At 36.9% G+C, this 144,179-nt stretch overlaps 4 protein-coding genes and 4 pseudogenes across 4 annotated transcripts; all 8 read left to right on the top strand.

Annotated features, from left to right (window-relative positions):
• Nucleotides 1–869: 869 nt before the first annotated feature.
• LOC142605364 (jasmonate-induced oxygenase 2-like) lies at nucleotides 870–3,146 on the top strand. The gene is made up of 3 exons (XM_075776829.1): nucleotides 870–1,462; nucleotides 1,919–2,246; nucleotides 2,665–3,146. The coding sequence occupies exons 1-3, from the start codon at nucleotides 993–995 to the stop codon at nucleotides 2,923–2,925; spliced, it is 1,059 nt and encodes a 352-aa protein (XP_075632944.1). The 5' UTR covers nucleotides 870–992; the 3' UTR covers nucleotides 2,926–3,146.
• Nucleotides 3,147–29,659: 26,513 nt separating this feature from the next.
• Nucleotides 29,660–32,208, top strand: LOC142642527 (jasmonate-induced oxygenase 2-like). The gene is made up of 3 exons (XM_075816903.1): nucleotides 29,660–30,379; nucleotides 31,040–31,367; nucleotides 31,776–32,208. Exons 1-3 carry the CDS (start codon nucleotides 29,910–29,912, stop codon nucleotides 32,034–32,036), a joined length of 1,059 nt encoding a protein of 352 aa, XP_075673018.1. The 5' UTR covers nucleotides 29,660–29,909; the 3' UTR covers nucleotides 32,037–32,208.
• Nucleotides 32,209–48,814: 16,606 nt separating this feature from the next.
• LOC142644345 (protein LATERAL BRANCHING OXIDOREDUCTASE 1-like) lies at nucleotides 48,815–50,315 on the top strand (annotated as a pseudogene).
• A 6,969-nt stretch (nucleotides 50,316–57,284) lies between these two features.
• Nucleotides 57,285–96,164, top strand: LOC142644343 (jasmonate-induced oxygenase 2-like; annotated as a pseudogene).
• Nucleotides 96,165–98,192: 2,028 nt separating this feature from the next.
• On the top strand, nucleotides 98,193–100,083 carry LOC142644342 (protein LATERAL BRANCHING OXIDOREDUCTASE 1-like; annotated as a pseudogene).
• A 13,257-nt stretch (nucleotides 100,084–113,340) lies between these two features.
• On the top strand, nucleotides 113,341–115,835 carry LOC142642596 (protein LATERAL BRANCHING OXIDOREDUCTASE 1-like). The gene is made up of 3 exons (XM_075816992.1): nucleotides 113,341–114,024; nucleotides 114,675–115,002; nucleotides 115,411–115,835. Exons 1-3 carry the CDS (start codon nucleotides 113,555–113,557, stop codon nucleotides 115,669–115,671), a joined length of 1,059 nt encoding a protein of 352 aa, XP_075673107.1. The 5' UTR covers nucleotides 113,341–113,554; the 3' UTR covers nucleotides 115,672–115,835.
• A 6,143-nt stretch (nucleotides 115,836–121,978) lies between these two features.
• Nucleotides 121,979–124,205, top strand: LOC142642092 (jasmonate-induced oxygenase 2-like). Its single transcript, XM_075816446.1, has 3 exons — nucleotides 121,979–122,490; nucleotides 123,117–123,441; nucleotides 123,728–124,205. Exons 1-3 carry the CDS (start codon nucleotides 122,030–122,032, stop codon nucleotides 123,986–123,988), a joined length of 1,047 nt encoding a protein of 348 aa, XP_075672561.1. The 5' UTR covers nucleotides 121,979–122,029; the 3' UTR covers nucleotides 123,989–124,205.
• Nucleotides 124,206–132,703: 8,498 nt separating this feature from the next.
• The window catches only part of LOC142644341 (protein DMR6-LIKE OXYGENASE 2-like), a 33,426-nt pseudogene continuing 21,950 nt past the window's right edge, over nucleotides 132,704–144,179 (top strand).

Below are 144,179 nucleotides of genomic sequence, written 5' to 3'. Positions count from 1 at the left end.
TTCACAAGTACAAAATTCTTGTGGAGTATGGGAGTAAGGGTCGGGGTTTAATTTTTCAAAAATGAGCTTCACATAGTACATATATTATTAGATTAATTAGGCTTGAGTAGAATTAGGGGTGATTTGGTATGGCATTTTAAGCAACAGTTTTCAGTTTTTAAACAATATTACACGTATTTCTACATATTTTTTCATCTGCACGTATTTTTTTTTAAAATATAAACGTTACTAGAACAACGTTATCAAACAGACTCTTAATTTTTGTGGTCTAAAATTATATATAAAAAATTAAGTTTATTAATCGAATAATAAATAATATCAAATTTAAACAAAATTTGATATGCAGGCGTTAATAACATTTAAAAAAAATGCAATTTGAAGATTATGTTTTCAAAATCTACATCTAATAAAAATAATATAAGAAAAATACGAACAGTTTCTATTGTCCTTTATTTAGTGCCTTAAATAATGGATTTAATTGGGATTGAGATCTGCAGTGCAACCCCGATCTCTCATAATATTTTTTTTTACTAATTTTACTTTTTTACTTTTACATTTTTTTTATTTAATGGTTGAAATTTAAAATTATTTTTTCAATTTTAAATTTCATACGCTTTCACTAATTACTTTAGGTGCAATGAAGACAACAATAATGGAGAAGTTCCGTAAGATGTTTATTGCCATTAGGAAAATATCCATACATAGAACAAAACAGCTCACCCATGGAATATGCAAGCACAAACGTCACACCCTTAAAAATATTGCAACCATACAAAATCATACCTTAATTTTAATCTCCTCGAACCATCGGAATCCGAAAACCCGTCCAAGTTCAATGTACATAAATAAAACTCAATCTCACACATAGAAAAGCTTAAAAAACCTACCATTCCTTCGTCACCACACCAATATTCTTACAAATTAGTGGAACACTAAGAAATAAAAATATACCAACCTCTTTGAGCACTAAAAAAAATCATCCACCAATTACCATGGGAGAGGTTGATCCAGCTTTCATCCAAGAACCTGAACACAGGCCAAGAATCTCCTACATTGAAGGCAAAGGTGTCCCACTGATCGATCTTTCTCCAATACTCTCCTCCAGCAATGTTTCTGCCATTGAATTTGAAGGCCTTGTCAAAGAGGTTGGCGATGCATGCAAGGAGTGGGGGTTCTTCCAGGTGATCAATCATGGGGTGCCTTTGGAGATGCGAGAGAAGATTGATGGTGCCTCGAGGAAATTCTTTGCTCAGAGTTTGGAGGATAAGAGGAAGGTGAGCAGGAATGAAAAGGAGGTGTCTGGTTACTATGACACAGAGCATACCAAGAATGTTAGGGACTGGAAAGAAGTGTTTGATTTTACTATAGAGGAACCCACTATAGTCCCTGCCTCACATGAGCCTGATGACACGGAACTCACTGAATGGAATAATCTGTGGCCTGAGTACCCGCCTGATTTAAGGTAAGGTTTTTAACAATAACATATGGAAATCTTTTTGTAAATTTACAATAAAATTCGACTAATTAATAATAATTATTATGGATTAATATGGATAATTTCAATATTAATTCTAGCCAATATCAGTTAGATGACAAAATTATAAAGTTCAACCTATCTCTACATGATATGAAAAGGGGAGTTCTAATCACAGCACACTTAATGGTTGTGGGAGATAATGTTGCAAGAGTTGGTGAGTGGAGACCACAAGAGAGTGGATGGTACATTTTAATAATTAGTCATCTAAGGTTAACTTCTTAGTAACATACGAATGTGTCTTCATAACTGTTATTTGGGAGGACCCTCTGTAATTGAGAGTTAGAATTGAAATGAATCTGTCAAGAATTATGATTTAATTTGCAGCCCAATTCATGGGGATTCATCTATGTGATTTAATGGGCTCCTTTGACAACTGACCAGGGAGATATGCCAAGAATATGGTCAAGAGATGGTAAAACTAGCTTACAAGTTAATGGAACTTATTGCTCTGTCCCTGGGCTTGCCAGCAGATAGGTTCCATGGCTTCTTTAAAGATCAGACCAGTTTCATCCGACTAAATCACTATCCACCTTGCCCAACCCCTGAGTTAGCACTTGGTGTTGGTCGGCACAAGGATGGTGGTGCCTTAACCATCCTTGCTCAAGATGATGTTGGAGGATTGGAAGTGAAGCGGAAAACAGATGGAGAGTGGGTTCGGGTCAAACCCACCCCAGATGCTTATATCATCAATGTTGGTGACATTATTCAGGTAACATTCTCAAATATTCAAATTAACTCTGCTAAGTACAAATCATTCATATTTTTGTTAATAGCCAAACTTGCTTTCAGGTATCAATTACTATGGGTAAAACTGACTGAGAAACCCAAGAAAGCATTTATGAGCAAAATCCACATATAATTTGACAGAACAGAAATAAGTTGTCTACAATATCCAAATTATCTTTATTCATTAAAAAAAAAAAAATACAATATACAATATCCAAATCCAAGTATATGAATTATGTTAGAATATCACTTTCTTCTCAATGTTGTCCATATATGCATGTATGGATCAAAAATATAATTACTAGTCCAATTAAAATCAATTCTATGCCTATATTGGAATTGGTATGTACTTGGAGGCTTTTGTCGTTGGCCAGTTTGACTCTGAATGGAAATGTTTTTAGGTTTGGAGCAATGACAGGTATGAGAGTGTGGAGCACAGGGTGATGGTGAACTCAGAGAAGGAACGGTTCTCTCTTCCATTTTTCTTCAACCCGGCGCACTACACCATGGTAAAGCCTTTAGAGGAGCTGACAAATGAGCAAAACCCTGCAAAATATAGGGCATACAGTTGGGGCAAGTTTATAACCAACAGAAAGCGCAGTAATTTCCAAAAACTTAATGTTGAAAATCTTCAAATTTATCATTTCAGGATATCAGAATAAGCGTGTTGAAAATCTTCAAATAATATTAAGCTTGTTGTAACTTGTAAGTACCATGATCTGCATAGAGGCTATGGAAGCATGATGTGTTTCAATATCTTAGAGACGAGCAATCCTGTAAATAACAATAATGGAGTATGCTTCAATGTATTTGCCTCATGTTGCAAAAACCATTGGACGTGATAATATATAAGTATAATGGGAGGAAACTGAAGTCATTGCTACTGTTCAAGAGTCAAGATTCTTCTAATATTAGTAAATTAGATTATTAAATCTACTAACCCCTCTCTCTCTCTCTCTCTCCAATACAACCCGAAACCATTGATTCACGGCGATTCCATTACTGCCATGTCCCTTATCCATCTCCATTGAGTCTGGCCACTGCGGGGGGGCGTTTGATCCCGAAATCTTTGTTTCTTTGATGTAGTTTCCCGTTTCAATTGGGTTGTGATGGGTTTTGTTCAACTAGGTTTTTGATTTGGGTGTGCCTATGTATGGTTTGGGCATGGTTGGGTGTATGGTTAATTTGGCCTAAGATTAAAGAAGGGCTTATCGCATTAAGGCTTCTTATTGCTGAAGCTTCATTTTTTGTTGCATTTACTCTCTCTCTCTCTCTCTCTGTAATTTGGGCCCAACAAAATGGTCTGATAGATTATGATTTTTCAAAAGAAACTGATTGATCAATTCTATTCGGAACTCTGTATTTTGGGCCCAACAAAACGGTCCGCTAGATTATGATTTTTCAAAAGAAACTGATTGATCAAATCTGTTTGGTTCCCAATAAAACACATGAAATTGTTAGGTGGAAATTTTGCACAAAAAAGGGGGAATTTTTGGACATTGAAAATGAGAAGGATAGGAAAAATGAAGAGAACTTGAGATCAAAATTGAAGATAAGAAAGGTTTACTCAGCCTTTGTAGACGAGTCGACCCACTTAGCTAGATTCCGAAAGCTTCTTTTATATTTATCATTGAATCTTGACTCTTGAAGAATCGAAATCCAGGTGACCAATTATTTATAATGGCCACATAAGTCGCAGATGTGACTTAAAACTCACCTCTTGAAAAGTCAAGATTCAACTTCTAAAAGATGCTGTTTAAAATATATATATATATATATATATATATATATAAAAGTTTGAACAATAATATCTGGCCAATTAATTTGAAAATTGAATATTGTACGGGCCGATACGGCCGAAATTCATCTTTCTGGTGAGCTAACCAATACAAAATTCCTTTTGATTCGTACCACTCAAAGTACCGGCCTATACTAGACAATACTAGACGAACCGGCGAATATCGGTCATCTTGGCCAGAAAACATGAATTGACCAAAACAGAAAACAATAAGAAAAAAGAAGAGAAAGTAGTTGTTAGGTTCTAAGACCTTTAGGTTTAAATATATTAGAACATTAATTTGTAATGTTGGCAAACCATGATCAAAACGTTTTAGTGTTGTTTAGACTGCTCAAAGTATGTGTCTTATATGTAAAGTTGGAATTGAGTTGCTGCAGAATTTACTGTGCAATTTTGCCTGGCTCGATTGATAGAGAATTAGACTCGACCGATCGAAAGTCGTGTAGATTGTTTTTCTGTAGAATTTTCTAACTCAGCCCAAGCCCGTTTTACGTGTAGGGTTTTATGTTTTGCCCTAGGTAAAAGGCAAAACCCTAGCCACATTTTTCAGAGGTTGTTGATGCTGTGTGTGTGAATCTTTTGTGAGATCTAAAGGTGTTTTCCTTCACATATACTTAGGGTTATGAAGGATCAAGACTATGTCAAGAACTTGATGATCGTTTCAGTTGCAGATTCAAGAATTTAAAGATATACAAGCGGGAGTGCTTGTGCTTGTTGGGAATCCAAGAAAGAAGTAGTCCATGAACTCGGAGTTGTCATGTGGTCGTGGTAGTAAGTTTCTAACTTGAGGTAGCAATAGGATGTTAGTGGTCTAAGTCACTATTGTGTAAACTTCAATTATTTCATAGTAGATTCAGTTTTACCTTGAGGATAGCTAGGTTAAATCCTCCCCAGGTTTTTTACCGGTTTGGCTTTCCTAGGTCATCATATCATTGTGTTCTTTATATTTTCGCTGCTTTGCATGAGATGATATATTTGTATTAACCTAGATCTGCTTAATTTACGTAAGTTAATCACTTGGCTAAATAACTAGGTTAATCTGGTTGTGTTTAAGGGGTCTAAAAACGTACAAGTGATATCAGAGTGGGTAGCTCTTTTGCGTAAATCTTTTGATCTCTGAGCTGATCCTTGACCCCTGCTGTCATGGATTCTTGGAAACTCTTTTTGCAGATATGTCATCTTGTCTACTTGTTGTTTTTGTCTCTTGTTGTCTTTATCAAATCTTTCCTTGGACATCTTGGTATAATTACATGTGATAAGAATTATTTGTGTTACATAGCTTTAACCGCCTTAAAGGCATGTGATTCTTGTCTTTGGTATTTGGATAGTGGTTGTTTTAGGCACATGACAGGAAATAAAGCTTTATTCAAGATACTCTTTGAAGGAAAGATTGGGACAGTCACGTTTGGAGATGGAAGCAAATCTATGATCAGAGGCATTGGTACTGTGGACATTCCAAGGTTGCCTATGTTTGAAAACGTTTGGTATGTTGATGAGTTGAAAGCTAACTTACTCAGCATTAGTTAGATTTGTGACAATGGACTGAATGTTCTATTCACCAAGTATGAATGCGAGATACTTGATGGAAGAGGTGACTGTATATGTATTGGTGTGAGGACAGTTGACAACTGCTATGGTATAACACCAAGTATAAACAACAAGTGTTTTAGTGCAAAGATTAATCAAGTTGACTTATGGCATCAACGGTTGGGACATACTAGTCATAAGCAATTAGAGAAGATTTCCAAGTGTGATGCAGTTATTGATTTGCCCAAGTTCGAGAAGATAGAAAAGTGTATCTATGGACCATGTCAGATGGATAAACAAGTGAAGTCCAAGCATCTGTTTGTAACTGAAGTTCAAACTTCCAGACCTCTTAAGTTGTTACACATTGATCTCATAGGTCCTGCTAGAGTTCAGAGCTTAGGTAGGAAGAAGTATATTCTAGTTGTTGTGGAGGATTTTACTAGATATACTTGGGTTGTACTTTTGAAAGATAAAGCTAAGGCTCCTGAAAAGATGATACATTTGTGCAAGAAATTGCAAGTTGAGAAAGGTGCTGTGATAGCTAGAATCAGAAATGATCATGGGAGAGAATTTGAAAACACAAAGCTGGCTACCTTCTGCAATGATCAAGGCACACATCAAGAGTTCTCTTCATCCAAGACCCCACAACAGAATGGAAGAGTGGAACGAAAGAATAAGGTTGATCAAGAGATGGCACGTGTCATGCTACACAAAAAGAAGTTGCCAAAATCTTCTGGGGAGAAGCAGTTAACACTGCTTGTCATACACTCAACCGGGTGTATTTCAGACCTAATTTCAAGAAAACTCCCTATGAACTCTGGAGAGGAAAGAAGCTTGTTGTCAAATATTTCTGGATATTTGGCAGTAACTGTGACATTTTACGTGATAGAAAGAACCTAGAAAAGTTTGATGCAAAAAGTGACAAGGGATATTTTTTGGGATACTCTTCTACCAGTAGAGCTTACAGAGTTTACAACCTAAGAACTAAAACAGTCATGGAGTCTTTGTTGTGAAATTTTAAAATACTCGCAAGTGTACGAACCATACCGAAGTATAGTTTGACAAGAACGAGGTTGAACCCACAAAGACTTAAATGAATGTAGGAAAATTAAGTAAATCTTAACCAAATTAATCCTAATCTAGTTTAATAAAAATTAGTTGTTTTGAAATTAAATAAACTAAGCAAATAATAAAATTAAGCAAATAGTTAAACTAAGCAAAAGATATAAAGTAATAAAAAGATGTAAACAATCAAGGGAAAGGAATTAAGGTTTTGGAATCCACCTTATTAATTCGTATCAGCATATATTTATGATCATTGATTTTTCCCAACCACTGCATGATAATCTAGAAATCAATCTTGCTATCATGGAAAATATTCTCATTAAAATCCTGATTTTAAAAATCAAAAGCATGTTCTTCTTCGCTTCTTAAGTATAAAATCAAATCATCAATTGTATCCGTAGCCAAACAAATCACAAAATATATCAAATTCTAAAAATCAAATAATAAATTATATCCATTGACAAACAAATCACAAGCAATATCTAATTTTATAATCAAGAATTAATAAACCAAGCACTCAACTAATTAAGATAAATCCTAAATTATGAGAAAAACATGATTGAACTCATATCTAGAATCTCATATCAGTCAATTGATATGACACAAGAACAATTTAAATCATTAAAAAATAACTATTGTAGAAAAAATCAAATCACATAAATATTATTGATAATCCTTAACAAGGTTTCATCCTCAACCCTAATTATAAATTTAGCTACTCATAGTAATTGAAAGAAAACACAAAAATAAAATACTAAACATTAAACTAGACAAATAAAACAAAACTAACTGTCATGTAAGAAAATCAAAGAAGTAGCCGCACTCTCTATGTTCAGCCTCCAGAACTCGCATTAGCCTCCCTGAATTTTGCCCTAAAGAACCTTTAAATAGGTCAAGGAATCCTATTACAAGTTGAATTCCCGTTTGGGGAAAATCTCAGATTTTTAGGCTTCACTTAACAGACGATTTTGGCCCATTTAACATCATAATTCGGACTTTTGGTAAACTAAAAAAGTTGTAACTCTTTAAGTTAACTTTCCAGCCCAACTTGAATCATCTCCATTGGACATCTGAGCCGAAAGTTATGCCTAAAATACTAACTGATGTGCAGGCTGGAATCCTAATTCGAATTGGACTTGGACTTGGTGCAAATTTCCTTTGATTCCCTGCTCCAATTGGACTTAAATTTAATTTGGTTGGCCTTCTATAATTTATCATGGCCCTTGTAAAAGTAAAGTCCATTAGTTTTATTATGTGCACAAATCCACTTATTTAATTCTATTCTCCTACAAAAGACAAATTCACGCAATAAGATTCAATTAAGCACAAAATCGATTATTCACCATTATTCCAAAACCAAATATAAAATGCATGAATTACCTCAAAATAAGTATAATAATACTTTCTAACAATGATATAAATATGCAAAATTAAGCTATTATCAATGCACATCTGTCTTCAAATGTGGTGATCAATGATGAATTGATTTTTGAAACTTAGTCAGAAAACATGCCTCCTGTTCAAGAAAAGACCATGGAAGTTGATGAGCCTATTCCTGATAATTATATTGGGAAGCATAGTGATGAAGAGTTGTTAGTGTTGAATGATGTTGTTTCAGTACCATCAAGTTCAGAACCATTTACACCGGTTCATGAAACTCAACTAAGACAAATAGAGCCTAGTCCTTCATCAAAACAGAAAGGTACTTCCATATCTTTGGTCAAAGGTCCCTCTTCAAGAGTAAAGTTAAATCATCCTGTCACTAACATATTGGACAATCTGAATAATAACATGAGATTGAGATCCAAAGCTTTGAATGTAATCACTCATTCATGCTATCTATCCCAATTTGAACCAAAAAGGGTAGATGAAGCTCTTCAAGATGCTGATTAGATGAACTCTATGCATGAAGAACTTCATCAATTTGTTCGGAATGATGTGTGGGAGTTAGTTTCTAGACCAAAGGGAGTCAATTTGATTGGAACTAAGTAGATATTTAAGAACAAGTCTGATGAACATGGAACTGTTATCAGAAATAAATCAAGGCTTGTTGCTCAATGGTACACACAAGTGGAAGGGATTGATTTTAATGAGACCTTTGCACCAGTAGTTAGATTGGAATCCATTAGGATACTTTTGGCCATAGCAAGTAATTTGAATTTCAAGTTGTATCAAATGGATGTTAAGAGTACTTTCTTGAATGACATGTTGCAAGAAGAGGTTTATGTTGAGCAACCAAAGGGTTTTGTTGATCCTTACAGACCAGATGATGTGTACAAGTTGAAGAGAGCCCTCTATGGTTTGAAACAAGCTCTAAGGGCTTGGTATGATAGGTTAACTGCATATCTTACTAAGCATGGTTTCAAAAGAGGTTTTGCAGACACTACTTTCTTCATACGAAAGGATAAGGATAACTTTGTTGTAGCTCAAATTTATGTTGAGATATTATTTTTGGTGCTACTAATGATTCTTTTGCTCAATCTTTTGCAGATGAAATAAAGGCAATGTTTGAAATGAGTATGGTTGGTGAGCTAACTTATTTCTTGGGATTGCAGGTGAAGCAAATAGAATCTGGAATTTACATCAACCAAGCAAAATACGCAAGAAATCTAGTCAAGAGATTTGGACTTGACAAGGCTGCACATGTTAGAACACCTATGGCTGCAAATGCAAAATTAACAAATGACCCATCAGGTGAGTCTGTTGATGTTACATTATATAGAAGCATGATTGAGTGTCTTTTGTATTTAACTGCTAGTCGGCCTAATATTTCTTTTAGTGTTGGTATCTGTTCTAGATTTCAATCTAATTCTAAAGTTTCACATTTGAATGCTATTAAAAGAATCATCAAATATGTTGGTGGAACTTGTGATTATGGATTGTTTTATAGTAAAGAGTCAAATCTTTCTCTTATTGGATTCTCCGATTCTGATTGGGCTGGTAATGCCGATGATAGAAAGAGTATCACTGGTGGGTGTTTTTATGTAGGAGCCAATCTTGTTGCTTGGATGAGTAAGAAGCAAAATTCTGTTTCTTTGTCAACTGTAAAGGCAGAATATATTGCTGCTGGAAGTTGTTGTTCACAACTTCTTTGGATGAAAAAGCTTTTAAGTGATTATGGGATATCACAAGACACCATGGTAGTTTATTGTGATAATTCTAGTGTTATCGATATCTCTAAGAATCCTCTTCAACACTTTAAGACTAAGCACATAGAGATTAGATACCACTATATTAGGAATTTGGTTGAAAGAAAGATTGTTACTCTTGAGTATATCCCTACTGAACGACAGAATGCTAATATTTTCACCAAACCTCTTGATAAAAGTAAGTTTGAGACACTTCGTAAAGTAAGTGGTGTGATTCTGTGTCCCTAGTCTTTCTTGGCTTCATGATCCTTGTGCTTCATTGCTCTACTCTTTGTGACCATTTTTTTGGTATTTATTCTTTTGTTTTCTTTGCTTTTCTAGGATTTGCATTGCATAACATTCATGCATTTCATTCTAGGTTGTTTTTGTTTTTGTTTTTTCAAAAATAAAATTTAAAAAAGAAAAAAGAAAAAGGGAAACAAAACGTGTTTTGCATTGTTCTCTTGGATTTGAAATCAAGGTTGACCATATTATCTTTACATAACTTGTTTATGTACTTTTTTAGCTTGGATGAGCTTATTTTATTGCACTTTATTGGTTTGAGAATTGTAGTGCATGTTGTGTGGGAAGATGTTTATAATTTTTGATCACATGATCTTGATCTTGAAATCACATGCCTTTGATTGTCGGACTTGAACTTATTGAGAAAGACATAAATAACCATCTCACCACTGTTTATTAGCCAATCATGAACACTTTAGTGCATATGTAAGATTTTGTGCTCGAGAAAGTGTAGCACATGCACAAAAAGAATATAAGGTGTAGCCTCGGTTTAAGTGCTAAAATTGGTGTATACATTATTGGAATATAATGAATTCAATCAATTAAAATTGGTGTGTACATTATCCCGGCTAATTCTTAATAAGTTTCAGATCAAATAAAATTGGTGTGTACATTATGAGGTAAATCAAGAAACTTACATGATTGCAAACTTTTATTTTAGAAGATGTGAGAGTTATATGATGTACCTCTTTAAGGGATAGTCTCTATTAATTCTATGTGATGGATTTTGTAGAAATTGTGCTTAATTCCTATTCACATATCACCTCACATGTCTCTCGAGCTTTTGCTAGTTGCACACACTACACAAATTACTCTTTGCTAAACTTTGTACATGTTATTGTGTGTGATTTAGTGTTGGCCATCCAAGATTGAAACTTCCTTGAGTTTAAATGCAAAATGTGTTTTGAAGTTCGAGTTTTTAAGGTGAATTGAGTGAAAATCTTAATTTTTGGGAGATCTGGGCTTAAGTCATGTGCTTTTTAAAAGCATTTCATCTCATACTCATGCATTTTATTCATAAATTTTTTTTCTTTGAGGAGTTTTTGCATAAAAATGTTTTGTTTTTCAAAAATTTGGTTTTTCCAGAATTTCGATTAATCGAATCTGCTTCTCAGCCGATCGAAATTGCGATTAAAATTTTGGTCATCTACTGTCTGTTTCGATCAATGCTCGATCGCTGTTAGATCAATCGAAGGCTTTTTTGATCGATCGAACCTAACTTTCGACCATTTGAAAATTGTATAGAGAGTTTTTAAAATCACGAGTTTTCTCATGTGTTCAAGCACTTTTCAAACTTTTTCAAACTCTTTCTCTCTCTATCCGATCTGTCCAAGCTCCCACTGAAGATTTTTTTCATTTTCCTCCGATTCTTTTGCAAGGTTTTTGTCTTCTTAGACCGGTAAGACTTTTTTACCCTTCCTTTGTCATTTATTTTCATTTTTCATGCATTAAATCATGCATTTAGGAGGGTGTTTCGAACCTAAGATTTTATGGGTTTTGTTTTGATTCAAACTTTTTCTTGAGAAATTGATCACTGGGTTTTTATTGTGGGATGTTATAAACATGATTCTTGTGAATTAATTTGATCAATTTGATGGTTTGTGAAAAATTGAAAATTCTAGGGCTTTAAATTGCCTAAATTGGGATTTTGTTCAATTAAGTTTAATTTGATAAAATTGGCTTGTCGGATTAATTAATTTGATCGTTTTATTGTGTTCTCTACATTGTTTAATGATCAATTGGCCAATTTCTTGGAAATTGTACAAGTGGTTTTTCAAAATTTTGCGGTTTTTGATATAAAATCTATGCTCAAGCCAATTTTGTGATTTTAAAGTTACATTAAACTTATTCTCACTGCATTAGGGCATGCATCATTTGCTTACACTGTTTACGCATCACGTAGATTGTTATTTTCTATACTATTTTGTGCTAACTTGCAGTCCGCCCTTAGTTTTCTCTTATTTTCTTTTTTGGTTCTTTTCTGTTTATCCTGTCTTTTCCTTAGCATTATGCCTAGGAAAACTAGAGCCAACAAGAAATCCTCCTCTTCTTCTATTCCATCCTTTGAGAGTGAGAGATTCTTGAGTGAGAAACACCAAGCGACCTTTGAGACACTTAACTTTAAGAGGAACATTTAGGCTGAGAGAAAGGTTCTTTTAGATGAGCTAGATCCTGAGATTAGGAGGAACTTTGAGCGTAGGGGTTGGTTACCATTGTTTGGTATTTCTCACCCCCCTCTAGCTACTTTGATCAGAGAGTTCTATTCGAACCTCTCTATCAACGTCTATGATTCCAACACTTTACTTAAGAGTTGGATATGAGGTGAAGAGTACACCATTACTCCCTTGGTAGTGGCTGAAGCTCTTGGGGTACCTTTTGTTCAGCATCTTGTATACCCTTATGATGAGTCCCTCCCTTAGACGATATCATGTCTTACATCACTAGGTCTTCTATCCAGTAGGGTTCTGATCCTCGGATCACTACTGCTGAGCTCACTGAGGTTCACTATCTTTTCTTTCGGATTGCTTGTCATTCCTTGTGGCAAATATCTCATCTACACACCATCCCTATTGAGAGATGTGTGTTTATGTATGCCCTTGTTATTGACGCTCCTATCAATTTTCCTCATCTGTTTATTCGTTCCTTGAACGAGGTTTATAGGAGTAGTTCTACTACTCATGCTCTTTTCTTATCTGTTTTTATTCATCGGATTCTTTTATATCTTGGCTTAGAGGAGTTTCTTGTGTCTGAGCCTGTTCATATTATTGCTCCTATAGGTGCCACCTTTCTTAAACAGAGGGTTGCTTAGTTGAAAGCAAGCTCTAAACGTCCTAGGGTTGAGTCTTCTAGTGTCGTACCTCTTCCTCCTCCAGAATTTTTCAACTTAGCCCAAGCTCGTTTAACGTGTAGGGTTTTATTTTTGCCCTAGGTATAAAAGGGAAAACCCTAGCCACGTTTTTCAGAGGTTGTTGATGCTGTGTGTGTGAATCTTCTGTGAGATCTAGAGGTGTTTGCATTCACACATACTTAGGGTTATTAAGGATCAAGACTATGTCAAGAACTTGATGATTGTTTCAGTTGCAAATTCAAGAGCTTAAAGAAATACAAGTGGGAGTGCTTGTGCTTGCTGGGAATCCAAGAAAGAAGTAGTTTGTGGACTCGGAGCTGTCACGTGGTCATGGTAGTAAGTTTCCTACTCGAGGTAGCAATAGGATGTTAGTTGTCTAAGTCGCTATTGTGTAAACTTCAATTCTTTCATAGTGGATTCAGTTTTACCTTGAGGATAGCTAAGTTAAATCCTCTCTAGGTTTTTTTTTTCAGTTTGGTTTTCCTAGGTCATCATATCATTGTGTTCTTTATATTTCCGCTGCTTTGCATGATATGATATATTTGTGTTAACCTAGATCTGCTTAATTTACTTAAGTTAATCACTTGGCTAAATAACTAGGTTAATCTGGTTGTGTTTAAGGGGTCTAAAAATGTACAGTAGTGATAAACAGACCACTTTGCTCTGCCTCTAGATTGCCATCTCCCCTTTTACTCTTGGTCATTTTTTCTGTTTAGTTCGTACATCTCTTTGATTTTGCTGCTGTTGCTTCGTCTTCCTCTTCTGTTTTGTGGTGTCATATCTATTTTTCTTTACCTTCTTTTTGTCTCTTTGTTTCTTGTGTTTTCAAGACTACTCACATGAACAAAGTGTTTGAAATTCAAAGCATTTACTTTAATGCTTGCTTTGTTGTTATCAACAAAAGTAACTTTTTTGTTTTTTTTTTTATATTATTATTATTATTATTATTAATTGAGTTGTACAACACGCCAGCAGCTTTGATTTATTGAGCTAATTTTGCGTTGGGTACGAAATTGACTCTATTGTTATTAAGCATAAGTGTCTCCAAACTTACATGAAGCATTTCAAAGTATTTGCAAGGATTAATTTAGTGAATTCAACTTCAACTAAATACCTACATGTTGTGGCTACATAGGAGAAAGTGACATTTTGTAGATGATATGGTTCTTGTAAAAAGGGTTATCTTTTGGTTGCTAATAGGTTGGCCTAATCTTATAAGCAAGCCTACACAAACAATTTGTACATGAATTATGCATAGTAACTAGTCACAATTCAACATTGTGACATTGCTAAATCATGCGGGTAAAATGTTAGAATTTGGCTTCTTCTTAGATAGATCAAAATATGTTGAATTACAAGGTTCTTAGCCTTTTTTAATAGATGTGAGTGTAACCCTTTTTCCCTTGCAATTTTTCTCCAACAAAATTCGTGAGCTTTAATATACCATTGAGATTTAGGCCCAAGTTGGCAAGTTAACCATCAAATGTTAGCTGTTGTGCAATGTCGAGTCCCAACAATGGGCTCTTATCAAAGCTAGAGCTCGCCCAAATTTTTATGATGATAAAAAAAAAATTTAAAAGTTCTAAGCTCATGGTTTTACTATAATCTCAATCCACCCATAAAAAATCTCAACCTATGCTAAATAAAATATGTGCGCACCCAAAAAGGAGCTGACAAGCACAACTTCTCTTTGGGCTCACAATCTATTTATTTTGTGGGCTTTTGGATTTCCTACAATGGGTGGTCTTATGCCCGGCCCCCAAATACTTTTGTTCTCGGTCCTCTCAGAATTATTCTCCCCATCTTTTCCAAAACGACTACCCTCTTTTCTTAGCATTTGCTCTCAAATTGAAAACCCCTTCTCTTAAATTCCCATCTCTTATTTATAGCCCAAAGGAGTGGAGAGGTTATGATTGTTTTCATAGTGAGTGGGAGGAGAGGTCCAATGCTATTACCCTTAAGTGGGTGCTTAGTTGGGACTGGGAGGTGGTGAGAGTGGCATTGGAACTAGTTCCACCACTGGATGGATTGCTCGGCAACGGTACTCTCTAGGTGTCATCGAGCTCACTGGGACTCATCTCCTCGGGAAATTGCATTCCCTGACCAAGTAGGACATTCATCTTCGTGGCTCATGTTGTAACTGGCTTTATAGTGCTTCCCGGCTTTTGGTGGGGTGACGAGGGTTACCCGGATCATGTTCGTGGCCTAATAGAGTATGGATTCGTGCTTGGTACTTTAGGATTTGAGGTCCAACTAGTTTTGGGCCCTGCACCCGTGGCATTATCGTGATGTGCTTCATGGGTATTGGGATGACAGAGGAGCAACGTTCTGTACAAGTTCTATCCAAAAATCCACATTACATGTCAAATAATGCATCAATTGATCGTTTTCATTCAACGAGCACCAAAAAGAAAAATTGAGAATGAATCTTTCTTGCATAAGATTTAGAAAAGGAAAATATTGTATGCGTAATATTGGAAGATAGATATTTTAATGAGAAATATAACAATAGATATCCTATCAATTAAAGTCTATAATGGTTGAATAAGAGATCTAAGATTCAATCTCCGTCTACATTAAAAACCGATTGGTGTCTTGGTCACCTAACAATATTTATTTAGTAAGATTAAGTTTTCACATTTTGTAAAATAAATTATTAAGATGATAAGTAGTTGTTAGAAGTTAGAACAATATCATTTTTATAAAGGTCCTTAACAACGCTTTTTCTACATCAATCATAGCAAATTTGCCAAAAGTTTTTTTTTTTTAAGCTCAATTGACACCAATTTTGATATTTCTAACTAAAAAGACATTATAACCGAGACGACATGCAATTTTGATATTTCTAAACGAAATCTTCTAATTTTGAATTATTGATTTGGGCAACTAGTGAGGCCAATGAGCTGGGCTACTGGGCTAGCCCACTGGGTGCCCATGGGCATAAAACCTAGCCCACGACTTGACTCATAGCGCTAGTGGGCTACCCATGGGTCTCAATAACAATGGGTCGGGCTGTCCATTAGCCTAGTGGGCCATCGGGCTTTTGGGTCGGGCCTTGGGCCATGAGCTATTTGGTGACCTTTAATTTGACATATCCAATATTGGCCCGAAAAAGAGAGAGAAGCATTCTTACCTCAGTTGGGCTAAATTGGAACGCATTTGATGACTATGTATGGTGACTATCAAGGAAAGGACCTTATTAATTGAATAATTGCAATAATGGACTAAGCAGCGTCAAGACCCAAACCAATGACTAGCGTATTCCTAAGGATCTATCACCAAGCAAACCAATTTGATAGAGTTTTTATTTATTTATTTATTATTTTTATAGACAATTCAATAGTGTTATTCAGCCCCCAAAAAATGAAATTTAATAGGAGTATTTTTTTTAGCCTACCAATTTAATAGATTTGATCACTAAAAATTATGAATTTTCTATCATGAAATTTAGACAAATAAATATTAATATAATGAAATGTAACTATGATAAATTTTATAACTTTGTTTCGGTCCATATATAAAAATATATGATGTAATTTGTACAGAACATTGCTCCTCTGTCATCTCGATACCCACGAAGCCCATCAAGATAATGCCACGGGTGCAGGGCTCAAAATTAGTTGGACCTCAAATCCTAAAGTACCAAGTGCGAATCCATACTCTATTAGGCCACGAACATGATCCGGGTAACCCTCGTCACCCCACCAAAAGCCGGGAAGCACTACAAAGCCAGTTACAACATGAGCCGCGAAGATGAATGTCCTACTTGGTCAGGGAATGCAATTTTCCGAGGAGATGAGTCCCAGTGAGCTTGGCGAAGCCTAGGGAGAACCGTTGCCGAGCAGTCCATCCAGCGGTGGAACTAGTTCCAATGCCACTCTCACCACCTCCCACTCCCAACTAAACACCCACTTAAGGGTAATAACATTGGACCTCTCCTCCCACTTACTATGAAAACAATCATAACCTCTCCACTCCCTTGGGCTATAAATAAGAGATGGGGATTTAAGAGAAGGGATTGGCAATTTGAGAGCAAATACTGAGAAAAGAGGGTAGTTGTTCTAGAAAAAAGAGGGAGAATAATTCTAAGAGGACTAAGAACAAGTGTATTTGGGGACCAGGCATATATATGATGTAATTTGTACAGAACATTGCTCCTCTGTCATCCCGATACCCACGAAGCCCATCAAGATAATGCCACGGGTGTAGGGCTCAAAACTAGTTGGACCTCAAATCCTAAAGTACCAAGTGCGAATCCATACTCTATTAGGCCACGAACATGATCCGGGTAACCCTCGTCACCCCACCAAAAGCCGGGAAGCACTACAAAGCCAGTTACAACATGAGCCGCGAAGATGAATGTCCTACTTGGTCAGGGAATGCAATTTTCTGAGGAGATGAGTCCCAGTGAGTTTGGCGAAGCCTAGGGAGAACCGTTGCCGAGCAGTCCATCCAACGGTGGAACTAGTTCCAATGCCACTCTCACCACCTCCCACTCCCAACTAAACACCCACTTAAGGGTAATAGCATTGGACCTCTCCTCCCACTTACTATGAAAACAATCATAACCTCTCCACTCCCTTGGGCTATAAATAAGAGATGGGGATTTAAGAGAAGGGATTGGCAATTTGAGAGCAAATACTGAGAAAAGAGGGTAGTTGTTCTAGAAAAAAGAGGGAGAATAATTCTAAGAGAACTGAGAACAAGTGTATTTGGGGACCAGGCATAGGACCACTCATTTTAGGAAATCCAAAAGCCCACAAAATAAATAGATTGTGAGCCCAAATAGAAGTTGGGCTTGTCAGCTCCTTTTTGGGTGTGCACAGAACTATTACTATAAAATAAGTTAATTTTGTGGCTGGGCTAAGACTCTATATAATATAAATAAATTGAATAAAATAAAACTGATTATATAATATAACATACTATGGAACGCAAAGAAACCTTGTAGACATATGTTGTGTAATTTTGTTATGCCCCTTGGAAGAGAACTTTCACTGAAAAGGGAATATCTCACTGACATTTTGGAACTTACGCATTATTTTTTAAGCTTATTTTAATTTATATTGGATATACTTAAGTAATACAAACTTTTACTTATTCCTAGCTACACCCTAAGTAATGCTACCAAATTTGTTCGGAACAGAGAAGGATGCTAACTTGAATAATCGATATGATATCACAGTTATCACTAAAATAATGCAATAACGGAGTTATCAAATTATTAGTTGATGGGACTGACGAAGTTAGACATAGACGAGGTGATCTTACAGACGAACATGACCAGTTATCGGCGTCATCGGAGGAAGAGTTAATGTCATTAAATGCTGCCGATAAAGCCTCAACCGTTACAGGACCAGCTGGACGAACCAACGGGAAGGCATTAACGCCCATTACTCCCCTAAAGACGTTACAAGAAGAATCATTAATACCCCAACGGGTATAATCCCCAAGGGTATATAAAGGCCCTCACAACACCAAAACAAGGTACAAAAACAACATCACAACCTGAATCATTTTTATTGATATTTTGATTATCATCTTCTTCGATACTGACTTTATCATCGGAGGCGTTGTGGCAGGCACCACACCGGTGACCACTTGAGTAAGTTCTTGCTCCCGCAGGGTCGTCAGAGTACTTTCAGGAGCCATCTGGACGAATCCCAGCAAACCGACGAGATACTGCTTCATCAGTTTGGCGCTGTCTGTGGGGATCGACTTTCTCATACAACAAGAACGTGGTTCCTACCAGCTCCAGATGGAATCTAACCAGGACTCAGCGGCCTTGGCACAGCAAGTCCGAAATCTCGCAGCCACCGTCGAAGAACTTACCAGACAGAATCAAGAGATGAGACAGAGGTTACAGCAAGAAGAGAACCGGTCAAGAGCTGTCCAAGAGGACGAAGGGGATAGCCATGGAAGAAGTGATCGACGAAGAATGGTAACCCCAGAGGAGCAGCATTCTGACATCCTCCAAGAGATGAGGAAGGAGATGGATAAATTAAGAAATGCCATCAAAGAAAAGACCGATCGAAGCCTGGATAAAATGGTCAGAGCGACGGACTCCCCTTTTACCATGGCAGTCCTAGAACGACCAGTACCAGCGAAATTTCGACTACCTCAGCTTGAACCTTTTGACGGGCTCAAAGATCCCCAAGATCACCTTAACACCTTCAAGATGACCTTAGGCCTTCAACAGCCCCCTGATGAGATCATGTGTCGTTCATTCCCCACTACGCTGAAGGGAGCTGGACGAGAGTGGTTCACGAGATTGCCCACTTCGTCCATCGACAACTTTGAGCAGTTAAGTAATGCTTTCCTACGCCATTTTGTCGGGGGACAACGCCCCAAGAGACCAGCAGATCACCTACTTACTATTAAGCAAGGAGAAAGGGAGACCTTGCGGTCGTACGTGAAACGCTTCACTCGAGAGACCCTAGAGGTGGACGACGCGGACGATAAGGTCTAGCTGACAACATTTAAAGCGGGGCTTAAGTCCAGGGAGTTCGTTGTCTCGTTGGCAAAAAATCCACCCCGGACAATGGCGGAGATGCTATTGAAAGCTCAAAAGTACATGAATGCTGAGGACGCGCTGGCGGCCATCGTAGACGAGGAAAAGCCAAAGAGGGATGGAAGGAAGGAAGATGAACGCAGGGGACAGAAGAGGGAGCGCCCAAGCCGACGAGGAGGTGACATTGACAGACGAAAAGATGAGAAAGCTCCACGACCGGTAAAATTCACACCCTTAATTATGCCTGTTGACAAAATTTTGACACAGATCCAGGACCAACACCACCTAAAATGGCCGAGGCCCTTGCACTCGTCACCAAGTGTGCGGGACAAAAGCAAATACTGCCGATTCCACAAGGATCACGACCATTACACAGAAGATTGCCGGGATCTGAAAGGACAGATAGAAGAATTGATACGGAAAGGGAAACTTCAGAAGTACGTAAAGAAGGCGGACTCCAGCAAATTCAGGGAGGGTGACACGAGCCAACAAGAGCCCTCGTCCAAGAACGAGAGTCGTCAGTCTCAACCACAAGAAGTAATCAGGGAGATAAGCACAATAGCAGGAGGACCTATCATGGGAGGATCATACAAGTCCCTCAAGAAAGCATGCCAGAGACAAGTAAACAGTGTCCATATGGAACCCCTATTGAAACAAAGACGGACGAACCAAAATATATTCTTCAGTGAAGAGGACGCAAGGGGAGTCAGGCAGCCCCATAACGACCCTCTAGTGATAGCACTCACAATTGAAGGGTTCAACACTAAAAGGATCCTCGTCGACAACGGTAGCTCTGCAGACATCATGTACCTATCGGCCTTCCAACAGTTGAAACTAGGTCCTGGTAGATTGCGCCCATTTGAGTCCCCCCTCGTCAGCTTTAGCGGTGACAGGGTATACCCCAAGGGCATTGTGACACTAAAAGTCACAATAGGCGCCTACCCGAAGCAGCAGACCCGTCATCTGGACTTCCTGGTTGTGGACTGCCCCTCTTCATACAATGTGATCATTGGGAGACCCACGCTCAACCGGTGGAAGGCAGTAACGTCCACCTATTGCCTAAAGATAAAATTCCCAACCGAAGACGGAGTCGGTGAGGTAAAAGGAGACCAAGTTTTGGCCAGAGAATGCTACCAGGCCGTGTTGGCTGCAGGAGAAAACCACACATGGACGATCGAGAGAGAAAAAGAAGACAACATGGAAGCCTTGGAAACTGTGGAACTCGTTGAGGGGGAAAACTCAAAGGTGACGAGGATAGGTACAACCATAAGCCCCGAGATGAGGAATGAACTTGTCCGTTTCCTTAAAGGAAATTTGGACGTATTTGCATGGAGTCACGAAGATATGCCGGGTATACCATGCCAGGTAATCCAGCACGAGTTGAAGACAGATCCCGAGAAAAAACCCGTCCAGCAGAAACGACGAGTCTTTGCCCCCGAACGAAACCAAGCAATCACGGAAGAAGTTGACAGATTGTTGCAGGCAGACTTCATCCGAGAAGTCTACTATCCCGAATGGCTGGTCAACGTCGTGCTGGTGAAGAAAGCAAATGGAAAGTGGTGAATGTGTGTGGACTTCACGGACCTGAACAAGGCCTGCCCGAAGGATAGTTTTCCCCTGCCGAGGATAGATCAGTTGGTAGACTCTACGGCTGGACATAAATTACTAACATTCATGGATGCATTTTCAGGTTACAACCAAATAAAGATGGCCGAAAAAGATCAGGAAAAAACTGCTTTCATCACAAGCCAAGGACTCTACTGCTATAAGGTAATGCCCTTCGGACTGAAGAACGCAGGAGCTACGTACCAAAGACTGGTAAACAAGATGTTCAGCAAGCAAATTGGGAGAAATATGGAGGTATATGTGGACGACATGCTCGTCAAGAGCAAAGAAGAGTTGACTCACCTGGACGACCTGGGAGAGACATTTAACACCCTCCGAAAATACCAGATGAAGCTCAATCCTAGTAAGTGTGTGTTTGGGGTAGCTTCAGGAAAGTTCTTAGGGTTTATGGTGTCCCAAAGAGGGATAGAAGCGAATCCAGAGAAAGTGCAAGCAATACTCAACATGGCATCACCAAAGACCGTCAAGGAAGTCCAAAAGCTCACGGGAAGGATAGCTGCACTCAATAGGTTCGTCTCTAAAGCGACGGACAAATGTCTCCCATTTTTCAAAACATTGAAGCAAGCCTTCGCCTGGACCGATGAATGTGAGGCAGCCTTTCAAGAGCTCAAGTGTTACCTCGGTAGCCCGCCCATCTTGAGTCCCTCAAAAGCAGGGGAAAGCCTTTATTTATACCTGGCAGTATCAACCATGGCCGTCAGTGCGGCCTTAATTAGAGAGGAAGATAAGAAGCAACTCCCAGTTTACTATGTCAGTCAAGCCTTCCAAGGGGCAGAGGCCAGATATCCCAGGATCGAGAAGATCGTTTTCGCCCTAATAGTGGCTTCACGAAAGCTTCGACCATACTTCGAAGCACATCCTATCCTTGTAATGACGGACCAACCTATCCGAAAATCCATGAACAAACCTGAAGCAGCGGGCAGAATGGTCCAATGGGCGATTGAACTCAGCCAGTTCGACATCGAATACCATCCTAGAACAACGATCAAGGCGCAAGCTCTGGCAGACTTCATAGTAGAATTCACCCTTCCAGAAGATGACGACGACCAAAAAGAGGTGGAACGGTGGACGATCCAAACTGACGGATCATCAACCCAAAAGAGGGGAGGAGTAGGGGTCATTATAAACACCCCCGATGGAGAAAAACTCCAATATGGAGTCCAATTAAAATTCCCGGCAACCAACAACGAGGCTGAGTACGAAGGCATACTGACGGGACTGAGACTTGGCAAAGCCCTCGGGATTAAGAACCTGCTCATTCAGAGTGACTCGAAGCTGGCGATAGGACAAATCCGAGAAGAATATGAGGCAAAGGAAGAGAGGATGCAGAAGTACCTCAAGCTGATTAAATATTTAGCCTGTGGGTTCGATAAGTTGGATTTTGTTCGGATCCCGAGGAGCCAGAATGCTGCGGCAGACGAGGTCGCCAAAATGGCCTCGTCCGACGAAGAACTAACGTACAGTGAAATTCTAATGGAGATTCAGAAACACCCCAGCATCGAGGAAGTCCCAGTATTCTCCGTCCAGAGCGCAGGTGGTTGGATGGAACCGATCATCTCATATCTCCAAGACAGGCATCTCCCTAGTGACTCAGCGGAAGCCAGGAAGATTAAAGCAAGAGCGGCTAGGTTTACAATTTTGAACGATACCTTATACAAAAGAGGGTTTTCCCTGCCTTATCTGAAGTGCCTCGACGAGGAAGAAGCCAAGTATGTCCTTCACGAAATTCACGAAGGGATTTGTGGAGACCACGCCGGGCCTAGATCCCTGGTAAGCAAAGTTGTTCGCACAGGATACTTCTGGCCGACCATGCAGGCAGACGCCACGGAGCTCGTCAAGAGATGCGACAAATGCCAGAGGTTCGGGAATGTCCAGAGGTTGCCAGCAGAAAAGATGACGACGATTAGCTCCCCGTGGCCGTTTGCACAATGGGGGATTGATATCATCGGCCCATTACCCCAAGTAAGAGGACAGGTAAGGTTCTTGCTCGTCGCTATCGATTACTTCACTAAATGGGTCGAAGCAGAAGCAATGGCAACGATCACAGAAGCAAGAATCTGTAGCTTCGTGTGGAGAAATATAGTCTGTAGGTTCGGGATTCCAAGAACAATTATTTCAGATAATGGCTGACAGTTCGACAGCCAGGGATTCAAGGATTTCTGCTCGGGGCTAGGCATCAAGAATAAATTCTCGTCACCTAGACACCCGCAGTCAAACGGACAAACAGAAGTAACTAATCGAACCTTGCTCAGGATTGTCAAAGCCCGGCTAGACGAAGCTAAGGGCGCATGGCCAGAAGAATTGCCCAATGTCCTGTGGGCCTACAGAACGACGGCAAGAACCCCAACGGGAGAGACACCTTTCAGGCTCACTTACGGCACCGAAGCTGTAATTCCCGTCGAGGTAGGTATGGCCAGCATCAGGCGAGAAGTGTTCCATGAGGAAGACAACGACGACCAACTTCAAATCAATCTGGATTGCTTAGACGAAGTTAGGGATAAGGCCTCGGACGTGACGAAGAAGTACCAACAGAAGATGAATGAATACTATAACAAAAGGGTCAAGCTCAGAAGACTAGGAATTGGCGACCTCGTCCTACGCAAGGTGACTACTGCAACTAAAAACTCTGCCCACGGGAAGCTCGGTCCCATGTGGGAAGGACCTTATAGGGTCGTGCACTACTCCCGACAAGGTAGCTATCATCTGGAGACCCTAGACGGACAAAAACTCCTGCGACCCTGGAACATAGAACATTTGAAGAAGTACCACCAACAGATGTAAATCGAGAATGTACCAATTCGTCAAAATTAATGAAATAATGGTTCAAATGATGTGTTCTTACAGGTACCACGTCCCGGAGACCCAAAAAAAAAAAAAAAAAATGCCTCAGTAATAAGATTCCGCCCAGACGGATGTACGTTACTGACGAAGGCAAAAAAGTTAAAAATTTCGTCTAAGTAATAAGATTCCGCATAGACGGATGTACATTACTGACGAAGACATAAATCAAATTTTTGCCTAAGTAATAAGATTCCGCATAGACGGATGTACGTTACTGACGAAGGCAAAAAAGTTAAAAATTTCGTCTAAGTAATAAGATTCCGCATAGACGGATGTACATTACTGACGAAGACATAAATCAAATTTTTGCCTAAGTAATAAGATTCTGCCTAGACGGATGTACGTTACTGACGAAGGCAAAAAAAGTTAAAAATTTTGTCTAAGTAATAAAATTCCGCATAGACGGATGTACATTACTGACGAAGACATAAATCAAATTTTTGCCTAAGTAATAAGATTCCGCCTAGACGGATGTACGTTACTGACGAAGGCAAAAAAGTTAAAAATTTTGTCTAAGTAATAAAATTCCGCATAGACGGATGTACATTACTGACGAAGACATAAATCAAATTTTTGCCTAAGTAATAAGATTCCGCCTAGAAGGATGTACGTTACTGACGAAGGCAAAAAAGTTAAAAATTTTGTCTAAGTAATAAAATTCCGCATAGGCGGATGTACATTACTGACGAAGACATAAACAATTTTTTGCCAAAGTACTAAGACTCCGTATAGACGGATGTACGTTACTGACGAAGCCTTAAGTAATAACGTTCCCACCAAATGAACGTGCATTACTGACGGATACAAAAAAAAATTTTGACATATAGGAGAACATGTAAAAATAGATACGATATTATAGAAGCCTAAAAACAAAAGGCAATTGTTCGTACAAAAAAAGGAAAGAAGCCCATAAAACTCTGGGCTAAAAATACACATAGAAACTTTTAAAATGTTCTGGAAATTACGCCTTAAAACATATGGGCACAAAAAAAAAAAAAAAAAAGAGATGATTTTGGCTGGTCAAGAACAGGTTCAAATATCCGGGTCAACATCGTCCTCAGTTGGGACTTCAGGAGCAGGAGCTTCAACAACTGGAACATCAACAGCAGGAAGATCTCCAGGACCGTCAGCAGTCGCGGCTTGTGCAGCCTCGTCAGCCGAGATTTCCCTGTCTACTTCCTCCATGTCCAACGTCTCCAGGTCAATCCCAGAAGGGTGCTTGAGGCAGTACCTCCTTAAAAGCTCGAACCCCTTGAAGTACCAGCTGAAAAGCACAGAGTTGTACTCCTCCGTCTGCTGGAAACCTTCAATAGCTCTGGAGGCGACGACCTTAATCTTTTCCTTAGCAGCTGCCAGCTCCCCGTCCTTTTCAAGCACAAGCTGCTGCTCTACCTTCAGCTCGTCACTTAGCTTCTTGGCTTCCTCCCTGACTTGTTGGACATCCTCCATCGAAGCAATTAGCTCCCTCTTCAACTTTGAATTCTCCATCTCCAAGACCTTGATCCGGGAAAGCGAGGACTCAACCTTAGCATCCCGAGCAAGATACTCAGACGAAAGGTGAACAGTCTCCCCCAGCACCTAAAAAAAAAAAATGCATGTTAGTTTATACACGACAACATTTAGCTCGAAACAAGCCAACGTAAAGAACAGACATGTATGTAGTCACTTAAAATGATCAGGGTACCTGGACGAGTTTCTGGAGATGACGACCCATCAACTCGCTTGTGGGCACACCCGAGAACACCTTTAGGTCTTCTACAGTCACGACGCCACGGGCCCGGTCCATCGCCAGCTTTTCGTCATCCCAAATGGTCGACGAAGAAGTAGCCTCCTTCCCCCTCTCCGCTGTACGTGGCCTCTTCGAAGCGGGGGTCGGGATCTCCTCTATGGAAGTAGTCGGCGAGGCCGTCCTCGTAGTATCGGCTCCAGAAATCACGGGAGTAGACGAAGTAATCGGTGTGACGGAGGAAACTTTCCCCTTCACCCGAACCACTTTCTTCCTGATGGCGGACAGAGGTTCGTCCTTCTTGGATCGCATCCTCTCGTACATGCCCTTATTGAATTTAGTCGTCATCTTTGCGAAAGAGGGAAGTGTTGTAAAAGAACAGAACAATTAAATACGAATACGGGATTGACGAACCCAAATACTTACTCTTCTTCCCTTCAATATTAAGACTCCGAAGGATGAAGGGAGATGGATCGGGCCCTAAGTTGTAAAAAGCGAGCATCCTAGGGTCTACCAAGTCGTCCCAGTTCTCGATAGACTGAGAATACACAATGGCTGCCTCGACACGCTCCTTGTACCTGCTTTTTAGTTTTGGTCTCCTTTTGACTGCAAAAAAAAAAAAAAAAAGAAAAAAGAAAAAAGAAAAAAGAAAAAAGAAGAGATTAGCAACGATAACATCGGGTTCAACAAGAAAAGGAAAAGAAAGGATACTGACGCACCTAAAGTCGGGGTTCCCCACCGACGAAGCAATCGGGGGATATCTCCCCAATCCTGGTTAGAGGGGGTCTCAAAGTCGTCCCCTGACACAAACACAAATCTGGACTTCCAGTATCTGAAGGACGAAGGTAAGCCCTTGACGATTCTGGTTCTTCTCTCCCAAGGTACTAGCTCATAATACCCATACTCCTTCGACTCTTTCAAACGGTACAAATAAACAAGCTCGTTTACCTTGATCATATCCCCATTAGCAGCCAACCATATCTCCATACAGTTGACTACTATCCTCCACGAATTGGGCATGAGCTGCCCAGGAGCAATGCCCAAATAAGCTAAAAGCTCCATTACAAATGGGTGGACGGGAAGCCTTAATCCACAAGTGAAAGCGGCCTCATAGAAGCACACTTCACCTGGGAAAAACTGACAAGCCCTCTCCTCGTCAGCAGGCCGACGAACCTGAACTCGCTCCGGGAACTGAAACCTATCCCTAAACCTACCCACGGCCTCGGAATCTAGGCCACACGCCTCCACGAGGGCATGAAAAGCCTTAATTTCCCTAAAGGACGACGCGGCAGTATCCCCCTCCATAAGATCACCACTAGACGATAACCCCGTCTCTAGATCACTAGACCTAACCTCAGACATCTGCCGTTGTTCCATCACTAAACCCTCAAACCAATCAACTGACCGGCGAAGTAGGGGAAACAAATCGCCCAAAACAATGCCTAAGCTATTACCCGCAAAAACGAAACCCTCCAAATTGGGAAAAACGCCTAAGGACCCTCCTAAACGAGCAAAAAGAAAGGAAATCGAAGGGCAAGTTTCTCTAACTTCTAAACTACCGACCATGGACACCCAGATAAAACATAGGTAAATAGGAAAGTACTGAAAAAAAAAAAAAAAAACAAACAAACAAACAAAGAAGCAGAAAACAAAGAGAAAATCAAACGTTTGCAAAAAAAAAAAAAAAAAAAAAAAGAGGGAAGAAAGAAAAATGGAATGGGAAACATACCTCGAAGAGAAGAAACAAGAAGTCCAACACGCACCAGCTCAGAGGAAAATGGAGAAATAGGTGAGAGAGAAAAAGCTAGGAAAGACAAATTGAGAAGTAGAAAAAATGTAAGATAAAGTAAGGGAGAAGAAGTTTAAAAACCAAATGAAGGTGGAACCGAAAATCGGTGGGAAACCCAAGGGACATAATTCTCCGCCAACCACATCATGCCACGTGGCCACGACCCACGTAACGCCGCCACCATGCATTCAATGCGACACGGAATCCCAAAAAAAAAAAAAAAAAACTGTTCGGTTTCCACGATCGTCACTGACGACCGTGAAACCCGAGGGGCATCTGATGGGACTGACGAAGTTAGACATAGACGAGGTGATCTTACAGACGAACATGACCAGTTATCGGCGTCATCGGAGGAAGAGTTAATGTCATTAAATGCTGCCGATAAAGCCTCAACCGTTACAGCACCAGCTGGACGAACCAACGGGAAGGCATTAACGCCCATTACTCCCCTAAAGACGTTACAAGAAGAATCATTAATACCCCAACGGGTATAATCCCCAAGGGTATATAAAGGCCCTCACAACACCAAAACAAGGTACAAAAACAACATCACAACCTGAATAATTTTTATTGATATTTCGATTATCATCTTCTTCGATACTGACTTTATCATCGGAGGCGTTGTGGCAGACACCACACCGGTGACCACTTGAGTAAGTTCTTGCTCCCGCAGGGTCGTCAGAGTACTTCCAGGAGCCATCTGGACGAATCCCAGCAAACCGACGAGATACTGCTTCATCATTAGTTATTTTATTGTTCGACAAGGTCATCAGTGGTAGGTCATCGGGGGAATGGGCAGAATCTTGACAATTGAAACGATAAATGGTTTCCCCAACCATCTACATTCAAGCTTACGGCCAATCCTTTTGGAGTTCCATACGGTGCCAAAGTGTCTCTCCTCATCGATCCTCACACACGAGCATGGCGGACAGATATGGTATGGCAATATCCTCGGCATCTCATTGAGCATTCGGTTGCCTCAAGATAGACTGATTTGGGGTTACAGTTCTAAGGGGAAATTCTCGGTGAAGAGTGCATAGCAGTGAATAGTACTGGGAGTTCGGAAGAGTCGTCAACCAACCAACATCATACACAATTTTGGAAGAAACTATGGCAGCTCCATATACCAAATAAGGTCAAGTCCTTTGCATCGAGAGCATGCAAAAATATCATTCCAACTAAAGCTAATCTTTGTTAGAGGAAGGTTATTGATGACCCAATCTATGAGGCATGCGGTGATGAAGAGGAAAGTGGTGTACACGTGTTTTGGGACTGTAGTGTTGCTTGTGAAACATGGAGAATCACAGGCATTCCATTTGAAGCGCAGGGACTCTTCTTCCCCGAATTCACAGACTTCCTTTGGTATTTGGTGTATGTCCAGAATTTTGGGGATGAGGTGTTGGAGCTTATTGTCATGGTAGTATGGTATTTGTGGTTTAGCCGGCCGCGGAATCAGGTTAGGTAAGGAAAGGAGAGATTGCAAGGTTCAGCTATAGTACAGAAGGCTAGGTACTTGTTGGATGAGTTTCACACAGCTAACCTTGCATTGCCTCGGGTTTCAGTTTTAGGGGATACTCGATGGATACCTCCAGCTCAGCCTTGGTATAAGCTCAATGTTAGTGGAGCCACGTTTGGAGCAACACGATCCTCTGGAGTTGGAACTGTGATTAGAGATGACGCGGGCTGTGTTTTGGCAGCTTTAAGCAGAAATACATTGTCCACTGGGACCGTTGGACTCTGAAGTAAAAGCAATGAAAGGAGTAACTTTTGCTTGGGATATGGGCTTCCATGACATTGTGTTTGAGTGTTACTCGATGGTTGTCTTCGATTCTATAAATGGGTATTGTGAGTCGCTAGCTACTATTGGCAATATTATTGACGGGATTAGGCACAAGCTCAGGGATTTTCGGCTAGTCTTGGTATCTCATGTTAGAAGATAGGGCAATCGATGTGCACATCTCTTAGTTCAGCATGCGTTGTTAGTTTTGTCAATTTTGTAACTTGAATAGAGAAAAATTCTACTTTTATTGAGTCAACTTTGATTCCAGATATAATATTTTTATTTTCTTTATAATAATAGTTACGCATTTTTTATCCCAAAAAAAAACCCTTTTTCTCAAAAAATTATCATTTAATTGATCCCCAAATGTTAAATAATGCTTAATACATTTTCATAGGCTCTTTTTGGCCATGTTCCCTAAGATTTCACGTCTATCGAATAAAGAACCTATTATCAAATTCCACTTTCATAAATAGATTTTAAAATAATCATTGATGTCTTGTATTTTTGTCACTGCATTCGGGTCTACGCACGCTCGGTTTGTCACCTAGTCACAACATTTGCATCTGTAATGAAGAGAACCGTCTCTTTGAAATCGAACTAACAAAATCATGTCCAAGTTCAATGTACATCAAACTCAATCTCTCTCTCTCTAAGAACAAAGGAAAACCATCCCTTTGCACAAACAAAAATCACCAATTACCATGGGAGAGGTTGATCCAGCTTTCATCCTAGAACCTGAACACAGGCCAAGAATCTCCTACATCGAAGGCAAAGGTGTCCCACTAATCGATCTTTCTCCAATACTCTCCTCCAACAATGTTTCCGCCATTGAATTTGAAGGCCTTGTTAAAGAGGTAGGCGATGCATGCAAGGAGTGGGGGTTCTTCCAGGTGATCAATCATGGGGTGCCTTTGGAGAAGCGAGAGAAGATTGATGATGCATCGAGGAAGTTCTTTGCGCAGAGTTTGGAGGAGAAGAGGAAGGTGAGGAGGAATGAAAAGGAGGTGTTTGGTTACCATGACACAGAGCACACCAAGAATGTTAGGGACTGGAAGGAAGTGTTTGATTTTGCTATACAGGAACCCACTATACTCCCTGCCTCGCTTGACCCTGATGACAAGGAAGTCACTGAATGTAATAATCAGTGTCCTGAGTACCCGCCTGGATTAAGGTAAGGTTTTTAACAATAATTAATGGAAATCTTTTTGTAATTCACAATGATATTTGACTGATTAATAATAGTTATTATGGATAATTTTAACCTTAATTCTAGCCAATGTCAATTAGATGGCAAAATTATAAAGTTCATTTCATTTGGATGTTTGAAATTCTTGGGCAACTAAGAACTTTCCTCTCTTTTCTTCATCTTTTTATTTTATTTATTTATTTATTTATTTTTTTAAAATAATTTTATTGGTGCGGTTTGTCCATGAATGAGAAACCATGTAAAAGAGGAGAACCAAGAGATGTATATGCTTCGTGTTCTAATATTATAGGACTATTGTGTCCTAATTAAATCGTTTTTCAAAAAAATAAAAATAAAAACTTATAAATCACAGCACACTTAACGGTTGTGGAAGATAATGTTGCAAGAGCTGTTGATTGGTGACCACTGAGTCACTGACCACAAGAGAATGGATGGTACATTTTAATAACTAGTCATCTAAGGTTAACTTGATAGTAACATATGAATTTGTCTTCATAACTGTTATTTGGGAGGACCCTCTGTTATTGATTTAGAATTGAGATTAATATATCAAGAACTATAATATAGTTTGAAGCCCAATTCAATCTATATGTGATCTGATGGGTTCCTCTGACCACTGACTAGGGAGACATGCCAAGATTATGGTCAAGAGATGTTAAAACTATCTTACAAGTTATTGGAACTTATTGCTCTATCCCTAGGCTTGCCAGCAGATAGATTCTATGGCTTCTTCAAAGATCAGACAAGCTACATCCGACTAAATCACTATCCACCTTGCCCTACCCCTGAGTTAGCACTTGGTGTCGGTCGGCACAAGGATGGTGGTGCCTTAACCATCCTTGCTCAAGATGATGTTGGAGGATTGGAAGTGAAGCGGAAAACAGATGGAGAGTGGGTTCGGGTCAAACCCACCCCAGATGCATATATCATCAATATTGGTGACACTATGCAGGTAACATTTTCAAATGTTTACTCTGCTAAGTTCAAATCATTCATTTTTTTGTTGATAGCCAAACTTGCTTTCAATTACCAATTAGTAGAGGTAAAACTGAATGAGAAACCCAAGAAAGCAGCCTTTATGAGCAAAGTCTATATATACTTTGAAAATCTGGAAGTCCAAGTCTATGACATTTTCATAGTCAAAAAGTATGCAGAGTTTGACATAAATAAGTTGTCTACAATATCCAAATTATCTTTAATCATTAAAAAAATAAAATACAATACCAAAATCCAAGTATATGAGTAATGTTAGTATAATTACTAGTCCAATTTAAATTAATACTATGCCTATATTGGAATTGGTATGAACTTGGAGGCCTTTGTCATTGGCCAGTTTCACTCAAAATGGAAATATTTTCAGGTTTGGAGCAATGACAGGTATGAGAGTGTGGAGCACAGGGTGATGGTGAACTCAGAGAGGGAAAGGTTCTCTCTTCCATTTTTCTTACACACAGCGCACTACACCATGGCCAAGCCCTTAGAGGAGCTGATAAATGAGCAAAACCCTGCAAAATATGGGGCATTCAATTGGGGCAAGTTTATAGCCAACAGAAAGTGCAGTAATTTCCAAAAACTTAATGTTGAAAATCTCCAAATTTATCATTTCAAGATATCAGAATAAGCTTGTTGAATGTACTACTATCTTTAGGCAAGATAATATTAAGCTTGTTGTAAATACCATGATCTGTATAGAGACTATGGTCTATGGAAGCATGATGTGTTTCAATGTCTTGGAGATGAGCAATACTATAAATAACAATAATGGAGTATGCTTCGATGTATTGCAAAAACCATTTGATGTGATAATATATAAAGTACAATAGGAGGAATCAGGAAACTGAAGTCATTGCTTTTATATATATATATATATATATATATATATATATATATATATATATTTTTTTTTTTTTTTGAATGACTGGTTCCCCGACTTCAATCACTGACGTGACATATTTTGGTGGAAAGCAATTATCATCGCACCAATCTTAGATTATTTTTTCTCAATATAGTTTGAAATTATTTAGCCAAATAGAACTATTTTAAACTTATATAAAAAAGTTGCCTTTTTAAATCTAGAGTCGAGTTTCATGCCAAATATGTTGATATGGCGATAATATTACTAGATTAGATTACTAAATCCGTTAACCACAAGTTCTTAAAATTGGGTACTAACATGCTGGCCTAACCTTATAAACGCTCATACACAGCAGTTTGTACATGAATCAGCCGTTTGTACATGAATCAAGCATGATGACTAGACACAATTCAAGATTGTGACATTGCTAAAATCATGCGGTTTACAAGGCTCTTAACCTTTTTTTTTTTTTTTGAATGGTGAAATACTGTACTGTATAAATTAGATTTCATAGATGTGATTGTAACCCTTTTCCGTTGCAATTTTTTTCCAACAAAATTCATGAGTTTTAAATTTTAATATACCATTGACATTCAGGCACAAGTTGGCATGTTAACCATCAGGTTTTAGCTATTGTACAATGTCGAGTTCCAAAGATGGGCTCTTATTAAAGCTAGAGTTGGCCCAGATTTTTATGATGATTAAAAAATAAATGTTCTAGGCTCATGGTTTTACCATAATCTCAATCCACCCACCAAAAAAATATCTCAACCTTTACTTAATAAAATACATCATATATTTATATATGGACCCGAAACAAAGTTATAAAATTTAATATATCATAATCATGTTTCATCATATTAATATATATCTATTTAGACTTCATGATAAATTCATAGCTTTTATTGATCAACTCTATTATTGTTATTATTATTTTTTTTTTTTGAGAAAAAACCATACTCATTGGAAGTGATCAACTCTATTAAATTTGCCAAGCTAAAATATAAAATTTCCTTTTGGGGGTGATGAATAAGTCTATTGAATTGTGGCGAAATATGGCCAAAGTTGTGTACAACTATGTGGTTCTAGCGTTTTTCATTTCTTATTAACCATGTTCCGTTATTTTTTGAACTTGGTGATGGTGTCATTAATTACATTAATTATTTTTTTATATTATGAAAAGTTTTGTATTTCTATTTGCTTAATTGGTAAGATTTTCCATCATCAAATAAAGAACCTATTATCAAATTACACTTTTTGTAAATAAAATTCAAAATAATATTTGAAAAATAATCATTGTCACTTTTCTTTTCTTTTTTGGTTGAATCATTGTCACTTTTCAAGTTATAAGGTTTGATTTGTTACACTTACACCCCTAAACTATTGGGTTTAAAGTATAATTTTCTCTAATACATATGAAACAACTTATGTGGATTGTGTTTGATACAAAGCAGAATAGAAATCCACTTGCCCTAGTAAATTTTCTCAACCCTTGACCTCTATTTACTAATAAGAAATGCAAAAAATGAAACTCTAAACTCTTTTTTATCTTGTATAGGTATAAAAGATCTTAATGTACGATGTCTATATATATATAAGGTTAAGCGTAGTATTTATTACTGCTGAACTTCTATTGTATCACCTTATTGCCACGTTATTGGCCACATAATTATTATTTTTTTATTCCTATTTTTAACAAAAAAATATAAATAGATTATTGACTTTATACATTCATCTTGAGCGGTTTAAACATTATATATAACTAGTAAGTTTCCCGTGCAATGCACGGATACTGTTGTAATGTTTTATGTAAATTTGTTTTTGGAAAATATTAGACATATATTATGGCATATTTATTCTAAAACTTTGTTAGTAATGAGTTCATCATAAAAAGTAACAATTACAAATTGCTTACATATATCTATTATAATTATTTTGTTCAAGTAATGAGCAATAATTAAAACAACTTAGAGTAATATTGTATAATAAAAGTTGATAAGAGCATATTAATTCATTCTATATTATTGATTTTTATTATATGATGTAATAAAAAGCTTCATTACGATTTTTTTTTTCTTCAATCTTTGTTATTAAGGTATGGTGGTGCTTGTTTTCATCATTAATTTCTCTATCTTCAACGTTTGAAGTTTAGTCCGTCTATATTTGTTCAATTTTTGAGCTTTCATCATTTTTTTTCTTTTTGTTGCATTATTTGTGTTAATCACTAATGAATTGGCATCGAGAGATTCTTAATTGGATCTTACAAAGTTTGGACTCTGTCGCTAAGATTTTTTATAATATTTGCATTTATATTAAATTTCAATGATGTTACAGTTTTTTGTAAATATTTTTATTTTTTATTTTTGTTAATTTTGGAATAGTGTAGCAAAAAGAATTAATATAGCATATTGAAGTGTGTATTTTTTTTTCTTCCATACCTTTTTATCATTTGAAGGTGCATCAAAATCTTAGCAATTATGTAATTTTCAAAACTATCCTTTAGATTGAATTCATTCTGTGGGGGTAGAATGGTCAAAATATGCATTTAGGCCTTGGGCCTGACTTGGTGGGGTGGGGTGGGCCTGTCCGAGCAGAGCCTTTGAGGCCCACAAGCTAGCTCTTGCTACAAGGGTTGGAGGAGTTGTCCGAGGAGGAGTATCTCCTCGGATGAGTCAAGTAAAAATCATAGGACACGCTAGGGTGGTTGGGGAGAGAATTCCGGAAGATCTGTTGGGTAAAGGCATGTTCCACATAGTTGTAGGAAGGAAGAACGTATGAGAAATATCAGAGGGAAAAGGCTGCTACCACCGCATTAAAGACCCTGCACCTACCTCTCTGGCAGTATTAATGGGGGAAATGACCTCTAAACTGTAATGTTCAGCCTTCTAGCTGTTGTTTGAAGATATTAAAAAGGTGGTGGATGTGACAAGTATCTAATTGGGTGATCTATGCTACACGTGAAAGGAGAGAGGGAGGAGAAGATTGGTATAAGAGAGGAAGAGAGACATTGGAGAAAGGGGGATCGAGAAAAAAAAGGAGAAGGGGCGTAAAAGGAAGAAAAGAGAGGAAGAAAGCACTGTATACTTCACTTCCAATTTTAGTCTATTGTTCAAAGAAAGAAAAGCAATATAAGACTTCCTCGGCTTACGTCCGAGGAGGATTTCTCACTATTTGTATCCATTGGTTGTGTGTGTAGTAGCAATCTAGCTCTCCATCTGTATTCTAATATCCATAATACCTAGGTTTCAAGCCCATACTCTACAAATTTGATTGTTTAAGGCCTTTTGGGTCTGAACCCATCACACGTTAGAGTCCGAGTTCAAATTGTGCACTTACACATTCAAATGAAGTAGAGAAATCCATTTTTTCCTAATTTTTTTTTTCAAATCACGTGGAATTCGTTCTCCAATATCAATATTTTTACAATAATTTAAATAAGTTGTACCTCAGTTTATTTTTCAGCAAAATATCTTGTAGATTCAATTAGGATTTTCTTGGCATCTCAATCAAATATCACAAAATTTGTTTTGATAATTGCATCAAAAACTTCAATTTGAATCATGTATCTGAAGTAGTTTGCAATTGTATATATATAGTAGTTATAGTGAGATAAATATATTATAAATATTTGGAGAGTATATAGTTAATGTGAGTGCCTCTAACTTTGGGATAGAAAGATTTATTTTTGTTTCACATTTTGCATACCAAAATGATTTTACTTGTGGTTTGACATTCCTTTCACAAAGTACGCATAAAATGTAATTCAAACCTATTGTTGTATTAATATTACTTATTATTGCAATACCCTAGCAGTTCACATCTTGCAATGAACTTTGAAATTAATATGTATTATTTTTTTTAATGTAAATAATATGATGTATGATTATTTTTTTTATGTAAATGATGAGTACGAATTGAAATGATTAACAAACATGTTTCGTAGGATCTTATTTAATGCATTTTATCTTTACTATTATTTTCATAATATTTAAAGATAAATCCTCCTATGAAATTTTTTTTGCAGGTATTTTTGGTATTTCTTGTATATGATCATGTTTTTTAAAGAAAATATTAAGTTAATGGCATTTTGTGAGATAGTATATGATATTTATTAGACTTTTTTGTTATTATAAATTTTAGAATTTGCACTTGTCAATTATTTCAACAACCTCAAGGATCTTAAGATTTATATATATTTTTGTTGCACTGATTGATGACAGAGAATTTATCTACATAAATTGCATAGAACATTATTAATAGACAAAAGCATATTGAATTGAAATTGGGGAAAAATGATGACACGATTTCATGAGGATGAGATTTTCTAGAAGTATCACCTATATGTGGGGGAAGAAGAAGAGAGTTTTTAAGAGGAAAAGAATTTTTGCTTTGATTTATACGTGGGAAGAGTCAAACTTGGGTCATAATATGTAAGGTAAGAACTAGCTTGAGTTTTTCATAAGGTTTGGTCTACTTTTAAAATGTAGTTTATTTTATGGTGAATTAATTTTGGTCTAATGGGTCTAATTGTCAAGACCAACCCATATTTTATGTAATAGTAAAAAGAAGTTACTATGATCTATTGGGTAACAGTAAAAAAACTTAATAAAAAAAGGTAAAAAAATGCTAAATTTATATAATAGTAAAAATAAGTTACTATGATCTATTAGGTAACGGTTAAAAAAACTTAATGAAAAAAAGTAAAAAAAGGTTAAATGCAATATTAGAGTGCTATGTGGCAAGACAGTAAAAGAAGTTATTATGATCTATTGGGTAACAGTAAAAAAAACTTAATAAAAAGAGGTAAAAAATGTTAAATTTATATAATAGTAAAAATAAGTTACTATGATCTATTGGGTAACAGTTAAAAAAACTTAATAAAAAAAGGTTGATTTTTGCAAGTTAGAATTTGATTTTTTATAGTGATAAATTTAGATGCTAAACTATGAGACTTTACTAATTTTTGTTTATTTTTTAATCCTTGGGGATGGACAAAGTAATCTTAATAGTTATATTAAGAGTACTCTATAATGTCATTTATTAAGAGAAAATCAAAAGTTAGTTGTCAAACAAAAATAATCAGATGGGTGACATTTTTTTTTTAATGAGACTATCCTAAAAAAATTATCACGCGCAACGTGTGAATTCACAGCTAGTTATATTAAAAAGTTGAGTTTACATAGGACTTAATTATAATTTTTAAATTCTTTTTTTATATTTCATGTGAGACTTTCACTTACCGTGTATACCTAAAAAACTTAATCAATTTTTTTTTTTTTTGAGAAGATAATCACTAATTCAATAGTAGAGAAGTTTTATTAGAAATGTCCTTGTTGGTAAAGCATGCAAAAATGGAGTACTATATATCCTTCAAGGAAATTCAAACTCTTCTATATCTTTTTATTGGATGTAAATTTTGAAAATTTAACTTTTAGATTACATGCTCTTATTATATCTTGCAAGCAAAATTACAAGAAGTTTAAAGATTAATTATTATGTCATTTGCTCAGATCAAAGATCAATTGTTATGTCATCAATCACATGAATAAATTTCAAGTATTTTGTGGTATAAAATTATGCATAAAAAATAAGTTCATTGATCGAATAGTAAATAATATCTAATTTGAATGAAATTTGACATAAATATTAAGAATATAAAGAACATGCAATCCAATAATTAAATTTTCAATATCACATTTAATAAAATGATTCATAAAAGAATTTGAAGTGAAATTTTGTTCATAGTTATATATCTTTGAATATTTTTCTTGTCGGTGTGATGCTCTAATGTTGACTACCAAAACTTCCCGCATAGAACAAAACTCATATATATATGATGATGATGCCGAAAAAATCACCAATAAGTTGCGAGCACTCTCCAACTCGAGTCAACACCTGCAAAAAGAAAACAAAGAGACCTTAACAGAGAGCACGGGTGTGGTGCCGGCCAAAAACCCTCCGAATGTCAAGTTAGTATTTCTACGCAACCCTAGAATGCCAGAGTTGAGTCAATCGTGCGTACCTTGCTTTGTGAGGGTTTTGGAGTATATATAGTAGCGTAGGGCCGAAATTCTCACCTTGGTCAAGAAATCCTTTCCTTCTAGGAGAGTGACTCGTGGAATTTCGTATCTCTTAGAGTTCTTTTCCTTATATGAATCTTCAATCAAGGCTAACGTGTAGTGCAAGAATTCTTCATATACACGTTGGCGTGAATTACAATCAAGGCCACGTCAGCCCCAATCATATAGTGTGATTTGAGGTAGCCCGGAGAACGACGGGAGAAATTATGTGCATGCATTCTACTCGTCCGTCCACTATGCATCCGTCCTCCTTGGTCATATCACCCGTCACCCTATCGTAACGATTTTAACCATATGTGGTGGTACCGTCATGTTGGTTTTATCCCCTATCAGTTGCCCCCTCATTCCATGATACCGTCATCTTTCCCAAGCAGTCTCATGGAATGACGGTTATAATTTCTGACGGACAGACTGGAATGCTGTCATAAATGCTCAGGGACACGTGGGGGGATTTTAATGGTTGTTTGCGAGAATCGAGGCGTCCCTTCGTTTACCACGCCGTTCCCTCTATATATATATACCACCCACCGTATTCACTTTTACACTTTTTAGAAAATTTTCTGTTCAGAGCGCAACCGTCAACCTTTTGCAGAGAGTAACCGTCTCCTTTGGAAACCGGAAAACAACGTGCAGATAATTTCTCCGTCGTGCGCTTCTCGCCGTTTGCTTGTAAGTTTTTCTCACCGTCTGCTTGTAAACTATTCTTATACAATGTTTTGTTCCTTATTTTTCTTGTTGGTCCCGTCGTCGGTATAAATCTAGAGCCTTAGGCTTCCTTTACCCGTCATATGTAGGTGTCAGATGTCTAGTGAGGCGTCAAGTAGTCAGTCTTATGCCCGCGAGGGAGCGGGTTACGAAGAGGTGTTCCCGTCAGGTCAAGCAGACCAAGACACCTCCAGCGGGGAGAGGGAACCATCGGCTAGCTCTCCTTCCCATGAGGAAGATGAAGGGCAGAATGGGGACGGGTCAGAGTATGACTCGACCGACAACCTAGATGGTATCGACCCACCGGTCCAATCCGTCATAGGTCCTGACGGCTTCAGGGAGTTTGTCCTGCTCCCTCTGTGGACGGTGAACGACTTTGTGTCAACCATCAAGTCAGCGCACTTCAACACGCTGAGGCAAAAGTACCAAATACCCGACACCATATCCATCCGTCTACCATTTAAATCGGAAAAATGCTATTACTACGGTCTCGAAGACGTCGGAGTCTACGAGCAAATGCTAAAATTTGGTCTCCGTTTTCCCTTGAGTGCTTTGCATCGTCGTCTCCTCCAGTATTTGGGTCTGGCCGTCACCCAGATATCTCCGAACGCATGGAGGGTTTTCCTGAGCGTCGAGGTATTGTACGGTGTGATGTCCGACGGAGCTAGACGGTTAACGGTGGAGGAATTCTTCCATTGCTACCATCCGTCCGAAATTACGAAGTCAAGGGGCATGTACAGCTTTGTGCCGAGGAGTCCGGTACTTAGACTGGTGTCCAAGACCCCTGACTCCAACCGTAACTGGAAGGGTCGTTACTTCTTCCTTTGAGGAGATAATTGGATGTGTCGTCCAGGTGATGACGACTACATGCCGGTAGACAAAACGTGGGGGATAATGCCCCCGTCTGGTATGAGTCCGTTCTATTTGTCAACCGTCACCCTTTTTTAGGGGTTCACTCTTAACATTTTTTTTTTTTTTTTTTTTTTTTTACAGCAAGGGACCGTCCACCTATTTCAACTGAACAGTTCGGCTTTCTGGAGAAAATTTTTCAAAAGACTAAGTTGTCTGAAAGGACCTGGTCAAAGCTCGTCACATTGGACACGTTACACTGGTACTGTGACGGTCCTGAACCCACATCCGTCACTCGCCGATACGACGCTTTTATACACAAACGTAAGTTATGGAATCCTTCCGTCAATATCCTTACTATATCTAGTCTTTCTTTTTTTTTTTTTTTAAATTTTAAAAACCGTCTTCTTTTGTAGAAATGGACGACGCTAGGAGACGAGCCATTAAGCAGCGGGCGGCAAAAAAGAAACAAGGGGGCGACGCTTCGACTATGGATCCGTCACATATGGCCCCTAAAAGTTCATCCTCTGAGAGATGGGACCGTCATGCCAAAAAGCAGAAACTTGTGACGGGTCTACCTGCCGGCCAAGGATCCGACATGGTGAAACAGCCTCCCAAGCTTGGGATTGGCAAGGGTAAGGGCTTGATGACCAACCCGAACCCCGTGAAGGAGAAGCCCCCCGTCCTGCTTCGTGAAGACCCCCAATACGCTCTCCGTCGTATTGGTTCCATTATAACTGGCGACGACTACGAAGACCTTGGAAATCATGCCACCGAGGCCATGAGTGAAACATGTCTGTTCAGCTTAGCTCAGGTTAGTGTCCGTCACTTTGACTCCGTCTCGTTCCTCTATACGTGAACTTATTTCTACCCGAACTGTGGCAGGGCGTGCTCATGGCCAAAGGCTTGTCAGACCGTTGCCTGGCCCAGGAGAGAGCCCTTGAACGCGTACGTGCAAAGGCAAAGGTGACAGCAGAAGAATTGGACGAATTGAAGCTGTGGAGGGTCCGCCATGAGCAGAAGCTAACGCTCTCCGAGCAGGCTCGGGAGAACTTAGAAAAGGAGGTTGAGCTGCTTAGGAAGACGGTGAAAGCTCATGACGACAATGTCCGTCAAGCTAAAGTTGATGCCGTCAGAGAGTATTGTGACTCCGACGCGCTTCTGATGGAGCTTGGTTCTTCTTTTAGCGACGGGTTTGATGACTGCATCTGTCAGGTGAAGGCATCATTCCCTGACCTGGACTTAGCTCACATAACTATAGATGCCGAGGCCCAAACCCTTGCTCACCCTGTCGACTCTGAAGGGATGGAGGAACTTTTTGGTGAGGTTCCAGGTGATGACAGGGTCGCTAAAGCCGCAGAAGAAACAACCGTCGCTGATTCTCATCAGCCGTTGCCCGACGACCATGAAGAAACCGTCATAGTTCAAGACTGATGTAATTTGTAATGATAGGGAACAATTTTATCTTTTGTCTTTTGCTCAACTCTTTTTGCTAAGTATTAGACTTTCCATTATTGAACTCTACTGTATCAGTGAAACCCCTTGGGTAACCCGTCCATATTTGGACCAGAATTTTTGTACTTTGCATGATCCGTTCAGTATATTTCGGACTATCCGTCCACTTTCATTGAATTTCGCTTTTTTATTCTGCCTATTTATGGAGCTCTTAGTTTATCCGTCCACTTTGTGGACTTGCAGAATTTCATCCTTTGGATGATCCGTCCACTTTGCGGACTTATGGATTTGAGACCCGTCCACTTTGTGAACTAGGTTTCTCATCCCTTTGGGATGATCCGTCCATGTTGTGGACTTGTAGAATTTCATCCATTTGGGATGATCCGTCCTCTTTGCAGGCTTATGGATTTGAGACCCGTCCACTTTGTGAACTAGGTTTCTCATCCCTTTGGGATGATCCGTCCATGTTGTGGACTTGTAGAATTTCATCCATTTGGGATGATCCGTCCACTTTATGGACTTGTAGAATTTCATCCTTTGGATGATCCGTCCACTTTGTGGACTCGTAGATTTGAGACCCGTCCACTTTGTGAACTAGGTTTTTCATCCCTTTGTGATGATCCGTCCCTGTTATGGACTTGTAGAATTTCATCCATTTGGGATGATCCGTCCATTTTGTGGACTTGTAGAATTTCATCCTTTGGATGATCCGTCCACTTTGTGGACTCGTAGATTTGAGACCCGTCCACTTTGCGAACTAGGTTTTTCAACCCTTTGGGATGATCCGTCCATGTTATGGACTTGTAGAATTTTATCCATTTGGGATGATCCGTCCACTTTGTGGACTTGTAGAATTTCATCCTTTGGATGATCCGTCCACTTTATGGACTCGTAGATGTGAGACCCGTCCACTTTGTGAACTAGGTTTTTCAACCCTTTGGGATGATTCGTCCATGTTATGGACTTGTAGAATTTCATCCATTATATCAGTTCAACATACCAAATTGTTTATGGAAAAGAAAACTTGGGCTCTAATAAGTAAAAACTATGAATGTTTAAAATTAAACTGAAAGTAAGGCGGTAGACATTGTCTTATGACTGTCGCATTACTAGTAGTACTTCTTCAGGTGCTCCGTGTTCCAGGGATGGCCTAACTTCCTTCCTTCTAACGTCTCCAAGTAGTACGTTCCTTTCCTATGCCATGAGATAATTCTGTATGGGCCTTCCCAGTTAGGACCCAGCTTTCCTAGGGATGCATCCTTCGTAGCGCCAAGCACTCTTCGTAATACCAGATCTCCCACCTTGAAGTCCCGGTGCCGGACCTTGGAGTTGTAGTGTTTTGCCATCATGTCTTGGTACCGCGCCAGTCTCTGTGCTGCTGCTGCCCTGACCTCATCCACAAGGTCAAGTTCTAGGCGCAATGCTTCATTATTCTTACTCTCGTCATAGCTTTCCACGCGGTAGCTCGTTAATCCCACTTCCACCGGTATGAGGGCCTCAGCACCATACGCCAATTGAAACGGTGTCTCTCCTGTTGGCGTTCTTGCCGTTGTCCTGTACGCCCATAGTACACTTGGTAGTTCGTCCGGCCATATGCCCTTTGCCCCCTCGAGTCGGGTCTTGATAATCTTTAACAAGGACCGGTTTGTGACTTCAACCTGTCCGTTGGCCTGTGGGTGGGCGGGTGACGAGTAATGGTTCTTGATTCCCAGCTGAGAACAAAAGTCTTGGAATGCATCGTTGTCGAATTGCTTCCCATTGTCTGAAACAAGCACTCTCGGGATCCCATATCAGCAGATAAAACTTCTCCAAAAAAAGTTGCGAATGTTATTCTCCGTGATAGTAGCAAGAGCTTCTGCTTCCACCCACTTGGTGAAGTAGTCAATACCAACCACCAAGAACTTCAGTTGTCTTACCGCTTTTAGAAATGGACCCATGATGTCCAATCCCCATTGTGCGAACGGCCATGGAGCCGTCATAGGTGTGAGTTCCTCCGTTGGCCGTCTAATGAGATTGCCAAACCGTTGACACTTATCGCAGGCTCTAACGTACATATGGGCATCCTTTTGCATTGTCGGCCAGTAGTATCCTGTTTGGAGTAGCTTGTGCACTAGAGACCTTGATCCAGAGTGGTTTCCACAAATTCCTTCATGAACTTCCCTCATCACGTAGTCTGCTTCCTCACGGCCAAGGTATCTTAGATATGGTCGGGAGAATCCTCTTTTGTAGAGAACGTCTTTAATCAGGATGAATCGGGCAGCCTTGACCTTCAATCTCCTTGCGTCTTCTTTGCTATTGGGCAGCTTGCCGTCCTTGAGGTACGCCACAATTGGAACCGTCCAATCGTCTTTAGTGCTTACTTCCTGCACTCGAACGTTATCTAGTAGCGATGAATGTTGGACGAAGGACAATACCTGTTCTGGGATGATCATAGGTTCGGCCGAAGCAGCCTTTGCGAGTCGATCCGCCTCTTGGTTCTCTTCTCTTGGGATCTGAACTATCGTGAATTGGAGGTCACTCGTTCGACCATTCACTTCCCCGAGGTACCTTCTCATTCGTTCATTCCTACAATCATAGCTCCCATCAACTTGACTGGCTACGATTTGAGAATCAGAATAGACTACCGCCTTTCTAGCCCCAGCCGCTATCGCAAGCTCCAATCCTGCCACCAGAGCCTCATACTCTGCTTCGTTATTTGTAGTGGTGAATTCCAGACGGATCATGCATTCGATCTTATCTCCTTCCGGGGTGTGGAGTACAACCTCGATTCCTCCCGCATGCTTGTTGGAAGATCCGTCTGTGTGAATTTTCCATGTGGGCGTCTCCTCTGCCCCCTGCTCCTCAGGTGTAGTGAATTTCGCAATGAAGTCTGCCAGTATCTGTCCTTTCACCGCCGTTCGTGGCTGGTATTGGATATCGTACTCACTCAGCTCGATAGCCCACAAAGCCATCCGTCCTGCAGTTTCAGGATTGTTCATTGCTCTCCGCAAGGGCTGATCCGTCAGGACCTTTATGGTATGTGCTTGAAAGTAGGGCTTGAGTTTTCGAGCTGCAGTAACAAGAGCGAAAGCGAGTTTCTCCATCCGTGAGTATCTCTCCTCTGCACCTCTTAGCGCCCGGCTGATAAAGTACACGGGCTTTTGTACCTTCCCTTCCTCTTTGATGAGAGCTGTGCTTACCGCTGCTAATGAGACGGCAAGGTACAGGAATAATTCCTCCCCCGGTGTGGACGAACTAAGCAACGGCGGGGCAGAGAGATATGCCTTCAACTCCTTAAATGCCCTTTGGCATTTGTCCGTCCACTCGAAAGATCTCCTTAATGTTCTGAAGAAGGGGGAGACACTTGTCCGTCGCTCTCGACACGAACCTATTTAAGGCCGCTATCTTCCCTGTCAGGCTTTGCACTTCCTTCACCGTCCTCGGAGGAGATAGCTCCATAATCACCTTCACTTTCTCTGGGTTGACTTCAATGCCCCGCTGGGACACCATGAATCCTAGGAATTTTCCAGCGGTTACTCCAAATGCGCATTTGCTTGGATTCAGCTTCATTTTATACGTCCGAAGAGTGTTGAAAGTCTCCTAGAGGTCCCTCAGATGATCAGACACCTTTGCGCTTTTCACCAGCATATCATCTACGTAAACCTGGACGTTCCTGCCAATTTGGTGCGCGAACATCTTGTTCATTAATCGTTGATATGTGGCTCTTGCGTTCTTGAGCCCGAACGGCATCACCTTGTAGCAAAAAAGCCCCTGGCTTGTCACAAATGACGTTTTCTCTTGATCTGTTTTCTCCAATTTAATTTGATTATACCTTGAGAAGGCGTCCATGAAGCTCAACAATTCATGTCTTGCAGTGGAGTCTACTAAGGTGTCAATGCGCGGGAGTGGGTAACTATCTTTAGGACATGCTTTATTCAGATCCGTGAAGTCAACACACATTCTCCACTTCCTGTTGGATTTCTTGACCATTACCACATTGGCCAGCCAATCAGGGTAGTAGACCTCCCTTATGAAGTTTGCTTCTCGCAGCTTCTGCACTTCCTCTGCCACGGCTCGATCCTGTTCGGGGGCGAACACACGCTTCTTTTGTCAAATTGGAGCGAAAGAAGGTGACACATTCAATTTGTGAACTATGATTGTTGGATCTATTCCCGGCATGTCGTCATGGCTCCATGCAAACACGTCTTGGTTTTCTTTGAGGAATAACAGGATCGCATGTCGAACCGTTTGGTCGACTGAGGTTCCGATCCTAGTGGTCCGATCGGGCCTTGAATTATCTAGTCGTACCTCCTCCAATTCCTCCACGGGTTCTGCTACTGTTCTCTGTTCCTCGATGTTCATTGCCTGTACGTGGTCATCCATCTCCATCATGGAAACGTAACATTCCCGCGCGGCCACCTGATTTCCACGCAGTTCCCCAACTCAGTATTCGGTGGGAAACTTGATCATCAGATGGTAGGTAGAGGTGACGGCCTTCCAAGCATTTAGAGTGGGTCGTCCGAGTATGGCATTATATGCTGAGGAGCAATCAACCACGAGAAAGGAAACATCCCTGATTATTTGCTACGAGTAGTCTCCTACCGTCACCGCCAACGTGACGGATCCTAAAGGATAGATCCGGGTTCCTCCAAAGCCAACGAGGGGCGAGCATGCCGGGATCAGGCGCTCTTTAGCAATCCCCATCTGCTGGAACGCGGGGTAATAAAGGATATTTGCTGAGCTCCCGTTGTCCACCAAAACTCGATGGATGTTGAAGTCCCCTGCCTGTATGCTAACCACAAGCACGTCATCATGGGGGTAGTGAAGGCGCCGCGCTTCCTCTTCCAAAAACTCGATGCGGGAGCCGTTCCGTCGTGTTCCTTCTAGTAAGGAACCTGAAGACTGGACGCTTTGAACCGTCCGTAAGTAAGTTTTTTGGGCCTTTTTGGATGACCCGGCAGAAATATTGCCCCTACAATCATCCGTATATCTCCTACGGGTGGCCTGGGATGCTCATTTTCCCGTCTAGGATTCTGCTCCTAGGGTTGATCCGTTCTCTCCTTCCTTATGAACCTCTGCAACCTTCCTTGCCTGATAAGGGCCTCGATCTGTTGCTTCAAGTCATAACAGTCCGTCGTATCGTGGTCATGATCGCGATGAAAACGGCAGTATCTATCTCTTGGCCTCTTGTTCGGATCTCCTTTCAACTTGCCCGGGAATGTCAAGGTTCCTTCATCTTTGATTTGCATTAACACTTGGTCAATTGGAGCTGTGAGGGGGGTGAAGCTTGTAAATCTTCCCGAAGATGGTTTGGATCTCCGGTCTTCTCGTCGGTCTCTAGTTCTTGCCATCTTTTGTCCGTTGTCTGGTTTCGTATCTTCCTGTCTTTCCCTTTTTCTTGGCCTATAATCCTCTCGGGCCATCAAGGCATCCTCGGCGTTCATGTACTTCGTGGCCCTGTAATGCACGTCGGACATAGTTTTCGGGTCATTTTTGCATAGAGAGAACAAGAACTTTCCCTGTCGCAGCCCGTTCGTGAATGCTGCCACAAGTATCTTGTCATCCGCCTCGTCTATCGAGAGGGCTTCCTTGTTAAAACGGGCTATGTATGACCTTAAAGTCTCGTCTTCTCTTTGCTTAATGCTCAATATACACACAGTAGACCTCTTATGTCGATGACTTCCGATGAAGTGTGATACGAACTGTGGGCCCAATTCCTTAAAAGTGCCGATGGAATTGGGTGTCAGTCTACTGTACCATTCTCTCGCAGGCCCTTTCAAAGTGGTGAGGAAAGCCCTGCACATGATTTCATCCGGCACACCTTGAAGATGCATTAACGTTCTGAAAGATTCCAAATGATCCAATGGGTCTTTAGATCCATCGTAGTTCTCCACATGAGGCATACGAAACTTTGGAGGAAGGGGGCATGAATTCACTAGCGCTGTGAAAGGCGAATCCGTTCTGTGGACTAGGTCATCCAGGTTACTGGATACCCGTCCTCTAAGGGCGTTCATCATCACATCCATACGTTCCCTCATCTCCTGCATTTCGGCAGCTATGTGAGTCGGCAAAGTGTCTGAGACGGATGGTCGATTGGTTTCTTGCCACTCGGGTCTAGTTGGAGCGTTGCTGCCCTCAGGTCCTTCTGCGTTTCTTCCTTCCGGACTAGCACCCTCCTAGTCTTCCTCTGGTGCACTTGGGTGTGCGGTCCTTTGTTGCAACTGTTCTTCCAAATCATGATTTTGCTTGATGAGGCGCTCAACCGCCGCCGCAAGCGTTTGGACCTGCCTCTCTAGAGCTGTGGCGTGCGGTTCGTCGCCTTGATTGTTGTTTGTTGCCATCGATTGAGTGAGTACCATGCAACTCTTTGTCTCAGGAATAGAGCGAGGCTGAAGTAATCGAAAGATTTTCTATTCCCAGAGACGGCGCCAACTGATGATGCCGAAAAAATCACCAATAAGTTACGACCACTCTCCAACTCGAGTCAACACCTGCAAAAAGAAAACAAAGAGACCTTAACAGAGAGCACCGGTGTGGTGCCGGCCAAAAACCCTCCGAAGGTCAAGTTAGTATTTCTACGCAACCCTAGAATGCCAGAGTTGAGTCAATCGTGCGTACCTTGCTTTGTGAGGGTTTTGGAGTATATATAGTAGCGTAGGGCCGAAATTCTCACCTTGGTCAAGAAATCATTTCCTTCTAGGAGAGTGACTCATGGAATTTCGTATCTCTTAGAGTTCTTTTCCTTATATGAATCTTCAATCAAGGCTAACTTGTAGTGCAAGAATTCTTCATATACATGTTGGCGTGAATTACAATCAAGGCCACGTCAGCCCCAATCATATAGTGTGATTTGAGGTAGCCCAAAGAACGACGGGAGAAATTATGTGCATGCATTCTACTCGTCCGTCCACTATGCATCCGTCCTCCTTGGTCATATCACCCGTTCACCCTATCGTAACGATTTTAACCATATGTGGTGGTACCGTCATGTTGGTTTTATGCCCTATTAGTTGCCCCCTCATTCCATGATACCGTTATCTCTCCCAAGCGGTCTCATGGAATGATGGTTATAATTTCTGACGGATAGACTGGAATACTGTCATAAATGCTCAGGGACACGTGGGGGGATTTTAATGGTTGTTTGCGGGAATCGAGGCGTCCCTTCGTTTACCGCACCGTTCCCTCTATATATATACCACCCACTGTATTCACTTTTACACTTTTTAGAAAATTTTCTGTTCAGAGCGCAACCGTCAACCTTTTACAGAGAGTAACCGTCTCCTTTGGAAACCGGAAAACAACGTGCAGATAATTTCTCCGTCGTGCGCTTCTCGCCGTCTGCTTGTAAGTTTTTCTCATCGTCTGCTTGTAAGCTATTCTTATACAATATTTTGTTCCTTATTTTTCTTGTTGGTCCCGTCGTCGGTATAAATCTAGAGCCTTAGGCTTCCTTTACCCGTCATATGTAGGTGTCAGATGTCTAGTGAGGCGTCAAGTAGTCAGTCTTATGCCTGCGAGGGAGCGGGTTACGAAGAGGTGTTCCCGTTAGGTCAAGCAGACCAAGACACCTCCAGCGGGGAGAGGGAACCATCGGCTAGCTCTCCTTCCCATAAGGAAGATGAAGGGCAGAATGGGGACGGGTCAGAGTATGACTCGATCGACAACCTAGATGGTATCGACCCACCGGTCCAATCCGTCATAGGTCCTGACGGCTTCAGGGAGTTTGTCCTGCTCCCTCTGTGGACGGTGAACGACTTTGAGATTAATCTGTCAAGAATTATGATCTAGTTTGAAGCCCAATTCAAGAGATTCAATCTATGTGATCTGATGAGCTCCTTTGACAACTGAATAGGGAGACATGCCAAGACTATGGTCAAGAGATAGTAAAACTAGCTCGCAAGTTATTCGAACTTATTGCTCTGTCCCTAGGCTTGCCAGCAGATAGGTTCCATAGCTTCTTCAAAGATCACAACAGCTACATCTGACTAAATCACTATCCACCTTGCCCTACACCTGAGTTGGCACTTGGTGTCGGTCCGCACAAGGATGGTGGTGCCTTAACCATCCTTGCTGAAGATGATGTTGGAGGATTGGAAGTGAAGCGGAAAGATGGAGAGTGGGTTTGGGTCAAACCCACCCCAGATGCTTGTATTGTCAATGTTGGTGACATTATTCAGGTAACATTTTCAAATCTTCAAACTAACTCTGGTAAAAACAAATCTTTTTTTATTTTTTTAATTATTAGCCAAACCTGATTTCAAGTACCATTTATTATTTAGCCAAAAAAATAAGTATATGAATAATGTTAATGTGTCAATTTTTTCTCTATGTTGTCCATCTATGAATGTATGTATCAAAAACATATTGATATAATTACTAGTCTAATTAAAATGCTTTGCCAATATTGGAATTCGTATGTAGTTGGAGACTTTTATCGTTGGCCAGTTTCACTCAAAGAATGGAAAATTTTCAGGTTTGGAGTGATGACAAGTATGAGAGTGTGGAGCACAGGGCCATGGTGAACTCAGAGAAAGAAAGGTTCTCTGTTCCATTTTTCTTCAACCCAGCACACTACACCATCATTAAGCCCTTGGAGGAGCTAACAAACGAGCAAAACCCTGCTAAGTATAGGGCATACAATTGGGGCAAGTTTACAGCTAGCAGAAGGCGCAGTAATTTCCAAAAACTAAATGTTGAAAATCTCCAAATTTCTCATTTTCGGATATCAGATTAAGCTTGTTGGAGGTGCTATTATCTGTTTAGCAAGCAACGATTTATACGCTTGTTGTGCGTACATGATCTGCATAGAGACTTGGGAAGCATGATGTATTTCATCTTTCAATATATTTTCTTTTTTAGAATCATGTGTTTCAATATCTTAGAGTCAAGCAATAATGTAAATGTTAATAATGGAATATGCTTCAATGTATTTGCCTAATAAAACATATGTTTCATCCTTTATGAGGTCACGATATATAAAGTAATCATTGCACTAATCCAAGAAAACACAGGAAATTGTTAAATGGAAAATTTGCAAAAACGTAAGTTTTTGGACTTTGAAAATGAGAATGATTGAAAAAGAAAAATGATATAAATTGAAAGAGGGGAAAAGAACTCGGACATAGAATTGAAGAGAAGAAAGATTCACTTAGCCTTTGTAGACAAGTCTAGACGCCGGACTTCCAAAGTGTTTTTTTTTTAATTATTATTATTATTAGTGCACTCAACTCTAAAAAAGTCGAGATCCAGATGAACCAGTTTTTTGAAATGGCACATCAATTGCAAATGTGACCTAAAAATCTAAGATTCAAGTGGAATTCGACACTTGAAGAGTCGAATTTTATATAATAAAAAAATGCTATTTTTATATATAAGTTTTGAAATACTACTTACTGCTACTTGGTCAATTAAGCAAAAACCGCCCTAACCTTACACGTACGCTCTATACACACAATTATGGATGTAAGGATGATAATTCATGTTCATGTGTCTTGTTTGTATCATATTGATTTATGAGTATTTTATTATATAGGTCAACACAAACATAATATGTTTATTAATCAACCATTAATCGTGTTTGGAGCTATTGACCCTAATATGTTTATTAAATAGGTTAACATAACACAACTTGCATAACCCATTTAATAAAAGACTCATGCTAAGTTCGATATGACTTGACACGACCCATTTGATAAATATATAAGTTAGGTGGTCAAGTTAGGTGGTCAAGTTTTTTAGCAATTTTAATATTTTGTAGAATGTTAACAAAATTAACAAAAATTAAAATATAACTAGCATGTAACTCTATGTAAATGCATGGATGCATTTAAAATTTTAAAAAAATTATTATAAAAATATAAATAATTAGTCAAATTAAATTTTATTAAAGCATTAACACATGCATTCATGCATACATATAGATACATTTAAATTTAAACACAATTTTTATCATAAAATATAGATAATTAGTCAAATTATTTTTCTAAAGTAAACGTAATTAGTCACATATTAAAATTCTTATCTAAATTTAATACTACTTATAATAATTGTTTTTCTAATTTTTAATAAGATAGAACATGTGGTGATTTTTGTTATGTGATGATTTTTATTTTATTTATTTTTTGAGAAACATGTGGTAATTTTTATTGAGTATATGTGATTTTTTTTTAAAAATTTATAGTTTATTTATATTAGATTCTTAGTATTTTGGATTCATTAACTCAATTGAAATAAACATTAAAAAAATTTAAGTAGACACATGGCACAAGCTTAAGTGGATAATTATAGTGTAGTTCCCACCTAAATTTAGATACATGACGCAAAATTGGATTATAATTTCAAATTCTAATTCAATTTTCTCTAAGATTTACCTATTAATATATATATATATATGACTTATAAATTTGAAATTTTTTTAGTTATATGATTATGTTTTTTATGATTTATTATATTGGACTCATCGTTTTCTACACTAAATTAATTAATTTGGTACAAAAAATTAAAATTTAAAATAAGATGGGACATGTGGCTTAAAATTAAACTCTAATTGAAATTCGATTTTTACACTAAATTACTCACTTGGCACAAAATTCTAAAATTTAGATTAGATAAGATACATGGTGCAAAATTAGACTCTAATTAAATTCTAATTTGGAACTTAATTAGATTTTCTCTCTGTTTTACCTATTATTATATATAGATATATAGATTACAAACATAAATTTTGAAGGGTAAATTGGTAAAATTGACCTTTAGTTAAATGAATTGGGTTCAAACAGGCTTTGCATGTCAAATTCAAATTGATTGGTTTATTAAACATATTAATTCGTGTCGATCCAAATATAACACAAACTTGTTAAGCCTAAACACCTTAACTTGCTAACTTTTTTTTTGAGAAAACACACACACACACACACACACACACACACACACACACACACACACATATATGGGAAAAGGGATGAAATAAGGGAATACATTCACACGCTAACACCAAAACTGCATGCGGCAGTTAGTGTCGCGGAGCAAGTGATAAACCCTTTCTCAATATCACACCTTACTGATGTGGGACAACTCAACAACACTGAGTATCTTTTTTTTTTATAAACAAACACACACACACACACACACACACACACACATATATATAGGCGAAGGGGGATGAGATAAAGAAATATACTCACACGCCAACACCAAAACTGCATGCGGCAGTTAGTATCGCGGAGCAAGTGATAAACTTTTTCTCAATATCATACCTTACCAATGTGGGATAACTCAACAACACTGAGTATCTTTTTTTTGAGAAACACACACACACACACACACGCACACACATATATAAGGGAAGGGGGATGAGATAAGAAAATACACTCACACTCCAATACCAAAACTGCATGCGGCAATTAGTGTCGCGGAGTAAGTGATAAACCCTTTGCTAACTTCGTATCATATTTGGAAGTCACATCAAATAGTATCATCCCTAATTTAAGCATAATGTTGTTCATTCTATTCTTTTTTATTTTTTCTTTTTTTAAATTTGATAGTTACAAAAGGAAAATGGATATTTAAATTATGAATGTGTATAGATTAAAAATACCAAGATATGTTAGTTAAGCTACAAAGCTTTTAATATTTAAGACATAAAATGAGTAGTAGGTGGGAATGATTTACAAAAGAGCATGTACGAGAATCGATGACCATGAATGTAATTTACATTCATGATAATAGGATATACATTTTAGGTGGCTATTTTTGTCCAAGGAAGTTAATACCGTACCGGAGGTTGTACCGGTTTGGTCAGCGGTACGATATATTTCGAGTACTGGTCAATACCGATGTACTGTTTCGGATTTACCACTATTTTATATATATATATAACCAAAATTCATATAATTTATTAAAAAGTTTAAATTTATAAATCTTTATCTCATTTAATATGTTAATCTCTAGTTAAAATTTCAACTAAGTAATATTAATAATAATAGGGAATTGATGTTCCTACTTCTTTAATAATAATAATAATAATAACATCACAGTCAGTAAAGTTTGACAATACAAAAAAAAATTTCACCTAAAATGCTGTTTGAAACTTCTTTGCATTAGGAAAAAAAAATTTATAATAATTCACATGGGTGCATTAGGGGCACACTGCCACAAGTTTATTAAAATGCTGTTTGAATTTTGAAACTTCTTTGCATTAGGGGAAAAAAAAAGGGTAAAAATTTTATAGTAATTCATGTGGTGTGACAGAGGGTGCACTGCCACAAGTATTTTTTTTTGGTTAACCATTGCCACAAGTTACAAATAAAAAACAAACCCCTTTACCTTTAGTCATTTCCTATTAAAAATCACAAGAAAGGAAACAAGCCTTCAGAGTTTAGAAATAAAAACGTAAAAACTGAGAGAGGCAGACGAATGGAAGAACGGGCGTGAAGAAGAAGAAGAATGGCTGGTCACTTTCGAAACAGTGCTGGCGATGGTGGTATTATGGGTTACATGCTCTTTTCTTTTAAATTTCTATTTTTCTTGTTTTTCTTTTACCTTCCGGTATTCTTTTTCCGGCAGGTATCCGATTTTTTTCCCGGTTTTGCCGGTACAACCCGATAAGCTCTGGTACAAAAAGCGGTACGAAATAGCCATGTTTCTGTATTGGCCAAGTTGCTGGTACGAAAAAATTCCGGCTGTACCGGCCGGTACAGTACGGTATTGACTCCACTGTTTTTGTCACTGCCTTCGTGTCTACGAATGCTTGGTTTGTCCCTAGTCATAACATTTCCATCTGTAATGAAGAGAACCGTCTCTTCACAATAACAAAATCACGTCCAAGTTCAATGTACATCAAATTCAATCTCTCTCTAAGAAGAACAAAGGAAAACCATCTCTTTGCACAAACAAAAATCACCAATCATGGGAGAGGTTGACCTAGCTTTCATCCAAGAACCTGAACATAGGCCAAAAATCTCCTACATCGAAGGCCAAGGCATCCCATTAATCAATCTTTCTCCTGTACACTCCATTGGCAATGTTTCTGTTGGGAAAAATTCTATATAATTGTGAATAAATTTCAGCAAGCACAGTGGAAGCACAACCACACAAGAACACAAAGATTTACGTGGAAGCCCTTTCTCCTTGAAGGGAAAAAGTACGGGACAAACTCCGAATAATTTCACTATATTAAATAGAGATTGCAACACTTAGAGATACAATTTGAGTAAAAAAAAAAAAACTCTTTTTTTTTTTTTTCACTCCCTTCTCTCTTCCTCACTGTGTATTTTCTCTTACCCTTTTTATTTTTCTCTTCTCTTTTGCTTGCTCTCACTCACGCAGTTCTTCAAGACTGCATCAGTCCTTACACTGGGACTTCACTTCTTCTTTTTCTTCACTTCTTCAAATGGCCGAATGGCCTCTCCTTTTATTGCTTCATCTTTTCCTTCTTTTCTCCCTTTCACACTCGTCACATCTAGTCACAATAAATGCAAGCCACTTACTTTGACTTTGCTTCAACCAAAACTCTTTCTTCAGCTCTCTTGGCTGAATGGCCTTTAATGCATCAACCCCTCTTTTCTTCTTTTTTTCCTCAACGTGTCCAACACTCCTAAGCCAACCAACTCCAATAACTCATGCTGACTTTTGTACATGATGAAGAAAAGATAAAAACATTAGAGACAAGCTTATTAAATGAGCATGTCTATTACAAGTGGGTTGGACTCAAGGTGCAGTGCACCCAACAATCTCCCCCTCCAGCCCACTACGGAGGAGATCTTCAACTCAACTCTTCAGTTAGAATCCATGCCGGCCAAGTCAATACCAGACTCAACCTTCTTCATTATCTTCACTAACACCGAGAAAATTTCATCAAAATTAATACCTTTCATTCTCAAATAGTTTACTTCACCTTGGATATCCTTAATCCAATTTCTTGGCTCCCCCTCAACAGAAGCACAAATATTCTCAAAACTAACTGCTTGATGTTCTTTAGTACACCTCCTTTCAAGAGATCAACAATCTCTAGTGGAGGATATTGCTCCCCCTACTTAAGACCTTCATGATCTTTCACTTCATCATTCTTCTTAGCATCATGATATTTTTCATCAAATATCACTTTCTCATTTAAATCACTTTCAGGTAGAGAGAATTGTACTCTCTTGGCTGCAACACCATTAATATCAACTCTCAGCTGTGGAGTTTTCTCAAAAACTTTGACTGCATTGGACTTTTTCTTATAAGCCCTCACATGAGTTCTGTACATGCCACAATAAGCACGCCCTTTAGCAATAACTAATAATCATTTACAAAGTTTCCATCTTCCATTGCCTAGATGGTTACTATAACCCACTTGATCCAAAGCCAATGTAGACAACACATTCATCCTTAAATCTGGAACATGCCGCACATTCTTCAATATCAACGTGCAACCAACATTGGTCTTGATGCACACATCACCAATTCCTACAATTTTTGAATAACTAGAGTTACCCATTTTCACAACACCAAAGTCACCTGCTTTGTATGTGGTAAACAACCTTTTTGTGGGGATAACATGGTGGGAAGCTGCTGAATCAACAACCCACTCAACATCATTTTTAGCATTAGCAACATGCTCACATTTTTGCTCTTCAAGAGAGAGCATCAGAACATCCTCATGAAACATAATTGCTGCCGTATTCTTCTCATCATCATTCTTTTCATCTTTCTCTTCAGTTTGTTCTTTATTCCAATGCCAGTAGTTTCTTTTTATGTGGCCCTTTTTCCCACAATGGAAGCATTCTCTCATCTTTTTAAATTGAGATCTACCTTTTGACTGTGACCAGTCATTGGATTTGGCCCGATCATCAAGCCCTTTACTTCTATTTCTACCCCTGTTCTCCATGACAAAAGCTTGATCTTGTGCATTGTTTATACCAGCATCTCTTCTGCGAACCTCCTCACTTAGAACCAAATCTCGAATATCATCATATTTGAGTTTGCTTTTTCCTGCAGAATTGCACACTGTTATTTTCATGGCCTCCCAACTATTTGGCAAAGAAGCCAAAACAATTAATGCATGAATCTCATTGTCAAAATCAATCTCCACAGAGGGCAATTGATTTGTGATGGTGTTAAACTCATTCAAATGCTGAGCCACAAAAATACCTTCCACCATCTTCAGATTAAACAACTTCTTCATCAGATACACCTTATTGTTAGCCGAAGGCTTTTCATACATACTAGACAAAGCCTTCATCAAATCAACTGTGGTCTTTTCCTTCATAACGTTGTGTGCAACTGATCTTGTCAGAGTTAATCGTATAACTCCTAGAACTTGTCTATCAAGAAGACTCCATTCTTCTTCTTCCATACTATTTGGTTTCCTTCCCAAAAGAGGAAGATGTAATTTCTTCCCATACAGATAATCTTCGATCTACATCTTCCAATAGCCAAAGTCTGTGTTGTCAAACTTCTCGATTCCTAATGTCTTTCCTTCTTCTCCGGCCATTGCTCCCAATCGAACCTACGCTCTGATACCACTTGTTGGGAAAAATTCTATATAATTGTGAATAAATTTCAGCAAGCACAGCGGAAGTACAACCACACAAGAACACAAAGATTTAAGTGGAAACCCTTTCTCCTTGAAGGGAAAAACTACGGGACAAACTCCGAATAATTTCACTATATTATATAGAGATTACAAAACTTAGAGATACAATTTGAGTAAAAAAAAAAAAAACTCTCTTTTTCTTTTCACTCATTGTTCTCTTCCTCACTGTGTATTTTCTCTTATCCTCTCTATTTTTCTCTTCTCTTTTGCTTGCTCTCACTCCCGCAATTCTTCAAGATTGCACCAGTCCTCACACTGGGACTTCACTTCTTTTTTTCTTCACTTCTTCAAATGGCCGAATGGCCTCTCCTTTTATTGCTTCATCTTTTCCTTCTTTTCTCCCTTTCACTTCACATCTAGTCACAATAAATGCAAGCCACTCACTTTGACTCTGTTTCAACCAAAGCTCTTTCTTCAAACTCTCTTGGCCGAATGGCCTTTAATGTATCAACCCCTCTTTTCTTCTTTTTCTCCTCATCGTGTCCAACACTCCTAAGCAACCAATTCCAACAACTCATGCTGACTTTTGTACATGACGAAGAAAAGATAAAAACATCAAAGACAAGCTCGTTAAATGAGCATGTCTATTACAAGTGGGCTGGACTCAAGGTGCAGTGCACCCAACAGTTTCTGCCATTGAAGGCCTTGTCAAAGAGATAGGCAGTGCATGCAAGGAGTGGGGGTTCTTCCAGGTGATCAACCATGGGGTGCCTTTAGAGAAGCGCGAGAAGATTTATAGTGCATCGAGAAAATTCTCTGCGCTGAGTGCGGAAGAGAAGAGTAAGGTGAGGAAGAGTGAGAAAAAGGTGTATGGTCACTATGACAATGAACATACTAAGAATGTTAAGGATTGGAGGGAGGTGTTTGATTTTACCATAAATGATCCCGTTACTGTCCCGCCTGAGCCTGATGATGAGGAAGTCACGGAGTGGAAAAACCAGTGGCCTCAGTACCCACCTGAGTTAAGGTAATTTAACATGATTTATGTTCTATGAAAATATGTTTTTGTAAATTATACTACTAATCATTATGGATCATTTGTGTCTTAATAATTATATAAACAAAATTCTGGTTATAATTCTTTTTACTAACATAAAAATCCAAAAGAAGACTGAGAATTATAATTCTTTTTATTAACAACCCAAAAGAAGAAAAAGGAATAATAGTTATTATGGAGACTGATAAAAATCTAATTATTATGGAATGGAAGAGAAGAGGAAGGTGAGGATTGAGGAAGACTGAGAATTATAATCAGAGTTTGGAATAGCTTTTTTTACCCCCTTTTTCTTCTATTGGGGTGTTTAAATACTGAATAATTACCCTGTTTGGCAGTATAGAAAAATTAACCAGTCGAAAGCAACAAATTTCATAAGCTCAACTACCAACATAGCTAGTTTGTAAAATAGATATATCCATGAATTTTGATTAGTAGATTTTTTTTTAATACATTTTAAATGAGAATGGAGGAATTTGAATTCTGGAAGTCTTTGTTCAAAACACAAGATAAATACCATTTGGCCTAAAAGTCATTAGCATGATTCATACTTAGTACGTAGTTACAAACTCATTGTTTGTTGGTTGTATATGTACATGCTCTGCTAGCACCAGATCAAATTTATTATGAGTAATAATAGGATGGAAAATGCTCTTTTATTAATTTGGTAGGAGCACTTCTCTCCAAAAAACACAGTACATGCATTCTTTACAGCATATATGAGTACAGTCCAATGCTAGCAGGCTCCACTGACGGACTGACTTCATTTTTGGAAACTCTGGATATTAACCTTGCTTGCTCTACTTTTTTTTCATATCCTCTTTCAACATGCATCATTTAATTTGATTTATTGTTCATGGATGAGATTTGAGAAACCTTGTAAATAGGGAGAACCAAGTATAATATATGCTTAATGTTCCATTATTTTAGGACTATAGTGTATAGCGTCCTTGTAAAATCGCAGCACACTTTTAGATATTTACCACAAGAGAGTGGATGGTGCGTGCATGTTGATAGCTAGTTATCTAAGGTCAACTCTTATACTATTGATTTAAAACTCAAAAGTTGAAACACCTTAAGCAATAAGCACTGTGGCCTTTCCTATCCTTTTGTTTGAGTAGTGCCATAGGCACCAAAAAAATGCACTGGATTTTTCACACCCGTCTCACAAGCATTCACCCCAGGCCTGGCACTGCAATACAAAAGCAATAAGTTGTGAAGAATTCGGTGCATATTTTCAGTACCTGTAGCGATTTCCTTTTTGTTTTCGTTTCTTTTCTTTCTCTTATGCTTTCCAAAATTTGGGGACAACCCCTGCTTTAGGTTCAGTTGCCAATTTGCCATTTATCATGGTATATTTGGCAGGAATTGAGATTATTTGGCAAGCCATATGAGTGCTGATTGAGCTATGGATTGTTGTTTAAGTCATACAATAAATAGTACTAACAAATAGGAGAAGTTTCCGCAAAAAAAATTTTCTTCTTTTAGAGTGAAAAACAAATTTGAAGTCTGGTTTGAGGACAAATTCAAGGATGAAACCTACGTGAACTGATGGAATCCCTTGACAACTAACCAGCGAGGTATGCCAAGAATATACTCGAGATGGTAAAGCTAGCTTACAAGTTGATGGAACTTAAATATATATATATATATATATATATATATATATATATATATATATATATATATATATATAGTTTCTTTAAAAAATAAAAAATACTAAAATATATTGTTATTAGGATTTGAACTCTAATCCTAACTCATTAAATGAGACAAATTTATTAAATTAATTGTTTGGTTAGTTGCAATTTAAAATATATATATATATATAGTTTTTTTTAAAAAAAATAATATACTAAAATATGTTGTTTTTAAGATTTGAACTCTAATCCTAACTCATTAAACGAGACAAATTCATTAAATTAAATATGTGTTTTCATTGACTTTTGAAAACTAAAAACTGAAAATAGCTTTTTGCATGTTTTCAGTTTCCTTCACAAATTAGTTTTGAGAATAGTTTTTGTTTTCTATCTATTTTGAGTTACCAAACAATTTTTTTAGTCTCAAAAGTAGAAAATTGTTTTTGGAAACAAAAGAAAAGGGGAAAAAACAGTTACCAAACATATCCTAAGTGTGTTTGATCAAAACGTTTGAAAAAAAAAAAGGGTAAAAAAGTATATTACATTTGCCCATTCTATATGTGGGGTGTTCGAGAACCGAGAAAAATAAGAGGCAGAGTGTCATGCATCAAATCATTTATAAAAGCACATCTGACCTTAGGAGTTGGTCTACCCAAGAAGAAGATGAGGAGGAAACTTAGCATCTTATGAGCGCTCAACTGGGAGGAATGGTGTAGGAGAGGATCAGTACGGTGGGAGGAAGCTTCCTAAAAGAGTATACTTTCCACCCCCGCATTAAATGCACTGTAACAACCTTATCAGCTACGTTAATGAGGATATGACTACTGAACAGTATTTTCATAGCTAGCAACCCTTTCTACCACCTTCAGCAGAACCTTGATGGGACAAGTATCTAGAGAAGAGCTATGAGGCATGCAAGTGGAGGGCTAAGATGTCAAGAAGGGTGATATATAAGAGAAATGAAGTTTTACAGCAAAGGGGGAGGTTTGAAAAAGTGAAAGAGTAAGAAATAGAAAAGTGAACAGTGTATAGCTTGATAAAAACCAGAGTAAGACATATATAAGAACTCATCCTCAGAAATGACCAAGGAGAACTTTTTTTTCTCAACAACTACTTGTTTTGTTCTTCCTTATTTGAGAACCACTTCATTAGCCCTAGGCTTAATTTGCAACTATGTCATAATTGCCTTCCAACCTCTACACAAAACAATTCTATTGTTTGGGCTTGGGTTGAAGAACAAAGCACTACTATTCTAAGTGGGCTTGGGCTTCCTGATAGGTCAAGAATATATTACCTCTTGTGATGAATTAATTGATTAATTAGATAAGTTTATTAATTAATCAAATTAATATGCAATACACGTGGTACTACAAACGAATCACCAACTAAATAAAATGCAACAGAAATTATAGTTGATAGAGTGATTTGTTTACGAATGGAGAAAACCTCTAAGGAAAAAACCCCACCGGGTGATTTTAAGATCACCATTTTCGAGAATTCACTATTATCACAACAAGTAGTTACAAGTAAAAGAATCCCAGTACCTTATATCAACCTACAGTTAAACCCTTACCCCAATACTCAATTGGACTTGTTCTGTAGTGACAATCTCTCCTTTTAATGCACGGCTCCTAATACGTGACCAACCAATAGATACGCGGATCCCAATATGCGGCTTAATGACCAACTTGAGAAGGATGTTGTCTGCAAAATTCTTCAGTTCATCACATGATGAAGATCACGAAGCTCCTTGGTCACAAAATCCTACAGTGTACAAACACAACAGCTTCTTCAAGAGAAATATGAACTAGCTCATATGTCTCCAGTTCACAATATGCATGTGAAGAACTTTTGCATTAATGTGCATCAGCTATGACGACCCTTAAAAAATTCTTATATATATTTAGGGTCATGAGAAAAGAAAGCCCAAACATCTCTTCACGAATTGGAATGAAAATCAAAGCTGAAAATCTGTTTTTCATAAATCTCGATAGATACCCTATCTATCGAGTAGCTGTCGAGCATCGGCCTTAAATAGCTTTTTAAACCTCGATATAAGCTAGCTGTCAAGCTTTAAAAACCAACACTCCTTCACTTGTTTCTTGGACATATTTGCATAGTTTTAACTCTTGAACTTGAAACCTTGTTCCTTGAAGAATTAAACACATTCTAGATCTACCCAATTACAAGTGAAGTACATTTTGTCAAAGGATTAGCCAATACATGATGACATATGTTCCTAACATGAAACACATATGTCCTAAAAATCTCCCCCTTTGGCAATCCGTGACAAAACCACAACAAACAAATGAACATATTAGAGAAGTCATAAATCACTCAACTTATATTCACTTGTTGAATACAATAAAATCTATCTTAACACAAAATCTTGAAAATCTTTGCAAGAAGAGAGTTCATGGCAAGAAAGATTTTGACAACCTGTATTTCTGAAATACTTTAAACAAAACTCATCAAGGCATCTTAGTATGAAATAGAATTAAAAGATTGCATACAATATATAAGAAGCATATGCATAAAGAGAGAAAAGAAACAACACATGAAGAGATAGGTGAAAAAACTGTAATAACAACCTCATCATATATATATGTATGTATGTATATATATATATATATATATATATCAATAATGAATACAAGGTTTGCTAGCACAAAGTAGTCACAAGACCAAAGGTACATGAACAAAATATCTAAAAGATAAAGAAAAGAAAAGGTACATAAGTCCTCACTACATCCCTCAAAGTATAGACACTCTCCCCGACAAAAATCTCTTATGCTAACTCTCTCCCTAAATACATGACTACTTTCATACCCAAAACTACTCCCTCTTTTTGTCATGAATGACAAAGGACAAGTAACTCAAGCAGTTATCTCATCATTGCTAGAGGAGCTAACACCACCATCCTTAGCATCACCGCCATTGTCGTCCTCATCCTCAGAAGTCTCTGGAGAAGGAGTGGAAGACTCAACAAAGCCACCAAGGCAAGCCTGTTGTCGTGCAATACGACAGACATGGGTATTCACCTGACACAACTCATCGCTAAAAGTGTCAAGGCAAACATCCATGCGCTGAAGCTGCGCCATAATCGCCTCAAGAGTCACACCATCCGTAGAAGAAAAAGGAGCGGATGTGGATGGAGCTGAAGAAGCTAGAAGTGTTGCCATCTTAGTCCGTGGCCGCTTCGATCGAAGCTGGGCATCACTCCGTCTGACAGTCGCCGCATCAATGGCACACATGACAGGAAAATGATCGGAAAGGGGAAAGGAGACAGAAAAATGGCGAAGGATCCTCGTGATAGCTGAAGGAAAGATAAGCTTATCACGAGTCGCCATATCCCTATATACATCTATGAGGGAGAGGATGAAATGAGAAAGGAAGTCTATAGTGAGGTTCTTTAGGAAGGGTAGCAAAAATCAAGCACAAGGCTCTATGATAGAGTTATAGTGAGACAAAGGATAGAGAACAACAGTCATCACCATGTTTAGAAACCTCGGACCTTTAGCAAAGTTTGAGCAAGGGGTGTTCTAACGATCACCCCAATCAGAAGGAGTTTCACAGAGCAAAGATATAAGCTCGTCCTTAAACACAGTCTTAAGACACTCACAACTGAGGTAGTCAGGATACGCCACCCTCGGGACATGGAGCACCTCGGATACAATATCCAGAGTGACCATAATGCACGTACCTCAAACGCAAGTAGAAAAATAAAGCATTGAATAATTAAATCCGTGCATATTGGAGTAGAACTCCTGTATGATCATGGAAGGACAAGTGACCGAGACGCCACACAATGAATCCCAACCCCTACTGTAGATGATAGTGGGAAGGTCAGTATTGGAGAAATCCGACAAAATGACTTGGCGTTCCGAATGAATGCCTCGTCAAGAGAAGTTCTCTAAGAAGTCCTTACAGGCTTTCACATCATGGAACCGAAGATGAGAAGAAGAAGGATCAGAGGAAAATGCCACGGAACAAAGAGGGTTCCGAGCCAGAGTGGATTTAAGCTTAGGTGCCATGATGCAAACTAAAAGAAGGAGAGAGAGGGAGACAAGCAGAAGAATACCAAACAATTGAATATAAGAATATAAAGAAATGAAGGTACGTATGCATGAACATATGACATGCAAACTTAAAAGCATTATGGGCTCAGCATAATCCAAACCTAACAGTACACAACAATTCAACATATATAGCACACATCTATAATGCATGAAAATATAGTTAAAATGTTCATGAGATGCAATGCATGACAATTTTAAATCATTTAACCAAAAACCCATCCCAAAAATTTTCACAAAAACTCCAAATTTTGAAAAACCCCAAAATTTATCAAAAATCCCAAAAATTAGGTCAAAAATCATGAAATGCATGATAAAGGAGTGAAAGAGAATCATACCAGGGAGAGGAAGTGATCTCTAAACCAAAAAGAAAGTAGGGAAGAGAGAGGAGTTTGGGAAGGTGAGAAGTTTGAAACTATCGAGAGAGATCGAGGAGAAATGAGAGAAAAGTCGCTCGGATCCTATATATAGAAATCCTAATTTTTCGATGGATTGAGAGGTGTCGAGATTTGTCGAGAATTAAAAAGCGAGAAATAGCTATCGAGCAGCTATCCAAATGTATCCACAGCAAAAAGGGCTTAATGAATTGAGAAGCTATCGAGCATCTATCGAGGAGACAGAAACTTTTTCGATAGATCAAGAAGCTGTTGAGAAGTTACTGAGATTACGATAAAAAGAAGCTGAAGAGCTCGATAGATAGCTTAGCTATCGAGAGGTGTCAAGAAGCTGTCGAGATTGTTTAAAACATTTTTTCAAAAAGAGAAAAACACAGACATGAATGCAATTAAGCATACTACTTAACCAAATATCCAAACAACAATTTTAGCTCTCAAAAACATCTCTCAATCAAGAAAAATGTCAAGCATTTAGATCAAAAACACATACACATACACATTAATCAAGTCTAACCAAATTTATATTTCAAAAACAAGTCAAGACAATTTAGTGGATATACATTAACACATGTATTTCTTGTGATGGCCAAATCATATTGTACCTGCACATGTATAAAAAATAGTAAAAAATGTTGCGTGTTGTGTGTGAAAAACATCGCAAGATTGCATAAGTGTTTACATGTTATGACAATTTGAGATATAAGCGAATCAATTAAACTCACACACGATCATAATTGCTTGATGGGGATCATCACCTTCGAGGTACATCCTATAACTCTCACATCTCCTAGAAGACATACTTGCAATCATATATAAAGCATTTTGATTCTTTTTGCTTTAATTTTACTTTGCATATTTTCTTTTATTAAGCATATCATGCATGGACATATAAGAGAAAGAAAAGAAATACCCAATTATGTTTAGCTTTGACCCTGCACTTTTGCTATGTCGAAACATACAGGATGTCATTTCATGATTGGTTGGCAACTGTGGTGAGATGATTATTTATATCATTCTCTTAGGATTTTTTTAGTCATTCCCATCAAAAAGAATGATACGAATATTAAGTATAAGAGATTACTTAATCTTACTCATCACAAACACGAGCCACAAAGCTCACTTGCTTAGTTGTGCATAGAAATACTAATCTAAGTTACAAGAGATACAAAGTTTAGAAAACTTTGTTTCAATGGCCATTCAAGGTACATAAGTACCAATGTACACAAACACACACTGTTTTTGTATTTTTCATATTTTTTTTTTTTTAAAAAAAAAAACAAAACTGAAAAACAAATAAACAAAAACATGTTAAGCAAAGCAATGCATAAAAACTAGACTGACTCAAAACAAAAAAGCAAAACACACAAGAAATGCAAACACAAAAATAGAGGGAAAGAGAGAAAAGTGACTAAATTACTTAGAGCCTTTTCCCTTCCACACCTTGCAGGAACCTTTCCTTTTAGCAAATCCTTGAACCGACGGTAAGGGGGAAGAATTGCAATCGTTCAAGTTCAAAAAGAATTTGAGGGCTTTAAGGAGATCTCCAAAAGGAGCAAGAAAGGATGAAAACTGACTCAGGTTTCCAGATGAGACCATGTTGTTGCTCTATTGAATGGCTAGCCACTTATAGCAATTAGGTCGAGTATGTCCAACTGCTCTACAATGATGATAGAGATGATGCTTCTTCTATTTAGGCTTTTGAGTATTACCCTTTTTGGCCTTAGGGTTTTTAGTTTCTTTCTTAGTAAGTTTAGGGGGTGCTCCTAAGGTAGATTTACCCTTGTCTATGTTCTTATTAGCTAACACAGTTTTGACATCATTATTTTCATATTCAACATTGTTAGCAAGAGAAACAAAAACATTAGTACTTGAAGAAGCAATATTAAGAGAAGAGAAATCGTACCTTAAACCGATTCGATCAGAAGCAGATTTCTGCATACTGAGCATCTCATCAAGCTTTGCACTTGACGTCCTCTCCAACTAAGCTCTGACTTAAAACAGCTTCGCTTCAAGCTTCTTGGTCTTCTCAGCCAAGAAATTGTTCTCAAACCTCAGTGCTTTAGTAGTCTAATTGACTTCATCAAACTTTGTGGAGATTTCTTCTAGTTTGAGCTCCACATCACTGTACTTCTTAGTGGCCAACCTATGCAACTTCTCATACTTTTCAGAGACCTTGTATAAGTTTGCATAGGTTGTGTGGATATCATCTTGTTCATCCATATTCTCAAACTTTGACTTCACCAAGTCTACTTCTTCATTCACATCTTCTACAACCCCCTCAGTAGGATTGACAATGGCGGTGAAGGCATTTAGGATTTTATCATCCTCATTTTCAGAATCATCCTCAGATTCGGTGTCACTCAATGTAGTAGCAAGTGCCTTGCTTTCCTAATGGTCTCGAGATATGTGGGGCACTCATGTTTCATGTGTCCAAAACCTTGACACCCAAAACACGTGGGTCCTTAGGGAGTAGTGTACTGATCGCCATCCCTAGCATGCTTCTTCCCTTTATCTTGGTTCTTAAACAGAGAAGAACTAGATTGCTTATGGTTCTTGTCGAAGCCCTTCGCATTGACATTTTTCATGAACTTCTTGAATTGCCTAGTAATGTAGGACTTTATTTTAGAATCTTCATCGTCTGAAGACTCACTCTTGGCCTTCATTGCCATGCTCTTACCCTTACTTGATTTCCCAATTCTTGTCAAACCCAACTTATAGGTCTGCAGATTGCCAACTAGCTCTGTCAAAGGAATTTTGTCGATGTCCTTTGATTCTTCAACAGCTGTGATTTTGGCATGAAATCTCTCAGGTAAAGATCTGAGTACCTTTCTCACAATCTTGGGTTTGGGAATGGTTTCCCCAAGATTAAAAGCTGAGTTCACTATGTCCTTGAGCTTGGCATAGAACTTATCAAATGACTCATCCTTCTCCATCTTAATCTCTTCAAAGCTTGTAGTGAGCCTCTAAAGCTTCGAGTCCTTGACAACCTTGGTTCCTTTATAGGTTGCTTGGAGGATGGTCCATGCATCCTTAGCAGTTTTTGTAGAGGATATCTTCTTGAACTCCTCATTCATGACAACACTGAATAAAACATTTAATACCCTGTTGTTAAAGTTTGCCACCTTGATCTTAGCATCATCCCAATTGGCCAACACTTCTTTTGGCTTGGTCCAGTCTATCTCCACAGCTTGCCACACTTTCTCATCTAGAGACTGCAAGAAAGCTCTCATGCATACTTTCTAGTATGCATAGTTAGTACCATTAAATAACGGAGGTATAATAAGTGATTGTCCTCTATCCATGACAAACAGGGGTCAATAGATCACATAGCAAAAATTAACACCTAATCAGAGTGTGCCTGCTCTGATACCAATTGATAGGCCAAGAATATATTGATCCCTTGTGATGAATTAATTGATTAATTAGCCAAGTTTATTAATTAATCAAATTAACATGCAATACATGTGATAGCATAAACAAATCACCAATTAAATAAAATGCAGTGGAAATTAAAGTTGATACAGTGATTTGTTTACGAATGGAAAAAACCTCTAAAGCAAAAACCCCACTAAATGATTTTTAAGTTACTACTCTTGAGAATTCACTATTATCACAACAAGCGGTTACAAGTAAAAGAATCTCAATACCTTATATCAACCTATAGTTGAACCCTTACCCTAATACCCAATTGGACTTGTTTTATAGTGACAATCTCTCCTTTTAATACATCGCTCCCAGTATGTGACTAACCAATAGATGCGCAAATCTCAATACGCGACTTAATCACCAACTTAAGAAGGATGTTGTTTGCAAAGTTCTTCAGTTCATCACACGATGAAGATCACAAAACTCCTTGGTCACAAAACCCTACGGTGTACAAACACCGCAGTTTCTATAAGGGAAAGGTGAACTAGGGCATATGTCTCTAGTTCACAATATGCTTGTGAAGAACTTTTGCATTGATGTGCATCAGCTGTGACGGCCCTTAAAACAATCCTTATATATGTTTAAGGTTGTGAGAAAAGAAAGCTCAAACATCTATTAACGGATTGGAATGAAAATCAGAGCTAAAAATATGTTTTTCATAAATCTCGGTAAATACCCTATCTATTGAGCAGCTGTCGAGCATCGGGCTTAAACAGATTTTTAAACCTCGATAGATACTAGCTGTCGAGTTTTAAAAACTAGCACTCCTTCACTTGTTTCTTTAACAGATTTATATGGTTTTAACTCTTGAACTTGAAACCTTGTTCCTTGAAGAATTAAACGCATCCTAAATCTACCCAGTTACAAGTAAAGTGCATTTTGTTGAAGGATTAACCAATACATGATGGCATATGTTCCTCACATGAAACACATATGTCTTAACACTTCCAAATTTAGTTCTTACACTATATTTTCAATTGTTTTTTTTTTTTTTTTGGTCTCTATAAAATTGTGTAAAATGGTATGTGTGGAACACTTATTTCCCTATTTTAAATCCAATTTGAACTCTATGTCTGTATAAACTATAAAGCCGCGATAGGCTAGGTGGTTTAGCCGTATCTGTACTAATTTAATTGAGTATTAGTTGATGGGTTTTTCTTTTTGAATAAATATCCTCTGTGTCGATATTTTCAAAAGCATTGTTCTACTACAGGTGTTATCTTATCTCTTATCTCATTGTTTTATGATAGCTTAAGTTTATCTCTATCTCATTGTTAGATTGGAATTTCTATCATGTAAAAGTCTTATAAGGTGCATGAATAAAGTCCAGTTTCTATCATTTAAAGGTCTTTATAAGGTGCATGAATAAAGTCTATTTCGGTCAGTTTAAGAATGGGAAAAAACATTAGATAGTTTGAAACTTTGAAGCGGTCACTGGTTTGTGGGGCCTTGTGGCAACTATTTTACATGACAGCATTCCTTGATATATTTGATTGCCCGCTCATTCTTTTCCATGGTGGGTTAAAAATCTGCACCAATTAGCTGCAGATAAAAATGTATCTATAACGTATGTTGTATTTAAAAATAGTTTTAAATCCGATTGACCAGCATAAATATTTTTGAGCTTCAAAAAACTTTGAACTTCTTCTATCGCATTGAGCTTCAAATCATATTGAGTTGCAACTACACTTTTAGAAGAATGCATGCTCAGAAGCTCTTTTATATTTTTGGGGTAAAGGTTAATAATTTGCATTTATTATAATTTAGAAATATTTTTTTGAACGTGAAGAGAAAAAAGATCCTAAATTTTAGAAATTCTCTTTTTGAATTCAGAATGAAATTTGCATCTATTATAATTTATAAATTTTTTCTTTTTAAATTTCAAGCAAATAAAAAGGATAAACTTTTGAGATAAGTAGTAATTGTAATTTCTTTTGTTGAATGTGAAGGAAAAAAGTCTTAAATTTTAGGAGTTTTCTTTTTGAATTCAAAATGAATTTTGTTATTTAACATTTATGACCCTATTTCTAAATAAAGTTACCATTCATTAATGAAGGTATTTTTGAACAACAAAAAAATTCCAGTTGAAAGAGGGGAATCCTCTTATATATAGTATAGATATATTTATTTATTTATTTTGAACCAATCTCATGCAATTTATTTAAAAGTAATGAGGTTAAAATAAATGAGTAATTGCCCTAAAGATTACATTTATATATTCAGAACCTTCATGCTTTAAGACTTCCACTTAAATTTAGTGGACCAAAGTGAACTGAAATGCTAGTTTAATGTTACTCAATAGAAACATAATAACAATAAATGATATGCTTAAGGTTTTTTTTTTTTTTTTTTTTTTTTTAAGAATAATATGGTTAACATTTTAGATATTACAAGTTTAAGATCTTTTCTTTTTAAATATTAGATTTAGAGTACTTTCAACTCAAACCTGTCTTTTCCTATTATGTAAGTGCACAAAAATGCCAAATGGACCGAATTGAACCAAATGGACCAAGGTTGACACACATGGAATAGGACCAAAGTGGACAAAATAAGACTGAATGGGACCAAAGTGGGTAGAATGGACCGATTAGAACCAAGGTGGACAAAATAGACCGAATATGACCAAAGTGGACGAAATGGACCCAATATGACCAAAGTAGACAAAATGGACCGAATGGATTGAATTAGACCAATGTGGCCCAAAATTGACAGGATAGGACCAAGTGGACCCAAATGGACCAAATTAAACTAAAGTGGACAGCATGGACCGAAGTGCACTAAATAAAACCGAATTGGACCAAATATGACCAAATGCACTGAATAGGACCAAAGCAAACCGAATAAAAGCAAAGTGGATTGAATGCACCAAATAGAACCAAAGTAGACCGAATCGGACTAAAGTGGACGACATAGGACCAAAATGAACCAAATAGACCAAAAGACTAGGCTAATATGGCTCGTTTGAGTTTATACTACACTTAAACTTTTAGATATACTAGTTATTAAAGAGCTAGAATTCTAACCTTGTGTCAGGACCTATAGGTCAAGGGACAGTCTTAGGTAGATAGTTTATATGAGGCGTAGGCCTCCCAAAAGGTGACGGAGGCGTGCAGTGGTTTCCTTGGGCCAGACAGAGATTAGCCACATGGATAAGCTCACACTAACCCATCAATTTAAGATTTGCCAGATGGAGATTTGCCGCATGGATAAGCTTGCACTAACCCATCAATTTGGCTTCCAATTCAGGATTTTCCTTGGGAGGTATTGAGAAGGAATTGGAATGGAATATTGCACAAAAAAAATTATTTTTATATTTGTAAATATTAGTCTTTAGACACCTAAAGTATTTTTTTTATATATGTATTTCCTAATAAATATAAAAAGTATTATCAAAAGGTTTGAATTTTATTGCATTTTTTTCACTTATGCTAGTTTGTTTTTAATTTTATTTTTTACATTTATTTATGTGGATGACTCTAGTGAAATACGCATGTTTTTTATTAATAAGTAAATTAGACTGTATAATAAAATGTCAAGAGTTAATCTATAATCTACTTATCCAATATTTTGAAACCGAATGGGTTGAAAAAGAAAGAACCACACAACTTTGTAAGTTTCAAATCTTATTTCAAGTCCATATTATATAAGGACCAATTTATGCTTCAATTTATACTTTTGAAACTCTACAACGAAATTAAAATATTAAAGTAAACTTTAAAGACCAAACACTTAGTATTTATCCAAATAAATAATCAACTGAATGAAACAAGTTTGGCTCCAAGCACTTATAGAAAGATAAAATTTGTCCTTGTTACGTGCAATGCACATTACTTATTTAACCCAATCAACCAAATGAACCACATGCACTGCACATAACGGGACACATCATTTTTCTATTGGTGGTTGAAGCTCAAAGCTCCAATATGTTTGGAGCCAAACCTTTTCTGACTGAAAATTCATATATTATTTTCCTTAACGCTTCGTTTGTATCAATAAAAAAACCTTATGTGAAGATAGTTTTTCGCATTTTCATTTGTTATTAAGATAAAAAATGGAATTACCCAATCACTCAATGACTAAATTAACTTAAGAATTGTCTAGCTACGAAAGCAAGAATGCATGATGAAATGGACTTAAACATTCATATACAGCGGGTTCTGGCAGGTGGGGTCAGTTGCCTGTAAGTTTTATTAGTGTCATATTTTATTGTAATTGGCTAATCCTTTGATAAAATACACTTTACTTGTAATTTGGTAGATTTAAGATGGGTTTAGTACTTCGAGAAACATGTTTTTCGAATCAAGTATTAAAGACATGAAGATTGGTCCAAGAAACAAGTGAAGAAAAGCTGTTCATTAAGTCTCGATAGATGCCTACTATCGAGACTTAATGTGAAGCTTGATAGATAGCTTGACAGCAGCTCAATCTATCGAGACTTATGATTTTCAGTTTTTCAGATCTGAAATTCAGCCTAGGCTTGTGTAAATATTTAGGGTTTTTTTTCTCATAACCCTAAACATATATAAGGCTTATTTTTAAGAGCCGTCAGATATGGATACAGAGATTAAGAGACTTATTTTCTCTATGTGAAACTACTGCGTTTGTACACCATAAGGTTTTGTAATTCCTGATCTTCATTGTTGATGAAGTGAAGAACTTTGCAACCAATAACATCTGTTTAAGTTACTGGAGTTAGTCACATATAGGGATCCATGCAAAAGGATAGTCACAAATTTTAGGTTTGTGCATTAAAGGAAAGAAGGCTACTACAAGATCAAGTCCAATTGGTATTGGAGCAAAGGTTCAACTATAGGTTGGTATTTTAGGATAGACCAAGGTATTTGGTAAGATTTCTTGTACTTGTAACTGCTTGATTGTTGATTTGTGGATTCTTGGGAGTGGTGACCTTAAAATCACTCATTAGGGTTTTGCCTTGTGAGATTTTCCCCATTTGTCAACAAATCACCGTGTCTAATTTATTTTTCGCTCCACTTAGCATTTTTGGTGATTTGTTGGTGCCTTCACGATTTGCATGCAATTGAACCTAATTAATCAACTTGGGTAACTGAATTAATTAACCGGTGTTAAGCTATCTTAATCCAACAAATGACATCAGAGCAAGCACACTTTGATTAGGTTTCAATCTTTATTGGATCGCCCCTGCAGTTATGATTATGGGCAATCCCTGATTATTCCTCCTTTATTTGATGGTACTAACTATGCATACTAGAATGTACGCATGATAGCTTTTTTGAAGTCTTTAGATGAGAAAGCATGGCTTGCAGTTGAAGTAGGTTGGAAGAAACCTGAAGAGCCACCAGCTGCATGGGATGAAACCAAGATCAAAGCTACAAATTTTAACAGTAGAGCATTGAATGCCTTATTTAGTGCTGTGACCAATGAAGAATTCAAGAATATCTCCTCCACTGACAATGCGAAGGAAGCATGGACTATTCTTTAAAATACCTACAAGGGAACCAAAGCTGTTAAAAATTAACTCCAAATGCTCACTGCCAGTTTTGAGGAAATAGGGATGGATGAGGACGAGTCATTGATGAATTCTATGCCAAGCTCAAAGACATAGTAAATTCAGCCTTCAATCTTGGAGAACAGATTCTGAAGCCCAAGTTTATCAAGAAGATCCTTAGATCTCTTCTAGAGAGATTCCATGCCAAGATCACTCTCATTGAAGAATCAAAGGATCTTGACTCTATTACTTTGACAGAACTAATTGGATACTTGCAAACCTATGAACTAGGGTTGGCAAGGGTGGCAAAGGAAAGATTATGGCCTTGAAGACTAAAAATGATGATAATGATGAGTCATCTAATGATAAGGATACCAAGTTAAAATCTTATATCACCCGACAGTTCAAGAAGTTCATCAAAAATACGAATCTTAAAGCAAGTGATAATGATCGCAAACAATCTGCATTCTTTCAATTCAAGTCCTAAGACAAAGGCAAGAGAGAATTCAAGGATACTGGTCAAAGCAACAATGTTTTTACTAGACCAAAGTGCTATAGGTGTCAAGGATTTGGACACATGAAGCAAGAGTGTCCCACATATCTCAAATCCATTGGCAAAAGCAAAGCCTTAGCTGCCACCTTGAGTGATACGGAACCAGAAATAGATTCTGATGAAATTGATCAAGATGGGATAGTGAGTGCTTTCACAGTCACTATTGAGTCTACTGAGGAAGTAGCAGACCTAATTGATGAGGAAGAAGAGCTTATGGAATCAACGTTTTAGAAGATGGATGATTAGGATGACATCCACACTGCATACACTAAGTTATACAAGTCTCTGAGAAGCATAAGAAGCTCTACAAGTTGGCTACGAGAAAGCTCAATGAAGTGGAGTTGGAACTTGAGGAACTCTCCACCAAGGTTGATGAAGCTAAACAGACCATTGGAACTATAAGATTTGAGAACAATCTTCTTGTTGAAAAGACCAAGAATCTAAATGTTGAACTATTTCAAGCTAGAGCACAACTAGAAAGGACTTCAAGTACCAAGCTAGATGAAATGCTAAACTTCCAAAAGTATGCATTTGACAAAATAGGTCTCGGGTATGATCATTCTCTCTCATCTTGTAGTACCTCTTCTAATGCTTTAAATAGAGTTATTTTTGTTCCACCTACTAATAATGATAACTCTAAGGTAACTGAACCTAAAACTGAAAATGTGAGTGAGGATAAAAGAGATAAGGGAAAATCCATTCTAAGAGCACCCCCTAAAGTTGGTAAGAAAGAGACTAAGCAAAATAATCATCACTCCGCCAAGAAGAAGTCTTTACCAAAGAAGCCCCACTTTTGTCGCTACAATGGAGCATCTGGGCACACTCGTCCAAATTGCCATAAGTGGTTAGCCACTGAACAAAGTAACAGTGTGTCATCTCTAGGGAACCAAAATCAACTCCAACTTTCTTTAGCCCCTCTTGGAGAAATTCTTAAGGCGGTCATCCTTCTCTTGAACTTCAATGGTTTCAACTCTCCTCCTTATCCATCTCAACAAAGGTTCATGAAAAAAAAAGAAAAGGATCCCCATCCAGGTCTCCCGTTTGGAGGAAAAAGATTCTAAGTGATTTCTTCTCTTTTCTGATCTCTTGCATGGTTCATTGTGTGGTTTGAGTCAGTCTAGTTTTGATGCTTTATTTGTTTGTTTGTTTTTGTTTTATTTTAAGTTTTTTTTAATAAAAAAAATTAGAAAAATACAAAAATAGTGGGTGTTTGTGTATATTAGTACTTGTGTACCTTCAATGGCCTTTGAAACAAAGTTTCTTAACTTTGTATCACTTGTAGCTTTGATGAGCATCTTTATGCACAACTAAGCAATGTGAGCTTTATGACTCTTTTATGTGATTTGTATGATTTGATTGATATCTTATCTTTCATATCTTAAATCACTTTTTTTGACAGGAAGAACTAGAAAATCCTAAGAAAAAGGCATAAAAAATCATCTCATCACTAAAACTTGTCAATCATAAAATATCTGTGTGCAATTCATAAAAGTCCTCCTTGTTAAGATGTAGCACTTGCACAACAAAAATAAGATGTGTGGCTTACATATTTTGGTATTTCTTTTCCCTCTTGTATACCTATATATGTTATGCCAATTTATGCTTCAAAGAAAAATATGCAAAAAACATGAAAGGCAAAAAGAATCAAAATGTTTTTAATATGGTTGCAAGCGTGTTTCTAGGAGATGTAGGAGTTATATGATGTACCTCGAAAGTGATGGTCCCCATCAAACAGTTATGATTGTGTGTGATTGTATTTGGTCCTTCTATATCATCACTTTTCATATAATGATTTAATTATGCTCTCTTGCAAAAGTTTCACATACAACACGCATACTCTTTGCTACTCTTGATACTATTGTACAAGTACAATGTGATTTGGTCATCACAAGGAATACATGTGGTAATGTATGCTTTCTAAATTGTCTAAACATGTTTTGTAACAAAATTGGTTAGACTTGTTTGGTGTGTTTTTTATCTAGGAATGCTTTGAATCTAGAGTTGAGGTTGCGTTTTTATGCTTAACATGCTCTATGATTGCTTGTTTTGGTGTGTATCTTGTTTGCCTTCATCTTGTGCTGCTTCTCCTTCTTGAAAAGCTTCTTTTAGACATCTCGATAGTAGCTTGACACCTCCTTGATAACTTCTTGATACCTTTCGATACATGCCTTTTCTATCGAGATTTTTGGGTTTGTTTTCGATACCTCTCTACAAATAGCCTGATCCATTGAGCCAAATTCTTTGGAGTCTTTGTCTGCTTGATAGATGCTCGATGCTTCCTTTGATCTATTGAGATTTTTTGCTGTCGATACCTCTTGATCTATAGAGATTTTTTTCTCGATAAAAGCTTGATACCTTCTCGATCTATCAAGCAGAATTTTCTATATATACATCGGAGGTCCAACTTGGTTTTGCACCGTTGCAAATATCTTGATCTCTCTCACTTCTCTCTCGACCCAAACCCTTTCTTTTCACCAAAATCCTTCCTTCCTTCAAGATTTCTGCCTAATCCAAGCTTCCTTCACTTGGTAAGTGCTCTAAATCTCTTCATTTTCCCTTTCTTTATGCATTTCATGCATTTAGACCTAATTTTTCAAGTTTTAGGGAAAATTTGGGGTTTTTGTATTTTTGTCAAAATTTTTGGGTAGGGTGTTGTTAATTTGATCTCACATGCTCATGCATTGCACTCTATGTTCATTATAACAATATTTCATGCATTCTAGGTTGTGTGACTTATTATATCTTGTGAGTGCTGTTAGGTTGGGTTGGGTTTCTACCCATGATGCAATTTCTTTAGCACATAACATGTTCATCAATTATCATGCATTGCACGTTGTTTTTCTTCTTTCTTGTGCCTTACCTTCTATTGTGGTTCTTTGTTTTTTTTCCTCTCTCTCGTTTAGTCTCCTTGTCATGGCACCTAAGAAATCTACTCCTTCTAAAAACTCAATTTGTCATGGTTCCTTTTCTTCTTCTTCTTCTTCTTCTACTCCTTCTGAATCTGTTTGGTTCCGTGATGAGAAGGCACAAGATGACTTCTTTGAGAACTTTTTTGACCAGGCGATTCATTCAAAACGCCAGGTCATTTTGTCTAAATTTCTAGACACTCGTCTACCTAATGCGTTTAGCTCTCAAGGATGGGCATTTCTATGTGAGAAACCCTTGAGGTGTCCCAACGTATTCATACAGGAGTTTTACTCCAACATGCATGCCATCAATACCTATATACCTAGGTTTACTACAGTATTCCAAGGTACACATATTGTAGTTACCCTAGAGCTAATTTTCAAGGTACTATGTGTCCTTAGGGTGTCTCTAATGAAGCTCTACTCAAGGCGGTTGTAGACTTTCTCCAGGTCAAGTTTTATTGCCATTAAACCATGACGGCCTTTCTTTTTTGACATAGTATGCACCAACTCCTACATTATAATAGCATTATCAACACGCTTCCTCTTTGGAACAAAAGCCATTTGAAGCAGAGAGATAAGGTTATCCAACAACAGATGAATGCGGCCCACAATCAGCTTGGTTATGACCTTATAAGAGTAATCAAGATTCTATTAAGGTACTCAGGCACTATTCCCTGATGAACACATTCTTGATTTCATCCTTCACTGAATTGCCCACAACCCTCCAAAAACGCTAGAAAAATCTTGCATGCAGCCCATTAGGACCAGGAGCTTTGTAAGGTTTGAGAGATTGAAGTGCAATAAGAATTTTAGCATCAGAGACTGGAAGCTCCAACTTGGAAATGTCATCAACTTGTAATGTACATTTCCAAAAGGGGGGCTGCCAAACTTGCCTATGGGCAAAGCATTGAGAGGTAGTAAATAACTCAAGAAAACCTTGCCTAATAAAGTCTGCAATCTCAGAAGCCCCATTTAGCCAATTACCCATGCGGTCTTTCAAGCTAGAAATACGATTCCTCCTGCGGTGAATCAGAGTGGAGTTATGAATGAAAGTAGTATTTCTATCTCCTTCTATTACCCATGAGATTCTTGACTTCATACACCAAAAATCTTCTTCCAAGGAAGCAACAAAAGATAATTCCTCTAAAAGGGACTTTTCCAAATTAATGAGGAAATTGTTAGGATTGTTTCCTAATGTTGATTGCACTCCTTTTAGTCTTGCACAAATTCTACGCTTTCTATGGAAAATGTTACCAAAGATATCCCTATTTCAGATTTTGGCACAGGTAGTAAAAGAGGTGACTGCACTGGGTAAGTTGGAAGGCCCTGTCCAAGCCTCCTTAACTAGGTCTGGAAAGGAGGAGTGAGACAACCACATAGGTTGAAATCTGAATGACCTGGGGAAGGGGTTCCCCTGATCATGATGTAAAGATCGGACAATAAGGCAATGATTAGAATGAGATCACTCTAAATGACGCACACTAGCTTCTGGATAGAGTACATTCTAGTCAATGTTTGCAAAAACCCTATCGATTCTTTCTTGGATGAGGTGGGTTAAGGGTTGCTGATTTGACCAAGTGAAGCGAGGACCAGAGAAACCCATATCAAACATCCGGCAATTATTAAGGCATTCTTGAAACTTGATTGCTCTAGAGATGTTAATAGGTCTACCCCCATATTTATCTTCTCCGGTAAGCACCTCATTGAAATCCCCAACAATAATCCAAGGCAAAGAATGAAGCTCAGTAACCTGAGACAAATTATCCCACAACAACTGTCTTTCGGTGTATCTAGGACTAGCATAAATGACAGACAACAACCAGGAGGATTTGGAGGAAAGGTCTCACACCAAAGCATGAATCTCTTGCTCGGATGAGGATAGCTCAAAGATTACCACTTGAGTTAAGTCCCATAAAACCCACAAACCACCAGTAAATCCAATGTTATTGGCATGAATAGCCCAATCAAAATTAAGCCGATCAATGATATTATTGGCTTTCTGGCCACTAATCTTAGTTTCCTTTATGATCATAATAGCAGGGGAATGCATCTGAACTAAATTATGGACAAAACTTTGAAAGGAGGGGCTTAAAGCACCCTGACAATTCCATATTACAATATTCATATCTAAAATAAGGGAGAGGAAAGAAATAAATCAAACAGAGGTAGGGGACTCACCTCCGTCGTCAACTTGCATACCAATCGATTCCTCATGCTGACATGACTTTGGGAAGACATCAGAAATAGCCTCGCGATTCACTAAAACCACAACTTGGTCACTGCTAGCTTTGGAATTTCCTTTAACAACAGCCTTAGATGGTTTGAGCATGGGATCAATTATTTTAAGGACAGTGTTAGTGATCTTCAATGAAGCTGTGGCTACCGGGTCCTTAACATCCTCCTTCAAATTAGGGGGTGCGTTAGAGTTAACATGCAGTGGAATTTGGACTAGAGCTGATTCAGTTTCATCAGTGCTCATCACTTCATCACCTACCCTTAATTCCTGATCTTTGCGAGCACTAATATCCTCATCTACTGGCATGCAAAATTTCGTACCACTGGAACTACCCACTGTAAAAACCAACGGATTAAAGGCTGTGATTTTGAAATCAAAATCTTACTTCACTTCTTTCCTTTCCCATGAATGAGAGAAATGGCTTGCCTTCATCTCCATTGACACGTGAGTATTTTAAGTGGCTCTAGGAGCACAGGTTTGATGTTTGACTGAGAGGTTAGTAGGAACCCAACTTTTCATATTCTTGGCTAGCTTTTTGGTAGTGTGATTTGCAACAATCGCACTAACCTCTACATGTTGCTTGATCTGTTGCTTTCTAGCATTATCCGAGAGTCTTGCTATATCAATCTTGGGGTTTGGTGGGCTTCCAAAAGGGTTTTGGGCCCTTACCTTCAGCTGTTGAGATGCACCGAATTGGGAAGGATGGGCTAGATCTTTCAAACCCTTCCTATCCACTTGCTTCTTTCGTGTAACAATCACCCATGGCCCATAGGCATTTTCAGTAGGGGCAGAAAGGTCTTTGACCGCTGGACTCTCTTCCACCACCTTGTCTTCACCATCTCTGCATGTAGCTCTAGCCATGTACGAACAACCATCTACCTTATGCCCCACTCGGCTACAAGAGAAACAAAGCCCTCATATTGCATTGGCTGCTCAATACCAACGACCCGGATAAGCTTAATGAGCGGGTTGTCAAGATTGACTTGAACACATATCTTGGCAAATCTCCCTTTAGTTTCAAATGTTGTATGAGTATCAATCCTTAGAACTGGACCTATGGCTTGTTTGAGGTCTCGAAGCACTAATGGGTCTTAGTATTCTATGGGTAGTTGCAGAAACCGCACCCAAACAGCCACCGAAGATACACTGGCTGAAGCTGGCTTGAAATTTGGCCCCCATTTTTTGATGGAGAGATACTGCCCTTCTACAAACCAAGGGCCTTCCCTCAATACTCTTTCATAATCTTCTTTCAGCGAAAAACGAACTAAGAAAAAATCTTTCTCAAGGTCAACACAATCCAACCTACCATTGGGCTTCCACAGGTAGCTAATACGTGAAGTTAGAAATTGGTAACCAACAGTCTTACCTATCACTTTGATTATAAGAGCATTAGACCATAAAGCTCTAATGTTGGTTTTCCTAGTCCTAGAGAGATTAACCGCTATCCCCGCTGCAATATCCAAGCTTTCGTCGTTAGATTCAACTTCTGTATCCATATCATGTTCAAACCTGAATGCCTGTTCATAAGCTCCAAGCACCTCTCTAGTGAGTCTCTCTTCGTAAGAGTCTCATCTTGCTCCAGCCCGCAGAGAGGTGTTGTCTGACCTATTATCAATATTGTGATTTTCCTTAACTTTTTTGGTACTGCGCTGAAGTTCTTTGTTTTCCTCCCTTGACCTAACAGCGGCTTCAGGCGTAGTCATAGTCCTTTCAACATAAGGTTTTTTTCTTAAATATATATGTATATCATCTCGGATATAGGGGCCCAAAATCATAAGGTTTTTTTCTTTTATTTTTAAATTTCAACTTAATTAGGATTACTCCAAAAAATATATTATTTACTATTTTTTTCCCTTTTTTTTTTTTTTGAAACACAAACGGGAAAATCATTGACATAAGAAAAGGGAGTACAACAAAGCAAAAGAAAAGAAGCTTAACACAGTACAATCCTAAGTACAATCTGCCTAGATAATGTGTTGCATTATAGGAGGACAGACCCCCTTCCAGACTTGAGAAACTTCATTTTGCCTTGCATACTGTGCAAGCTTGTGGGCTGCTCTGTTGTAATCTCTTTTCACATGTTTGATTCTCCAGCTGCTAAAAGAAGAAAGCAAATTAAGGATTCCTTGATACACATGACCAAGACTACCATTTGTTTCAGCTAATGTGACTCTTTGTACAACTGTTAAGGCATCAGATTCCATAATGATTTGAGGCAACTTTTGCTCTCTGGCAAGAAGTAAACCGTACTCTATAGCCAGTGCTTCAACTTCTTCCACCGAGAACTATCCCTAAAGATATTTGCAGCAAATAGCCTAAACTATACCAGTTGCATCTCTTATAACCACTCCCACGCTTGAGTTCCTTTCATTTTTAGGCGTTGCACCATCGACATTGATCTTGAAAACCCCTGGAGAAGGCACTGTCCACTTCTTTTCTATCCGAGGCAAGTGTTAAGAGCAAACTAGTAAGGCACTCTTACATTCTTGTATATATCTCTTAGCAAAGCTCCAATTATGATCAGGAAGCTTACTTGAGGACTCGTGCATTATTTTATTCCTTTTATACCAGATTGCCCATGCAACTCCAAAGAAAATCTCCAGGTCACGTACCATACCAGCGTCATATATTTGCATTGCAATGTCTATAACATCCATGTTTACATTCAATAAGTCTATAGGGCCATCCACCCAACAATTCCACACTCTCTTAGCCACTTCACACCTGACTAGAGCATGGAAAATTGATTATGGCTCCTTCCCACAAGCAAGACAGGTTTCACATAGATTAACTCCTCTTCTTTGCAAGTTCACAAGTTTTGGAAGAGCATCCATACACATTTTCCAAGCAAAGATTCACATCTTGGCTGAAATGTTTAAGTGCCATAGCTTCTTCCAAAGAGGACTCCTTGGATCAGTCATAGAGCTTTCACCTTCTTCCATTGTATCTAATACCCCAACAACGATATAATAGGCACTCTTCACCATGAAATCTCCCCTTTTATTACCCACCCATATGATTTGGTCTTCTAGAAGATTGTGGCTAAGAGGAATATTCAGAATAATCCTAACTTCAAAAGGCAAAAACAAGGAACTAACTACATCAGCTTTCCACCTCCTCGTATCTCTGTCAATCAACGCTAAGACCCTAGGATAATCATCAAAATGTTTTAGGGGGGAGGTTATTTTGTACGTTGTTGGAGTAGGCAGCCACTTATCCTCCCAAATATGTATCCTATTGCCATTGCCAACTCGCCAACGGGTACCTCTCTTCACCACTTCCAACCCATTCAAGATGCTTCTCCACGTAAAGGAAGGGCTAGATCCAAGTTTTGCTTTAAAAACATCACCATGAGGATAATATCTAGCTTTGTAGATTTAGGCCACCAAAGAGTTAGGATTCGAGATTAACCTCCAACCTCGCTTAGCTAGCATAGCAAGGTTGAAAGCCTGTAAATTTCGAAATCCCATTCCTCCATTCTGCTTTGACTTTCACATTTTCTTCTAGCTTACCCAAGCAATTTTTTATTCTTAACCCCTTTAACCCCCACCAGAATTTTCGCACCATACCTTCAATCTCGTCACAAAGACTTTTTGGGATCTGGAAACAATTCATAGTGTATGTTGGAATTGCTTGGGCGACAGCTTTGATAAGGATCTCTCGTCCACCCACTAAAAGAATTTTCTCCACACTCTCTTTAATTTCTGCAAATATTTCAACCTTTGACTTGCCAATGATTGAGGGTAGGCCTAGGTATTTGTTACGCTGAGTATCTTGCATTAGACCCAACATATCCAACATTTCACATCTTCTATCATCTTGGATATTATTATTGAAAAAGACTGAAGACTTATCCGCATTGATTTTTTGACCGAAGACAGCTTTATATAGCTGGAGAATATCAATAAGAGTTTGGCATATTTGGGTATTTGCTTTACAAAACAATAGGCTATCATCTGCGAAGAACAAATATGTGATCTTGGGGCTGCCTCTACATATCGATACCCTACTAATTCTTTGATTCCTCGTTGCATCATTAATAAGGGAGGAAAAACCATCTGCACATAATAGAAAGATATAAGGTGAAATTGGGTCTCCTTGGCAGAGACCCCTAATGGGAATTATACTACCGTAAGCAACACCATTAATGAGGACAGAATAGGATACTGTAGTAATGCAATGCATGATCAAATTTATCCATTTTTTATGGAAGCCCATTTTTTCCATCTCTTGTTTAATAAAACCCCATTCCACCCTATCATAGGCGTTGCACATGTCTAACTTTATTGCCATAAAACCCTCATTTCCCTCCCTCTTGTGTTCTAAATAGTGCATAAGTTCAAAAGCTACAATAACATTGTTTATGATTAGTCTCTCAGAGAGAAACGCACTCTGATTTTTCTGATATGATTTGGGGAAGGTTTGTTTTGAGACGGTTGGCCAACACTTTTGATATGAGTTTATAAACGACATTACATAGACTTATGGGTCTAAATTCTGTCATTTTTGTGGGGGGTTTTTTGTTTTTGGCACCAGAGTGATGTTAGTTTTGTTAATCTCTACCATAGACAGATTTGAGTTTAGCACATTTAAGACCACACATATGATATCATTACCAACTATACCCCAATACTTTTGAAAGAAAATAGCAGACATACCATTAGGACCCGGGGCTTTTGTTGGATGCATCTGTTTTAGTGCTGCCTCAACTTCCTCCCTTGTGAACTCTTGGATCAAGAATTGATCATATCCGCAGAGACTTTAGTTGGAATTGTATCAAGGACTTCTAGGATGTGAGTCGGATAGGAAGTAGTATATAGATTTTTAAAATAGGACACAACCACCTCTGCAATATTGTCAATAGATTCATGTCACATAATTTCTTCACTATCCAATAAATCATTAATCTCCTTTCTTATCGTATTGATCTCACTGCCCAAGCTGCCATCTTTATCTCTAAGCAGGACCAGCGTACTGAGAGTCTCCCTTTTCTTCTGAATTTGCCTTGGAATTTGCCCAAATACTGTTTTGTTCCATCTAGAGAGATTTGTAGCACAACTTTTCAACCTAGCAACTATACCCGTTAGAGAGTTTAACTCTTGGTAGTCATCCCAGACTTCTTTAATAATATCTTTGCATTCCTCCCTTTTGGTCCACATAGCTTCGAATTGAAATCTTCACCTATTTGGATGTTTTTGAATAGTAGCATTAGTTATCAGCAGTGCGTAGTGGTCAAATGTGGAATCCACCAAATGATGCACTTTTATATTTTTATAGTAATCAATCCATTCAGAAGTAGCCAAGGCTCGATCCAATCTTAAGTACATTCTTCTTTCACCCTCTTGCATATTGCACTAAGTAAAATCATGGCCACAGTATCCAAGATCTTTGAACTTACATTGATGTATTGCTTCTTGAAATTCATCCGTCTGCCTTTGAGACCTTCGTGCCCTACCCAATTTCTCCTCCATCGACACAATTTCGTTGAAATCCCCAAAGCATAACCAGGGGAGTTGATACTTTCGGTTTGGGCTTCTCAAAAGATCCCAAGATTCTTTTCTATGATGGGTTTCAGGATTTCCATAGAATCCCGTGATGCGCCACTTGAATCTTGATTCCGGGTCAGTCACAAATGCATAAATGTAGTTTCCTGAGTAGCCATGAACTTCCACATTGATGTACCTATTCCATAACTGAGCTAATCCCCCAGTTCTCCCCAAACTAGGGACAATTAAACCATTTAACAGACCAGTTTTTACCTTCTCTTTTTCCATCTAATATTTCTTTAGCTTTGTCTCTGACAAGAAGACAATTTTGGGCTTCCAACATTGCACGAGCTAGCGCAACACTCGAACTATCCGGGGGTTCCCAAGCCCCCAGTAGTTCCATCCTAATGCAATCATTTATCTCGGCGGTGCTACTCTGCAGTCACCGCCATTTCAATAGCTAAATTATCACCCCTTCAAATTTTCCCTCACATATACGTTTCTGATATCTACCTTCAGACTTAAAAAGCATTTCAACATTACCTTTTCTTTTTTTACTTACCTCTTGGGCTTGTCCACACATCTCAACATCTTGGGCCTTTCCTTTTCCCTTGCTATTTTTTTTTTTTTTTAATTCTGCCCCTAGCTTCTGGTTTTTCCATTCGGTCTGGAACTTGTTGCTGTACTTTCCCTCCCTCACTTGTGTCTTCTTTTTCTTTGGGCTTTATTGGGTTTAAGGTTTCCAACTCTCTTATAACTAGCCCAAACTCCTTTCCAACTTCTACTTGAACTACCTCATTCCCATGCACTTCTTTTCTAACTAATTCAGTTCTAGAGCCTTTTTGCTTATCATGTGCTTCTTGCTCTAGCCCCATTTTCAAACCCACTGATACCGCATTGTCCCATCCAACTTCTACCTGCTCATCCCGATGATTAGACATGACAGTGCCCCTCATCGTGTCCAAGGAAGTTGCATCCATCATGATTACGCCACCACCCACTTCACTGGCCTTTCCACCCTCCATCAGAGATGGTGAACTCCACTTTTCAGCCTTCGTCTGCACTTTCGTCTTTTCCCTTTCACCTCTGCTCTTTACAACTCCTGCTACCTTTAGCCATTCACCATATTGCCTCTCTGAATGTTGTTCCATTGGATTTAATTGGCAGTGCTTTTCATCATGCCCAAGTATTCCACATATGTAACAAAATGTGGGGAGTCTCTCATACCGAAAATCAATCCAACATCTTCCACCCTCTTCATTCTTAACATACCCCCCTTTACAGAGAGGCTTGTTAATCAGTACCTCAACTCATATTCTTAAAAATTTTGCTTGATCCGCTTGCATAGCTCGTTTTTCAACTTCTACCACCCTCCCAATCTTGCTGCAAATATCCTTCCCAATTTCTTCAGTCATATTCTCAAATGGCAAACCCCAAATTTGCACCCAGAAAGGAGAATGGGAGAAACTAATGTTTTTTGACGTTAAACCTTTCCTCCATTGACAAAGAAGAAGAAGGTTGTTGTCAAAGTTCCATGGACCATTTTTTCAACCTGTTCTAACTGGTACCTCGAGCTAAACTTAAGCTGCATAATATTATTTCCAACCTCCACAATTTTCAAGTTAGAACCCATCTTCCATGCTATTTTCAAAGTGTTTTTTAAAAGCTTTTTGATTTTGGTGACAATCTGTAAGTAGACTCCCAAATAAGCTCAAAGAGCATTCTTCAAAAATCTCATAGCTACTGATGTTTGTAATAACAATATCCTCATTTTCTTCTTTTGTGAGCTTTAACTTTTCCAAACTATTCAATACTTCTTGATCCATACATTCACAAGAGGAAGGGCTACAGCCAATTTTTGAGCGGCGTAGTCCAAGAGAGAACCCTTAGAGAGGCCTTCAAGGGAGGGAGTATGCTCTTACCGTGTTGAGAGAGAAAGAGAGCTCCTACAGGGGAGAGTTCATTGGCACGACTATAGATAATTTTCCCAAAAATTTTGTGAGCCCATGGCCCCGGTCCCAAAAGTGGCTCTGTCACTGTGTACAAGATGTATGCAAAAGACGTAATTAATAAACACTACTCTGGTAGCCTCTCATAGCAATGTGATAATGTGATATGATGTGATGTCATCTCTTCACTAATACAGTATCACATAACGCTATAAATTAAAACCTACCCTTCCTCCCTCTCCTACCACTGCTTACAAAGGGCAAGTTAGAAAGTAAATCAATCTCTTTGCAATAATAAAATCACCAACTATGGGAGAGGTTGATCTAGCTTTCATCCAAGAACCTGAAAACAGGCACAGAATATCCTACATTGAAGGTGAAGGCATCCATGTAATTGATCTTTCTCCAATGCAATCCTCCAACAATGTTTCTGCCTTTGAAGGCCTTCTTAAAGGGATAGGCAACACATGCAGAGACTGCGGGTTTTTCTAGGTGATCAACCATGGGGTGCCTTTGGTGAAGTGCCAGAAGGTTGAGAAAATGTCAAGGAGGTTCTTTGCGCAAAGTTTGGAAGAGAAGAGGAAGGTGAAAAGGACTGAGAAACAGGTGTTGGGTTACTATAACTCTGAGCATACCAAAAATGTTAGGGACTGGAAGGAGGTGTTTGATTTTATTATAGAGGAACTCAGGAACCCACTTTAGTCTCGGATTCGCATGAGCCTGCTAATGACAAAGAACTCGCAGGGAGGACTAATCTATGGCCTGAGTACCCACCTGAGTTTAGGTAAGCCCTCAAGCCTCAGTCCTTTGGCTCAATCTTTCTACAAACTTGTTTTCTCTATCCCAAGCAATTTAGATTATTCCTATAATTTTTGTCATATGTAAGCGTCTTCATAACTAGTCTTCTAAGGTTAACATGTTGGCGGCTTATGTTTATGGTTTCATAACTGTAACTAGGAGAAGTTAGAACTCCAAGCCAACCATGCATAAATACCATGGGATCTAATTTTAAGGTCCTTAAAGCATTCTCATCAAGACTTTTAAAAATTTTAACATTTAGTATTACAAACTTAACTTTATAGCATTTAACACATAATTTTACAATACCTCTAATATCAAAACTTCTATTTTTTAACCATTTCATTTAAACATTCTTTCTTTATTATTATTTTTATTCATTTTTTATTCTTCATCTCTCTCCCCCCCTCTCTCTCTCTCTCTCTCTCAGAAAAAAAAAAAAAAACATTAAAAATTATAACTTTTTGCTATAGTGCACTCTAAAAAATGAGAGCTCACTGTAGTAAGATGTCAAATTTTTTAGCATAAAGCATCTTTGATGGAGTAGGGTTTTATGGTTATAAATGCTAAAAATAGCATTTTAGCATTTATAACACTCTTGATGAGAATGCTCTTATGAGTTATCATTCGAGCTTGAAGTAAGATAATTGGACAGGACTTAGGGTATGTTTGAGATTCGCTTATTTTGCTGAAATTGAAAACTTTTTACTGAACGTACTGTAGGTAAAAGTTAACTGAAATAGTACAGTAAGACCCATGAATAATACCAAAAAGTGCAGTGGGACCCTGAATAATAACAAAAATAAGTTGAATAGTAAAATAAGTTGGCAAAAATAATCCATGTCAAATGCACACTTAGGTTGCTTTTGGGAAGTGAGTTTAAAGTTTGATTATTTTACTATTTAGCTTATTTTAGTATTATTCAAGAGTCTCACTACACATTTTGGTACTATTTATTGGTTCCATTGTACTATTTCAGTTATTTTTTTACCTTTATGTACAGTACTTTCAACAACAAAAAATTCAATTTCTACTAAATAAGAGTCTGTTGGGAATCCGCTTATTTTGTTGAAACTAAAAACTTTCTGCTAAAAGTACTATAGATAAAGGTAAAAGTTAACTAAAATAGTACAGTGAGACCCATGAATAGTACCAAAAAGTGCAGTGGGACCCATGAATAGTACCAAAAATAAGTTGAATAGTAAAATAAGTTGACAAAAATAATCTATGCCAAATGCATACTAAGTTGTCACAAATGGACTCTTAGGTGGCGTTTGGGTTTTATGTTTCTTGTGTTGCATTTTTTGCGTTTTTTTTCCTTGGACAGCGCTGCTGGCACTATTCATTGTCCATAAACAGTGATTTTAGGCTTATGAACAGTGCCAAGCATATGAACAGTAATTTTTTTTATTTTTAGTTTTTAGTTTTTAGTTTTCAGTTTTTAGCAAAATAAGCAGTATTCAAACGGACCTTTAGTGTTCGTTTGGTAAAGATTATTTTTGTCAACTTATTTTACTATTCGGCTTATTTTTGTTACTATTCATGAGTCTCACTGCACTTTTTTATACTATTCGTGGGTACCATTGTACTATTTTAGCTAACTTCTGTCTTTATTTAAAGTACTTTCAGCAAAAAGTTTTCAATTTTAACAAAATAAGCAAATCCCAAACGTACCCTTAGTAGTGCTGATACCAACTATTAGAGAGAGTAGAAGGACAAATAAACAATCAGACGATTACTATGGAAACTTATTAATGGCGTATATTACTAAGACACTATAAAAGATAACATGAAAGTATGAGATTGAACACAGAACAAGATATAGCAAACTTAGGGATATCATTAGATTGAACAACTTTTTTACATTAAATATAAGAGAAACTGGAAGACATATTACAAAGGGCTTTCTTTCACTCTCTTCCCGTTACAAAGACATAAGATGCCTATTTATAAGCAAGAAGTTATAGAGATATTTTACAATCAGAAGATAAGGTTGGATTGTAGGGGTTGGCTTGTTCTTGACAAATGTCCAGAGGAGTAGGGGTCCTGAAGATGGATTGACAAATGTCATCTGGAGTCAAGGGTCCTGGTGCAGTAGTAATCTTCTTCCGAGTATGTTACTGCCAAAGAGATAAATAGTATGTGGGAAGGAAGATCATCTCTTGCATGGTTGATAATTTTCATCATAAAATAATAGTTACAGTTAACAAACATATTGCAGGGAAAGTAGGAGCTGGTGAATGAAAAGTCCACAATAGTGGCTATGCTTAAAGTTGTTTTCTGACACTTTTTTTTTTCTTTATATATATATATATATATATATATATATATATATATATATATATATATATATATCTAGTCATCCCACCTATCTCTTCCTTGGAACCATTCTTCATCAACATTAGCATCTGGATCATGGTTATAGTGGTATGGGTCATCATGTCCAACCAAAGGATTTGGCATTTCCCAATGGTCTTCATGTGGCCATTGTTGTCTACAGACATCTGGATCTGCTGGGACTATGTCAGGTAGGATTCCCTGATTGAGAGATTCTGCTATTGTGAGGGAATAGTGACAAGATATCCAAGACACGTCCATGTGTGTGTGAAGAGTACCATCGGCATTAGTCACCTAATGCATTTCAGTAGGGTGGAGGATTCCTTCTGCCCGAACATCGTTTTTGGAATTTAGCTTGGCTACTAAACATGCAGAAGTAATTTTGTGACCAAAGCGTGGGTGCTCTAGTTTGGAATACTTGAACCATTGACCATTATGAGCATCATTCTTTAAGATTTCGAACCAGAATTTGTGAAAGTATTTATTTTCGCGAGGGAAAATGTATGAGTAAAATTCTGGCTCAAAATGGAGACACAAGTAGTATTCATTGAGTAAGTATCACATGTAGAGATAATGTACCACTGTCCAATTTGTTATCCAAAAGGCAATAGGGGTTTTCTATGGTTGTTCTATGTCTGGAAAATGGCAAGGAAATGACGTTGGTGTTCTTTGAGGTAATCATGGAAGACTCTAATGATTCTTTTAGATCTAGCTTCAAGGGTCAATGTCTTTATTTGATCTTTTATTTCTGGAGGAAGGGTTTCTATCATATTAAGGATATCATTAGGGGCTGCAGTAGAAGGGCCAGAAGATGAGGATGGATCTGTTATTGGATATACACATAAAGGTGGAAAAATTATTGTGGTATGAAGAACTGGAGGCTTTTTAGAAAAGTAATCAGTGATAAGATTATCTTTACCTTTGATGTGTTTGACTTGAAAATACCATCATGAAAACTAATTTGACCATCTGAGTAACTGAGGATGTGGAAGCATTTTTCTTTAGAACTGGAGCATTTTGGGAAAGGAAGACATGTCCATTTCTACTAGAAAATTATGCCCAAGAAGGTGAAACCAGAAATTTTCAATTCCATGTTTGATTGCCAAGATTTCATTGAAAGTAGAATGGTAATGAAGCACTGAAGGCTTGAATGCAGCATTTTTATATCCATAAATACTTCTTTTGCCATCAACTTCTTCAAAGAGAGCTACTGCCCAATACTCATCACTTGCATCTGTCTGTAGGACTTGTTTGCCTGGTCCTGGAATTTACAAAATAGGAAGTTTTACTGCTAATTTTTTCAATTGTTGGACTGGTTCTGTATGAACTGAATTCCACTCTAGAGTAGATTTTTTCAGCAATTTAGCCAAACAATCCCTGTATCTGGAGATTTTTGGGATAAAGTCAGACATGTAATTAACAATTCCAAGAAACTACTGTATCTGTTTGGTACCTGTGAGCTTATCTGGAAATTCACCAAGAGAAACTGCTATGTGGGGCTACAGAGTGTACTTTCCATTGGAAATGTTTACACCCAAGAAGTCAATAGAAGATACTCCTATGACCATTTTCTTTTCTGAAAGCATTATCCCTTGAGCTTTTACTAAATTGTAGAATTCAGTAAGCAATTGTTCATGAGATTTTGCATCTTTTGAAAATAGGAGAATATCATCTACATAGATCAATGCATTTGTCAAAAGTGGTTGGAAGAGTCTTACCACTGCTTTTGAAATTGAGATGGAGCATTTTTAAAACCAAAAGGCATTACAGTCCATTGGTAATGGTGGTCTAGGATGCAAAACGCTGTCTTGTATCTTTCTTCTGGATGAATTCCTAATTGCCAAAATCCGGCCAAAATCCTGCAAAAAATTGTCCAAAAAGGGAAAAAGCAGCAAAGCTTTTGGAACAAGCCCATGGCCGGGTCTTCTGCATACAAAACAGACTTTTGAAGTTTTTCCTTTGAATTGCTTTCTTCTGAGGAACTTCCATTTCTTTTTTCTGAAAGATTTCTTCTTTTGGCTTGCATAGTGTTTCTTTTTCCAAGAATACTTCTTGAAATGATCTCTTCTTTTTGTTGGACAAGCACAAGTTTTGTCATAGTACTTGATTTGCAAATTTTTCCTTTTATAATTGTCTTTAAGCTTGCTATGGACCTTGTCAATTTCTGAAAGAAACTTTCTCTGATTGCAGAGTTTTTCAAGAGCTATAAGCACATGCTGGTGGATTTCTCCCAACGAAGCTTGTTGCAGGGTTATTTTTTGAAGGTTCATCATGCGGAAAGTTTCATCTTCTAATGGCTCTGGAAAAGAGTTAAGAAAAGTGTGTTTAGAATTGACATCATCCATTCCATTAAAGGAGTAGTATCGGCTTGACATTCTGTCAAAATGTTTTTCCAGATCTTTCCTTTCAAAAGAGCAACATTTCATCAAGTAAGAATTCTTCTCTTGCCACTTCTATGTAATGGGCCAGTGAACCAAGGAATTCACTATGAATGATTGTGAAAAAATCTTCTAGAGTGTTGCACTGAGCTGCTTTTCTTTGCCTGTATTCTCCAAGGTTGATCCACCATTGTCTCAATCTTTCTGTAAGTCTTGCAACAAACTTGGCAATGATATGTGCAACAGTATTATTTGGGGCCTGGAGTTCAACTGTGCACCACGAATACATGTTAAAAATCTCATCATGCCATTTTGAAGGGGGGTATTATCAATGGTGAATAAGTGTTTTGAATCTGTGGTTGATGAGTAGGTTAATCTTGTTTGGTGATCAAGGATGAAAGGTGGTGTAGGAAATATTGCTGGTGGTGGTGGTGGAGGTTGTTGAGGGTGAAGGACATCATCATCTTCTTCTACCTTTGGGTCTGTTATAAATATTCCTTCTAAATTAAGACCAGACAAGTCTAGATCCGTGTCATCAATGACTGGGAGTACAAAAAGAATTTTTAAGTCTTGAAGGGTAAGAGTTTTGAGAAATGATGAAATTGGGTTTGGAGGATCAGGGTCTATAGCCAACATGTTCATCTTTGGAGGCTTGGAAGAAGCATCAACAATTGGATCTGAGGGTTGGTGTAATGGTTCTTTGTCCTTTTTTATGGGAGAAGGTTCATTTTGTGGTCTGATCTAAGGTCTAGTTGGAGTGGTGTTGAGCCGGTTATGCTAGGAAAGATTCCACTTGGTTTAAAAGGATTGTGATCAGGATGTGTCATGGTTAGTGGTTGGAGGTTCTGGTAGGGGGAAACTAGGGAGAATGGTGAGGTTAAAGGTATGGACAGATCTTTATATAAAGATTGGCGAGGTTGGAAAGGCATGTAGACTTGCATTGGAAGAGTTTGAGTAGCCACCTTCTGTGAACTCTCCATAGACTGGAGCTGCATCAACAACTGTTTTCTTTCTTTTTCTTTTTGCTCGATGAGAGGGAAGGAGACAGACAAATCTTTTACTGTGGAGGCAGTGGTTGCCAATTCTTGTTCAACTGATTGTATTTTCTTCTTCAAGTCTTCAATAAGAGAATTTGAGGACGAGAAGGTATGAGTAACTACTTTAGTCATCTTTTGTTGATTATCAAGAATCTTTGAAAGAACCTGGTCTTGTGTGACAGCATTTTTTGCCTGCCAATTTAGAGCTGCTTCAGCCGAAGAAACTTGTTTCTTGGATCCATCTGGATTGGTTCCAACAGGATTTTTGATTTTCCAAACATGTTTGATGTTGGCTTGAGGATGGTCAAAACTTTAAGTGGAGGAAAATTTTGTGAATAAGAGGGTGAAGTATTGTCAAACATATAATAAGGTAAGATCTTCTGTGTATGGGTTTGACTGGTAGTCTTGGGTTGACATTTTGGTATTTGGGGAAGGACTTTCTGGTAATATGAAATTAGTGGAGGTTTTTGGTTTTGATGGTTTTGATCATGATTTCCTCTGCATGGGGAAGGAGAAGGAGGATTATGCTTCTTGGTTCGAGGATAGAGGACATAATAATCAAACTTTTCAGAGGGTTCTCTAAGGAGGTCTACTTCTGGATCTTCTGCCTCATATCTTTCTTTGAGAATCTGCTGAGAAGACTTTTTATTTCTTCGTGGATGCTGTTTCTCAAAGACTTCTTCTTCTTGACAATCAGCACAGTCACAAACATCCCACCAGATATGGCCAGAGGATGATTTTTCTTCATAGCAAGGGTTTCCATCTTCTCGAAATGCTTTTATTTGAAGGCCATCAAGACCTACATATGACAATGGTTGGATCATAGCAATTTGAGTAGGAAAGACTGTTACTTCATCCTTTTCTGGTGTGGCCGCCAAGAACCTAACTTCAACTTCACCATTTTCTTTTTTGATGAAGAAAGGAGTGTTGGACTGGGTTGGCTTAGCCGCTTGATGAAGATTCTCATATTTTGTAATCCATGATTCTGGAAAGAGTTTAGTCATCTGCTCTTTATTTAACTGTCTTGGAACAAATGTGCACATAGGTGTCATGCCTGGGTCAACTTGGATTAAAAAAGCATCATTAGATTGGGCTATCTCTGGTATAACTATGTCAAAAGCATGATTTTGGAGTCTGTAGGCAAGCTGATAGTGAAGTGTGGCTGCAAAGGTATCATGCACCTGGGAAGCTCCTGTAATTTGAACTTGAACTTTCAGAGCATCACAAAGGTGAGGGTCTTTAAGAGACATGTTAAAGTTGGGGAAAATGGTAACAAAGACTATTCTCGCATTAAAGTGGTTTGGACAGTTCCTATAACTGCATTATGGTATTCCAAAAATCTAGAATCAAGGAGGGAAATTCTAGAAGCTATAGGGAGTCCCTTTCTTCCATGGAAGGTTAGTGCCAATCTTACTGCACCAAAATGGAGGTGGGTGTATCCTTATTTTTGCCATTGGATTACGAACTCTCGGGGAAGGGCAAGGGTGATAAAATTTTCTTTCTCACTTACTAGAATGTTGAACTGGTTAAACTTAGAAGCTTGAACATATTCTTTTACAGTAGAAGGATGAGAAGGACCTAAAAACTTTTTATGGATTTTTTAAAGGTATGGACTCCCTTGCTAGGGAAACATGCCAAGAATATATTCAAGAGATAGAGAAACTAGCATTCAAGTTGATGGAACTTAATTGCGGCACTGAGCCTAGTCTTGCCAGTAGATAGCTAGGTTCCATGGCTTCTTCGAAGATCAAACTGGCTTTGTTCGACTCAATTACTATCATATATGCCCTTTTCCTCACTTAGCGCTTGGTTTTGGTTGACACAAGGATAGTGGTGCTTTGACCATCCTTGGTGAAGATGGTGTTCTAGGATTAGAAGTGAAGCGGAAAACAGATAGAGAGTGGGTTCGGGTAAAACCCATCCTAGATGCTTATGTCATTAACATTGGTGACAATATTAAGGTACCATTTATAATTTCACATGCAATTTAATGGTTGATAAAGATTTTCAGTTTTCTATAATTATCTTGTCAGTTGTCACAACTTTGTCATGTTAAATCGAAAACCAAAAGTTTAGTAGCTTTGGCTTGAAATAAGGTTAGGCACGGTGAGGTGAATGTGTGCGGCTATATTTGTGTGTGTGTGTGTGTGTGTATATATATATATATATATAGAGAGAGAGAGAGAGAGAGAGAGAGAGAGAGAGAGAGAGAGAGAGAGAGAGAGAGAGTAATTTTTTTGGTAGGTCCACCACATATGTGAAAGGAGGGAATACAATTTTTCCATATTCCACAAATACCTAAGAATTTTCTATATGTACAAGGTTTGGAATAAGGTTAAGTGTGTATGTGTGTGTATATGGTGGTGTTTATACATTTAATAAATATATTGTTTTATACAACTTTACACACTCCTAAAATTGCATGGAAAGTTTACATACAAATAAAATGAAAATCTTATTTAATCTAATTTTGTTTGTTTCAACATGATACTAAACATGTGTACTTTTCAAAAGAATGTATTTTGTTGGAATTAATTTTCCTAGAATGCATCAAAATTCATACTCTCCTAAGTGTAGAGTCACTGAACGCTACCTAAGGGTCTAATTGGATACCACTTATTTTGTTGAAAATTGAAAACAATAAAAAATAATAATAAAAAAGTTACTATTCACGTGCTTGGCATTATTCATAAGCCTAAATGCACTATTCATGTCCCATGAACAGTGCAAAAGGGGCTAAAAAAAAAAAATGCAAATGCAGGAGAATAAATGCAATCCAAATGCTCATTAAGTCTAACGTTATCATGACGAGAAAAATTTGTGAAGTTTGACCGAAGTAAGTGGCTAAGAGCATTTACATTAAAAAAAAATGCATTTTATTTCACCAAAAAACTAATTTATCTATTTTACGTACAATACCACTTTACACTGCATAGACTATTCTATTGGAGAGAATGTTTTGTGAGATGAAAATAATTGAAGCTGGAATAAAATAAAAGTGTTTAAGATATACATGTTGGTACGTACAATAGAAATATTTTAGATATTACTATAGTAAAATGTTAAACTTTAATAGTGTTGCATTTCCAAGTGTGGGAGTCATTTTACGTGCATTTGGTGTTACAATGAATGTAAAATAGATAAATTAGAGCCCAAATGAGAATGCTCGAACTTGTCTTGTTTACAATGTTTGAATCGAAGTATATGTAAAATGTCCTTATACTACTTTTTCTTTGTGTACTTCATACGTGTATGTATCTGACAATTGATGATACAATTACTTCCCAAAAATTAGAATTAATAATCTATCCCTAAATTGGAGCTTAAAATTTTATAGACGATTTTATAGTTGACCAGTTTAACTCAAGCAATGGAAATTGTTCAGGTTTGGAGCAATGACGAGTATGAGAGTGTAGAGCACAGGGTGATAGTGAATTCAGAGAAAGAAAGGTACTCCTATCCTTTTTTCTTACTATGGGCACTCTCCACCGTGGTTAAGCCCTTAGAGGAGTTGACGAATGAGCAAAACCCTACTAAAGCTATAACCTTACTCAATATCTTTTTATAAAAGATGAATTTTAACAAATCCGCCATTGGATTACATCTTTTTTTTTTTTTTTTTATATACTCCATGCTTGCAAAATTTTTAGAAAATTAAAGATCAATACCTACGCCATTAATTGATTGTTTAAATTGCAATTTTTTATAGTTTAAAATTATGTATAAAATATAAGATTGTAGATCAGATAATAAATAATATCTAATTTATGCAAAATTTGACATATTTATTAAGAGCATAAAGAACATGCAATTCAATGGTTATATTGTCAAAATATGTAGTAATATTTATTTTATTGAGTAAGGTTATAACATTAGGTTACAACTAATTTTGTTGCTAAACTTTATCCTATAAAAATTAGGTTACATATATTGTCTCTTCATATTTAATAAAAATGAAAAATACTATAGATATAACTTTTTTTCACATCTATTGAGTTGCAAAGCTTTTATAGATTCCGATCTAGATCCACCATTGATTTCACTTTTGTATCCACCATTAACCGCTTGTCATTTAAGCAAGTGTGAAATTTTTTGTGTATCTAAATTTATTGAATAAAAATACGTTTGTGTTTGGATACAATATGGGTCATTTTAATAGATAATGTATTACATTGGCAAATAGAGTGTGTATTATTGTTATTATTATTATTTTATTTTTTTTGGTGAAGTAACCTTAATTAAAATGTTAAGAAAATTAAATGTATTATATTATATTAGTTTTTTTTTTTTTTTGAGAAACACACACACACATATGTATAGGGGAAGGGGGATGAGATAAGGGAATACACTCACACGCCAACACCAAAACTGCATACGGCAGTTAGTGTCGCGGAACAAGTGATAAACCCTTTCTTAATTGAAAAGAAATCCTGCAAACTCTTCTTATAACTTTTTATTGGATGTGATGGTCACTTCACAAGCACAAAGTTCTTGTGGGATGTGAGAGCAAGGGCCTGAGTTTAATTCTTCAAGATTGAGCTTCAAATAGTACATATATAATTAGATTAATTAGGCTAGAGTAGAATTAGGGGCTGTTTAGTATGGCATTTTAAGCAACAGTTAATAGTTTTTAAATAATATTACACGTATTTTCACACACTTTTTCATCCACATATATTTTTAAAAAAATACAAACAACGTTACTAGAACAATGTTACCAAACGAGCCCTTAGGTTTTGTAGTCTAAAATTATATATATATAAATAAGTTTATTGATCGAATAGTAAATAATATCAAATTTAAACAAAATTTGATATGCAGGCGTTAATAACATTTTTTAAAAAATGCAACTTAAAGATTATATTTTCAAAATCTACATTTAATAAAAATAATATTAGAAAAATACGAACAGTTTCTATTGTCCTTTATTTAGTGCCTTAGATAATGGATTTAATTGGGATTGAGATCTGCAGTGTGCGACCCCGATCACTCATAATATATTTTTTTTTACTAATTTTACTTTTTTACTTTTACTCTTTTTTTTTATTCAATGGTTGAAATTTAAAGTTATTTTTTGCAATTTTTTATTCAATGGTTGAAATTTAAAGTTATTTTTTACAATTTTAAATTTCATACGCTTTCACTAATTACGTTAGGTGCAATGATCTCAATCCATTTAGTTGCGGAGCATCCCCTGAAGACAACAATAATGGAGAAGTTCCTCAACCGATGTTTATTGCCATTAGGAAAATATCCATACATAGGACAAAACAGCTCACCCAAAACCCAAAAAAAAAAAGGAAAAAAAAAGAAAAATAGTTCACCCATGCAATATGCAAGCACAAACGTCCCACCCTTAAAAATATAGCAACCATACAAAATCATACCTTAATTTTAATCTCCTCGAACCATCGGAATCCGAAAACCAGTCCAAGTTCAATGTACATAAATAAAACTCAATTTCACACATATAAAAGCTTAAAAAACCTACCATTCCTTCGTCACCACGCCAATATTCTTACAAATCAGTGAAACACTCTGAAATAAAAATATACCAACCTCTTTGAGCACTAAAAAAAATCATCCACCAATTACCATGGGAGAGGTTGATCCAGCTTTCATCCAAGAACCTGAACACAGGCCAAGCATCTCCTACATTGAAGGCAAAGGTGTCCCACTGATCGATCTTTCTCCAATACTCTCCTCCACCAATGTTTCTGCCATTGAATTTCAAGGCCTTGTCAAACAGGTTGGCGATGCATGCAAGAAGTGGGGGTTCTTCCAGGTGATCAATCATGGGGTGCCTTTGGAGATGCGAGAGAAGATTGATGGTGCCTTGAGGAAATTTGACTAATTAATAATAGTTATTATGGATTAATATGGATAATTTCAATATTAATTCTAGCCAATATCAATTAGATGACAAAATTATAAAGTTCAACCTATCTCTACATGATATGAAAAGGGGAGTTCTAATCACAGCACACTTAATGGTTGTGGGAGATAATGTTGCAAGAGTTGGTGAGTGGAGACCACAAGAGAGTGCATGGTACATTTTAATAATTAGTCATCTAAGGTTAACTTGTTAGTAACATATGAATGTGTCTTCATAACTGTTATTTGGGAGGACCCTCTGTAATTGAGAGTTAGAATTGAAATGAATCTGTCAAGAATTATGATTTAATTTGTAGCCCAATTCAAGGGGATTCATCTATGTGATTTAATGGGCTCCTTTGACAACTGACCAGGGAGATATGCCAAGAATATGGTCAAGAGATGTTAAAACTAGCTTACAAGTTAATGGAACTTATTGGTCTGTCCCTGGGCTTGCCAGCAGATAGGTTCCATGGCTTCTTTAAAGATCAGACAGTTTCATCCGACTAAATCACTATCCACCTTGCCCAACCCCTGAGTTAGCACTTGGTGTTGGTCGGCACAAGGATGGTGGTGCCTTAACCATCCTTGCTCAAGATGATGTTGAAGGATTGGAAGTGAAAAGGAAAACAGATGGAGAGTGGGTTCGGGTCAAACCCACCCCAGATGCTTATTTCATCAATGTTGGTGACATTATTCAGGTAACATTCTCAAATATTCAAATTAACTCTGCTAAGTACAAATCATTCATATTTTTGTTAATAGCCAAACTCGCTTTCAGGTATCAATTACTATGGGTAAAACTGACTGAGAAACCCAAGAAAGCATTTATGAGCAAAATCGACATATAATTTGACAGAACAGAAATAAGTTATCTACAATATCCAATTATCTTTATTCATTAAAAATAAATAAATAAATACAATATACAATATCCAAATCCAAGTATATGAATTATGTTAGAATATCACTTTCTTCTCAATGTTGTCCATATATGCATGTATGGATCAAAAATATAATTACTAGTCCAATTAAAATCAATTCTATGCCTATGTTGGAATTGGTATGTACTTGGAGGCTTTTGTCGTTGGCCAGTTTCACTCTGAATGGAAATGTTTTTAGGTTTGGAGCAATGACAGGTAGGAGAGTGTGGAGCACAGGGTGATGGTGAACTCAGAGAAGGAACGGTTCTCTCTTCCATTTTTCTTCAACCCTGCGCACTACACCATGGTAAAGCCTTTAGAGGAGCTGACAAATGAGCAAAACCCTGCAAAATATAGGGCATACAGTTGGGGCAAGTTTATAACCAACAGAAAGCGCAGTAATTTCCAAAAACTTAATGTTGAAAATCTTCAAATTTATCATTTCAGGATATCAGAATAAGCGTGTTGAAAATCTTCAAATAATATTAAGCTTGTTGTAACTTGTAAGTACCATGATCTGCATAGAGGCTATGGAAGCATGAGGTGTTTCAATATCTTAAAGACGAGCAATCCTGTAAATAACAATAATGGACTATGCTTCAATGTATTTGCCTCATATTGCAAAAACCATTGGACGTGATAATATATAAAGTATAATGGGAGGAAACTGAAGTCATTGCTACTGTTCAAGGGTCAAGATTCTTCTAATATTAGTAAATTAGATTATTAAATCTACTAACCTCTCTCTCTCCAATACAACCCTAAACCATTGATTCACGGTGATTCCATAACTGCCATGTCCCTTATACATCTCCATTGAGTCTGGCCACTGCAAGTCTGATTGGTTTTTTTTTTTTGGGGGGGGGGGGGGGGGGGGGGGTTTGATCCAAATCTTTGTTTCTTTGATGTAGTTTCCCTTTTCAATTGGGTTGTGATGGGTTTTGTTCAACTAGGTTTTTGATTTGGGTGTGCCTATGTATGGTTTGGGCATGGTTGGGTGTATGGTTAATTTGGCCTAAGATTAAAGAAGGGCTTATCGCATTAAGGCTTCTTATTGCTGAAGCTTCATTTTTTGTTGCATTTACTCTCTCTCTCTCTCTGTATTTTGGGCCCAACAAAATGGTCTGATAGATTATGATTTTTCAAAAGAAACTGATTGATCAATTCTATTCGGAACTCTGTATTTTGGGCCCAACAAAACGGTCCGCTAGATTATGATTTTTCAAAAGAAACTGATTGATCAAATCTGTTTGGTTCCCAATAAAACACATGAAATTGTTAGGTGGAAATTTTGCACAAAAAAGGGGGAATTTTTGGACATTGAAAATGAGAAGGATAGGAAAAATGAAGAGAACTTGAGATCAAAATTGAAGATAAGAAAGGTTTACTCAGCCTTTGTAGACGAGTCGACCCACTTAGCTAGATTCCGAAAGCTTCTTTTATATTTATCATTGAATCTTGACTCTTGAAGAATCGAAATCCAGGTGACCAATTATTTATAATGGCCACATAAGTCGTAGATGTGACTTAAAAGAAGAGAAAGTAGTTGTTAGGTTCTAAGACCTTTAGGTTTAAATTTATTAGAACACTAATTTGTAATGTTGGCAAACCACGATCAAAATGTTTTAGTGTTGTTTAGACTGCTCAAAGTATGTGTCTTATATGTAAAGTTGGAATTGAGTTGCTGCAGAATTTACTGTGTAATTCTGTCTGGCTCGATCGATCGAGAATTAGACTCGACCGATCGAAAGTCGTGCAGATTGAACTTAGCCCAAGCCCGTTTTACGTGTAGGGTTTTATGTTTTGCCCTAGGTATAAAAGGGAAAACCCTAGCCACATTTTTCAGAGCTTGTTGATGCTATGTGTGTGAATCTTCTGTGAGATCTAGAAGTGTTTTCCTTCACATATATTTAAGGTTATGAAGGATCAAGACTATGTCAAGAATTTGATGATCGTTTCAGTTGCAGATTCAAGAGCTTAAAGATATACAAGCGGAAGTGCTTGTGCTTGTTGGGAATCCAAGAAAGAAGTAGTCTGTGAACTCGGAGCTGTCACGTGGTCGTGGTAGTAAGTTTCCTACTTGAGGTAGCAATAGGATGTTAGTGGTCTAAGTTGCTATTGTGTAAAATTCAATTCTTTCATAGTGGACTCAATTTTACCTTGAGGATAGCTAGGTTAAATCCTCCCCAGGTTTTTTACCGATTTGGTTTTCCTAAGTCATCATATCATTGTGTTCTTTATATTTCCGCTGCCTTGCATGAGATGATATATTTGTGTTAACCTAGATCTGCTTAATTTACCTAAGTTAATCACTTGGCTAAATAACTAGGTTAATTTGGTTGTGTTTAAGGGGTCTAAAAGCGTATAAGTTGTATCAGAGTGGGTAGCTCTTTTGCTGTAAATCTTTTGATCTCTAAACTGATCATTGACCCCTGCTATCATGGATTCTTGAAAACTCTTTTTGCAGATATGTCATCTTGTCTACTTGTTGTTTTTGTCTCTTGTTGTTTTTGTTAAATCTTTCCTTGGACATCTTGGTATAATTGCATGTGATAAGAATTATTTGTGTTACACAGCTTTAACCGCCTTAAAGGTACGTGATTCTTGTCTTTGGTATTTGGATAGTGGTTGTTCCAGGCACATGACAGGAAATAAAGCTTTGTTCAAGACACTCTTTGAAGGAAAGATTGGGACAATCACGTTTGGAGATGGAAGCAAATCTATGATCAGAGGCATTGGTACTGTGGACATTCCAGGGTTGCCTGTGTTTGAAGACGTCTAGTATGTTGATGAGTTAAAAGCTAACTTACTCAGCATCAGTCAGATTTGTGACAATGGACTGAATGTTCTATTCACGAAGTATATATGAATGTGAGATACTTGATGGAAGAGGTGACTGTATATGTATTGGTGTGAGGACAGTTGACAATTGCTATGGTATAACACCAAGTATAAACAACAAGTGTATTTGTGGACCATGTCAGATGGGTAAACAAGTGAAGTCCAAGCATCCGTTTATAACTGAAGTTCAAACTTCCAGACCTCTTGAGTTGTTACACATTGATCTCATGGGTCCTACTAGAGTTCAGAGCTTAGGTAGGAAGAAGTATATTCTAGTTGTTGTGGAGGATTTTACTAGATATACTTGGGTTGTACTTTTGAAAAATAAAGCTGAGGCTCTTGAAAAGATGATATATTTGTGCAAGAAATTGCAAGTTAAGAAAGGTACTGTGATAGCTAGAATCAGAAATGATCATGGGAGAGAATTTGAAAACACAAAGCTAGCTACCTTCTGCAATGATCAAGGCACACATCAAGAGTTCTTTTCACCCAAGACCCCACAACAAATAGAATAGTGGAACGAAAGAATAAGGTTGTTCAAGAGATGGCACGTGTCATGCTACACAATAAGAAGTTGCCAAAATCTTCTGGGGAGAAGCAGTTAACACTGCTTGTCATACACTCAACCGGGTGTATTTCAGACCTAATTCCAAGAAAACTCCCTATGAACTCTGGAGAGGAAAGAAGCTTGTTGTCAAATATTTCCGGATATTTGGCAGTAACTATGACATTCTACGTGATAGAGAGAACCTAGAAAAGTTTGATGCAAAGAGTGACAAAGGGATATTTTTTGGGATACTCTTCTACCAGTAGAGCTTACAGAGTTTACAACCTAAGAACTAAAACAATCATGGAGTCTTTGTTGTGAAATTTTAAAATACTCGCAAGTGTACGAACCGTACCGAAGTATAGTTTGACAAAAATGAGGTCGAACCCACAGGGACTTGAATGAATGTAGGAAAATTAATTAAATCTTAACCAAATTAATCCTAATCTAGTTTAATAAAAATTGGTTGTTTTGAAATTAAATAAACTAAGCAAATAATAAAATTAAGTAAATAGTTAAACTAAGCAAAAGATATAAAGTAATAAAAAGATGTAAACAATCAAGGGAAATGAATTAAGGTTTTGGAATCCACCTTATTAATTCATATCAGCATATATTTATGATCATTGATTTTTTCCAACCACTGCATGATAATCTAGAAATCAATCTTGCTATCATGGAAAATATTCTCATTAAAATCCTGATTTTAAAAATCAAAAGCATGTTCTTCTTCGCTTCTTAAGTATAAAATCAAATCATCAATTGTATCCATAGCCAAACAAATCACAAAATACATCAAATTCTAAAAATCAAATCATAAATTGTATTCATTGACAAACAAATTACAAGCGATATCCAATTTTATAATCAAGAATTAATAAACCAAGCACTCAACTAATTAAGATAAATCCTAAATCATGAGAAAAACATGATTGAACTCATATCTAGAATCTCATCTCAGTCAATTGATATGAAGCAAGAACAATTTAAATCATTAAAGAACAACTATTGTGGGAAAAATCAAATCACATAAATATTATTGATAATCCTTAACAAGGTTTCATCCTCAACCCTAATTATAATTTTAGCTACTCATAGTAATTGAAAGAAAACACAAAAATAAAATACTAAACATTAAACTAGACAAATAAAATAAAACTAACTGTCATGTAAGAAAACCAAAGAAGTAACCGCACTCTCTATGTTCAGCCTCCAGACCTTGCATTTGCCTCCTTGAATTTTGCCCTAAAGAACTTTTAAATAGGTCAAAAAATCCTATTACAAGTTGAATTCCCGTTTGGGGAAATCTCAGATTTTTAGACTTCACTTAACCGATAATTTTGGCCCATTTAACGTCATAATTTGGACTTTTGGTAAACTACAAAAGTTGTAGCCCTTTAAGTTAACTTTCCAGCCCAACTTGAATCATCTCCATTGGACATCTGAGCCGAAAGTTATGCCAAAAATATTAACTGATATGCAGGTTGGAATCCTAATTCGAATTGGACTTGGACTTGGTGTAAATTTCCTTTGATTCCCTGCTCCAATTGAACTTAAATTTAATTGGGTTGACATTTTTTAATTTCATCATGGCCCTTGTAAAAGTAAAGTCCATTAGCTTTCTTCTGTGCACAAATCTACTTATTTAATTCCATTCTCCTACAAAAGACAAATTCATGGAATAAGATTCAATTAAGCACAAAATTGATTATTCACCATTATTCTAAAACCAAATATAAAATGCATGAATTACCTCAAAATAAGTATGATAATACTTTCTAACAATGATATAAATATGCAAAATTGATCTTGAAATCACATGCCTTTGATTGTCGGACTTGAACTTATTGAGAAAGGGATAAATAACCATCTCACCACTGTTTATTAGCCAATCATGAACACTTTAGTGCATACGTAAGATTTTGTGCTCGAGAAAGTATAGCACATGCACAAAAAGATTATAAGGTGTAGCCTCGGTTTAAGTGCTAAAATTGGTGTGTACATTATTGGAATATAATGAATTCAATCAATTAAAATTGGTGTGTACATTATCCCGGCTAATTCTTAATAAGTTTCAGATCAAATAAAATTGGTGTGTACATTATGAGGCAAATCAAGAAACTTACATGATTGCAAGCTTTTATTCTAGAAGATGTGAGAGTTATATGATGTACCTCTTTAAGGGATAGTCTCTTTTAAATGTATGTGATGGATTTTGTAGAAATTGTGCTTAATTCCTATTCACATATCACCTCACATGTCTCTCGAGCTTTTGCTAGTTGCACACACTACACAATACACAAGTTACTCTTTGCTAAACTTTGTACATGTTATTGTGTGTGATTTAGTGTTGGCCATCCAAGATTAAAACTTCCTTGAGTTTAAATGCAAAATGTGTTTTGAAGTTTGAGTTTTTAAGGTGAATTGAGTGAAAATCTTAATTTTTGGGAGATCTGGGCTTAAATCATGTGTTTTGAAAAGTATTTCATCTCATACTCATGCATTTTATTCATAAAATTTTTTGTTTTGAGGAGTTTTTGCATAAAAATGCTTTATTTTTCAAAAATTTGGTTTTTCCAGAATTTCGATTGATCGAATCTGCTTCTCGACTTATCGAAATTGCGATTAAAATTTTGGTCATCCACTGTCGGTTTCGATCGATGCTCGATCGCTGTTAGATCAATCGAAGGCTTTTAGATCGATCGAACCTAACTTTCAGCTAACTGAAAATCGTATAGAGAGTTTTTAAAATCATGAGTTTTCTCACATGTTCAAGCACTTTTCAAACCTTTTCAAACTCTTTCTCTCTCTATCCGATCTGTCCAAGCTCCCACTCAAGATTTTTTTCATTTTCCTCTGATTCTTTTGCAAGGTTTTTGTCTTCTTAGACCGGTAAGACCTTTTTACCCTTCCTTTGTCATTTATTTTCATTTTTCATGCATTAAATCATCCATTTATGAGGGTATTTCGAACCTAAGATTTTTTGGGTTTTGTGTTGATTCAAACTTTTTCTTGAGAAATTGATCACTGGGTTTTTATTGTGAGATGTTATAAACATGATTCTTGTGAATTAATTTGATCAATTTGATGGTTTGTGAAAAATTGAAAATTCTAGGGCTTTAAATTACCTAAATTGGGGATTTTGTTCAATTAAGTTTAATTTGATAAAATTGGCTTGTCGGATTGATTAATTTGATCGTTTTATTGTGTTCTCTACCTTGTTTAATGATCAATTTGTCAATTTCTTGGAAATTGTATAAGTGGTTTTTCATAATTTTGGGGTTTTTGATATAAAATCTATGCTCAAGCCAATTTTGTGATTTTAAAGTTGTATTAAACTTATTCTCACTGCATTAGGGCATGCATCATTTGCTTACACTGTTCACGCATCATATAGATTGTTATTTTCTATATTGTTTTGTGCTAACTTACAGTCTGCCCTTGGTTTTCTCTTATTTTCTTTTTTGGTTCTTTTCTATTTATCCTATCTTTTCCTTAGCATCATGCCTAGGAAAAATAGAGCCAACAAGAAATCCTCCTCTTCTTCTATTCCATCCTTTGAGAGTGAAAGATTCTTGAGTGAGAAACACCAAGCGACCTTTGAGACACTTAACCTTAAGAGGAACATTTGGGCTGAAAGAAAGGTTCGTTTAGATAAGCTAGATCCTAAGATTAGGAGGAACTTTGAGCGTAAGGGTTGGTTACCTTTGTTAGATATTTCTCACCGCCCTCTAGTTACCTTGATCAGAGAGTTCTATTCGAACCTCTCTATCAACGTCTATGATTCCAACACTTTACCTAAGAGTTGGATACGAGTTGAAGAGTACACCATTACTCCCTTGGTAGTGGCTGAAGCTCTTGGGGTTCCTTTTGTTTAGCATCCTGTCTACCCTTATGATGAGTCTCCTCCCTTAGACGATATCATGTCTTACATCACTAGGTCTTCTATCCAGTGGGGTTTAGATCCTCGGATCATTACTGCTGAGCTCACTGAGGTTCACTATCTTTTCTTTCGGATTGCTTGTCATTCCTTGTGGCCTATATCTCATCTACACACCATCCCTATTGAGAGATGTGTGTTTCTGTATGCCCTTGTTATTGATGCTCCTATCAATTTTCCCCATCTGTTTATTCGTTCCTTGAACGAGGTTTATAGGAGTAGTTCTACTGCTCATGCTCTTTTCTTTCTTGTTTTTATTCATCGGATTCTTTTACATCTTGGTTTAGAGGAGTTTCTTGTGTCTGAGCCTGTTCATATTATTGCTCCTATAGGTGCCACCTTTCTTAAACAGAGGGTTGCTTAGTTGAAAGAAAGCTTTAAACGTCCTAGGGTTGAGTCTTCTGGCGTCGTACCTCTTCCTCCTCCAGAATTTTTCAACTTAGCCTAAGCCCGTTTTACGTGTAGGGTTTTATTTTTGCCCTAGGTATAAAAGGGAAAACCCTAGCTATGTTTTTCAGAGGTTGTTGATGCTGTGTGTGTGAATCTTCTGTGAGATCTAGAGGTGTTTGCCTTCACACATACTTAGGATTATTAAGGATCAAGACTATGTCAAGAACTTGATGATCGTTTTAGTTGCATATTCAAGAGCTTAAAGAAATACAAGCGAGAGTGCTTGTGCTTGCTGGGAATCCAAGAAAGAAGTAGTTTGTGGACTCGGAGCTATCATGTGGTCGTGGTAGTAAGTTTCTTACTCGATGTAGCAATAGGATGTTAGTGGTCTAAGTCGCTATTGTGTAAACTTCAATTCTTTCATAGTGGATTCAGTTTTACCTTAAGGATAGCTAAGTTAAATCCTCTCCAGGTTTTTTACCGGTTTGGTTTTCCTAGGTCATCATATTATTGTGTTCTTTATATTTTCGCTACTTTGCATGATATGATATATTTGTGTTAACCTAGATTTGCTTAATTTACTTAAGTTAATCACTTGGCTAAATAACAAGGCTAATCTGGTTGTGTTTAAGGGGTCTAAAAACGTATAGTAGTGATAAACAGACCACTTTGCTCTGTCTCTAGATTGCCATTTCCCCTTTTACTCTTGGTCATTTTTTTTGTTTAGTTCATACATCTCTTTGATTTTGCTGCTGTTGCTTTGTCTTCCTCTTCTGTTCTGTGGTCTCATATCTATTTTTCTTTACCTTCTTTTTGTCTCTTTGTTTCTTGTGTTTTCAAGACTGCTCACATGAACAAAGTATTTGAGATTCAAAGCATTTACTTTAATGCATGGTTTGTTGTTATGAACAAAAGTAACTTTGTGTTTTTTTTTATATTATTATTATTATTATTATTAATTGAGTTGTACAACACGCCAGCAACTTTGATTTATTGAGCTAATTTTGCGTTGGGTACGAAATTGACTCTATTGTTATTAAGCATAAGTGTCTCCAATCTTACATGAAGCATTTCAAAGTATTTGCAAGGACTAATTTAGTTAATTCAACTTCAACTAAATACCTACATGTTGTGGCTACATAGGAGAAAGTGACATTTTATAGATGATATGGTTCTTGTAAAAAGGGTTATCTTTTGGTTGCTAATAGGTTGGCCTAATCTTATAAGCAAGCCTACACAAAAAATTTGTACATGAATTATGCATAGTAACTAGTCACAATTCAACATTGTGACATTGCTAAATCATGCGGTTAAAATGTTAGAATTTGGCTTCTTCTTAGATAGATCAAAATATGTTGAATTACAAGGCTCTTAACCTTTTTTAATGGTAAACTACAATATAAATTACATTTAATAGATGTGAGTGTAACCATTTTTCCCTTGCAATTTTTCTCCAACAAAATTTGTGAGCTTTAAAATACCATTGAGATTTAGGCCCAAGTTGGCAAGTTAAACATCAAATGTTAGCTGTTGTGCAATGTCGAGTCCCAACGATGGGCTCTTATCATAGCTAGAGCTGGCCCAAATTTTTATGATGATAAAAAAAAAAAAAAAATTTAAAAGTTCTAAGCTCATGGTTTTACTATAATCTCAATCCACCCATAAAAAATCTCAACCTATACTAAATAAAATATGTGCGCACCCAAAAAGGAGCTGACAAGCCCAACTTCTATTTGGGCTCATAATCTATTTATTTTGTGGGCTTTTGGATTTCCTACAATGGGTGGTCTTATGCCTGGCCCCCAAATACACTTGTTCTCAGTCCTCTCAGAATTATTCTCCCCATCTTTTCCAGAACGACTACCCTCTTTTCTCAGCATTTGCTCTCAAATTGACAACCCCTTCTCTTAAATTCCCATCTCTTATTTATAGCCCAAGGGAGTGGAGAGGTTATGATTGTTTTCATAGTAAGTGGGAGGAGAGGTCCAATGCTATTACCCTTAAGTGTGTGTTTAGTTGGGAGTGGGAGGTGGTGAGAATAGCATTGGAACTAGTTCCACCGCTGGATGGATTGCTCGGCAGTGGTACTCCCTAGGTGTTGTTGAGCTCACTGGGACTCATCTCCTCGGGAAATTGCATTCCCTGACCAAGTAGGACATTCATCTTCACGACTCATGTTGTAACTGGCTTTGTAGTGCAGCCTGGCTTTTGGTGGGGTGACGAGGGTTACCCGAATCATGTTCGTGGTCTAATAGAGTATGGATTCGTGCTTGGTACTTTAGGATTTGAGGTCCTACTAGTTTTGGGCCTTACACCCGTGGCATTATCGTGATGTGCTTCGTGGGTATTGGACTGACAGAGGAGCAGCGTTCTGTACAAGTTCTATCCAAAAATCCATGTTACATGTCAAATAATGCATCAATTAATCATTTTCATTCAACAAGCACCAAAAAGAAAAATTGACAATGAATCTTTATTGCATAAGACTTAGAAAAGGAAAATATTGTATGCGTAATATTGGAAGATAGATATTTTAATGAGAAATACAACAATAGATATCCTATCAATTATAGGTTGTTGCGTGGGTTCTAGTTACCTCAACTAATAAAGTCTATAATGGTTGAATAAGAGATCTAAGATTCAATCTCCGTCTACATTAAAAACCGATTGGTGTCTTGGTCACCTAACAATATTTATTTTGTAAGATTAAGTTTTCACATTTTTTAAAATAAATTATTAAGATGATAAGTAGTTGTTAGAAGTTAGAACAATATCATTTTTATAAAGGTCCTTAACAACGCTTTTTCTACATCTATCATAGCAAATTTGCCAAAACTTTTTTTTTAGCTCAATTGACACCAATTTTGATATTTCTAACTAAAAAGACGTTATAACCGAGACGACGTGCAATTTTGATATTTCTAAACAAAATCTTCTAATTTTGAATTATAGATTTGGGCAACTAGTAAGGCCAATGAACTGGGCTACTGGGCTAGCCCACCGGGTGCCCGTGGGCATAAAACCTAGCCCACGACTTGACTCATAGCGCTAGTGGGCTACCCATGGCTCTCAATAACAATGGGTCGGGTCGTCCATTAGCCTAGTGGGCCATCGGACTTTTGGGTCAAGCCTTGGGCCATGAGCTATTTGGTGACCCTTAATTTGGCATATCCAATATTGGCCCAAAAAAGAGAGAGAGAAGCATTCTTACCTCAATTGGGCTAAATTGGAACGCATTTGATGACTATGTATGGTGACTATCAAGCAAAGGACCTTATTAACTGAATAACTGCAATAATGGACTAAGCAACGTCAAGACCCAAACCAATGACTGGCGTATTCCTAAGGATCTATCACCAAGCAAACCAATTTGATAGAGTTTTTATTTATTTATTTATTATTTTTATAAACAATTCAATAGAGTTATTCAGCCCCCAAAAAATGAAATTTAATAGGAGTATTTTTTTTAGCCTACCAATTTAATGGATTTGATCACTAAAAATTATGAATTTTCTATCATGAAATTTAGACAAATAAATATTAATATAATGAAATGTAACTATGATAAATTTTATAACTTTGTTTTGGTCCATATATAAAAATATATGATGAAATTTATACAGAACGTTGCTCCCCTGTCATCCCAATACCCACAAAGCCCATCAAGATAATGCCACGGGTGCAGGGCTCAAAACTAGTTGGACCTTAAATCCTAAAGTACCAAGCATGAATCCATACTCTATTAGGCCACGAACATGATCCGGGTAACCCTCGTCACCCCACCAAAAGCTGGGAAGCACTACAAAGCCAGTTACAACATGAGCCGCGAAGATGAATGTCCTACTTGGTCAGGGAATGCAATTTTTCGAGGAGATGAGTCCCAGTGAGCTTGGAGAAGCCTAGGGAGTACCGTTGCCGAGCAATCCATCCAGCGGTGGAACTAGTTCCAATGCCACTCTCACCACCTCACACTCCTAACTAAACACCCACTGAAGGGTAATAGCATTGGACCTCTCCGCCCATTTACTATGAAAACAATCATAACCTCTCCACTCCCTTGGGCTATAAATAAGAGATGGGGATTTAAGAGAAGGGGTTGGCAATTTGAGAGCAAATATTGACAAAAGAGGGTAGTTGTTCTGGAAAAAAGAGGGAGAATAATTTTGAGAGGACTGAGAACAAGTGTATTTGGGGGCCGAGCTTAGGACCACCCATTGTAGAAAATCCAAAAGCCCACAAAATAAATAGATTGTGAGCCAATAGAAGTTGGGCTTGTCAACTCCTTTTTGGGTGCGCACAGAACTATTACTATAAAATAAGTTAATTTTGTGGCTGGGCTAAGACTCTATATAATATAAATAAATCAAATAAAATAAAACTGATTATATAATATAATATACTATGGAACGCAAAGAAACCTTGTAGACATATGTTGTGTAATTTTGTCATGCCCCTTGGAAGAGAACTTTCACTGAAAAGGGAATATCTCACTGACATTTTGGAACTTACGCATTATTTTTTAAGCTTATTTTAATTTATATTTGGATATACTTAAGTAATACAAACTTTTACTTATTCCTAGCTACACCCTAAGTAATGCTACCAAATTTGTTTGGAACAGAGAAGGATGCTAACTTGAATAATTGATATGATATCACAGTTATCACTAAAATAATGCAATAATGGAGTTATCAAATTATTAGTTATTTTATTGTTCGGCAAGGTCATCGGTGGTAGGTCGGGAATGGGCAGAATCTTGACAATTGAAACGATAAATGGTTTCCCCAATCTACATTTAAGCTTACGGCCAATCCTTTTGGAGTTCCATACGGTGCCAAAGTGTCTCTCCTCATCGATCCTCACACACGAGCATGGCGGACAGATATGGTATGCCAATATCCTCGGCATCTCATTGAGCATTCGGTTGCCTCAAGATAGACTGATTTGGGCTTACACTTCTAAGGGGAAATTCTCGGTGAAGAGTGCATAGCAGTGAATAGTACTGGGAGTTCGGAAGAGTCGTCAACCAACCAACATCATACACAATTTTGGAAGAAACTATGGCAGCTCCATATACCAAATGAGGCCAAGTCCTTTGCATGGTGAGCATGCAAAAACATCATTCCAACTAAAGCTAATCTTTGTTAGAGGAAGGTTATTGATGACCCAATCTATGAGGCATGCGGTGATGAAGAGGAAAATGGTGTACACGTGTTTTGGGACTGTAGTGTTGCTTGTGAAACATGGAGAATCACAGGCATTCCATTTGAAGCGCAGGGACTCTTCTTCCCCGAATTCACAGACTTCCTTTGGTATTTGGTGTATGTCCAGAATTTTGGGGATGAGGTGTTGGAGCTTATTGTCATGGTAGTGTGGTATTTGTGGTTTAGCCGGAATCAGGTTAGGTAAGGAAAGGAGAGATTGCAAGGTTCAGCTATAGTACAGAAGGCTAGGTACTTGTTGGATGAGTTTCACACAGCTAACCTTGCATTGCCTCGGGTTTCAGTTTTAGGGGATACTCGATGGATACCTTCAGCTCAGCCTTGGTATAAGCTCAATGTTAGTGGAGCCACGTTTGGAGCAACACGATCCTCTGGAGTTGGAACTGTGATTAGAGATGACGCGGGCTGTGTTTTGGCAGCTTTAAGCAAAAATACGTTGTCCACTGGGACCGTTGGACTTTGAAGTAAAAGCAATGAAAGAGTAACTTTTGCTTGGGATATGGGCTTCCATGACATTGTGTTTGAGTGTGACTCGATGGTTGTCTTCGATTCTATAAATGGGTATTGTGAGTCGCTAGCTACTATTGGCAATATTATTGACGGGATTAGGCACAAGCTCAAGGATTTTCGGCAAGTCTTGGTATCTAATGTGAGAAGATAGGGCAATCGATGTGCACATCTCTTAGTTCAACATGCTAAGAGTGTCGTTAATTTTGTCAATTTTGTAACTTGAATAGAGAAAAAAATCTTACTTTTATTGAGTCAACTTTGATTCCAGATATAATATTTTTATTTCCTTCTTAATAATAGTTACGCATTTCTTATCCAAAAAAAAAAAACCGTTTTTCTCAAAAAATTATAATTTAATTGTCAATTGATCCCCAAATGTTAAATAATGCTTAATACATTTTCATAGGCTCTTTTTGGCCATGTTCCCTAAGATTTCACGTCTATCGAATAAAGAACCTATTATCAAATTCCACTTTCATAAATAGATTTTAAAATAATCATTGATGTCTTGTATTTTTGTCACTGCATTCGGGTCTACGCACGCTCGGTTTGTCACCTAGTCACAACATTTGCATCTGTAATGAAGAGAACCGTCTCTTCGAAATCGAACTAACAAAATCATGTCCAAGTTCAATGTACATCAAACTCAATCTCTCTCTCTAAGAACAAAGGAAAACCATCCCTTTGCACAAACAAAAATCACCAATTACCATGGGAGAGGTTGATCCAGCTTTCATCCTAGAACCTGAACACAGGCCAAGAATCTCCTACATCGAAGGCAAAGGTGTCCCACTAATCGATCTTTCTCCAATACTCTCCTCCAACAATGTTTCCGCCATTGAATTTGAAGGCCTTGTTAAAGAGGTAGGCGATGCATGCAAGGAGTGGGGGTTCTTCCAGGTGACCAATCATGGGGTGCCTTTGGAGAAGCGAGAGAAGATTGATGATGCATCGAGGAAGTTCTTTGCGCAGAGTCTGGAGGAGAAGAGGAAGGTGAGGAGGAATGAAAAGGAGGTGTTTGGTTACCATGACACAGAGCACACCAAGAATGTTAGGGACTGGAAGGAAGTGTTTGATTTTGCTATACAGGAACCCACTATACTCCCTGCCTCGCTTGACCCTGATGACAAGGAAGTCACTGAATGTAATAATCAGTGTCCTGAGTACCCGCCTGAATTAAGGTAAGGTTTTTAACAATAATTAATGGAAATCTTTTTTTAAATTCACAATGAAATTTGACTGATTACTAATAGTTATTATGGATAATTTACAACCTTAATTCTAGCCAATATCAATTAGATGGCAAAATTATAAAGCTCATTTCGGTTGGATGTTTGAAATTGTTGGGCAACTAAGAACTTTCCTCTCTTTTCTTCGCCTTTTTTTTTTTTTTTTAATTTTAATTATTAAATTATATTGGTGCGGTTTGTCCATGAATGAGAAACCATGTAGAAGAGGAGAACCAAGAGATGTATATGCTACATGTTTTAATATTATAGGACTATTGTGTCCTAATTAAATTGATTTTCAAAAAAATAAAAATAAAGACTTATAAATCACAGCACACTTAATGGTTGTGGAAGATAATGTTGCAGGAGCTGTTGATTGGTGACCACTGAGTCACTGACCACCAGAGAATGGATGGTACATTTTAATAACTAGTCATCTAAGGTTAAGTTGTTAGTAACATATGAATGTCTTCATAACTGTTATTTGGGAGGACCCTCTGTTAATTGATTTAGAATTGAGATTAATATATCAAGAATTATGATCTAGTTTGAAGCCCAATTCAATCTACTTGATCTGATGGGTTCCTCTGACCACTGACCAGGGAGACATGCCAAGATTATGGCCAAGAGATGTTAAAACTATCTTACAAGTTATTGGAACTTATTGCTCTATCCCTAGGCTTGCCAGCAGATGGGTTCTATGGCTTCTTCAAAGATCAGACCAGCTACATTAGACTAAATCACTATCCACCTTGCCCTACCCCTGAGTTAGCACTTGGTGTCGGTCAGCATAAGGATGGTGCTGTCTTAACCATCCTTGCTCAAGATGATGTTGGAGGATTGGAAGTGAAGCGGAAAACAGATGGAGAGTGGGTTCGGGTCAAACCCACCCCAGATGCGTATATCATCAATATTGGTGATACTATGCAGGTAACATTTTCAAATGTTAACTCTGCTAAGTACAAATCATTCATATTTTTGTTGATAGCCAAACTTGCTTTCAATTACCAATTAGTAGAGGTAAAACTGACTGAGAAACCCAAGAAAGCAGCATTTATGAGCAAAGTCAATATATATTTTGAAAATCTGGAAGTCCAAGTCTATAACATTTTCATAGTAAAAAAGTATGCAGAGTTTGACATAAATAAGTTGTTTACAATATCCATATTATCTTTAATCATTAAAAAAAGAAAATACAATACCAAAATCCAAGTATATAAGTAATGTTAGTATAATTACTAGTCCAATTTAAATTAATACTATGCCTATATTGGAATTGGTACGAACCAGGAGGCCTTTGTCATTGGCCAGTTTCACTCAAAATGGAAATACTTTCAGGTTTGGAGCAATGACAGGTATGAGAGTGTGGAGCACAGGGTGACGGTGAACTCAGAGAGGGAAAGGTTCTCTCTTCCATTTTTCTTACACACAGCGCACTACACCATGGTCAAGCCCTTAGAGGAGCTGATAAATGAGCAAAACCCTGCAAAATATAGGGCATTCAATTGGGGCAAGTTTATAGCCAATAGAAAGTGCAGTAATTTCCAAAAACTTAATGTTGAAAATCTCCAAATTTATCATTTCAAGATATCAGAATAAGCTTGTTGAATGTACTACTATCTTTAGGCAAGAAATAATATTAAGCTTGTTGTAAATACCATGATCTGTATGGAGACTATGGAAGCATGATGTGTTTCAATGTCTTGGAGATGAGCAATACTATAAATAACAATAATGGAGTATGCTTCGATGTATTGCAAAAACCATTTGACGTGATAATATACAAAGTACAATAGGAGGAAACAGGAAACTGAAGTCATTGCTTGATGCTTGGATAAATCCAAAGTTGTCATATCAGGGTATTCAATTGTTTCGCACAAAACTTTCACTTTTACTTTGTTGGGGAGAGATGATTTCTATGAGATTTTACTCCTCTATATATAATATAATATTATATATATATATATATATATATATATATATATATATATATATTAGATAGGTTCAAGTTACACCTGGTGAAACTCTTTAGAGTGACACCTTTTTTAAACCATTGGATTTAAGTAGATCCAACGGTTGAAAATGACTAGAATTATTACCAATATTCTGATTAAAATCTAATTAATTACCCTCATTTATTACCTTCTAAACCTATCTCTAAACCCAAAAAAAGTTTGACTTATGACTCTCTCTCATTTACATTTCTCTCTTTGCGTTTCTCCCTCTCTCTCTCTCTCGTCTAATTGTTGTCTAAAAAGGATTCTGCTAGAGTGGTATGAGCGGCTTGAGTTTATCATTTTTGTTGATGATTGGAGAGAAATAATATTATAATCATACTGTACTCATAATAGGTTGGTTGTTGGTACAAAAATTCAACCAAGGGACCCAATGAATCAGAAGTTCCAATGAACAGAAATAAAGGTGACCTTGCCACTCTTTTTATATATGCAAGTGCAAGACCAATTGACAGTCCCCATATTGCCTTATGATTGAACTGTTTTGCTGATCATTGAATTACAGGCATTATGCCAATGAATTCACGGCACAGCGGTCTGTGACATGCCTCTATTTATCTCTTTACTTATACCATTTTGATAATGTATTTTGGTTATTAGGAATCAAGTAAATAGATAAAGGTAGGATAGATTATTAGTTTAGGCTTTAAATCAAATTATTGGGGTGAAATATGGCCAGAGCACACTAGATGATTTTGGCCAATACAATCAAGAAATTATGAGATTAGGAGGATGGCACTTGGCAGTGACTGCTTAGGTCTTGATGCGTACAGTGGACCATACAATTCTAGAGAAATGCCAAAGCTTAAGGATGAATATTCAAGTTCTGAATCAAAAACTTGATCCTTTAATGCACGTAGTAGTGAGCAACGATAAGGCAGCACAAGAGAAGGCAGTGCTCGCCGGTTTTAACTACATGTGATTCCAAATGGTTTTCTACTGCACATTATTTGACCCATATAGGGCACTAGAAAAGGTAATATTTGCAACAGAGGCCTTTGTTTGATTTAATCTGACTTAACTAATGTGTAAAGCTTTTTTTTTTTTTGTTTCCACCCCCCCCCCCCCCCTTTTTTCCTTTTCTGGTGAATCTTGGTATATCCCTAAGTCCCTCAAAGTGGCAGAGAGAGAGAGAGAGAGAGAGAGAGAAGCATAAATAGGAGAGAGAGTCAGAAGTCAAACATTTTTTGGGTTTAGAGATAGGTTTAGAAGGTACTAAATGAGAGTATTTAATTAGATTCTAATCTAAATATTTGTAATAATTATATTTTTTTTAACCGTTGGATCTACTTAAATCCAATGGTTTAAAAAATGTGTAACTCTTTAAAGTTACATCAGGTGTAACTTGAACCTCTCTCTCTCTCTCTCTCTCTCTCTCTCTCTCTCTCTCTCTCTCTCTCTCTCTCTCTATATATATATATATATATATATATTCAGAGACTGGTTCGCCGACTTCAATCACTGACATGTCATTTTTTTTATTTTTTTTTGGGTGGAAAGCAATTGCCATCACACCAATCTTAGATTATTTTTGCTCAATAATCTAATTTGAAATATTTAGCCAAATAGAACTATTTTAAACTTATATAAAAAAGTAGCCTTTTTAAATCTAGAGTCGAGTTTCATGCCAAATATGTTGATAAATCGATAATATTACTAGATTAGATTACTAAATCCGTTAACCTCAAGTTCTTAAAATTGGCTTCTAACATGCTGGCCTAACTTTATAAACGCTCATACACAGCAATTTGTACATGAATCAAGCATGATGACTAGTCACAATTCAAGATTGTGACATTGCTAAAATCATGCGGTTTACAAGGCTCTTAACCTTTTTTTTTTTTTTTGAATGGTCAAATACAATACTGTATAAATTAGATTTAATAGATGTGAGTGTAACCCTTTTCCGTTGCAATGTTTTTTCCAACAAAATTCATGAGCTTTAAATTTTAATATACCATTGAGATATAGGCACAAATTGGCATGTTAACCATCAGGTTTTAGCTATTGTGCAATGTCGAGTCCCAAAGATGGGCTCTTATTAAAGCTAGAGCTGGCCCAAATTTTTTTACGATGATTAAAAAAACAAATGTTCAAGGCTTATGGTTTTACTACAATCTCAATGGTGAAAATGGGCAAATGCCCATTTCATGCAAAAAAAAATAGGCAAATGCCTCATTTTCCAAACTAATTAGGAAAATGCCCATCTTTTGAAATTCGATTTTCTCAAAATCGAGTTTCAAAAAAAAAAAAAAAAAAAAAATCCTGAAGCCTTATGTGGCGTTTTAAGGAGCCTATAGTGACATTTTAAGCAGCTATAGCGGCGTTTTGTAACTCGAGTTCCATGAACTTGAGTTCCATGCAAATTTTTTTTTTTTTTTTACTTATAACTCGAGTTCATGGAGCTCGAGTTTCAAAACTCCACTATAGGCTCCTTAAAACGCCACTATAGGGCTTAACTCGATTTTGAGAAAATCGAGTTTCAAAATTAGTTTGGGAAAGGGGGTATAATGTTGTTCCTTCATATATTATTTATATATGGGCCTGAAACAAAGTTATAAAATTTGATCTATGATAGTCATGTTTCATCATATTAATATTTACCTATTTATACTTCATGATAGGAAATTCATAGCTTTTAGTGATCAACTCTATTATTGTTATTTTTTGAGAAAAAACCATACTCATTGGAAGTGATCAACTCTATTAAATTTGCCAAGCTAAAAAAAAAAAAAAAATCTATTAAATTACCTTTTTGGGGGTGATGAATAAGTCTATTGAATTGTGGCGAAATATGGCCAAAGTTGTATACAACTATGTGGTTCTAGCATTTTTTGTTCTTATTGACCATGTTCCGTCATTTTTTCAACTTGGGAATGGTGTCTTTAATTACATTAATTATTTTTTATTTTATGAAAAGTTGTGTGCTTCTATTTGCTCAATTGGTAAGATTTCACATCATCAAACAAAGAACCTATTATCGAATTCCACTTTTGTAAATAAAATTCAAAATAATCATTGATGTCTTAAATGAATTATAATAAATAAATAAATTTAAAAATAATCATTGTCACTTTTCTTTTCTTTTTTGGTAGAATCATTGTCACTTTTCAAGTTATAAGGTTTGATTTGTTACACTTACACCCCTAAACTATTGGGTTTAAAATATAATTTTCTCTAATATATATGAAACAACTTATGTGGATTGTGTTTGATACAAAGCGGAATAGAAATCCGCTTGCCTTAGTAAATTTTCTCAACCCTTTACCTCTATTTATAAACAAGAAATACAAAAATGAAACTGTAAACTCTTTCTTTATCTTGTATAGGCTTAAAAGGTCTTAAGCGCAGCATTTATTGTTGCTAAACTTCTGTTGTGTTACCTTATTGCCATGCCATTGGCCATGTAATTATTATTTTTTTCATTTAGTTTTTATTTCTTTTTTAATAAAAAAATATAAATAGATTATTGACTTTATACATTCATCTTGAACGGTTTTAACATTACATGTAATTTTGCCTTTACATATTCATCTACTTTAAATTAGAATTTATTTTTTACTTCTACTTAAAAAAAAAAAATTGATTCTTGACTTTACACATTCATCTTGGGTGGTTTTAACATTATTTATAATTTTGCTTTTATATATTCATCTACTTTAATTTAGATATTTATAACTAAATAATGAAAGTTTTGTAACTAAAAAACCAAAACAAAAAACAATGTTTATACGTATCTATACTATATATAATAATGGAAGTTTTGTAATAACTTTTATAAAGCTCTTTATGCACAACATCTTTAGCATCTTTTTTCCTTTTTTTTTTTTTTTTGCAATTCTTACTTTGTTCAATTTTCATCTTCTTCAACCATTGTCCTATTAGTTCAATCTTTCATCTCCTCCAATAAATTTTATTTTTTTAAGCATTTGTTTCTCTTTAGATTTTTTGATTTTTTTTTCCTTTATATCTTCTTAAATTCTACAATTTCACTTTGTTCAATCTTTCATCTACTTCCACCCTCCTCTTCCATCTTAATTTTCATATAAATTTCTTCTTATTTCATTTCCACCTTATTTCCCTATTCCTTCCAAGTTGTCCACAATAAAAAGGTCAATACTCTCTCTGTCTCCAATTTTGTGTTCTCTTGTGTTAGATTTTTTATTTTATTGTTTCAACCACTTTTTTTTCTAGATAATTTGCAAGCTAGCATAATTTTGGGAGAGAATATTATTAGTTAGCAAGGTTTTGAAACTATTTAGGAAACTAACATCTCAAGTCTTTGAAGCTCAAGTTTGGTGACAAAATCGAGCCTCAAAGACTCGAGTTCTAGTGCTGAGGTGGAGTAATTTATCCATGTGGAACTCGAGTTTCTCAAACTCAAGTTCTATAGAAGCATTTGAAGAACGAAGATGAAGATGGAGACGATCTGAAGAACTGAAGAACCAGTAGGAAGAAGAAGAACGATTTGGAAAACGCAGATCCGAAGGCACAATCAGGAAAATGCAGATCCGAAGACACGATCTGGAAAACAAGATCTAGAAAATGCGGAGGAAGAATATGCAGAAGCAAATGAGGAAGAAGAAGTAGAGGAGGAACTCGAGTATTATAAACTAGAGTTCTACGTGGATAATTTTTTTTTGCCAACTCAGGAAGTTGAGCATTTAAGACTTGAGTTCTATTATAAAACTCAAATCTTAAAAACTTGAGATGCTATTTTTCCATATTGTTTTGTAAGCACCACCACTAACGAAGTTATTAAAAATTTAAGTCCAAATGGAAAAAAATTTCTTTTTTTTTTTTCTACTAATGGTTTTTTTTTTTGTTGTTATTATTAACTTAATTGTCACATCATCTTTGTTTATCTTTTTGGTAAATTTATATCGACTTTTATGCATATTATGTAGTTTGGTATTTTAATTTCCAATTTCAAGTTCTTTTTCTTTATTGTATTGATTTTATTTGGGTTAATAATTAGTTGTTTTGCAAGTTAGAATTTGATTTTTTATAGTGATCAATTTAGATGCTAAACTATGTGACTTTACTAATTTTTGTTTATTTTTTAATCCTTTGGGGTGGACAAAGTAATCTTAATAGTTGTGTTAAGAGTACTCTATAATGTCATTTATTAAGAGAAAATTAAAAGTTAATCGTCAAACAAAAATAAGCAGATGAGTGACATATTTTTGTTTTAATGAGGTTATCCTAAAAAAATTACCACGCATAACACGCGAGTTCACAGTTAGATATATTAAAAAGGTGATTTTACAAAGGACTTCATTATAATTTTTAAATTCTTTTTTTTAAATTTCATGTGAGACTTTCACTCACCATGTATACCTAACAAACTTAATCACTAATTCTTTTTTTCTTTTTCTTTTTTTGAGAAGATAATCACTAATTCAATAGTATAGAAGTTTATTATTATTATTATTATTATATAGAAATGTCCTTGTTGGTAAAGCATGCAAAAATGGAGTACTATATATCCTTAAAGGAAAATGTTTCTCTTCAAACTCTTCTATATCTTTATATTGGATGTGAATTTAGAAAATTTAACCGTTGGATTACATATTCTTATTATATCCTGCAAGCAAAACTACAAGAAGTTTAAATAACATCTAATTTGACGTTTGTTCATAGTTATATATCTTTGAATATTATTTTTTTCGATGTGATGCTCTAATATTGACTGCCAAAACTTCCCGCACAGAACAGAACTCAGATATGCAAGCACAAACGTCACACCCTTAGAAAAAATAGCAAGTATACAAAAGCTTAACTCATTCCTCGTACCTATCCAAATATCCCCTCATACAACAAAACAACTCAGCCATATGCAAGCACAAACGTCACACCCTTAGAAAAACAGAAAAAACAGTAACTATAAAAAGGCACCACACCGCTTATTACAGAGCGCACAGAAATTAAAACCAATCACCATGGGAAAAGTTGATCCAGCTTTCATCCAAGAACCTGAACACCGGCCAAGAATCTCCTACATCAAAGGGGAAGGCTTCCCACTAATTGATCTTTCTCCATTACACTCCAACAATGTTTCTGCCATTGAAGGCCTTGTTAAGGAGGTAGGCAAAGCATGCAAGGAGTGGGGGTTCTTCCAGGTGATCAACCATGGGGTGCCTTTGGAGAAGCGACAGAAGATTGATAGTGACTCGAGGAAATTCTTTGAGCAGAGTTTAGAGGAGAAGAGGAAGGTGAGGAGAACTGAGAAGTTAGTTTTGGGTTATTATGACACTGAGCATACTAAGAATGTTAGGGACTGGAAGGAGGTTTTTGATATTGCCGTAGGGGAACCTGCTTTAATCCCTGCCTCGCCTGATCCTGATGACAAGGAAATTACTGAATTATATAATCAGTGGCCTGAGTACCCGCCTGAATTAAGGTAAATTAAGTTTAATAAAAATATGGAAATGTTTCTTTATAAATTCACAATGAAATTTGAATGACTAATATTTACTAAATAGTTATTATGGAATATGTGGATCATCTAAATCTTAACTTTAGCCAATATCAATTTGATGACAAAACTGCAAAGTTGATGTATCTGTTGGATGTTTAAAATTCTTTAAGAACTTTTCTTTTGTGTCTCTTTTTTATGGAGAAACCATGTAAAAGAGGGAGAACATGAGATATGCTAAATGTTCTATTATTATAGGACTATTGTGTTCTAATTCTTGCCAAGAGTCTTGTAACTCAAGTGGCACATCCAATGTTCAAATCCCTCTCCTCTGTCATACCATTGAATTTATCAAAAAAAGTTGCATCGTAATTCTTATAAATCACAGCACACTTAATGGTTGGGGGAGATAATGATACATTTTAATAACTAGTCATCTAAGGTTATGTTAGTAACATATGATGTGTCTTCATAACTGTTATTTGGGAGGACCCTTTGTAATTGAGTTAGAAATTTTGAGATTAATCTGTCAAGAATTATGATGTAGTTTGAAGCCCAATTCAAGAGATTCAATCTATGTGATCTGATGAGCTCCTTTGACAACTGAACAGGGAGACATGCCAAGACTATGGTCAAGAGATGGTAAAACTAGCTTGCAAATTATTCGAACTTATTGCTCTGTCCCTGGGCTTGCCAGCAGATAGGTTCCATAGCTTCTTCAAAGATCACAACAGCTTAATCCGACTAAATCATTATCCACCTTGCCCTACCCCTGAGTTAGCACTTGGTGTCGGTCGGCACAAGGATGGTGGTGCCTTAACCATCCTTGCTCAAGATGATGTTGGAGGATTGGAAGTGAAGCGGAAAGATGGAGAGTGGGTTCGGGTCAAACCCACCCCAGATGCTTATATTGTCAACGTTGGTGACATTATTCAGGTAACATTTTCAAATCTTCAAACTAACTTGGTAAGAAGAAATCTTTTTTTTTTATTAGCCAAACATGATTTCAAGTACCATTTTCTATTTAGCCAAAAAAATAAGTAAATGAATAATGTTAGTGTGTCAATTTTTTCTCTATGTTGTCCATCTATGAATGTATGTCTCAAAAAAATATTGATATAATTGCTAGTCTAATTAAAACGCTTTGCCAATACTGGAATTCGTATGTAGTTGGAGACTTTTATGGTTGGCCAGTTTCACTCAAAGAATGGAAAATTTTCAGGTTTGGAGTAATGACAAGTATGAGAGTGTGGAGCACAGGGCCATGGTGAACTCAGAGAAAGAAAGGTTCTCTGTTCCATTTTTCTTCAACCCAGCACACTACACCATGATTAAGCCCTTGGAGGAGCTAACAAACGGGCAAAACCCTGCTAAGTATAGGGCATACAATCGGGGCAAGTTTACAGCTAGCAGAAGGCGCAGTAATTTCCAAAAACTTGATGTTGAAAATCTCCAAATTTCTCATTTTAGGATATCAGATTAAGCTTGTTGGAGGTGCTATTATCTGTTTAGCAAGCAACCATTTATAAGCTTGTTGTGAGTACCATGATCTGCATAGAGACTTGGGAAGCATGATGTGTTTTATCTTTCAATATCTTTTCTTTTTTCTTTTTTAGAATCATTTGTTTCAATATCTCAGAGTCAAGCAATAATGTAAATGTTAATAATGGAATATGCTTCAATGTATTTGCCTAATAAAACATATGTTTCATCCTGTATGAGGTCATGATATATAAAGTAATCATTGCACTAATCCAAGAAAACACAGGAAATTGTTAGATGGAAAATTTGCAACATCGTATGTTTTTGGATGTTGAAAATGAGAATGATTGAAAAAGAAAAATGATATAAATTGAAAGAGGGGAAAAGAACTCGGACATAGAATTGAGGAGAAGAAAGATTCACTTAGCCTTTGTAGACAAGTCTAGCCGCCGGACTTCCAAAGTTTTTATTTTAATTATTATTATTATTATTAGTGCACTCAACTCTAAAAGAGTCGAGATCCAGGTGAACCAGTTTTTTGAAATGGCCACATCAATTCCTCTTGAGGAGTCAAGATTCAAGTGGAATTCGACACTTGAAGAGTCGAATTTTATATAATAAAAAAAAATGCTATTTTTATATATAAGTTTTGAAATACTACTTACTGCTACTTGGTCAATTAAGCAAAAACCGCCCTAATCTTACATGTACACTCTATACGCACAATTATGGATGTAAGGATGATAATTCATGTTCATGTGTCTTGTTTGTGTCATATTGATTTATGAGTATCCGATTATATAGGTCGACACAAACAAAACATGTTTATTAATCAACCATTAATCGTGTTTGGATACATTGACCCTAACAAGATATGTTCATAAAAGACTCACGCTAAGTTCGATATGACTTGACATGACCCATTTGATAAATATATAAGTTAGGTAGTCAAGTTAACACGTTAACCTAACACAAATAACCTATTAGCAATTTTAATATTTTGTAGAATATTAACAAAGTTAACAATAATAAAAATATAACTAGCATGTAACTCTATGTTAACGCATGGATGTATTTAAAATTAAACAAAATTTTTATTATAAAAATATAAATAATTAGTCAAATTATTTTGTTTAAAGCATGTAACACATGCATTCATGCATAAATATAGATATATTAAAAATTAAACACAATTTTTGTCATAAAATATAGATAATTAGTCAAATTATTTTTTTAAAGTAAATTGTAATTAGTCACATATTAAAATTCTTATCTAAATTTAATACTACTTATGATGATTTTTTTTCTAATTTTTAATAAGATAGAACATGTGGTGATTTTTATTTTATTTATTTATTGAGAAACATGTGGTAATTTTTATTGAGTATATGTGATTGTATTTTATTTTAAAAAAATTATAGTTTATTAATATTAGATTCTTAGTATTTTGGACTCATTAACTCAATTGAAATAAAGATTAAAAAAATTTAGATACATGACGCAAAATTGGATTATAATTTCAAATTCTAATTCAATTTTCTCTAAGCTTTACCTATTAATATATATATATATATATATATATATATATATATATATATATATATATATATATATATATCAAGCAGTTGTATATCAAAATAATTCAAAATATTGAAAACAGCAGTTGTTTATTGAATATATATCAAAATACTTACAGTAGTAGTAGCAACAAGATTACAGTGATCAACAGGTTGGGTAAACAGTACAAGGCTTGAAAGCTAGTCCTGGTTCCTAGTTACAAGCTTTGTGTAATCAGTGAGATATCTTGATCAAAGGAGGTCCTAGAGAGAGTTCTAAGGGAAATCCTAGAAAAAGATTCTGAGTTTAACAATAAGGGACAACCCCCCTTATATAAGTGAATAAAGTAGTAAAAAATACAAAATAAATAGTGACATTTTACTATTCACATCAGGACCCGTGAGGAGTAATAGGAACACAATATTTGGAAGGAATCAAATCAGCTTTTGAAACCGAAAGTAGTTTGGCATGTTGTGCCTAAAATATCAGCAAAATAGCAATATCTTTTCGAAAAGCCTGTATCTTGGAATAGTCAACAATGGAGGGGTGATGGTGCCAATATAGTCAACAAGGGATCATTGTTGTCAGGAAAGCATTTCCAATAGTAAATATCCAATAAGAAAATCTTGTGTTGGGATCACTATGCTTTTTAGGTAGAAGCTGCATCAGACGGGTAACCAGCATAAGGATCATCTGGAGAGGGATCCCATGGGGGATCATCATTGCATTCATGTTCATGATAAGTTGAATATTGGTTACAGAAACCACAATACATTAATAGTTCATGAACAGGATCTCCTGTAAGAAATATTCTTAGGTCATCATGTTCTTCCCATTGCAAATGCCGGACCGCAGAAGCATAAGGTTTGTTAACAAAAACAGAAATTCTATCTGTACAACCAAAGAAATGGTAGTCTTTCCATAATTCTTCAGAGACATCAAGAATTCGATTATTAAAGTAACTTCTCCAACATTCAGCAAGAGCATAGGGATGTTTATGGGAAACATAAGCATTTCCTTCATACCATTGGCCTTGGTGAGTATATCCATTAATAAGAACAAGATGCTTGGAAGGTTGAACATTCATCCAATTTTTCTTTTCCCATTTGGGCAAAGTACTCCAACATCGGATTGAAACATAAGGGGTTGCTGCAACATCTGCAACAACTTTTTGGATAATATTAGGAAACTAGTTAATTTGATTATGACTCGTTAATTTGATGAGTCTGACAAAACCAAATTCAAACATTTGAAAAAGCCAAAAAGGATCATCATCAGAACCATCTTCATAATTAATCAAAAGGCCAGGGAAAGGATGGGTTTTTTCATGTACCCTAAGACTGCTCCCAAAGTATTTTCCCCATTTCTTTTTCAGGTAGCCTCTGTTGGGGCCATCAGGTTCAACAATGGTAGGGGCAATTGAGACAAGGGTTTTGAAATGTTTTAACCAAAGATCAAGATCTTTAGTCATAGCCTTGCTTTCAAAAATGCAAGTTTGTACTTCTGGAGGCAAGTTGGCAACAGCACTTTTAAGCAAAGATTGGTTTTTTAGACTCAACCTAGCAAAATCAGTACCCATTATAGTCTTTCTATCCATTGAATGGATTTCTTCTTTGCCAAAGAGTTGACTAATCAGGTTTGATTCATCATGATGGTTTTGAGCGTAAACAAGGCAATTAAAAAGTTGGTCAGCAAAAGCTGCATTTTCAGTAGTAGGGTCAACAATTTGGGTGGCAAGGTTAACAAGGTGAATTTCAAGTGCTCTCATGGTTTTGTTGAATAGTTTGTGGTGGTTTGAAAAGTGGGCAGCTTGAAGATTGTCTAGAATGAATTTAATGAAATCTGGTAATTCATTATAGATTCCATTATGGAATTGCAAGTTTGTGTTCAATACTTTCTGTAAAGTTAATATGATATCACCACTGGAATATGTCACCTCTGCCGGGACAAATTCCTGAAGGGATGTTGCATTACTGGTTTATTGGAAAGAGAAGCCTTATTGGAAAGAGAAGTTTATTGACGGTCTGCCTCCTATTTTTGCTCATAAGGTAAAAAATGAATTAATTGGTAAAAATGATTCTATTGATTTTGATAATTTAACCTATGGTGATATTTTCAGCACTATTAAGAAAATTAGAATTAATATGTGCAATGATGAAAATGGTTAAAACAACAGTTAAAAGATAAAAAGAAAGCTAAATATGAAATGGGTAATTTCTGTGAACAATATGGTTTACCTCCTATTGCCCCTTCTAGGCAAAAAGGAAAAAGTAAACATGATAAGGTTTACAAAAGTTATTCCCATAAAAAGCATAAAAGATACAGAACCCACTTTGTTAAACCCAATGATTTTTATGCTAAAAACAAAACTGCTTTTCGAAAACATGATAAACAGAGACCAGGTAAAGGTAAGTGCTTTAATTGTGGCAAATTTGGCCATTTCAGTAAAGACTGTAACCAAAAGCCTGGTAAGTTGAAAAATAAGGTGAACATGTTGAACATTAATAATAATGATCAAAATGAATTATTTCAAATTCTTGAATCTGCTGCTTCAACTGATTCCTTTGAAGAGGATTTTTCCTCCTCATCTGATTCTGATTATCACTCCTGTAGTGATGTTTCTAAATCTCCTAATATTAAACTTGGCTGTAGAGATTCTTGTTGTAATGTGATTAAATCTGTTAAAATGTTAACCAAAAGTAAAGAGAATGATGATTTACTATTAACAATGATAAGTAAGATTGAAGATCCTAATTTACAGAAAGATTATCTTGATAAGTTTTTGAAAAACTTAACAAAAGAAGATAAGGATAAAAGACCTAATTCTACGATAAGTTTTGAAGAAACTCTGAAAAGATTTAATAAAAATAAATCAAAAGAGATAACTGTTAATGATCTTCAACATGAAATAAAAACTGTTAAACAAGAAATAATTCAATTAAAAAATGATGTTAAAACTATTAAACATGATAATGATCATCTTAAACAAGAATTGTTAATTCTAAAGATTGATAAAACTATGGATAAACACCAATCTAATGATGATGAGCAAAAGGACGGAGATGAATCTGAACAACAAGCTTCTCCTCTTGGTAATGCTTCTGATCGTACCTTGATTAATTTAATTGATAATCAATTATCTCTTGTTAAACATATGCTACCCAAATGGTACACTAAAGTCAAAATTGTTGTTGCTCATGATTATGCTTTTGATGTTATTGCTCTGATTGATTCTGGTGCTGATGTTAATTGTATTCAAGAAGGACTGATTCCTTCTAAATATTTTGAAAAATCTACGAAAAGATTAGTTTCTGCTAATGGAACTAAAATGAAAATCAAGTATGAATTAAATAATGCTCATATTTGCCATGATAATGTTTGCTTCAAAATTCCCTCTGTACTTGTTAAAAACATGACTGATAAAGTAATTCTTGGTTTGGCTTTTATTGATTCTTTGTATCATTTTCTTACTGAAGATTATGGGATTACTACTGATCCTTTTGGACAAAAAGTAAAATTCAAATTTTGTGCAAAGTGTGAAACTCATAATATTAATAAACATCTTAACTTTATTAAACAAAAGGATAGCTCTAAGAAGGCTGGTGGACAACTCTTTACTCATTTGTTGCCAACAATAATTGCCGATTGTCACAGTGTTCTAATGAATGATAGATACCCTGATAATATGGATATCTCTCTTGTTGACTACTTGCATGATGACAAAATCCTTAGTGAAAGGTATATCTTCACCAAAGGATTTCCTATGATTCCTACGGATGCTAAAACTCAAAAAAGCATTAGGCTTTTGACCAAGTCTTTGCTTTGGTCCAAAATTGTCCGTAGCATGTTATCTTCTTACAATAATATTCTCCAACACTCTTACCACAATATTCTCCAACACAATCATTGTCATCCTAACACTCATTGTCCGGCACAACCAATATATATTACTATTGACCTTTTCAAAAGAATTCCTATGATACTATTTCCTCATACTTTTCAAAAGAATTTTATTGATACTATTTACTCTTACTTTTCCAAAAAATATTCTATCATACTATTAACTATGGCCAATTGGCTTAACATCCTCTCCCTTACTTGGCAGGACAAAGTAAAATTTAATACTACTACTACTAAGTGGAATATTATGACTTCTTCGGTAGAAAAGAGGGACAAGGGGAAAGCACCTGCACAGGACTTTCCTCAAGACGAAAGGTTCCCAGCGGGATACCCTTTTGTAATGCATGAAAGCGCATCTTCTAGAGTAAAATCCAGTAATGCAACATCCCTTCAGGAATTTGTCCCTGCAGAGTTGACATATTCCAGTGGTGATATCATATTAACTTTACATGAAGTATTGAACACAGACTTGCAATTCCATAATGGAATCTAGAGTGAATTACCAGATTCCATTAAATTCATTCTAGACAATCTTCAAGCTGCCCACTCTTCAAACCACCACAAACTATTCAAAAAAACCATGAGAGCACTTGAAATTCACCTTGTTAACCTTGCCACCCAAATTGTTGACCCTACTACTGAAAATGCAGCTTTTGCTGACCAACTTTTTAATTGCCTTGTTTACGCTTAAAACCATCATGATGAATCAAACCTGATTAGTCAACTCTTTGGCAAAGAGGAAATCCATTCAATGGATAGAAAGACTATAATGGGTACTGATTTTGCTAGGTTGAGTCTAAAAAACCAATCTTCGCTTAAAAGTGCTGTTGCCAACTTGCCTCCAGAAGTACAAACTTGCACTTTTGAAAGCAAGGCTATGACTAAAGATCTTGATCTTTGGTTAAAACATTTCAAAACCCTTGTCTCAATTTCCCCTACCATTGTTGAACCTGATGGCCCCAACAGAGGCTACCTGAAAAAGAAATGGGGAAAATACTTTGGGAGCAGTCTTAGAGTACATGAAAAAACCCATCCTTTCCCTGGCCTTTTGATTAATTATGAAGATGGTTCTGATGATGATCCTTTTTGGCTTTCTCAAATGTTTGAATTTGGTTTTGTCAGACTCATCAAATTAACGAGTCATAATCAAATTAACCAGTTTCCTAATATTATCCAAAAAGTTGTTGCAGATGTTGCAGCAACCCCTTATGTTTCAATCCGATGTTGGAGTACTTTGCCCAAATGGGAAAAGAAAAATTGGATGAATGTTCAACCTTCCAAGCATCTTGTTCTTATTAATGGATATAATCACCAAGCCCAATGGTACGAAGGAAATGCTTATGTTTCCCATAAACATCCCTATGCTCTTGCTGAATGTTGGAGAAGTTACTTTAATAATCGAATTCTTGATGTCTCTGAAAAATTATGGAAAGACTACCATTTCTTTGGTTATACAGATAGAATTTCTGTTTTTGTTAACAAACCTTATGCTTCTGCGGTCCGACATTTGCAAAGGGAAGAACATGATGACCCAAGAATATTTCTCACAAGAGATCCTGTTCATGAACCATTAATGTATTGTGGTTTCTGTAATCAATATTCAACTTATCACGAACATGAATGCAATGATGATCCCCCATGGGATCCCTCTCCAGATGATCCTTATGCTGGTTACCCGTCTGATGCAGCTTCTACCTAAAAAGCATAGTGATCCCAACACAAGATTTTCTTATTGGATATTTACTATTGGAAATGCTTTCCTGACAACAATGATCCCTTGTTGACTATATTGGCACCATCACCCCTCCATTGTTGACTATTCCAAGATACAGGCTTTTCGAAAAGATAAAGCTATTTTGCTGATATTTTAGGCACAACATGCCAAACTACTTTCGGTCTCAAAAGCTGATCTGATTCCTTCCAGATATTGTGCTCCTATTACTCCTCACGGGTCCTGATGTGAATAGTAAAATGTCACTATTTATTTTGTACTGTTTACTACTTTATTCACTTATATAAGGGGGGTTATCCCTTATTGTTAAACTCAAAATCTTTTCTAGGATTTCCCTTAGAACTCTCTCTAGGACTTTCTTAGATCAAGATATCTCACTGATACACAAAGCTTGTAACTAGGAACCAGGACTAGCTTTCAAGCCTTGTACTATTTACCCAACCTGTTGATCACTGTAATCTTGTTGCTGCTACTACTGTAAGTATTTTGATGTATATTCAATAAACAACTGCTGTTTTCAATACTTTGAATTATTTTGATATACAACTGCTTGGCTGGTTCTACAGCCTTACTTTCAATTATTATTTATTTCGAATTATTCCATATATCTGCTATCTGTTGTGCTTCTGCCTTCTGTGCTGTCGTCCTCCCCCCTTTATGGTATATATATATATGACTTATAAATTTGAATTTTTTCAGTTATATGATTATGTTTTTTATGGTTTATTATATTGGACTCATCGTTTTCTATACTAAATTAACTAATTTGGCACAAAAATTTAAAAATTTAAATAAGATGGGACATATGGCGCAAAATTAAACTCTAATTAAAATTCAATTTTTACACTAAATTAACTCAATTGGCACAAAATTCTAAAATTTAGATTAGATTAGACACATGGTGCAAAATTAGACTCTAATTAAATTCCAATTTGGAACTTAATTATATTTTCTCTCTGATTTACCTATTATTATATATAAATATATAGATTACACACATAAATTTTGAAGGGTAAATTGGTAAAATTGACCTTCAGTTAAATGAATTGGGTTCAAACAGGCTTTGCATGTCAAATTCAAATTGATTGGTTTATTAAACAAATTAATTCATGTCGATCTAAATATAACACAAACCTGTTAAGTCTAAACACCTTAACTTGCTAACTTCGTATCATATTTGGAAGTCACATCAAATAGTATCATCCGTAATTTAAGCATAATATTGTTCATTTTTTTTTTTTTTTTTTTAATTTGATAGTTACTAAAGGAAAATGGATATTTAAATTATGAATGTGTATAGATTAAAAATACCAAAATATCAATTAAGTTACAAAACTTTTAATATTTAAAACATTAAATGAGTAGTAGGTGGGAATGATTTACAAAAGAGCATGTACGAGAATCAATGACCATGACTTTAATTTACATTCATGATAATAGGATATACATTCTAGGTGGCTATTTTTGTCACTGCCTTCGTGTCTACGAACGCTTGGTTTGTCCCTAGTCACAACATTTCCCTCTGTAATGAAGAGAACCGTCTCTTCGCACTAACGAAATCACGTCCAAGTTCAATGTACATCAAACTCAATCTCTCTCTAAGAAGAACAAAGGAAAACCATCTCTTTCCACAAACAAAAATCACCAATCATGGGAGAGGTTGACCCAGCTTTTATCCAAGAACCTGAATATAGGCCAAAAATCTCCTACATCGAAGGCCAAGGCATCCCATTAATCGATCTTTCTCCTATACACTCCCCTGACAATGTTTCTGCCATTGAAAGCCTTGTCAAAGAGATAGGCAGTGCATGCAAGGAGTGGGGGTTCTTCCAGGTGATCAACCATGGGGTGCCTTTAGAGAAGCGCGAGAAGATTTATAGTGCATCGAGAAAATTCTCTGCGCTGAGTGCGAAAGAGAAGAGTAAGGTGAGGAAGAGTGAGAAAAATGTGTATGGTCACTGATGAGGCCGAAGAAATCACCAGTAAATCAGTGAGGATTTTCTAGATCCAAGCAAAACCTGCGAAGAGAAAATAAAGGACCGAACAGAGAGCACCGGTGTGGTGTTGGCCAAAAACCCGCCGACGGTCAAGTCAGAGTCTTTTCAACAACCCTAGAGTGCCAGAGTTGGGATAATTGTGCGTACTTTCGCTTATGAGGGTCTTTGGGGTATATATAGTGGTATGAATCTGAAATAAGCGCCTTGGCGAAGAAGTACTTTCCTTCTGGGAGAGTGGTTTGTGGATTTTGCGTATCATCTAGAACTCTTTTCCTTATAGGAGTCTTCTTGACTAAGGCCGAGCGTGTAGCGCAAGAACTTTCCTTCTATTCACGTATGTAGAGGACAAAATAGGTTGAGAATGAAGGTTGGGTGACGACCTTAGCTTTTACCTGCTAAGGTCATCAGCTTACGTACGCCTCTTATACAGTCATCGCCCTACGTATGTCTCTTATACAGTCGTCACCCTACGTACATCTCCGGGAAAGTCGTCACCTTAGGTCCTTCAGTCTTGACCCCGTCACCTAATACTTCAGCCTAACCTCGTCCTGTGTGGGGTGTGGCCTCGAGCGTCCAAAGGAGGTGTCCTCATGACTATAGCTGACGGGTTCAATACTCCCGTCAGCCTTCTTAAAGTATTAGTGACTTGTAAAACAACCACCATTAGTCACTATGACAATGAGCATACTAAGAATGTTAAGGATTGGAGGGAGGTCTTTGATTTTACCATAAATGATCCCGCTACTGTCCCAGCTTCGCCTGAGCCTGATGATGAGGAAGTCACGGAGTGGAAAAACCAGTGGCCTAAGTACCCACTTGAGTTAAGGTAATTTAACATGATTTATGTTCTATGAAAATATGTTTTTGTAAATTATACTACTAATCATTATGGATCATTTGTGTCTTAATAATTAAACAAAATTCTGGTTATAATTCTTTTTACTAATATAAAAATCCAAAAGAAGACTGAGAATTATAATTCTTTTTACTAACAACCCAAAAGAAGAAAAAGGAATAATAATTATTATGGAGACTGATAAAAATCTAATTATTATGGAATGGAAGAGAAGAGGAAGGTGAGGATTGAGGAAGACTGAGAATTATAATCAGAGTTTGGAATAGCTTTTTTTCCCCCTTTCTCTTCTATTGGGGTGTTTAAATACTGAATAATTACCCTGTTTGGCAGTATAGAATAATTAACCAGTCAAAAGCAACAAATTTCATAAGCTCAACTACCAACATAGCTAGCTTGTAAAATAGATATATCCATGAATTTTGATTAGTAGATTTTTTTTAATACATTTTAAATGAGAATGGAGGAATTTGAATTCTGGAAGTCTTTGTTCAAAACACAAGATAAATACCATTTGGCCTAAAAGTCATTAGCATGATTCATATTTAGTACGTAGTTACAAACTCATTGTTTGTTGGTTGTATAAGTACTTGCTCTGCTAGCACCAGATCAAATTTATTATCAGTAATAATAGGATGGAAAATGCTCTTTTATTAATTTGGTAGGACCACTTCTCTCCAAAAAAACACAGTACATGCATTCTTTACAGCATATATGAGTACAGTCCAATGCTAGCAGGCTCCACTGACGGACTGACTTCATTTTTGGAAACTCTGGATATTAACCTTGCTTGCTCTACTTTTTTTTTCATATCTTCTTTCAACATGCAACATTTAATTTGATGTATTTTTCATGGATGAGAAACCTTGTAAAGAGGGAGAACCAGGTAGAATATATGCTTAATGTTCCATTATTTTAGGACTATAGTGTATAGCGTCCTTGTAAAATCGCAGCACACTTTTAGGTATTTACCACAAGAGAGTGGATGGTGCGTGCTTGTTGATAGCTAGTTATCTAAGGTTAACTCTTATACTATTGATTTAAAATTCAAAAGTTGAAACACCTTAAGCAATAAGCACTGTGGCCTTTCCTATCCTTTTGTTTGAGTAGTGCCATAGGCACCAAAAAAATGCACTGGATTTTTCACACCCAAGCATTCACCCCAGGCCTGGCACTGCAATACAATAGCAATAAGTTGTGAAGAATTCGGTGCATATTTTCAGTACCTGTAGCGATTTCCTTTTTGTTTCCGTTTCTTTTCTTTCTCTTACGCTTTCCAAAATTTGGGGGCAACCCCTGCTTTAGGTTCAGTTGCCAATTTGCCATTTATCATGGTATATTTGGCAGGAATTGAGATTATTTTGCAAGCCATATGAGTGCTGGTTGAGTTATGGATTGTTGTTTAAGTCATACAATATATAGTACTAACAAATAGGAGAAGTTTCCGCAAAAAATTGTTTCTTCTTTTAGAGTGAAAAACAACTTTGAAGTCTGGTTTGAGGACAAATTCAAGGATGAAACCTATGTGAACTGATGGAATCCCTTGACAACTAACCAGGGAGGTATGCCAAGAATATACTCAAGAGATGGTAAAGCTAGCTTACAAGTTGATGGAACTTAAATATATATATATATATATATATATATATATATATATATATATATATAGTTTTTTTTTAAATAGAAAATACTAAAATATGTTGTTATTAGGATTTGAACTTTAATCCTAACTTATTAAATGAGACAGATTTATTAAATTAATTGTTTGGTTAGTTGCAATTTTTTAAAAAATATACATATATATTTTTATAGTTTTTTTTTAAATAAAAAATACTAAAATATGTTGTTATTAAGATTTGAACTCTAATCCTAACTCATTAAATGAGACAAATTCATTAAATTAAATACGTGTTTTCATTGACTTTTGAAAACTAAAAACTGAAAATAGTTTTTTGCATGTTTTCAGTTTCTTTCACAAATTAGTTTTGTGAATAGTTTTTGTTTTCTATCCATTTTGAGTTATCAAACAATTTTTTTAGTCTTAAAAATAGAAAATTGTTTTGAAAACAAAAGAAAAGGGGAAAAAACAGTTACCAAACATACCCTAAGTGTGTTTGATCGAAACGCTTGAAAAAAAAAAGGTAAAAAAGTATATTACATTTGCCCATTCTATATGTGGGGTGTTCGAGAACCGAGAAGAATAAGAGGTAGAGTGTCATGCATCAAATTATTTATAAAAGTACATCTGACCCAAGGAGTTGGTCTACCCATGAAGAGGATGAGGAGGAAACTTAGCATCTTATGAGCGCTCAACTGGGAGGAATGGAGCTATAGGAGAGGATCAGTACGGTGGGAGGAAGCTTCCTAAAAGGGCATACCTTCCACCCTCGCATTAAATGCGCTGTAACAACTTTATCAGCTACATTAATGAGGAAATGACCACTGAACAGTATTTTCAATGCTAGCAACCCCTTCTACCATCTTCAGCAAAACCCTGATGGGACAAGTATCCAAGGAAGAGCTATGAGGCATGCAAGTGGAGGGCTAGGATGTCAAGAAGGATGATATATAAGAAAAATGAAGTTCTACAGCAAAGGGGGAGGTTTTGAAAAAGTAAGAGAGTAAGAAATAGAAAAGTGAATAGTGTATAGCTTGATAAAAATCAGAGTATGACATATATAAGAACTCATCCTCAAAAATGACCAAAGAGAACATTTTTTTTCTCAACAACTACTTGTTTTGTTCTTCCTTATTTGAGAACTAGTTCATTAGCCCTAGGCTTAATTTGCAACTATATCATAATTGCCCTACAACCTCTGCACAAAACAATTCTATTTTTTGGGATTGGGTTGAAGAACAAAGCACTACTATTCTAAGTGGGCTTGGACTTCCTGATAGGCCAAGAATATATTGACCTCTTGTGATGAATTAATCGATTAATTAGACAAGTTTATTAATTAATCAAATTAACATGCAATACACGTGGTAGCACAAACGAATCACCAACTAAATAAAATACAATGAAAATTATTGTTGACACAGTGATTTGTTTACGAAAGGAGAAAACCTCCAAGGCAAAAATCCCACCGAGTGATTTTAAGGTTATCACTCTCGAGAATTCACTATTATCACAACAAGCAGTTACAAGTAAATGAATCCCAGTATTTTATATCAACCTACAGTTAAACCCTTACCCCAATACTCAATTAAACTTGTTCTGTAGTGACAATCTCTCCTTTTAATGCACGGCTCCCAATACGTGACCAACCAATAGATGCACAGATTCCAATACGCGACTTAATCACCAACTTGAGAAGGATGTTGGCTGCAAAGTTCTTCAGTTCATCACACGATGAAGATCATGAAGCTCCTTGGTCACAAAATCCTACAGTGTACAAACACAGCTGCTTCTTCAAGAGAAAGATGGACTAGCGCATATGTCTCTAGTTCACAATATGCTTGTGAAGAACTTTTGCATTAATGTGCATCAGCTGTGATGACTCTTAAAACAATACTTATATATGTTTAGGGTCGTGAAGAAAGAGAGCCCAAACATCTATTCACGGATTGGAATGAAAATCAGAGCTGAAAATCTATTTTTCATAAATCTCGATAGATACCCTATCTATCGAGCAGCTGTCGAGCATCGCCCTTAAATAGTTTTTTAAACCTCGATATAAGCTAGCTGTCAAGCTTTAAAAACCAACACTCCTTCACTTATTTCTTAGACAAATTTGCATGGCTTTAACTCTTGAACTTGAAACCTTGTTCCTTGAAGAATTAAACACATCCTATATATACCCAATTACAAGTGAAGTGCATTTTGTTAAAGGATTAGCCAATACATGATGACATATGTTCCTAACATGAAACACATATGTCCTAACAATCTCCCTCTTTGGCAATCCGTGACAAAACCACAACAAACAAATGAACATATTAGAGAAGTCATAAATCACTCAACTCATACTCACTTGTTGAATACAATAAAATCTATCCTAACACAAAATCTTGAAAAACTTTGCAAGAAGAGAGTTCATGGCAAGAAAGATTTTGACAACCTGTATTTTTGAAATACTTTAAAAAAAACTCATCAAGGCATCTTAGTGTGAAACATAAATAAAAAATTGCATACAATATATAAGAAGCATATGCATAAAGAGAAAAAAGAAATAACACATGAAGAGATAGGTGAAAAGACTGTAATAACAACCTCATCATATATATATATATATATATATATATATATATATATATCAATAATGAATACAAGGTTTGCTAGCACAAAGTGGTTACAAGACCAAAGGTACATGAACAAAGTATCTAAAAGATAAAGAAAAGAAAAGATACATAAGTCCTCACTACATCCCTCAAAGTATAGACACTCTCCCTAACAAAAATCTTATATGCTAACTTTCTTCCTAAATACATGACTAATCTCATAACCAAAACTACTCCCCCTTTTTGTCATGAATGACAAAGGACAAGTAACTCAAGCAGTTATCTCATCATCGCTAAAGGAGCTAGCACCACCATCCTTAGAATCACTGCCATCGTCGTCCTTATCCTCAGAAGTCTCTAGAGAAGGAGTGGAAGACTCAACGAAGCCACCAAGGCAAGCCTATCTTCATGCAATATGAGCGACATGGCTGTTCACCTGACACAACATATCGCTGAGAGTGTCAAGGCGAGTATCCATGCACTGAAAAAGAAGAAGCAGATGTGGATGGTGTTGAAGAAGCTAGAGGTGTCGCCATCTCAGTCCGTGGCCGCTTCGATTGAAGCTGGGCGTCACTCTGTCTAACAGTCGTCGCATCAACGGCATACATGATAGGAAAATGATCGAAAATGGGAAAGGAGACAGGAAAAATGGCGAAGGATCCTCATGATAGCTGAAGAAAAGAGAAGCTTATCACGGGTCGTCGTATCCCTATATACATCTATGAGGGAGAGGAAGGATGAAATGAGAAAGGAAGTCTATAGTGAGGTTCTTTAGGAGGGATAGCAAAAATCGAGCACAAACCTCTATGATAAAGTTATAGTGAGACAAAGGATGGAGAACAAAAGTCATCACCATGTTTAGAAACCTCAGACCTTTAGTAAAGGTCGAGCAAGGGGTGTTCTGATGATCACCCCAATCAAAAGGAGTCTCACAGAACAAAGATATAAGCTCGTCTTTAGACATAGTCTTAAGACACTCACAATCGGGGTAGTCAGGATGCGCCACCCTCGGGACATGGAGCACCTCGGATACAATATCCAGAGTGACCACAACGCGCGTACCTCGAACGCAAGTAGAAAATAATGTATTGAATAATCAAATCCATGCATATTGGAGTAGACTCCTGTATGATCACAAAAGGACAAGTGACTGAGACGCCACATAGTGAATCCCAACCCTTACCGTAGATGATAGTGGGAAGGTCAGTATTGGAGAAATCCGACAAAATGAATTGGTGTTCTGAATGAATGCCTCGTCGAGAAAAGTTCTATGAAGATAAGAAGGAGAAGGATTAGAGGAAAATGCCCCGAAACGAAGAGGGTTCCGAGCTGGAGTGGATTTAAGCTTAGGTGCCATGAAGCAGACTAAAAGAAGAAGAGAGAGGGAGACAAGCAGAAGAATACCAAACAATTGAATATAAGAATATAAAGAAATGAAGGTACGTATGCATGAAAAATGCATAAACATGTGACATGCAAACTTAAAAGCATCATGGGCTCAGCCTAATCCAAACCTAACAGTACACAACAATTCAACATATATAGCACACATTTATAATGCATGAAAATATAGTTAAAATGTTCATGAGATGCAATGCATGATGATTTTAAATCATTTAAACAAAAACTCATCCCAAAAATTTTCACAAAACTCCAAAATTTTGAAAAACCCTATAGTTTATCAAAAATCCCAAAAATTAGGTCAAAAATCATGAAATGCATGATAAAGGAGTGAAAGAGAATCATACCAGAGAGAGGAAGTGATCTCTAGATCGAAAAGAGAGTAGGAAAGAGATTTGGAGTGAGAGAGAGGAGTTTGGGAAGGTGAGAAGTTTGAAACTATCGAGAGAGATCGAGGAGAAATAAGAGAAAAGTCGCTCAGATCCTATATATAGAAATCCCAATTTTTTGATGGATTGAGAGGTGTCGAGAGCTGTCAAGAATTAAAAAGCGAGAAATAGCTATTGAGTAGCTATCCAGGAGCTATCCAAAGGTGTCCATAGCAAAAAGGGCTTGATGAATTGAGAAGCTATCGAGCATCTATCGAGGAGACAAAAACTTTCTCGATAGATCAAGAAGCTGTCGAGAAGTTATTGAGATTGCGATAAAAAGAAGCTGAAGAGCTCGATAGATAGCCTAGCTGTCGAGAGGTATCAAGAAGCAGTCAAGATTGCTTAAAACAGTTTTTCAAGAAGAGAAAAATACAAACATGAATGCAATTAAGCATACTACTCAACCAAAGATCCAAACAACAATTTTAGCTCTCAAAAACATCTCTCAATCAAGAAAAATGTCAAGCATTTAGATCCAAAACACATACACACACATACTAATCAAGTCTAACCAATTTTATATTTCAAAAACAAGTCAAGACAGTCCAGTGGGTATACATTAACACATGTATTCCTTGTGATGGCCAAATCACATTGTATCTGCATAAGTATCAAAAGTAGTAAAAAGTATTGCGTGTTGTGTGTGAAAAACATTGCAAGATTGCATAAGTGTCTACATATTATGACGATTTAAGATATGAGCGAATCAATTAAACTCACACACAATCATAATTGTTTGATGGGGACTATCACCTTCGAGGTACATCCCATAACTCTCAGATCTCCTAAAAGACACGCTTGCAATCATATATAAAGTATTTTGATTCTTTTTGCTTTAATTTTTCTTTGCATATTTTCTTTTATTAAGAATATCATGCATGGGCATATAATAGAAAGAAAAGAAATACTCAATTATGTTTAGCTTTTGACATTGAACTTTTGCTATGTCAAAACATACAGATGTCATTTCATGATTGGCTAGTAACTGTGGTGAGGTGGTTATTTATGCCATTCTCTTAGGATTTTTTTTAGCCCTTCCCGTCAAAAAGAATGATACGAGTATTAAGTACAAGAGATTACTTAATCTTACTCATCATAAATACGAGCCACAAAGTTCACTTACTTAGTTGTACATAGAAATACTCATCTAAGTTACAAGAGATACAAAGTTTAGAAAACTTTGTTTCAATAGCCATTCAAGGTACCCAAGTACCAATATACACAAACACACTATTTTTGTATTTTTCATATTTTTCTTTTTAAAAAAAAAAACAAAATTGAAAAACAAGCAAACAAAAAAATGTTAAGGAAAGCAATGCATAAAAACTAGACTAACTCAAAACAAAAAAAGCAAAACACACAAGTAATGCAAACACAAAAATAGAGGGAAAGAGAGAAAAGTGACTAAATCACTTAGAGCTATTTTCCCTTCCACACCTTGCAGGAACCTTTTCTTTTAGCAAACCCTTGAACCGACGATGAGGAGGAAGAATTAAAACCGTTCAAGTTCAAAAGAAACATGGGGCTTTAAGGAGATCTCCAAGAGGAGCAAGAGAGGATGGAAACTGACTCAAGTTTCCCGATGAGACCATGCTGTTGCTCTGTTGAATGACTATCCACTTATAGAAATTAGGTCGAGTATGTCCAGCTGCTCTACAATGATGACAGAGATTCTACTTCTTCTGTTTAGGCTTTTGAGTATTACCCTTCTTGGCCTTAGAGTTTTTAGTTTCTTTATTAGTAAGCTTAGGGGGTGCTCCTAAGAGAGATTTACCATTGTCTATGTTCTCATTAGCTAACACAATTTTGACATCATTATTTTCATATTCAACATTATTAGCGGGAGAAACAAAAACAGTAGTACTTGAAGAAACAATATTAGGAGAAGAGAAATCGTACCCTAAACCGGATCGATCGAAAGCAGATTTATACATATTGAGCATCTCATCAAGCTTTGCACTTGACGTCCTCTCCAACTGAGCTCTGACTCGAAATAGCTTCGCTTCAAGCTTCTTAGTCTTCTCAGCCAAGAAATTGTTCTCAAACCTCAGTGCTCGAAAAGTCTGATTGAATTCATCAAACTTTGTGGAGATTTCTTCTCGTTTGAGCTCCACATCACTGAGCTTCTTAGTGGCCAACCTATACAACTTCTCATACTTTTTGGAGACCTTGTTTAACTTTGCATAGGTTGTGTGGATATCATCTTGTTCATCCATCTTCTCAAACTTTGACTCCACCAAGTCCTCTTCTTCATCCACATCTTCTACAACCCCCTCAGTAGGATTGACAATGGCAGTGAAGGCATTTAGGATTCCATCATCCTCAGGTTCGGTGTCGCTCAATGTAGTAGCAAGTGCCTTACTTTTTCCAATGGTCTCGAGATATGTGGAGCACTCATGTTTGATGTGTCCAAAACCTTGACACTCGAAACACTTGGGTCCTTAGGGATTAGTGTATTGACCACCATCCCTAGCATGCTTCTTCCCTTTATCTTGGCTCTTAAACTAAGAAGAACTAGGTTGCCTATGGTCCTTATCGAAGCCCTTCGCATTGGCATTGTTGATGAACTTCTTGAATTGCCTGGTAATGTAGGACTTCATTTTAGAATCTTCATCGTCTGAAGACTCACTCTTGGCCTTCATTGCCATGCTCTTACCTTTACTTGATTTCCCAATTCTTGTCAAACCCAACTCATAGGAGTGTAGATTGCCAACCTACTCTGTTAAAGGAATTTCATCAATGTCCTTTGATTCTTCAATAGCTGTGATTTTGGCATGAAATCTCTCAAGTAAAGATCTGAGTACCTTTCTCACAATCTTGGGTTTAGGAATGGTTTCCCCAAGATTAAAAACTGAGTTCACTATGTCCTTGAGCTTGACATAGAACTTATCAAATGACTCATCCTCCTCCATCTTAATCTCTTCAAAGCTTGTAGTGAGCCTCTGAAGTTTCGAGTCCTTGACAACCTTAGTTCCTTCATAGGTTGTTTGGAGGATGGTCCATGCATTCTTAGCAGTTTTTGTAGAGGATATCTTCTTGAACTCCTCATTCATGACAACACTGAATAAAGCATTTAATGCTTTGTTGTTGAAGTTTGTCACCTTGATCTTATCATCGTCCTAATTGGCCAACGCTTCTTTCGGCTTGGTCCAGCCTATCTTTATAGCTTGCCACACTTTCTCATCTAGAAATTGCAAGAAAGCTCTCATGCATACATTCTAGTATGCAAAGTTAGTATCATCAAATAACGGAGGTATAATTAGTGACTGTCCTCTATCCATGACAAACAGGGATCAATGGATCACACAGCAAAGATTAAAACCTAATCAAAGTGTGCCTGCTCTGATACCACTTGATAGGCTAAGAATATATTGATCCCTTGTGAAGAATTAATTGATTAATTAGCCAAGTGTATTAATTAATCAAATTAACATGCAATACACGTGGTAGCACAAATAAATCACCAACTAAATAAAATGCAACAGAAATGAAAGTTGACACAGTGATTTGTTTACGAATAGAAAAAACATCTAAGACAAAAACCCCACTAGGTGATTTTTAAGTTACTACTCTCAAGAATTCATTATTATCATAACAAGCGGTTATAAGTAAAAGAATCTCAGTACCTTATACCAACCTATAGTTGAACCCTTACCATAATACCCAATTGGACTTGTTCTATAATGACAATATCTCCTTTTAATGCACGACTCCCAGTATGTGACTAACCAATAGATGCACGAATCCCAGTACGCGACTTAATCACCAACATGAGGAGGATGTTGTTTGCAAAGTTCTTCAGTTCATTACACGATGAAGATCACAAAGCTCCTTGGTCACAAAACCCTGCGGTGTACAAACACAACAGCTTCTTTAAGGGAAAGATTAACTAGGGCATGTCTCTAGTTCATAATATGCTTGTGAAGAACTTTTGCATTGATGTGCATCAGCTGTGACGACCCTTAAAACAATCCTTATATATGTTTAAGGTTGTGAGAAAGAAAGCTCAAATATCTATTCAAGGATTCGAATGAAAATTAGAGCTGAAAATCTGTTTTTCATAAATCTTGATAAATACCATATCTATTGAGCAGCTATCA

The sequence above is a fragment of the Castanea sativa genome, chromosome 7 (genome assembly GCF_040712315.1).
Source record: "Castanea sativa cultivar Marrone di Chiusa Pesio chromosome 7, ASM4071231v1".
In the NCBI taxonomy this organism is placed as follows: domain Eukaryota; kingdom Viridiplantae; phylum Streptophyta; class Magnoliopsida; order Fagales; family Fagaceae; genus Castanea; species Castanea sativa.
This window is presented reverse-complemented; position numbering and strand designations above follow the sequence as displayed.

Bases quoted from the DNA above. Each gene is read 5' to 3' on its own strand.
- LOC142642527 (XM_075816903.1), top strand. From the start codon at position 29,910: ATGGGAGAGGTTGATCCAGCTTTCATCCTAGAACCTGAACACAGGCCA. The intron at 30,380-31,039 runs GTAAGGTTTTTA...ACCACTGACTAG, and splicing joins GAGTACCCGCCTGGATTAAG to GGAGACATGCCAAGATTATG. The intron at 31,368-31,775 runs GTAACATTTTCA...AAATATTTTCAG, and splicing joins ATATTGGTGACACTATGCAG to GTTTGGAGCAATGACAGGTA.
- LOC142642092 (XM_075816446.1), top strand. From the start codon at position 122,030: ATGGGAAAAGTTGATCCAGCTTTCATCCAAGAACCTGAACACCGGCCA. The intron at 122,491-123,116 runs GTAAATTAAGTT...ACAACTGAACAG, and splicing joins GAGTACCCGCCTGAATTAAG to GGAGACATGCCAAGACTATG. The intron at 123,442-123,727 runs GTAACATTTTCA...GAAAATTTTCAG, and splicing joins ACGTTGGTGACATTATTCAG to GTTTGGAGTAATGACAAGTA.
- LOC142605364 (XM_075776829.1), top strand. From the start codon at position 993: ATGGGAGAGGTTGATCCAGCTTTCATCCAAGAACCTGAACACAGGCCA. The intron at 1,463-1,918 runs GTAAGGTTTTTA...ACAACTGACCAG, and splicing joins GAGTACCCGCCTGATTTAAG to GGAGATATGCCAAGAATATG. The intron at 2,247-2,664 runs GTAACATTCTCA...AAATGTTTTTAG, and splicing joins ATGTTGGTGACATTATTCAG to GTTTGGAGCAATGACAGGTA.
- LOC142642596 (XM_075816992.1), top strand. From the start codon at position 113,555: ATGGGAGAGGTTGATCCAGCTTTCATCCTAGAACCTGAACACAGGCCA. The intron at 114,025-114,674 runs GTAAGGTTTTTA...ACCACTGACCAG, and splicing joins GAGTACCCGCCTGAATTAAG to GGAGACATGCCAAGATTATG. The intron at 115,003-115,410 runs GTAACATTTTCA...AAATACTTTCAG, and splicing joins ATATTGGTGATACTATGCAG to GTTTGGAGCAATGACAGGTA.